Source organism: Ruditapes philippinarum, unplaced genomic scaffold (genome assembly GCF_026571515.1).
Source record: "Ruditapes philippinarum isolate M1 unplaced genomic scaffold, ASM2657151v2 ctg2406_1_1_1_1, whole genome shotgun sequence".
NCBI classification, from domain to species: Eukaryota; Metazoa; Mollusca; class Bivalvia; order Venerida; family Veneridae; genus Ruditapes; species Ruditapes philippinarum.
In genome coordinates this window covers 61,834-206,012 of record NW_026855274.1, presented here as the reverse complement: position 1 = coordinate 206,012, position 144,179 = coordinate 61,834, and the positions used below count along the sequence as shown (strand labels likewise).

The 144,179-nt window shown below is 32.5% G+C and overlaps 3 protein-coding genes and 1 long non-coding RNA gene across 5 annotated transcripts; 3 read left to right on the top strand and 1 right to left on the bottom strand.

The window, feature by feature from the left end:
* The first annotated feature begins 35,828 nt into the window (after positions 1–35,828).
* On the top strand, positions 35,829–41,186 carry LOC132742726 (microfibril-associated glycoprotein 4-like). 2 transcript variants are annotated; one of them, XM_060731192.1, is made up of 8 exons: positions 35,829–35,925; positions 37,868–37,933; positions 38,293–38,356; positions 38,778–38,888; positions 39,387–39,529; positions 39,758–39,854; positions 40,198–40,362; positions 40,776–41,186. In XM_060731192.1, the coding sequence occupies exons 3-8, from the start codon at positions 38,314–38,316 to the stop codon at positions 41,033–41,035; spliced, it is 819 nt and encodes a 272-aa protein (XP_060587175.1). In that variant the 5' UTR covers positions 35,829–35,925; positions 37,868–37,933; positions 38,293–38,313; the 3' UTR covers positions 41,036–41,186. The 2 variants fall into 2 exon arrangements, with proteins under 2 accessions (XP_060587175.1, XP_060587174.1); XM_060731191.1 differs by lacking the exon at positions 35,829–35,925 and adding an exon at positions 35,976–36,488.
* A 12,807-nt stretch (positions 41,187–53,993) lies between these two features.
* Positions 53,994–58,514, top strand: LOC132742725 (ficolin-1-like). The gene is made up of 6 exons (XM_060731189.1): positions 53,994–54,109; positions 54,643–54,813; positions 55,206–55,339; positions 55,923–56,019; positions 57,525–57,680; positions 58,263–58,514. Exons 1-6 carry the CDS (start codon positions 54,019–54,021, stop codon positions 58,511–58,513), a joined length of 900 nt encoding a protein of 299 aa, XP_060587172.1. The 5' UTR covers positions 53,994–54,018; the 3' UTR covers position 58,514.
* A 4,940-nt stretch (positions 58,515–63,454) lies between these two features.
* LOC132742724 (uncharacterized) lies at positions 63,455–69,366 on the bottom strand. Its single transcript, XR_009627461.1, has 3 exons — positions 68,984–69,366; positions 67,055–67,151; positions 63,455–64,973 (listed from the first exon to the last, which is right to left on the bottom strand). It is a non-coding gene; the product is annotated as an uncharacterized LOC132742724 (long non-coding RNA).
* Positions 69,367–74,975: 5,609 nt separating this feature from the next.
* LOC132742727 (serine/threonine-protein kinase Nek9-like) lies at positions 74,976–126,562 on the top strand. The gene is made up of 33 exons (XM_060731193.1): positions 74,976–75,261; positions 76,540–76,860; positions 78,719–78,899; positions 79,609–79,743; positions 81,840–81,940; positions 83,506–83,688; positions 86,020–86,093; positions 88,047–88,150; positions 89,267–89,382; positions 90,220–90,323; positions 91,389–91,508; positions 92,060–92,201; positions 93,273–93,401; positions 94,302–94,427; positions 99,453–99,550; positions 99,989–100,067; positions 100,501–100,655; positions 101,356–101,496; positions 102,726–102,848; positions 103,225–103,414; positions 107,271–107,483; positions 108,470–108,722; positions 110,240–110,371; positions 111,126–111,249; positions 113,972–114,097; positions 115,283–115,403; positions 115,910–116,188; positions 116,950–117,053; positions 117,869–118,006; positions 121,073–121,157; positions 121,779–121,898; positions 122,491–122,595; positions 126,416–126,562. Exons 2-33 carry the CDS (start codon positions 76,630–76,632, stop codon positions 126,506–126,508), a joined length of 4,425 nt encoding a protein of 1,474 aa, XP_060587176.1. The 5' UTR covers positions 74,976–75,261; positions 76,540–76,629; the 3' UTR covers positions 126,509–126,562.
* Positions 126,563–144,179: the final 17,617 nt, after the last annotated feature.

Sequence of the window (144,179 nt, the reverse complement as noted above, 5' to 3'; positions counted from 1 at the left end):
TCAAAACTTTCAGTCTACACTTAAGCCTTACTTTGGGTTTGTTCACGGTTAACCTGTTGTTTAACACTGATGTATATAATCTAGCAAAAATCTTCTCGCCCAAACAGTCCGATATGTATGTATAATATTGCACTGCTTTTTGTGTTATATGCGCTGAAGTGTGGTTAAAATTAGCGCTTTGCTTACGTGGATTATAATACCGTTACTTATGGTAGAAATTGATTATCTTCCTGTTTGTCCCTGTCCTAGAGTCAACATCCTTACTTTATTTTACTGAACGTCTGAATAACAAATGTCCATTTAGGCGATCAACAATAATTCGAAGCTTTACGGAAAAAGCCGAAAAATTTTAATTGATTAAAATGATTTTCTTTCCCGCAAAAAATTTGTGGGGGGTTATTTTTTAAAAATTCTATAAGTCCGCTTTTTAAAAACCTTTGGGGAATGGGTTAAATTCCTGGATACATTAAAAATTTGAAATTTTTCTTTTTTTCCATCGTTAGTTTAAGCTTTTTTAAGAACACTTTTTTTTTAGGATTTTTTGGGAACGCTTTTCATGAATTGAATGCAGCTTTTTTTTTCCGTTAAAAAATTTGCTCCGCATGATTTGAAAATTTTGAAAAAATTTTATTATGTAACTTAAATATCCCAAACGAAGGGGAAAATAGTGAAAGGTTTAAAATTCAAAACATTAAATTTTTTGTCCATTTTCCAAAAAAAAGTTAAAAAAAAAAAAACCATTTTCTTTCCCAAAGGGGGGCTTTTAGTTTACATTTTTTATAAGGGCAGTTTAAATTCCCCACCCCGTTTTAAATAGCCAAACCCAAAATTTACATTATAGTAATAGCGACAACAGTTTTTGATTCCAATCCCTGATTTAATAGCCGAACCAATATGCAGTCTGGAATGAAAATTTAATACAACTGCGTCGTATAATATTTATTTTCAAAGTTCTACGTCGTATCTGTTTGTACAAAATATCATTTTCTTGAAAAACAAACATTTTTTTTAATGAAATTTTAGTAAATGATTCAAAAATATATTTTGAATTATATGTTGAATCCTGAAACGAGTATATTATTAATAAAGGGAAAAAAGATAGATAAAGCAATATGAACTGCGTCGTATCCACACAACTCTTCAAAAATTCTGCTCCGCTTCGAGTTGCAAGTGTTGCTATATCTCCTGTTATACAACATAGTTGTGCAAACAACATATACCGAACGAAGCGTGTTTATGAACACATTTGCAACAGAAAGAGTTTTAAACAAAAACATACTCTTTTCGTTCCAAGATGGCGACGTTTGTTTACATTTTTTAGGATACGACGCAGATTCCCAGCTCTGAGTAAGGTAGGGAAAAAATTACCATTCGCAAATACATGTATTTTCTACTTATAAAAGTATTTTGACCACATATTTTATCAAAATGAATTCGAATTAGATTCGTTAATCAAAAGGCAATATTATTATTATAAACACTTGAATGTTGACCATTCAAATTGCCGATAAAATTTGTGTATACGATCTACGATCAGAGATACTATATCTTATAATAATAACGCCTCTGGAAGAAATCAGTAAATCTTTTATTTGTTTTATTTTTAGCTCGACCATTTTCTTTAAAATAACAATGATAATAATGATAGACGTACTGTGAAGTCATATCGGCGTTCCCATTGCTGTTGCCGTCTGCAAACTTGTACCTTGATCATCACTTTTCTTTGAACTGACACACTATCTTGTCCTTTCATGTAAAGCTATGAAATTTAGACCATATGCGTGTACACTTTTGAACTTGATATCAGCTGACCTAGATCTTGATGAAGTTACCTTCTTTTTTGTACTATGATAAACAGGTATGAAATTTGGACCATGTGCATAGTTTTAGAATTAAAATTGAACTTTGATATCAGCTGACCAAGATGATCGCTGAAGTGACCTACTTTCTTGTCTTTTGATGTACGGCTATGGCATTTGGACCATATGCACAGTTCCAAATGTAAAATTGATCATTGAACATTATGGTTATGATTAATACTTGGACAAAACAACATGTGTGACTAGACCTACCTATTGAAAATTTGACAAAAAGGAAAACATATTTTTTCTTTAATTTTCTTCTTAAAGTTTTTTATTTGTTTACTTTAAAAAGATAAAAAATGCCGAGGGTTAGGTACATCAGTAAAAGGATATTGCACCGGGCCTGGCTGTGCAAGGAAACTTTACACTCCTTGCTCAGTACTGTTGGTTCCAGGAACGGATTCGAAAGTGTTTGAAGCTCATAGCTACCGATACACAATCGAACTAAAAATAAATCTGTATAAACCCAATAACCAGTTTGTTTGCTTATAAGGGTGTGTATTAGATTTTCCACAGACTCGGCTTTCAAATCAAACAAAATGCAATAGCTTTATCCATTATGTAATTGTTAAAAATATATGAAACGTTACTGTTTGCATGGAACGTGTCAAAAAGAGATCTTAGGGCGCGCTACAGCAACTTGCGCATGGGCGTTGTGGTTTTGAAAACGGAAGGCTTGCCATTTACTCGATTAATCCTATCAATTTGAAGCAACTTTCCCGCGTCTCAAGATACGATCGACCAATACTGAAATTCATTTTTGATATTGGGTTGGCTAATAAAACAAAGTTCATAGTTTTAAAAGTAAGGAAATTTGAACTGCTGGATTTGAATTTCATTGCTGTTTTAAATTCGGATACAAGTTTAAATTCAAGCCTTTGTAAAACGTTTCAAATTAAACAAAAACAATCTTAATAAAGCATTGATCGGTCAATCCGTGGCTTGAATCAATGAATAAAATATCAAGACTGTGCCGCGGACCTTATGTCAATGTCTGTATTAAAATCTTAACTGACTTTGAATAGAAGGAAAACAAGTGGGCAAGTTGAACTATGTGATCGATCGCTGTTTCATTCCACGGAGTTTGAGAACCAAAGAGGCTTTTTTTCTGACATCACGAATTGCCTAGGTAAGTACTCAATTTCTTCTTGTTTATGAACATTGCAACTGAACTTGGCTGAAGGATAAAAACAGTGTAAAATTTCTTAAAAACACTTTAAAATCTGGAATTGCAATTATTTAGGGTGAAGGCTTTTTTACAACCATTTTTGTCAACATTTAAACCTTTAATTTTAACCTACAAAGACATTGTGTACGTTTTTATTCCCATAATTTAAGTCTCCTCAAATTGTTTCCTATATACAACCATTTTTACAGAGATCCTTACAGGAAAATAAAGTTTGAGAAAAATAAATGAAAAGGGTTTACAATTTTAAAAGCAATTTTTCTTTTTAAACAGAAAATTTTTAAAAGTTGGTAGCCTCAAGGGGCCCACAAAGTGAACCAAAGATGTTATCAGAAAGGTGTTCACACGTGTGCAAAGATATAAGTAAGTTTAACCTCTAATTTATGTACTAGTCTGTCCCCCTTAGCTTGAATACGAAAAACATTGGTTTAGTAATTTAGAAGGCGTTGATTTGATTTTTCTGACGAGGCCATTTTTCCCGTCTGTGACAAATGAGTTGCGTCACGAGAAAACCAAAATAGTGGTCGCAATCCGCGCAGTCCTGGATCAGAATCTAATGCTGTTCGCTATCAATTTTTACTTTAATAGGTTTGGTTTTTTTTCGTCTTTGGGTGGTTTTAATGGTCATTTGTTGTTGGATAAGTACCCGACACTTGCAGAGCCCGACACTTGCAGAGAAAGTGTTCAATACTGGCCCAGTTGCCGAAAATGGTCCAACAGATTGTGTTTACAATGTCGGCGTTGACAAAATTAACTAAAATAACAATCGATTCTTATAAATTAATTTTACTTAGGGGGATAAATAATGTGAAACCTTGCGATATAAAAGTGTAAATATTTTTTTGACAATAATCCTTTATATTGTTTATATTTGAAAAACCCTTCGGTTGGGCAGTCCAACATACTTTCCCAGAAATACTATTATGTATCGTTATAATTAATATAATTTACTACGTTTTTTTGAAGTAGGCTATGGCCCATTACAGCTATGTAACATTGCGAACAAGATTTTCAAACGTCAATTTGTAAAACACTTATTCAAAGTATTTGGCAGTTGTTTAGGTTGACATTTTTTCTTTTATTTCCAGCTTGTGCATTAACGCTGAACAAGACAATGGTAAAAATAGGTTTAATTAACCGGGCGAAAAAACAAATTTCCTTGACATTGCTTGCAGGAAATTGGACACTGATATTTTCCAATCAGCAAGAAGTGAAAATTTGAGGCATGGGGAAATGGGAATTGAACAGTGAAACGTATTCGTAAACCTTTATTATATTAATAGCAACATTTAAGGTTATAAAGTTTATAGATACCCCATTTATTAAAGCCATTCTAGAAGCTGGTCTTTCAAAGTAGATTATTCTTAACTGTAATTGCTTGAAAATAAAATGCAATGATAATTGAAACTTGATTTTGTTTTGGAATTAAACCTGTTTGAGGGTACAGCGCGGAATGTTTGCGCTCGATTATTACATAATGGCTATAAATAACTTTTTAAACATATGTATATCAAATGATAAAACAAACAAATCGTTTTTTTCCTCCTGAATTTTAAAGAAACTTATCCAAGGCCCAAAAGCCCTTCAACAAAAAAATGGAATTTCTTTCAAAAAATAAGATTGTTGAGGTTGCAACGCTTTTGAATTTTGGGTCATTTTTTCGAAATTGGAAAATTATCATTCTGGCTAAAAAGGCGTGTGTGAATGATCTGAAATTTTGTACACAAAGTTTTGATAAAGACCTTCATTAAATGCAATAGTGTTTTCTAGCCCAGTCATGGTAGAAAAAACTTTCAGCGGAGTCCGTAATAAAGCTAGTTTAACATTAGTTTAGAGCTTAGTTTGACTGGGTATTGACGGGTGCATGCTGGTGAGGCCTCTTCTACTGGTGGCTTAGGGTAACTGTTATTTCTTGTTGCATTTTTTTTCTACTCATAGTACCACGTGATTGCCAGGATGTCCTCGATAAAAATCCCTAAGCAAAAAAAGTGGACAATATCAGATAGAACTTTGGAAGTCAGGGAAGATCCTGACTGTTCATTGTGACATGGAAACAGACGGTGGTAGGCTGGACGGTATAATTTGACTCTTGTATTTACGGAAAAGTCTTTTTTCAACGGTTGTCTTCTCATGAAATAAAGTTTTATATTTACTTTTCAATGTGTTTTCTTTTCTCGCAAAGTAAATGAGTTTTAAAACTCTCCTTTTGTGTATACAGAGTTATCTTGTGGCAAAATGGAACATCAATATAATCATATGTTCTTCCAAATTCCTAATTTTTCTCAGGGACGTCCTCTGCCGAGTGGTTAAGGTCAATGGACTTTAAAATCAATTGCCCTCAACCGATGTAGGTTTTAATTCCGTCGGGGAAATTTGGATTTTATCATTGTAGAAAGCTATCTAGCTAGCTTATAAATCGGTGGTTCTGCCAGGTGACTGAAATAGTGCGCGGAACGGATACCCGAGGTCTTCCTCTACCAGTAAATCTGAACACGCAAAATGACCTCTACTGTGATGGTGCGACATAAAACCGACCGAAAACAAATCGATGGGCAAAGGTTTTTGGAATGTTAACCAACAGTTTCTCACTTCTGTTTATCGAAATTATAAGCATAGAAGGTCAATGGTTCTGCTAAAGACACTTTCCAAAGCAAAAATTATGTTGTACTCTTTAACTCAATTTCCAGTATGAAGTCACCCTGGTACTGCAATAGATATGTAAAATCTAATAGATGCAGTGAAGAAAGCAGCGTAAAATAATTGTCACATACACATTTTTGTCTTCATCTTATTTTATTATTTTTTCAGATAATACATAGGCGAATGGACGGTTCAGTTGACTTTTATCGTAACTTCTCAGAATATGAAAATGGATTTGGCAACATTGATGGAGAGTTCTGGCTAGGTATGAAATAATAACATTAAATTTTAAACGTAAATGAAGTGCACTTGATTTTAAATACTTTTTTCTTTCATAATAATTTATTGAATGCATTTCAATCCTACATTTGCTTGAAAGCAGCACGTTTATACCTAAATCTTTTTGCCAAATAATACATAGTGCTTCATGAAAACTTCCCTATGTCGGGGGACGGTTGGTCCCTCTAATTCAAATAGCAATGCTTGTTGTATAAGACAATGTTACATGTTATTTTTTAAACGTTTAATTAGAAGTTAGTTTAAAATAAATGTCTGTATGATAACATGTAGTTGGTCAAATTGTCTTTAAAATATTTTTCAAGATGCCCTGAAAATAGTTGTTCAAAATGCCTAAAATAGTGTTCAAAAAGTCTCTACATAGTTGTTTAAAAAGTTAGCTTATATAAAAAAATATTTTAAACTGATGGACGACTACGCTAAAACACCCCGATTGATTTTAGTTTTTAAGTATCTATAATTTCATTTAATATATTTTAGTTTTAAAGTATCTATAATTTCATTGGATATTTTTAGCCTTAAAGAATCGTAATTTATTTCATAGTATTTTTAGTTGTAAAGTATAAATAACTTCAATGGATATATCTTATTTTAAAGTATCTGTAATTTCATTTCTATACTGAGTTTTTAAAGTACCCTATAATTTCATTGAAAATGTTTAGTTTGAAAGTATCTATAATTTTATTGGAACATTTTTTGTCATTTTGAAAGTATCTATAATTTTCATTGATATTTTTTTTAAAGTATCTATAATTTCATTTCATTTCTATTTTTAGTTTTAAAAAGTCATATATTTAGTTTTAAAGTACCTATAAATTTCATTTTGAACATTTTCTATAATTTTCATTGGATAAATTTTAGTTTTAAAAAGTATCTATAATTTCATTGGATATATTTTAGTTTTTAAGTATCAATTATTTCATTGGATATATTTTAGTTTTAAACGTATCAATTATTCATTGGATATATTTTAGTTTTGATGTATCAATTATTTCATTCGATATGTTTTAGTTTTAAAGTATCTATAAGTTCATGTGATATATTTCTTGTAGGCCTAAAGTATATACAAGAACTTGCTGAACATGGTATTACGGAGCTTCGTCTTGACAGATGAGTAGGGAAATAAATCAGAATCAATGAAACCTAATCAAATTTAAGTTAACAGAAGGGGAACAAATTATTACCCCAAACCGGATTGGATCACCAACATCGGGAATTTATTATTTTGAGCTATAAATTTAATTTTGTCCGTTGAAACTTTTTGTCCCAACCATCCGATTTTTATTTTTTTTTCCACTAAAAAAAATATAGCTCTCCCCCTATAATATTTTTAAGCATTTAAAACATCGAGGAAAAGAAAACCCAAATATTTAGGAAAATTTTATAGAAACGGAATGTAAAATTTTTATTTTTTTGGAATTTTTTTTTGTCTGTTATTCAATTTTTACCTTTTGCATTTTTTAAATTTAAATAAAAAAAAATTTATGGAAAGTTTTTTTTATAAAAAAAACTGAAAAAAATTGGGGCCAGTTTTTTGGTCAATTTTTTGAATCTCTGATAAAGTTAAAATTTTTAAAGGAGTAAATTTTCAGCCGGGGAATGAATTTATCTATATTTTTTGCCCCCTGCCCTTTTCCAAATACTTTTTTAACGATTTTCAAAAAAGTTTTTATTCTTTGTTTAAATTTTCCTTTGGGCTTTTGTTTTTCTTTTTTCATTTTATGAAACCTTTCCCGTTTTTGCCGCCGTTTTTTTTGGGGCCCCGGGCCCCCTTCCCAAACTGGTTTTTTTTGCTGACGTGGGGGGGTTTACTTTAATTTGAACCCCCCTTTTTCCTCGTTAATCTAAAAAACAATAAAATTTTGTTTTACCGATACCCTTTTATTAGTTTTTTGGCCAAAATGGGGAAGAAAGGATTTTAAAAATTAAAAGGGGAAATTAATTTTTAAAATTTGGGAAACTGCCCAAAATCAAAGGGACTTGACCAATTTCAATAAGCGTTAATTACCGGGAACAAAAACCCCGTATCACCCATTGCGGGCCATTGTTTAAACTGAGGTCTTAAGAAATCACAATAAAACAGAAAGGGGGATATGTTTGTCTTTTTTTTTCGTTTTTTTTAAATTTTACGGGAAAGGGGTTAGCGGGTGGTGACAAATCCCTTTTAAACCCTTTGACCGGGGGACCTCGAAAAAGGATTAAAAATTGCTATACTAAGCATGGAGCCTGGGGGTTTTTGGTAAAAAAATGCGAAAAATCGAAGGGATTTAGTGACCCCGGTACGGTTTGGTCGATACCCGGTTTAATTTCTTTACTGTGGGGGATTGGAAAACTCCAGGTTAGGGCTGGCGTTTTTAAGGGGCGTTTTCCCATGCCAAAAGAAGGATTTAAATAAGTGAAAACTAAAGGGGATACAAAAACAAAACTTTAAAAAATCAAACGGGCGAGAAGTGTGAAAAATTTTTCAAAAAAATTTTAATTTTTATTTTTGGGCATCAACAGGGTTTATTTCAGACTCTTTTTAAATAAATTTTAAATTTTGATACTTGTAAACTATAAAATTGGCCCTGCGACCCAAAAGGAATATAAAAAGGGGAAAGAAAACAAGTGGGGGCCTGGGGGACTTTGCATCTGGGGGCAATCCCCCTAGAATATAACATCTATGTCAGGGGAAAATTTTACAAAATTTGAGTCAAAGGGTTAAAGGTTAAATGAAATAAAATGAACTCAACCCCATTCAAATGCGTTTTGTTGAAAAGCGTTAAATATTTTGGGACCGGGAAAAAGGGAAACACATGTAAGGGCGTGCCGCTTAAAAACGGGTTAAAAATTAAAAAATCTACACACAAAAAACAAAAAAACTTTTTAAATTTAAAATTACGGGTTGCCTTTTTTTTCCCTAGGGGGGCCAAAAACCCGGGGGGAAATTTTAATTTTCCCTCCGTCCTCTTCGCCCGTGGGCCCGGGGTCTTCAGTCTGCCCACAAAATATCCCATATAAAAAGAAGTAAAAATACGTATGATACTTGGATATAGGATAGGATGGCAGTCTTGAAATTATCACGTCTTTTTCGTTTCTTCATATGTTAAAAACTATGCCATGACAAAAAATATACTGAAAATTATGGGCAAATTTAACACAAAAACTTGATCTTATGATAACAAAAAAAATGAAAATATTTAATGGCAGTCTGGAGATTATACGCGGACGCGATTTTTTTCTCCCTATGTTGGAAAACTTTCGTTGCTATGGCAAACAGATAGACTGAAAATATGACAATTTAACACAAAACCTGTATCCCCGCAATAACGCAAAGGTACTGAAAATATTTTATATGAAACAAGATGGCAGTCTGGAGATAATGCACGTCTTATTGGTTTCTCCTTGTCTATGTTGAACAATTTGGTTTCTATGGTAAATGGGGTTAAGATATGGCAAATATAATATTGAGATTGTAGACATAATTTAATTTACTTATAGGGGGTATATGATGAAAAGTGTCGGCGACCTCGTCAAAGTATTTTATACAAGTTTTATACAAGTTTATACGCCTTTCTTTATTTCTTAAGATATTTACTTCATACAACAAATATATGTTTCTGATCATCAACCACATCATAGTGACAAGGTTTTCAATTATAGTACAATAGTTATATTATCAAAATTACCCACCTGAAAACTAAGAATGTTCAAGAAAAGAATGTCTTCTGTCTGCCCGTTCCTGATAACACTTTCCGGATATCTTTTTTTTTAAAAACTTAGAACGTTTCCAACAAAATTTACTTGAAATAGAGAAAAGCTAAAACGTTAATTGTACATATTCATGCTAAGAAAATTTGATCTTTTCATAATCTGTTGTATTAACATAATTTCTTTACTTGACAGGGAAACTTAACACATTACTATGATACATACAAATTAATAACTCAAAAGAGTTAAGTTCATTCATGTCATTTATTCCTTTAATGGCATTATTGAATGGCCAGTGGCCCTTCAGAATGTTGGTAGGTTCTCGCCGGTATATATTTCTGGCAATACAATAATAATTGCTTGTTAACTTTTGACTTTACTTTAAAACCTATATCTTTTTTATTTCTTTTCATTTCTTTTTTGACATTCTGTTGTGCTATAAGAAACTTTGTCTTTATTCAAGAGGACAATAAGCTCTTGAATGGATAAATGATAATTGTCAAGACTCTCTTTGTCCTTTTGGGAGATAAAACACTTTATAACAAATAATTATCAAAATTATGTAGAGCACCGTACATTCGTCAATGTACTGAATGAAAATTATAAATTAGATATATAATCTAAGGTAAAAAATATGAATTGTTTAAAATTAGTTATCTAGTTTCCAGCAAATAAAATGTTTAATGTTTGCAGCTAGAAAAGGGGGTAGATTTTGGGATCTAGAGGGTCGTACATATTTGCCAGCATTACAAAATATGACAGCATTTGTATTTGCACAAGTCTGTTATAATCTTTCCCCTTTAAATGACATGAGTAACCAAGTGAATGTTAAAATATTTTGCCGTAATTCCTTTTAATATAAAAACTTATTTCACATTAACAATAAATAACACATGGATTCAAACGAAATTTTCCTAAAAATCCATTATAATTTACTTGTTATGTTCATTTCATAAAAAAGTGGGGCAGTCTTTTTATATTTTAGGCAGATTTAAATTTTATCCTAAACATTTTTCAATATGAACAGTATGTCAATCATTATTTTAACAGTCAGTCTTTTGAAATTGATAGTCAGTTCAGCACAACTTTACTATGAAAATATGAGCATATTGAAACTTTAATAATTTCACATGTGTCAATTGTATTCTGCGAAGTCAGTTGTATTCTACAATATTGAACGTTAATCAATTAAACAAATACTTTTATAGTGCTTAAAACTGAAGATTTGTCTCCATGACATTTGGAAATAAACTGCTAAACATATTGGTGTTTTTCTGTCATATTGCAAATACTTAAAGGCTTACAGATAATGTCCAGAGCAGTTAACATTTTAGTCAGTTTCAAAAAAGAGAAAAAAAGAATCCCTAAAAAAAAAAAAAAACCACGGCAAAATTGCAGAAAGAATGCAACTTATGTACATGTGTAATAGTATATTCAAAAATTAAATTACCTCACTTTGCTAAATGTAAGCGTGGCAGTCACCTGAACGCGTAACTCTTTAAACTCTAATAACCTATCAAAGCAATGTATAATTTCAATGTATTCATATCAAAATTTAATTCAAGGCACTGTACAGGCTTGCTAACACTTTACAGACAGATTTCTAATCAATACGATGTAATTTATATGATACATAATTATTCAAATATGTTAAAAAATTCCATACTTATAGCCCGATAACGATGTTGCAGTATTCCTGAACACACAACGGAAGACTGTCTAATAATGCTTTTGACCTACATATAAATCCCGCCCACCAAACAAAAGGCAAGCTATTTCAAGTGTCTTATGAGCTTATAATTGAGACAACCAATTTTTGCATGAAATACATGGATTAAAGCGACATTCAGCTTTTTTTGTTGAAAAAAAACAACAATTCTGTTTTGTTTCCAACCAAAATTTCAGAAATGTTATCTATTAAGTTAGAAAATTGTATCATATCTATGTTTGGCCTTATAATGCATACGAGGAATGTTCCAAAAATAATGTCATTTGTGCATTTATCTCGTAAATATCGGGTGCTTTGTACTGTAAACCACTACGGACCGATAGAATAATCACTGAAGCATAACACAGGTGAAAATCTTGATCACAATTTCACTTACCTTCATACAATGTACATTGCTGTATAGCGTATTCATTACATTTGTACATGCAATGATTAGTAGAAGAGCTAAAGATGTGCACGAAATAAGAGCTTAAATAAAAGGACGGACATAACTCAGCATAAGGCCTGTAAGTGTGTGCGCCATTTTAGGGGAGGGTACAATGACTCACAGATCTATTCGTATGTGGGTTGATCAATTAAACAACCGGTCTGCAACAAGTCAAAGATCCTTCTCGCACAAGTCGTCCTTCAACAACAACTAAGAAAAGCAGGAATATATACTGAACAAAGATGCCCGATACACTGTTAGGGATTAAGCACGGTTGACGAACTGGTTTTTAGCACGAATACATGGTATTTGAAAGAAACATCATAAACTTCGGAAAACAAAATGCAAGATGTCTACCCCTTTGCAAACAGACGAATAAAAGAGAACCCTTGTTGCAAATGCAAAAACGCTTCTAAAAGGTATCAAAATATAACAGAAAGGCTATTCACAACTTCGTTACTGGTGATGAGACATGGGTTTACTATTTTGAGCCAAGGTGGAAATGTTCAAATAGAATTTGGGCCACTAAATTGCAAAACGTCCAAGTATTGCCACGCGCCAACGCACTGTTAAGAACGATTTGTATGTGATTTTCTTTGATAACAAGAGCCATGTCAAAATGGCCATCCCCGCCGAATGAGTATGCTCATTGGAAGAATGTATATGTAGTAGAGCAGAATAATTCAATTTTAAGAGGTATCTTGGTAATGAAAACTAATGACTGAAGTGATTACAGATTTGAAACCTATCTGAGTACTGATGGCTGAAAATAACAAAGGGCAATAACTGAAAAATAATGCAGGGTAGGTTATCATTCTTGTGTGCTGCACCCCTCCTCAGTAAAATCTATCCACCTATGAAGTTTCAAGTTGAGACCTCAAATATTTTTTGAAATAATCACCGGACAAAATAGTATGAAAAATAACAAAGGGCAAAAACTCAAAAATTATGAAAGGTAGAGTTATCATTCTTGTGCACTGCACACCTCCTGAGTGAGATCTATGCACCTATGAAGATTAATGTTGATATCTTAAAGGCCTTTTGAGTTATGCTCTGGACAAAAATTAATTTTGAAAAGTAACAAAGGGCAATAGCTCAAAAATTATGCAGTAAAGAGTTATCATTCTTGTGCACTGCACTCCCCCTTAATGAGATCCATCCACCTGAAGTTTCAAGTTGATACCTCAAATGTTTTTTGAGATCAGCTCCGGACAAAATAGTATGAAAAAAACAACTCAAAAATTGTATAGGAAAGAGTTTTTATTCTTGTGCACAGCGTTCCTCCGCAATAAAATCTATCCGTCTATGACATTTCATGTTGACATCTCAAACACTTTCGAGTTATGCTCAACTCAGGTGAAAAATTAAGTATGAAAAGTAACAAAGGGCAATTACTCAAAAATTATGAAAGGAAGAGTTATCATTCTTATGCACTGCACACCTCCTGAGTGCAATCTATGCACCTATGAAGTTTCATTAATTTTGAAAAATAACAAAGGGCAATAACTCAAAAATTATGCAGAGTTATCATTCTTGTGCACTGCACTCCTCCTCAATGAGATCCATCCACCTATGAAGTTTCAAGTTGATACCTCAAATACATTTTGAGATAAGCTCAGGACAAAATAGTATGAAAAAGAACAAAGCGCAATAACTCAAAAATTATATAGCGAAGAGATATCATTCTTGCGCACAGCATTCCTCCTCAATAAGATCTATCTACCTATGACATTTCATGTTGATATCTCAAACACTTTTTGACTTATGCTCAATTCAGGTGAAAAATTAAGTATGAATACTAAACAAAGGGCAATTACACAAAAATATAAAAGGTAGAGCAATCATTCATGTGCAATGCACACCTCCTGAGTGAGATTTATGCACCTATGAAGTTTCATGTTGATATCTCAGAGGCTTTTTGAGTTATGCTCTGGATAAAATTAATTTGGAAAATAACAAAGAGAATTAACTCAAAAAGTATGCAGGGCAGAGTTATTATTCTTGTGCACTGCACCTCTGTTCAGTGAGGGCTATCCACTTATGAAGTTTCAAGTTGATATCTCAAATACTTTTTGAGATATGCTCTGGACAAAATGTCGGACGGAAGGACGAACGGACGGACGGAAGGACGGGCGGACGGATACTATTTCTGTATAGTCTTTGCCATCAGAAAAAAAAATAATGTCCTTCCCATCCTCCATATTCACCAGACGTGCCCACTTTTGACTTTTTCTTGTTTCTAAAACTCAAATTCCTACTGTCTGGTCGAAAATTGTCTATTCAACAGTGACTATTTAGTATACATGTCACATATGGAGTGTATTTCAGCTTATATTAATGATTATGAAAACATTGATTGTTGAAGTGATTTTTTTACGTGTGAAAATTGAAAATAAAAATATGTGATACGGGCATACTCTTAAGAATATATATGGTTGGCATGTCTGATGTAAAGCAGCAGGAAACATCTTGAATTATTTATTATTCATCACATATTACTATATAGCCGAATGTGACGTCACATTGTATTATTTCAATTTATCATATCATCAGGTCAGTATCTTTTGCAATATTCCCCAAGGGCGATTAATCTATTTAGACTTCAGACAACGTAATGTTCAAGTTATCTCCCCTGATAAAGATTAATACTGAATGGATTAATACTGAGTTATAATGCATGGCAAAAAATTACATTACAATGTTGGTTTGGTATAATAAAAGTAAAAAAAAAAACTGTAAAAACACCATTTTCCATTGTAGAAGAAATTTTAAATGGATCAGAGGAAAATGGGATTATACTTTAAAGCTACTTATATTTTGGAGTATTTTTGTACCTAACAGGAAGTAGATTTATTATTATCGCTTAAGCTTTTCACAAAAACAAAATTATTAGCTAAGTACAACATGACGCATGCAATATTCTTCCTGCTGAAATGGTATCTGTAAGCCAATCGTAATTCAAACGTCAAGTTGACCCGGCCATGTACTGAATTTGTATATACATGTTGTATTTTAAAATTGCATCCTACCGGGAATCAGCTTTCCGTTATTTTGTTTTTAGATAGTAATTTTTTTAAATAGATTTTTATAATTCTTATATTTTCAGTATATTTGCAAATTCTAAAATTATAGCCATATTTTTCTTTCTTTTTATACGCCCGAACAAATTGGCGAGTTTTGTTTGGCAGCTGGTCGTCCGTCCGTCTGTTTGCAGTTTCGTTTCTGGTCTGTATCTTTTAAACGTATGGAAGGAAATTGAATCTTCCTGGCAGAAATGTTAACCATAATGATAGGTGGTGCAGAACACATGTTTAGCCTTCTTCAGGTAAATGTCATGGTCACTCTCAGTCATAACGTATTTATTCCCGCTCTTGATCTTTTACACTGATATGAGGAAATTAAAATCATTTGACAGAAATATTCAAATTACTGAGATGATGCGCAGTGTGCAGATTTTGGCTTCCACGCGTCAGGTCAGGGTCACACCTAGTCATTATGTTGATAACATATGATTACAAAAAGAATAGGAAGTTGGTTTACTCACTTTAGTAACACGTGTTTATCGTTTTACCTTTTTCCTGCTTATCTTTACAAGGAAATAATTGGCAAAAACCTTTCAGATATTTTACTTCCTAGTTAACGTACAAAATGCGGTCAATATGCCTTTAAATAAAAACTCATTATGGAAAAATTTTACAGTCTTTATTTTGTTATTTTATTTTAGTTTGGTTTCACGGCGAACAAACGCAGTGTTAGAAACGTGATTTTGTTATTCTCGGGTTTTTCCAAACATCAAGCAACAAGGGGCTCAAAAACCACCTCACCTGTTGGAGCTAAAAGATGTATGCTCAAAACCCAGTGGCTGATTCTTTTGTCGCAACCAATAAAGGCAATCCTAAGCAGTTCAGAAATAAATAAGTTTTGTAATAAAATAATAGTATTCACACTGTTTGATTTAAAAAAAAGGTAGATTATAAAATTGGTTGTGATAATTTTTTTCCAACAAATCACCTATGTGCGTACAAAAGTTTTTTTTTCTTCGGACAATAAGTTGCTAAACTGAACAAATGTTCCTACTTTAATTAAAATTCTTTTATTATATATCTGGTGATGCGTTCAGATATTCATTAATCTTAAGATTATTTTTGTTGTCTAATTTTGAGGCAGATTTAAAATACATATCTCGGTCGCCGATCGATCTAAACGGCTTTCCTGGAAAACTAACCAGAAATTACTAGTTTAATGACCCACATTTATTTCCAAATAAGCGATAAGCGATAAGTGACCAAAAAGACGACTCTATTTTTCACAAGAAACCCTTCGATTATTAAGCCGATGTTTTCCTTATTGACCTTTGCGAGCGGACATTTTATTCCCATTTGAAAATTTTATAGATACACTCATTGAATATTCACTTTAACTATGTAGCTTTATGAATTAAGCATTTAAAAAAGTATAATTACTTATTTACTTTAACTTAAAATATTGCTATTTTCATGATTATAATACGCTGGAAACTAAAAAGAATTATCGCATAAGGTTAAAGCTACGCGTTTACTGAACAGGGTTTGTAAAATTAAACTGGTTATAGCGGATGAACATTGAATAACATTTGTAACTTAAACCATACTTACTTTGTAGTACTTAATTTAAAAAGAATGTTTTTATTTTAAAAGTTAGAAAACGAAAGGTAATATATAACGCCCGTAGCCGATACTAATACAAAAATGGTTTATCCGAAACTCGTAAATTGTGGGTTTTTCCCCCCAAAGCTGATCGGGGGGTACAAACAAACTTTACTGTTATAGTTCACGGTGCACTATTTCGGTTGTTTTTTTTCTGGTCACAATGATGAGTCAATATGTTTCTTACTTTCGAAGGTATAAACTGTAAAAGATTGTTTGTACCCCGGATTAACCCGGGAAACCCAAAAAATTTTCTTTCTAGACTTACTTCGGGATCCGAAAAAATAGTTTGAGATTTTTAAGGCTAATCTGTGTTTTTGGTTGTTTGTTTGATTTTATTTGACTTCACACTGACACAGTATAGGTCAATTGGGACGTTCCATCTTTTACTGGTTGAGGAAGACCCCAGGTACCCTTCCGTGCATTATTTCAGGCACGAAACGGGCACCCTGAGTAGAAACCACCGACGTTCGTAAGCTAGCTGGATAGCTTCCTCACATGAAAAGAATCCAAAGTCCCTGTTCGGAATTCGACCCACAGCGGTGAGGGAAGTGGTTTAAAGTCAACGACCCAAAACACTAGGCCCACGGACGCCCCACTAATCTATAGGTAATATAACCTGTTACATGCTACAGCTTCGAAAAATAAGAGCAACAGATTGTCTATTGTCGACCGATAGTGCACCGTGAAGCGTAATGGTAATGTGTGTTTGTACCTACGGATTAGCTTGGAAAAACCCACATTTTCCGAGTTACAAACAATATTTATCCGGAGTATTTAACTTAGTCACTTGTCACGTCAGTGGTTAAATTCCGAAATGTATATCAGCATACTTATGGGTGCATGTAATGTTTCATTGCTATATGTCGACGTAAACTGTCTTCCTTTGTATTGACTGTATGAAACAATATAATATAAGCCTTATATATTCTAAATCAAACCAAAATGCTGTAAATCTGGGCGATGAATTGCTTTGTTGTTTTTTTTTTTATTTATTTGTTTTAAGGCGGATCAACATAGTACTGGTCTCATTGCGCCGAAACAGGAACGATGATTTTGACTCTCCTCGGGTGTTATAAGCTTCAAAGCAACACCAGGGATCAAAACAAATCACCTCACCTGCTGGACCAGAGAGATGTATAGACTCCTATTATTTGAACCCATTCAGTCGCCTGTTACCAACACGCAGGGATGTACAGTGGCTGCAATTATCATACCCTTACCATTACAGGCAACCACTTAGCCACAATGAGTCAATAAATTGCTAGCTCTATTTACAGTTTTTTGCCATTATCTGTTGTATTGATATGTCAGGAGAAGTAACTATTGCAAAGTATATAGGGGTGAGAAAAGAGATGATTTTGGAAATTGCGTTGCATTTTAACTCTTATTTACATTCTCCTCATATTGCAACACACAAAAAAACTTTAACTTGGTCGAGAGGTAAATACAAAGTGCTAACGAAAAATAAATTTTCAAAGAAACTGTACCGCTAAGCTCAATCGAAAAAGCATCAGCTTTTGAATTCAGGAGCCGCTTCTGCTATCTAAGGACAAGTCGACATTTCGCATAGAAAATTGATCTTAGTCATTGAGCCCTGTGCTTTTTTTTCGCATTTCTGTTTTAAAAAACTTTTTTTGTTTTAATTGATCTTTTGGTTGTTATCCAGATATGAAAAACACTGTTAAAATGGGTAAAAATCCGTCAAAAATACAAAATTAAAAAAACTTGTTCCCCGTCAAATTTTTTGTAAAAAGGTAACGTTAGAGTTTATCCTTTTTCTAAAAAAGGGTTTTGGAAAAGATAAAAGAGTTAAAGGACCACATGTTTTCCAGAAGCAGTAAACATCACCACAAACACACAACAAGAGCGTGTTCTTAATTCCATTACTCTCACCTAAAAGTCATGAATATCGTTACCTTATGCGACCTTCGTATTTTTATCGTGAGGTCGGTAGACAGTTGGCGAAAAAGAATGGGAAAAATATTTTTAAATTAGTAGCACATTTGAAGTTTTCTAAAAATTTAAAAAGCTTAAAACATTTTTTTATTGTTTTTGTTTTGATTACCAGAATGTTGCTACCAAAAATGCCAAATTTCCCAAAACACATAATCATTTAAAAAGGGGCAGGGTTTTAAAAAAAATTCATCCCCCAAAATTTCACAAACTTTGTGAACGGAACTAGTCTTTTTTATCCAAAAAATTAAAGTGTATTTTCGTTTATATTTTATGATTTAACTTTGGAACAAACACACAATTAAACGAAATGGAACTCGAATCCCATTTTGGGAAGGCCCGAACCTGATTACTTGATATATAATCATCTGAAATTTTTTTTTATAAATATATTAAACATACTTTCGTTATGTTCAAACATAAACTAAAAATTTCGCTGGAAACAATTGATTTTCTTCAACTACGTATCAAAATAAAGTAAGCACGTGTAAAAGGTATTGAGAGTTCATAGATAAATTTTAATTGAAAATTGGGAATGATTCTTGCTAGATACCAAATCTTATCGATATACTACATGTATTATTGTGAATTGCACACAGCAAAGTCTTTCAATGTATGCATTCGTTATGAAACCTTAAAAGTTTTGTAACAAATAAAAATGGCAAATCAAGGACACTGAATGGCATGGATCTGCAATTATGTGTAAGAAGAAAACAAATCACCAATATGCACAAATTCTTTTGGATGTGAAGTTATACTGACTTTTCGCTCTATTAATTCCGGTGAATTCTTTAAAAAATGCAGGCGAAAAATACAGATAAAGCTTTGTTGAGGGTATAACTTATTTAAAACATAAAAGCATACACAAACTTAAGTGAACTTTCATTGAAGTTTAAAATATTCAAGTTTTTTTCAGACTTTTTAGTGAGGACAAGATTTTAGAGTCCAGGATCACAAAAGATACTCAACTTATAAATGTTCCATTAAATCTGATGCAAGCACTATTTAAGTGTTGAGAGAAGTTGAGTACCGCTCAAGCCGGTTGCTTTAGGGGCGATGAGGGATGTTGCACTTATTTCATTATCCCTCAGATACAGACTCAATCAAACCGGTAGTCTGCAAATTCTTACGTAATTTTTGTTGTGATAAATGCTTTTCCGAGGGATTCACTTTGTTTCCAATTTTTATGTTCTCTGGACATCTCGTACTGTTGGTAGCTTGGTTTGTAAGATAATACATGTTTGAAGTTTTCGAAAAATGGGATTCGTTAATGATAATATCAGCAAATAATGTCTGTTTTTACAAATCTGGTCAAAACAGAAGCACCCTTTCTATAAAACTTATAACATTTCTAAACCCTATATCAACGAATACGAATCTTGAAACACAAAAAAATCATACACACTAAACAAAAAGAATATCATAAACCCCTAACAAACTTAATTAACAGTTGCCAAAAGATATAAGGTATCGAAATATAGCTTTGAAGTAATGATGAAGGAACCAAAAAATAAAAAGGGGAGTAAAATTGGGCGGAGGTGGGTAGAAAAATGTTTCTATGTAAATTATCTTAGAAAGTTTTTATTTTTAGTGGAAAGTTTGGCTTGCTGCTTATCAAACGTAGCACCGACAATTCTGTAAAATTAATACTTAAATAATGTCGTAAAGAATGCCTTAAATACCTCACTTAGAAACTCAAAAAGGGACCCTGTTATCCTTTGGACAAATACAGATATTTATTAAAGTAAAAACTGGACAAAATGTTCGAGACTCTAAAGGGAAGATGATTTCCCTGCAGAGTGTTTGCACCGATCAATAGTGAGTGTCACACTACAGAATTTCCCACGTTTTACTTTGAAAGCAATTTGCTTCTTTGAAACATGTTATAAAGAATAAGAAAGAATAAGAAGTGTAATATAAAACATGAAAATGGCAATTATCTGTAAGCAAGCAGAAAAAAAGATTCAACTTATAATTTACAAAAAAGCTCCATGACGAAATTTTAACAAATCAACCGGATATTGGAAAGTCAAAAATCACTGTTATCAACCTGAACGTCTTAACAAATAAACAGAAGGATTGGCCAGGAATATGCGTCGCCTTTGCGGGTGCATACAAAAGCAACTGAATGATTTTGGTTTCTGGCGAAACCTCAAACCGACTTCTTAGATAAAAATTATTGAAACATTATCCCCCATAAAAATTTTGTTTTGTACAATAGGGTTTAAAAAAAAAAATTTTTAAAACATTTTAAAACACACTAGAATTCAGTTTGGGGAAAATGTACCCAAACCCTCTGAAAGAATCCATTCCGGAAAAAAGCAAAATTTTTCCCGGAAAATTTTTTTAAACCCTCCGAAAGTGAAATGACCCGTTTTTTTTCTATAGATTTATAAAAAAAAGATAAAAAAACCCCAATTTTATTTGGACAAAAAAATTTATTTCATAAGGCTTTTTAAAATTTTGGGAAATTTAAAATTTTTTTGTTTACCTTGGATATTTTGGGAAATCTTTTTCCCGGTATATGATTTTGAATCCCCAAAAAATTGTCTTTTCGAGAAACTTCATACAAAAAAGACCCCCTGTTTGAAAAACAAAAAAAACCCACCCCCCAAACTCAAAGTCCCTTTCAAAAAATGTTTGAGTTTGGCCTTTCGTTTTCCGGGTTACTTGCTGCACATTTCCTTTTTGTCTTTTCTTAACCCTTTTTAAGGTTGTGCAATCCCTGTTCAGATTCAACAATGTTACCAATAACTGGTCAAACCTTTGAATGAATATTGACAATAAACGATTATGGATAAGTAAAGGAAAAAAACCAGAAAAACAATGGTTCCTTTGTTAAAAGACACGAGGAAAATGCGAACGTCATTATTAGTCCCATGGCACAAATAATTTTGGGGTGAATATTTTCGACTCTTGATAAGTTAAATTAAGTACAGTGATAATATTACGACCAGCTTCCTATGCCTTTTTTGTCCCATCCGTTTCTTATTAAAAAGTTCAAGATTTGCGTACACAGTTGGTCATTTAATCTACACTTTGAAGAAGGGAAATTGGGGATATTTTTTTTGTAGGTACTGGGACAATCCGGGTTTAGACTGGGATTTCTTTGGTGATTTCCACGTTTCTTACGTTTTTTTCAGGGTTTCTTTGTTTAAAAAATTTTTTAAAAAATTTCAAACCGCTCAAACAAACTTAATATTTTTAAAATTGTTAAGTTGAAGTTTAGCAAAAAATTTTTTAAAAGAATAAAAAATATAAATAGATAAAAAAAAATTCGCTTTGAAAACAAAAAAGTTTCTTTCCCCTCTGGGAAAACCCAATCAAATAATCATTTTGGAAATAACTTAATTATATATTTTAAAACCTTTACATTTTTAAACATATAAACGTTTCCTCACCGAGGTCATTTCAAAATTTAAACATATTGCTAAAAATTTTAAAAAAAATTTGGTGAAATTAAAAGCTATTTTTTTCCAAAGTAGAAAAAACTCCTATTTTTAAACTCTGGGGATTTTTTTAAATTTTTTATTTTCAGGACTTCAAATTTTTCCTGCTTGCTTTGTTCTTCTCAACGAAGGTATGGTTGGAAATTCTTGCAAGAAAATCGCGCCGTGACAGGCCCCATTGTCCACTTAGAAAGCAAAGATCTACAGATTCGAAAGAACATGATCAAAACGGGGCATTCTTAGAAAGGTTCATCATTTTAATTCAATTTGTTTCCTATACATTATCATACCTTAATGTTTTTCATACAGATATCGAAAAAAAACGAAAGAGTCTTTTAATCAAACTTAAGAAAAATACATGGGGGTGATTCCCGGGAAATGGAGATGGTTATCCCATGAGCGAGAAAGTGTATTTTGGTCGAGCTTTGAAGGAATGGAAAAACCCTTCTTCCATCCCGACATCAACAATTTTACTTTATTTCCTTTCATTGGAAAAATATCGAAAACAAAAAAAAAAGTAACATGGCTTTTTTCAGCTCTTGAAGATTAAAAAGAAATCGAATTTGAAAATATTTAGTTAGAACGACAGCTTTTAAGCAAAAATTATTTTAGGTACATTAAGCCTCAAAAATCCAATACAAAACTTCAGAAAATGTCAATTATTTTTTTAAATGATTTTTTTTTTTGAAAAAGGTTCAGAGTATTTTCGATCTCTAAAAAAGATTAAAAATTTAAAAAAAGCACTAAATGTTCGTAAAGGAAGAAAAATGTAAAACAGTAGTGTCTTAAACCCCAAACGAAAAATTTAATAAACTTGATTTTAAAACCCAAATTTCCAAAAAAAAGCGATAGAAAAAAGATTTTTTCATCTAAAAATGGAAAAAGTAATATTTTTTTGAAAATTTGCCCCAAATATTCTTTAAAAAAATAAATAAAAAAATAAAAAAATTTAAAAAAATAAATTTTAAATTAAGTATTTCAAATGAAAATTGGCCCTTTAAAAATATTGCGATGATAAAATACTAGACGAAACTGTTTGGAATTAATTTTTAAAACAACTTTCTGAAATGTTAAGGCTTTTGTATAAACATAAAATGATGCATTTAGGACTGTCATCTTTAATTACATACATATTGAAACAATTTGAATGTATAATTTCTGATTTTTAAAGCTTCAATCCCACATATTGTTGTTTGGACGTTATTGAAATAAAATGTCATCAAAATATAAAATTTAACCACAGACTCGTGCTTTGATATGGAACTAGGTATTTCTTCTTTTTTTTTTGTCTTTAGTAAAAAATATAAAAAAATGAAAGTTTTTGTTGCTGGAATTTTAAACCGTTGCAACTTTTTATTTGGTAAATATTGACATAAATTATTATACACACCCGTTAACTGGCTGCAAGTAGACCTGTTGGTTGTGTGAGCTTTGGTATTTCTTTATCTTGAAATCGAGTGCTGCACAGTACATGTATATAATAGAAAAAAAGAGACAAAACAGAAGAACATATCGGTTATCCGGTTAAAAACTGACAATTATATAGTAAGTTGTGATAAAAGGATTGTTCATATCTGTGTCAAGTGGTTTATAACAACTGATAGATTATCTCGTGGAAAATTCAAGATTCACTTTTATCATGTTTATACATATTTTATAACTGTAAACAAATGTGTTAATGTTTTTAGACCCGTTTTGTTTTAGTAGCTTTAATAACTAAACGTTCAAAAGTCTATTTTCAAGTAAACTTGATTTTAAATATATGTCGTAAATATTTTCAGATTGGAACACAATTGGAACTTAATTTAACAGAGAATCCTTGCGTATTTCAAAGCTATGACTTTGATGGAGACGGGCTTATTAGTAAAGATGAACTAGAGTCTAAAATTGGTGTTAAAAAGGGAGCGAAAGAAATTTTCGCACTCGTATTTTCAAAGGATGGTGAGTTAAAATTATCAAACATTATTGTTTTTATTTAGAATATATTCCACGAGTTTCAGAATTGAGGTTTATCTTGAAAGTCATTTCGTATTGTAAAATGTCCTTTCGACTTTCAGCCACTCTGTTGGGGTAGTATAAAACCTTTCGGGTGACTTTTTACCATCACATTATTTATTGTCAATTCTATTATTATTTGCAGATGATGGCCCAATAACCCTCACTGAATTCTGTATGGCTATACCTCATCTAGTGAGTGAGTGTACCAACTGTCACTACGACACAAATTAACACTTAAAAAAAGATAGTTGTTAAAATCGATTACAGATAATAATGTTTAAAAGTGAATTGGTCTGTAAAGGGAGGTCTGTTATAGCAGAATTATGTTGATAGAATTAAATATCATATGTGAGAACAAGCCGTGAAATAATAATATATGAAGAACAATTTTCTGAAACTCTACTTGTTGACCTTTTCACAGAGGGTTGTTTTTTAAAAGCTATTATAATGCTTAAGATAATGAATTATCAAAAGCCTTCCTATTTATTGAATAATTCCATTTTATCGTCAGATGTTCATACTCGCAATTTGCGTTCATCATCTGATGTTCAACTTTACACCCCTAGACCAAATACTGAACAAGTTCTTTGTTTATTCTAGATTTTGTTTTTGGAACAGCCTTCCTGATTATATCAAGTCTGCTACATCTGTCAACCAATTTAAAACCTTAAACCTTAAACAAATTGATAATATCATGTATGTATTAGCATTTATGTATTTTGATAGTTTGGATATGTTAATTTTATATTGTTCATTGTTGAGGGTCTCATTGAAGATTGTTTTGTTGTTGAAATAAGTTATCTCGTTAAATAAAGTATTTTTATCATTATTATTATTATTATTATCAAATGATGTTGCTAAGTGTGAGAATAATGTTCCGATATGACATATCTATTTTCAGCAGATAATAAACTGATATAGAACAACATATTATTCGTCATATAAATATTCATATTAGATCATTTAAACCTGTTACAACATCTTCCTTTAACAAAATATTTTATAGGAAGTCCCAAATGACACATTTCGATTGTTTGTTTTACATCAATATTTGAAACATTTGTCAATAATAGACCGAAACATTATATATCCAGTAAAATTTCATGGTCTTTTTAATTAAGTACAATGGATAAAGATGGTTTTTCTTCTCTCAGAGAAAGCGAAAAACCCTTGACATTACAAGAGTAAAAAATACAAGTTATCTTATTTAAAACACAAATTCGAATTCTAAAAGTATTTCACAAATACACAACCTAATTTACTTATACATTTGATTGAATTTAGAACCAGAAACCAATTGCCAGTAGAAACTGGATCTTTGCATAAAATAGACAGTTATGAGAAAATGTACATTATGTGAGTTCATAGTTGGGGAAGGATTTTACTACCTTTTAGAATGTAAACATTTTGTTTATCAAAGAAAAATACCTAAAATCCAATTATTTCATCAGATATTTTTAAAATTATTAATAGAAAAAAACATAGCTGGGTGTTCTTTCCCCTGGAATTAGACAATCGTGATATATGTACTCCCCGAAGAATGAGCATATAATCGCCGCTTTGTCCGTCGGTCCGCTATTCTTGTCCGGAACATAACTTTGAAAGCACAAGAGGTATCAACATGAACATTTTTAGGTATATAGCTTTTATTGGGTAAATGTGCAATAACTCTGTCTTGCCTAATTTTGGAGTTATTGTCCTTTGTTCATTTTTACACTTTGGACATTGTCCGGGACATAACTCTAAAACTATAAAAGATATCAATATGCAACTTTATAGGTAGATGGATTTTATTGGGTAAAATCGCAGTTTTAAAGAACCGTTACTCTGTCTTGCTTAGTTTTGGAGTGATTGCCTTTTGTTTATTTTTACACTTTGGACTTTCTCAGGGTCATAACTCTAAAATCATAAGAGATATCAAAATGAAACTTTATAGGTAGAAAGATCTCATTGACTAGAAGTACAGAGCAAAAGAGCCATACCTCTGCCTTGCGTAATTTTTGAGAAATTGTCCTTTGTTATTGTTTTCAAATAGAACTTTGATTAATATATAACTCTGAAACCGTAAGAGTTTTGTAGGTAGATTGATCTCATTTAATAGAAGTACAATGCAAAAGAACCTTAACTCTCCCTTGCGTAATTTTGGAGTTATTGCCTTTTGTTCATTTTTACACTTTGAACGTTATCAGGGACATAATACTTACAGTTCAAGAGGTATATTTTTCTGTGTCCAAAACCTACTCGGGGAGCATCACCCGGTTCAATCGGCTCTTGTTTATTTTGTCTTTAACCGCGATGTACGATGGTACGATGGCGAAAATGCGATGATACGATGACACAGTGATGAAAACAAGACGGTACAATGGTAAAAGCACGATGGTACGATGTTGGTTTCGCAATGACTCGATGGCGAAAACCATCGCGCCTTCGTGTTTTCACCATCGTACCATCGCGTCATTACAGCATCACTGGAAAAATACCCCATTACAGCGTAATGGGGGGATAACATAATGAGAGAATTATTCCATTATATCTTTATTGTTTAACAAATTTGACATTCAAAAAAATCTATAATTTGATATTCCTTTTCGGACTTTTTTTTAAATGAAAGAAAAATAAAGATTATTTTTTTATTTCTTTATTTATTTATTATGTTACTATGATACGTTCTTGTTTAATTTAACTGCACACACAAGATAACATTCACTGAGAAAATCACGCCAGCACCACCGTTGTTGGATATTTTAATACTTATGACTGAGGAAACTATGTAAATTTACTGTTTTAATATATAATTGCTGAACCGAACAAAAAAATATATAATCAAATACTGTATAAGAAATACTGTATGATACGTTTTGTTCGATCAATCGAACAAACTTCTATTCAAAAGCATATTTCATATGACATATAAAGATCGTGTTACATCCAATCTATGACAAAAATATTTTTGGTCCCTGATCTAATAAAAAAATCAAAATTTTGTATATTTTGTTTGGTCAACCGAACAGAAAAAATGTTAAAAATCCTGTCTAAGAATTCCTGTACAGGACATTTTGGAAAAATATAAAAAATACATTTTAATTCTTTGAGCAAACACAAAATTTATCATAGAAATCCTGTTCATGAATTCATGTGTAAGATATTTGTTTAGTCAACCAAACAAAGATTACAATAAAAAATACTGTTCAAGAATTCCACTATAAGATATTTGTTCGGTTGCAAACAAAGAAAATACGATAGAAAGTCTGTATAAAATATGATAAACAAGATCAACAAGGAAAGGCGGCGTTCAATGAACGCAACCCCCATATGACCAAGCAACAAGAACCCAATGGCAAGGAGCCCAGGTGGACCCCAAACATAAAAAGGACAGGGCAAAGACACGTTAATCATTAAATGATAAATAATTTGTAACTGATTAGGAATTCAAAGAAAATAATAATAGGCCCACAAAGGGGACAGGAGACCGGGGGAAGGGGGGGGGGGCTAATCAAAGAAATAAAAACTAGAGGCAATGGGGAAGATACTTACCATAGACGAGAAAACAACAAGGGACACAAGCAAAAGTGTCACCAACACAGTATGAAACAACATAGACATACATCTGAGGAACACAGTGGGGCGCCGCCTTGGAACGGTAAGACATTTTTGTCAGTCAATTGAAACAAAATTGCTTTACAATTACAAATTTTATTAGATCAAAAAGACATGTTACATTCAATGAAAATTTAAAAATTCATATTGTATTCTTTTGACCAAACGAAAATTAAATCATAAAAATTCTATTCAAGAATGCCTATGTAATATATTTGTTGGTCGACTAAACATAAAAATTTCTATAAAACTTCTGTTCAAGAGTAACTGTGAAAGATATTTGTTCAGTCGACGGAACAAAAAATTTATGATAACTATCCTTCCGTACAAAACTTCCAGCGGTAAAGTACATGTAGTCGGAAAAGACACGGAAATTAGACGTAAAATCACCTTTTCAGGCGTAAAATACAATTATTTTTAAGAGCAGAAAAGTCAGGAAATGTTGGGCATAACTTTTTTATTTTCTACCACCGTAATTTCTGTAGACTTAGAATTTTGAAGTGTTGAAAATGCCAAAGTGAAAAACAGAATACCTAAAGAAAGCCAAACACGGCAAAATTGTAAAATGTTGCAGACTCGGTTTGATTAAGCCTGTTCATGGAAAAAGTTCTACCTAGTCCAGATAAGATTTTTCTACAGCTGATCTTTGACCGCAAAATGTGAAGTTTACCTTGGAAATACATGGCTTAGTTCTGTGCATATTTCACCATCTTATCATGCTTCACATTTGTGCGAAGTTATTTCAAAAACCCTTAATGCATGTTGGCTATGTTATTGGCCTCACATGATTTTCTAACACTTTGACCTTTTAGTGTGACCTTGACTTTTGATCTAGGGTCTTGTTCAAGGGCATGACTTATAATCTCATCATGCTTCAAATTTGTGCCAAGTCAATTCGACGCTCTAGTATTAAAAGGTTGTAAGTGCTTTTTCATGATTTTCGGGATAATGAAAATAGCTGTCCCAATTCATTCGTTTTTCGTGTAGTGGTGTAGTGTAATGAAGTGTTTTTGTATGCTTAAACATTTCTTTGTGGTATGTTTTCTAGTGAAAGGTGCAGCTTATCTGTTGTTTTTTTTCTCTAATATTAATTGTTGTTTGAAGTAACGACCGTTTATTATTTTCGAAGCATGGGATAACAAAAGGACGTAAGTACTATATACAACCTTTTGAATTTGCCATTTAAGTAACACAAGGTCAAACCAAAGTTAAGATAATGTTTTCAAATAATGTGCTTCAAAATTAATATAATTAGGAAATAGATATCAATTCTGAGTGCATTGTTGTAGAATAATGCACGGTTTTAGTTCAAATGCGTAGTAATATAATCACGAAGGCCGATAGGCCTGAGTGATTATTACAAAACATTTGAACGAAAAATGTGCATTATTATACAACAATGCATGAAGAATAGATATCTATTTCCATTCTAACACGTCAAGAAAAATATAATTATTATAATAAAGTTGGACTTTATGTTTGGTGGTTAAATTTGTTTTCGCCTCAGAGTTTCCAATAGAAACGTTCTTTAAAGGCTGTTCCAGTGGGTTGAAAATAACTGTCGTTAAATCTACCGTGTGTAGAAACATTTTGAGAATAACGAATTTTGAAAACGTTGATGAATCTTTGTTTGTTTATTTTATTTTACTCTATAATTTTCAAGCGAAATACAAATTATTAAAAGTGAAATAAGTGTAAAACTTAACTCGTTTGCGACATTAAAATAGCGTACTTGATTTGATTGTTGTGCACGGGCTGTTTTGTGCTACATTGTGACGTCACGTAAACAACATTTTAAACGTCTGTACAGCGTTAACGACTTAATTAAAGATATTGGTGTTCGGATTAATTTTCTTAGTTAGACCATTTTCTTTCATTCTAGATAGTTTTCAAAGCAAAAAAATGTTTTTATTTATGATTATGATTAAAAACATGAGGTTACTGATAACAGGAATTCTGGAATTTCATTCATTACATATATTATCAGTTGAAAATTCGAAAATCGTTCACCTGTCACCATGGGAGGTTTGGGCAATAAGGATTACAAAATAGAACATGTTTTATCCTGTAAATCTAGAATTCAAGAAATAGTAGCATTCTTACACCTAAGTTTAAATTGGTTTTGTACTTCTAAATAGGCTTTAAGCATTTATCAACAACGTCCTTCAAAACAACTGCATATCATAAACGGTTGACAAACAACAAAACAAAAACAAAACAAAAGAATTAATTTATCACTTCTCACGTAATACTAGTCCAAGGTTGTTTTTTTTATTCTCGAGTTTTCGGGACTTATCCAGCATTAATAATATTCAGAAAGAAAATTATTGATGGTGATTTTATCGATTGAATGACAATGAATATTTTAATTTAATAAATAAGCATTATACCATTTACATAATATAAACGTTCACGTAGGCATTATAAACTGTTGACAAAAAGCCTGGACCTAGAAAACTTCGGTTTGATTTGAATTTACGGAGCATGAATTTCAAACATAAAAGTTGTAGACCTATTAAATGGATATCAAACATACATATTGCAGGAATATAAGCTACAAATCAAACAAGTTAATGCAATACACTAGTCTTATTTTCTGTGAAAGTGACATATGAACGGGATCAGTTTTGTTTGTTAACTAAAAACGCTAAATTTATTTTAACAGTGGCACTAATTTACACAATGGCATTCGTGACCGCCTCATTAAAGTCGTTGACTTGGAGCATCATATGATATATTCACAATGCGTCTTTGCTTTCAGGGGCTGGAACTTGATGTATTACTAACATGGAGGCGAATAACATTCTTGTGGCCGAGTCTTAACTATTGTTGATAAGGATCTTGACTAGGAATGTTTCTTGATTATTTCTGAATGAAATGTTATCACGCAGAACGGCGTTGGTTCTACTTAGGTACCCGCTCCTGCCTAAAATATCGAAGGAGGGGGTTAGAGATACTTTACAATCAAGATGAACAGTAGCCAAGGGAATTGCACAATGTCAATATTGCATATAATGTTATATTTACATGAACAGTTTCTATTTAAGCTTTTATCTTTCGAATGTCTTTTGGCGGGGGTTGGGGGTTATAGGCTCTCATTCATGTACAGTGGGTTCGGTACTTCCATTTTAATATTTTCGCAAGACAGTTTTGCATTGTTTGAGACTCTAGCAAATAAGTTTTATATTTCAGTATTTATATGTTGACACTTTACAAAAAAAGGTCCATTGTTTTGCAATTTTACAAGCAAGTACCATATTGTATAGGCTACAAAAAAGAGTGACCCCTCGGTATTAATCACAACAAAATTACTTGAAAATTGCAGACTCGTTCTTATCAAGTCTGTACATGAGGGATAATGAAATGGTGGAACGTCCCTTCCACCCCTTTGCATATGCTTTGATGGTTTTTAATTTTCAACACTTACAAGACTTAGTGTTTGAATCATGATCCCGAAGGACCTGAGAAATATAACAACACTGAAGTGAAGTACGAGATAACTTTTATAGTTGCCAAACGGCACTTGATATCTGCTGTTGCGATGTGTAAAAATCTGGAGAAAGAGTGATACGTCGGAAGCATTAATCAAAACAAAATAACATGAAAAATGAAGACTCGTTTAGTCTGTACATGAGGGATTATGAAAAAGTGCAACATCCCTTGTGTTCCCTAGCAATGGGTTAAGCGGTACTCAATTATTGACACTGTTGTGATGTATAGCAATCTGGAGAAAAAGTGATCCATCGGCAGCACTAATCACGACAAAATTGCACAAATATTGCAGACACGGTCGGTTTTATTGGTACGTACATGAGGGATAATGAAAAAGGTGCAACATTCCTCACGCCCCCTAGCATAAACCTTTAACCATTTCAAATGATAAACGTAAAATTAACTTTTACAGAGAATCAAAAGGTATGATTAAATACAGGTTACTTGTGCATGAAATGAAATAAAATTCTTATTCCTTTTATCACATCACAGCTTGGTGAAATAAGCAAGTTGATTGACACTTGGATTTGTGATAATTGCACATAGTTAGTAACGTTTTACAAAGCTACATGATAAACAAGTGAAACAAATAAGACATATGCCCATGAAATTCATATATATCTTCAGTAGTTTAAGAGTTATTGCCCTTGTAAAGTTGGTATATTCTCAATGTAAGTGCTTTCTCTGCATAGGTTCTTAAACTTTCGTTAATAATGGCTTGTTGCAAATTGTTTTCTGAGACCGTGGTAAAAGCACGTTCTAAAACAAAATGATATTCATCTTCTAATTCATCGCAAAAGTGCATCTTCCGTTTAGTTACTGGTGTGCTTACAGGTCTAGTCAGTCTACCACTTTCAATAAAAAGTCTATTTGTTGATCAGCGTAAATCAGTCTGATTAAAATCAGCTTCTATTTAACTCATTAGGATCTGATCGGCACCAATAAGATTTCACCTTCTCGTTACCTTTCAAACAGCCAATTATCATTGACTTTTATCATACCAAAATGTACTTCCTGCAGGGGAGAGTACTACAACATTACGTTTTCGTAAGTCTATAAAGATTACTCTCCCCTGGTAAATATTGCCAACAATTGTTCACCGGATAGTATTCATTTCCAGAATGACAGATCCAAATATCACCATGTGACGTCACATTTGGTTATATAGTAAAATATTTACATGATGGAAAAATAAATACTATTATAAAATCAAACTCGTCATAATGATTACCTCCCTTGGTCGTTACTTACGGTTAATTTATATTAGACCAGGCTTTCAGGAATATGAGCGGCCGCCATTTTTTAAAGTTTTGAATTTCACGGGAGGAATATAATCGTGCTTGGGTCAGAGAGATATCATTTGACATGCTTGTGTCTGATATTACAAAATTTATCGGGCAATATAAAGGAAAAAAGCAGAAGGGCGAGACTCTGCCAAGCCCTCCTTTTTTTCGTGCCGAGCATGATAAATTTTATAATATCAGAAACTAGCATGGTATACTATTTACCATGTTTGCAATTTTGCTAAGCGTTTCTTTTATTTCTAATGTCAAGGACCTCTCGAGTTCATGCCTCACGTAGTAATATGCTGAGGGTCATATATATATATATAAGAAATACTGGTCTATGAAAAAACTCCGACACATAGATAACCCAAACACTTGACGAATATAATTGTTATAACTTTGTTTTTAAACAAACAAGCACAGAGTCGCCTAGTAGTATAGGAGCAGGACGGAATGTGATGAGTGTTTGTAAGTCGGTAAACTTTAATGCTAAACTTTTTAAAGGTAAAAACTGCTAAAAAGGTTATTTTCTTTTAATTACAATAAGGTCGTTAGAATTGTTTTGACAACATGACACTGACTTGGGAAAGATTTTTCAAAAAAAACTGTTAATAAGTAAAACAAATTAGATAAAACGTGTTAGATATAAAAATGAATTATTGATACTGATTTTTACATAAAAATATGTGTCGTCTTAATCTACTATTGTGGGGTAAAAAGTACATGTTTTGTATTCGTAATTCAGGACCTAAAAGAATACTAGCTTCCATTTTCATATGAAATGTTTTGTAGTATAATGTAAAGTTTTTGAACTGAACGTTTAGATGGTTCAATATTTAAAATATACAGGAAGATAATTAAGATATTGCAAAAAATATGTGATTTAAAGTCGGAGTTATCTCTTCACCCAGTAGCCCTAAATGATTTAAGTCGAATGTAAGAGAGACTTTAATATTAAAAAGACAAACTATTCGATACAAGGTTTATTATTTCAATATTTTCAAAATAGTGAGAGGTAAAAACAATCAATTCTATTAATTTCATTTCAATATGTATCGATGAGGTTTCTGATAAAGCTGAGAGTGACTGATAAAGCTTAATTTATCAATGTAATGACATGATAAAAGATAATATGATTATACAGCTTGCAATTGGTTAGTAATATCAGCATTTGGTGACTGTATTATAAGAATAGACTCCCTTGCATCATTACTGATACATTTATGGTAGAGCTAATGAAATAAAAGATTATCTTTCGTTGATTTAGTTTCATACCGGTCATTATTGTAAATGTGTTATAAATGTGTTACTGACCGATAGACAGAAATGTAAATAAGATAATTATCTTCATTCAAATTTCTATGCGGGAAATTACAAGGAAAACAAAAATGAGGCGAGCATGGGACTTCACTGACTGGGTGTGTGGTTGACTGTTTAATTTCAAAACATAGATGATAATGACAATAACGAATATGAAGTGTATTTTGCATAATTTCATTAAATTCATACTCCAATAAACATGTTTTATTAAAAATAAAATGTTGCTTTCAATATATTTTACTTATACATTTGTAGATTCCAGAAATCTTTCAAAATAAACTGATTTGAACATTAAATTTTTTTCTATGATATTTCTTTATTTTCTCTTTTTCAACACAGTTAACTTAAAAATGGCAAAAAAGATATATATTTCCACTGCAAAGAGAAGGTGTGTGTGTTCTTTATCATAAATATAAATAATATTGGTGATCATTATACCTATGCACTTAATGTTCAATATTTGTCTTTCAAGTGGGACGGTATGGCAACATAAGGCGTTGTTTACTCGATATGATTTTAACCTTCAATAAATCTTTCACAAATTGCCATATGGTGTATTTAAATATAAGGTCTATAAAAAGACAAAATGGCTTTTTGGATGATTTACTAATTTAACTATAGCGGGCAGACCGGTAGGTAAGAGGTATCGAGGGGATTCTTTATTGTTTATGTATTGTATCTAATTGTATTTCTCATTGTATAAAGTTTATAATTATAAACTGTAAACTGCTTTAAAATTATAAACAGATACTGTTGGCCTAGTGGTTAAAGGGTCCGCCTTTGGGTCGGAAGGTAGAGGGTTCGAGCCCCACGGGGAGCGTTAATTGATAGGTGTATGTTTTTCGTGGGACTCGTTCCGAAATGGCCGCACCGTGAGCCGCGAGGTAGTTAAAATGAATGGTTACCGATTTCTATCCGTCTGCCGCCTGGCATAGTGGTAGGAGTTCGGAGGTACATGGTATGCAAGCAAAAAGTCTATCATAAGTCAGAAATGGCTGGCCGTTTCAGTAGGGGTGATACTATTATAAACAAGACCTTTACCTTTTATAAATGATATGAATTTGCAAGGTGCTGATTGTGATGCCCTCGACCCTTTAGAACAAGTGACGAGAACACTTACACAAAGCAAAGCAATGAAAACAACTACACTTGAATTCTGAATGATCATTAATATTAGAATAGCAAAAATTTGTGAGCTTTAGCAAGTAAACAACACCATATGCTTCCTGTATCTCATATAGAAACAAGCCGACAGATGACTGACTTTAAAGTGTTTATAATTTATTGTAATCAAGGACATCTTATTTATTGATGCATAGTTTTGTACATCTGGCGAATTTCGTTTGTTTTTCTTTTTTTCAAATCAAATTGTATTGGATACAGAATATGAGAAAAAAAATATATCATAAAGTGGATATGTTTAAACGGTATGTTTTGACAATACAAATGTGAACTATGCTATTTTGTTTACTTTTGTTGTGATGTTTGTCAAGTTTATGATGTGGTGCAATTCCCAATTCCCCATTTCGTCTCCAGTGTAGACTAATAAGTTTAGTTTGAATCTACAAATGAACATGCAATTATTTACTTAAAAAGTATTATTATTTTGTAAAAATACCCTACAAGATCTGACTTTATTCCAATAAACACAAGTGGAATAAATAAACATGGTGACCTATTCTCGTATTTAACAAGTGTCCTATTTAGCACTGAGGACAAACCGATAGACGGAAAATGCAAATTAGATATCATCCTTCAAGTTTTTTTGCGGGAAATTACAAGCCATTTTTTAAAGATCCTGTAATACAAATTTTGTATGGTTTTATATCATAAATATGATGCTCAAATTAAGATTTATCAATTTGGAAATTCCAAAAAGCATCATTTATAAAGATATTACCGAACTTAACATTTCATGTAAATAAAGGGAGGTTATAAAATTTTTTTATTTTAAATAAAGTTTCAGTAAAAGTTTTTAATAGAAAGGAATGCATATATTTTAATGATTACATAAAATATGTACAAATATTTGCAGTACATATTTTACATATTCGTCGATGTTTGAAAATTGTTTTATAAACATAATTATACTTGTCCTTAAAGTGGGACGGTATGGCAACATAAGGCGTTGTTTACTTGATATGATTTTAACCTTCAATAAATCATCCACTAATTGCCATGCTTTACCATGGCAAAAAAGTTGCAAACTATGGAGTATTGAAACATAAGGTCGAAAAGCTTGACAAAAACTTTTTGGATGATTTACTAAATCCACTATAGAGAGCAGGCCGGTTGGTTAGAGGTACATGAGGTAATTCTTTATTGTTAATGTATTGTATCGCTGGCAAAGTTCACTTTCCAACAAAATTCCTTTGATTTGACATTTATATAAAACAATCTTTCTAAAAGTAACATATATTGCCTTTAAAATGCTGAAGGCTGCTTTAATTTAAAAACAAATATGTTGGATAAAAATAAGTTGTTTATCTACCATACCAAAACAGACAAAGGCTTAGTGATAAATGTCATCCCAATATAGCTGAATCAGTCTCAGTATCTTATTGTATATTTTTGCTTGTTAAAGTGATGCGCTTTATAAGGACTAGGGTCAACCTGACTTAACTGGATATTTTGAACAAATAAAATTTCGCAATATTCTAAAATATGACAATTTATCATCAATTTATTCAAATTAGCTATTTAATGAAATAATTAAACTCTTGAAACAGATGTTGTTGTTTATCAAACTCGAGCGCATCTCTATATTATGTGTGAAAGATTAGTTAATATCTATATCTTTAACCGAGACGCAGTTATTGTCTTAACTTCTATATTTGGATTTTGACAATGTTTTCGTCAGCAGTGTTTGTCGCAGTAAGTTATAATATTTTATTTGCTTTCTAGAGTAATCGTGGTAAATCTTTATTTTTGAAATAAATAATATCTAATACAAAATAATTTTAATACATGTAATACAGGAGAAAGTAAGTTTAGAGAAACCAGAAAGTTTTAAACAGATACATTTATTTTGGGAATCACTGAACAATAATAGTGCATTTGGTGTCTCTGTTAATTTATAAATTCTATATCAGATAATCTCCATTTAAATAATGTTCGATATTTCATATAAATAATATTTTAATCATTTGTAATACATAAAAAAAAGAACTTCAAATAATGATCTGCATTTAGGGTAAAGGATAGTTCAATTGTAAAGTATTCTTAACATTCATTTATATTAAGCCCTTCTTGTGGACTCGATTTATTTAAATTGGATTGGTCTATAAGAGGCACAATTTTCATAAACATCTCAAATATTAACCAATAAAGCTAAGGAACAATCTGTTAAAGTGAGCCTGCAATTTCGTGAAATAATATCAAAATGCACGTGCTTTCTACATAGTAATTAAATACAAATATAGCAACATATTTGTTTACCTGATTTTTACGAATCAAAATAAAACTAATTAACACAACATGACATTAACTGCTAATAATAACAGCTCCTTCCATAGGCCAAAATAAAAAACATTCCATAAGAGACGACGCCGCTCTCCGGCGTCGCCAATAAAAACAATAAAACTGTATCATTTGGATATTTGTATGAAATAGTTCTAAAAAACAAAATTTTAATAGTTTTCTTAACTTACTTTTTTATGATGATTTATAATATTTTGTTCTAAAACACTTTATATCCTGCTACGAGATATATATTTGTATGTACTTTTGGATCATGTATCAAAACACTTACCAACATTATCCATATATATATAATTCTTTCAAGGTTTTATCCTGTATGATTCTATGATTCTAGCAAAATAATTATGACAATTCTTATGTTATAGAACAATTCATTTTAAATTATACTTAGCAGTACGCTTCATATTTTCCCTACTTTACTTAGGAGATATATACTTCAACAAACATATAAAATAAACTTACCGTCATAAATGACATTTACTTAACAAATTTTGTTTTTATTTGGTTTGAAGGTGCAATAACACAATTTAGGTCACATGGCGCCGAAACAGGAGAAGTGATTTTGGCTTATTTCGGGTGTTACAAAGTTAAGCAACACCAGGGGCCAAAACAACATCACCTGCCGGAGCTCAGAGATGCATAGACAATATAAAAGATTTTACTTTGCTGAAATGAGTGATTTTTGATAAAGTTTACCAAATAAACATTTCGTTTTTATAGCACAAGGAATTTCGAATGGACAATGTTTGATAAAAATATTTAATTACTTTCAGCTCTTCACTGTTATAATCAGTGTTGAAACATCTTACGCGATTCTATGCTCATCCGAGCGGCCACCAGTAAGTTTATTTCACCATATAAGTAACAATGAAAGCACATTATTACATGAATGACATTTCCTTTATCTTTGATTATTTGTTATTAGGTATCTACTTTTAAGTATAAAATAAATGTTTGATTTAAATATAAAATAAATTCTTTTTTTTTAGATAAAATAGATTATGATTTAATTATAAAATGAACACTTGATTTGAATATAATACAAAAATACGTTATTTTACTATAGCATATATACTTTAATTAAATCTAAAATATTTACTTTATCTAAATATAAAGTAAATACTTGATTTTAGTATAAATTACCACAATATTAATGTTTCGCGTAAAAAATCAATATATCATTGTGGAATTTATTCAGTGTCCGGATGGATTTTTCTGCATGAATATATCGTGCGAAAATGTTGACATAGGGAGATGCACAGGTGAGACATTCTGAAATTTGTTTCTTTGATTACTACTTTTTTTTCTAAAACGTCTGATGCAATATCATAGAAAATCGTTAATAGAAATGATTGAAATATCTCATTCCGATATATAAGTTAAATGGGCTTTTTTTTAAACATAATGACAGTAAGGAACTATATTAGTTTAATAGTATTTCACTTATTTTATGCATGTTAAATATGAATAATTCAAAACAAATGTGCATAATTATAACTAACGTAACGAAGTGTTGGGATAGAAGTAATTACAACATTACATATAATTTCATTTCATAACATATATTTTCTGGAAAAGAAGAACCAGTAGAAAAGCATGATGTTACATGATTAAATTAATTATAACACATATTAAGGTGACTTCATTATTCCTTAATGCTAATGACTTAAATTTTAAATGAAGACATTGACGAGTGTGAAAGCAATCCATGCCAAAATGGTGGCACGTGTAATAACTTGGTGGCAAATTACACGTGCACATGTCCTGATCTGTGGGAGGGATATAACTGCGAGGGTAAGTGTAATATATCATTTCACACTCATCATATTTAAAATGGATTAGTCTACAGTTGGCTAATTCTACATAGGTATTTCAAACATTAATAAAACAATAGCAATATTTCATTTGAATATTCTTATAAAATATTTCTTTTCTTTTTGTTTAAATAGTGTTTTAGGGTTTTTAGTATGAACATTAATATGCTGAGTATAATATTTTGTCCTGGAACAAATTGATCTGATATGTATATATATGTTTTATCCATATATTATTTGTTCGTGATTAACTGTCACATATGGTCACCAATATTATCAACAAAATTATTTATGGTATTACAAAAATACATTATAAACCAATTCGCTTTGACAGAAAAAAAAATATGTACATTATTTGCTAACTTGTTTAATTTTGATTATATTAAATTCCAAATGCAATACTTTAGCAGATATTTTGAGCTTATTCCAGTAACTACTTAATGTACAATTCTGATAATTTCATTTTTTTATTTAATAGTTTTTGCAGTAAACCCGACTGATTGCTTTGACCTGCTCAATGCAGGAGTAAATACGAGCGGGATTTACCCAATATATCTCTGGTCAACTAATACAATGTTAGAAGTGTACTGTGACATGGAGACCGATGGTGGGGGATGGACAGTGAGTGTTGTTTGTTTTTTGTTGATTTTTTTCGTAAAACACGTTTTGATGATTAATAAAAAATACATGAGTGAAATTGTGCTTAGATTGTGATGGATTAATGACATTTATCGCTATCATCGCAAAACTGTTAAACTAATATGATTTATTGTGAGTAAATTTCATGCTATTACTTTTTTAAAATCATTCTTTATACAATTCAGCACTTCCTTTCACAACTTTGTTTAGGTTTTCCAAAACCGTTTTGATGGCAGTCTTGATTTCAATAGATCTTTCGCTGACTACGAAAATGGTTTTGGAGTCATTGGTAATGAGTTTTGGCTCGGTAAGTCATTGTGCAAAACAGTATGTTAAAGAACTACATTAAATGTAACATACATGTATGGTGTACGTGCATATTTAATCATTTCTGTACTTTTGGTATCGTTAAGATGTGTCTCTTTCACGTTATCATCTCTTATTCAATTAAGACTGAAATTATTATTATACAGTCAAATCATTCTGAGTTTATAAGACGCAAGCATTTTACAGGAAATAAGTCAGTGTTGCTACTAAATGAATAATTTGGGAATCAGTTTCTTCTAATTACTAAAACTCCAAATATTTCACAATGTATGACAAGTGGAATGCGCACAATTAACATCATATCCTATTGAATTGCATTTCAGGTTTAAAGTTTGTACAAGAGATAGCGGCTCAAAGTCAGACAAAATTAAGCATTCATCTGACTGACGTAAACGATGTTCTCTACTATAGGGAGTATATGGATTTCTCCTTGACAACATCGCTGTATGTCCTAAACATCGGAACAGCAAGCGGAACTCCTCTTATTAGTATGACTATTTTGTGCTTTGAAAACTTATGCCAAAGCTGTCTTGACACAATGTTATGTTATTGTTATATAAAAAACTAATTTTAAATTACAGCGTTATTTGAAATCATCAGTTTAACATTTACACACAATCACACAAATCAATAAATTGTAATTGTTAATATCATTGGGTATAATCATTCCTGTACATAACAGCCGTTGTAAAGCGAACATGAGGGATGTTGCGTTTCGCTTTTCTGGTATTCCTTATAATAAGACCCTTTTAACCGAGTCTGCAAATAAGTCATGTCATGTTATTGTTGTTGTATTTTTATTGTTTCCGAGGGATCAGCAATTTTCCAGAATTTAACAACAACTTGTTTTGACCGATGATAAACTTATTGTTTGATTCAAATAATGAATTGTTTATTGCAGATACTTTTCAAACATTAGGTTACAGCAATGGTATGGCATTTACTACCTATGACTCCGACAATGACCTACACCTCTCAAATTGTGCTAATTCTGGATCAGGGTGGTGGCATAGATCTTGCTTCAGGGTTAATCTCAATGGAATATATGGAACTCCAGGACAGTTCAATTCTGGCTATGGATTTGTACTTGGGATTGTACATTCAGGCTTTAATTGGTGGCTCGGGTTTGAAACATCAGTGATGATGATTCGACGAGTTTAATTGCACTGAAAAAGAGCAAATTTACGAAATGTATGCGAATGACCATGCAGTGATATGCTATGACGTCATTGTTAATTCTTTTAAACAATAAAATATATAGAATGTGCGCTTGCAGTGCTGAGTAAATTGAATAAAGTTATTAAATAAAACATTTTGCTTGCTTACTACTTCTACAATAAACACACAATTTGTTTAATATTATCTGTTAATATCATTTGTTATACTCTAGGTCGAACTATAATTATGAATGAAGTACAGTTTCATATATTTAAAACATCTTGATATTTTTAACATCAGTAGAATGATTGCAAAATTAATGTCAAAGAGTGGCGTCCGTGGCCAAGTGGTTAAGTTCATTGACTTAAAACCACTTTTCCTAACCGCTGTAGAACGGTGTCTCGTAGGTGACTTTGGTTTCTTTCATATAACGAAACTCTTTAGCTAGCTAACGGAATGTCATATGCTTTTTACTCAGGATACCTTCCTTGCATTAAATAAAGCAGGGTCACCATATGTGTTTCTGAAAAATTTAAACCTGAAAGTCACCATTTGATAATTACAGAGTTAGTGTCACCCCCGGCTACCCCCCCCCCAAAAAAAAAGAGAGAAAAGAGAATAAGCTGTTGATATACAAAATCAGTAATGATACATTAAGATGATTTAGATTAGATGTATTCAGTCACTCGTTATTTACACACTTCAGGAAAAACTCAAACAGATAGTGTAATTCATGTAGACGTATATTCTTAAGCATCTCAGGTGAATTATGTCTTTGTTTACGTACACCTTCTTATGTTCTTATTGGTCTCTGGCTACATCAATAAGAAATAAAGTCAATGACTTCACATTTAAAGGTGTTTTAGAGGAAATAAAGAATCCTGAGCTAGGTTTGAATAATTGGATATTTTTAAATAACACCATATATAGAGAATAATAGGTTGTTGTCGTGGATGAAGAAAGTTTATCGGGCGAAGCGGATAAATTTATTTGGTGGACAAAGGCGAAGCGGACCCGGGCTTTGGCTTGCCCGGCTAGCGAGTTTGCCCAATTTAATTAAAAAAATGTTTGTTTTATGAAATATTATTTTTACGGAAAAGATAGGCAGCTGCTTAAGCATGAAGTCTGTAAAAAATGTAAATCAATTTCATGAATTATAGACAACATACTTATACTATATTCAGTGTAACTTTGTTTTCGATTTCCAATTTGCAAACAATGAAAGTCGTGTAATAAAAACATACTAATCATGTAGAAGGCAGAATGCAACTTTAAACATATTAACATGTTATTTGTCAAGTGTGCAAAATCAGAATGCAAAACATGCATTGTTTTACTTGTAGGAACATTCAGATAATGGCAGTCATATTATTTTCTAAAACGTAGCTAACAATGATATCAGTATCAATTAAATATTGCCAATGATATCGTAATAAAAAACACAACCCAACGCCAAATCGAATCATAATCCTAAAAAGCAATGGCCACAACCGAAAAACTTGCCAAGTATGTCATAATTAGAAAATACAACTGCAAACAATAACTTTCATGTAATAATAAACTGTTAATGATATCAAAATTTTAAAACTGAAACAACTGTGACAGTCAATAATATCATAATTAAAAAATACAACTGCGTACGATACCATTCATGTATAAAAATCTGCCTTTAAAACAGAAACAACTGCAAATGATATCATAATTATAAAACAGAAACAACAGTCAATTAAAAAACAGATACAATTTCCAATGATAACATGATAAAAATCATCTGCAAACGATATCATACATGTATTAAAAAACTGCAAATGATATCATAATGCAACAATAGAAAACACAGCCATTTATATGATAATAAAAACTGTCAATATCATTATATTCATTCCAAAAAAGTGACCACTGCAAATGATTTCATAGTTAATAAACTGCTAATACTATTATGATAAAAACAACTACCAAAAATATCATAATCCAAATAATATCAACTGCTAATGACTTAAATACCCATCAAAATACAAAAACAAAACAACAAAAAGAAATGCAAACGATATTATTATAAAAAAAACAACACTGAATGATATCAGAATGAAAAACTACTGCCAATAATATCAGAATAAAACCTAATGTTAATGACATCATAATTAAAAGGAAATACCAATGATATCATTATAAAAATAGTATCATAATAATGACACAGGTGTAGCTAATATAATTTTGCAATCTTGAAATAGATTCACAATTTTCCATAACACTCAACAGAAACAAAAAGCCCCGACTGCTATTAGATATAAACACATTTTGAATTTTATTCTGAATATATATTTATTATGATACTAACATAAAATTACATTGTACAAGAATATTGTATCATAGTGTCTTTACCTTTTAAATCTTATTGTTCATATAGCAAGTAGCACTATGGAGTGTATATAGTGTGTATAGTTTCTTTATTCCTGCCTGCGTGATCGTAAGAGGCAACTAAATGGGTTCGAACAACTTAAAATTGTGGAACTCTTATCTGCAACAGGTGAGGAGGTGTTGACTCCTGGTGTAACATTATGTTTGTAGCACTCGAGGATAGTCAACAATCATGAGAAAGATTATTTAGGTGTACCAATAAGTATCAAATGACACTTGATCTAAGTAAGCATTTTATTCTGAAAAAATATAAATGACAAAATCCAGCTAGATTACAGGACTTCAAAGGTTCTACTCAGGTGCCAATATGTGTCTGAAATAATGCACAGAGGGGCATTTGAGATATTCCTGTACCAGTAAAGCTGAACGAAAAGTCAAACAAAATTATTAAAAAAATACAACTTTTTAAACTATATGATCACCAAATATATCTTTGTATAGCACTTGGGAGGGTAAAAAAAACTGTAAAATAAATAATCGACCTTTTTCATTGGGTCCACGTAGAAAGGGACTTTGTTCATGGATGGTCATGTTGGCGTTATTACTTTCTTTTTGATGTTATACACAACACGCGGTAGATTCGACAAGACAAGAGAAGTAATCTCCCTTGAATGTTTGGACTGAAACTAAAAAAAAAAGCTGTAAAAGAATGGGTATTTTCCTATAAAAAAGCAATTTCCCGGAAAAAAAGTAGTGTTTTTCTACATTTTGTCTGTAAATGACTGGACTTTACAACGTTACATTCACTAATATACTCATTTAACTGCGTTGCAACGTTTGTGCATCTTATTTCGTGTAATTCCTCCATTTAATAAATGAACACAAAATGGATAAGCTTTTGTTTTGAACTATGTAAATGATAAAATAAAAATCAAACCCAAAAGCATGTTAAGAAAAATTGGACAAAATTGTAGTAAATAAACTTAAGAATATCAGCAAAGCCAATAAATTAAAGACTGTCTACTTTTGTTTTGAATTGAAAAACAGCTCCCCATAATATGTTAAGAAAAATGAATATTGACCACATAATTAAAAAAATTTCCGTAATATCATAATAAAAAAATCCCCCTCCCCACATAATACAATTTGAAAAAAAGGTGAAGAAAAATATACAAAGATATGGTATCTACCGGCAACGAAAGTCAATAAGTTAAAGACTGCTTGTTTTTGAGTCTAAAAACATCTGCTTATAACATGTTAATGAAAATAGCATTTATTAAATGATAATAATAAATGAATAATAAAAATAAAATAATAATATCACCCCTAAACTCAATTTAGAAAGTGAAAACTAGTAGTGAAAAATTGACAGAACTATGGTATCTGCCCTTAGAAAAGCAGCAAAAGCCAATAAGTTAAAGAATAAGGTTTTTTGGGTGCTCATGACACCTTTATAAAAAACCCAATGATATCATTTTAAAACAACACCAACAAATGCCAATGATATCATTGAATTCAAACAACAATGATCCAGCTAAAAAAGTGATGACATAAAACAAAATTTCACATTGTCCACAACACTTAGCAAAAACATTAAACAACAGAATACTGTAGCCATATAATGCCGTACAATAAACTGTTGTTGTTTTTTGTTTTTGTTGTTGTTTTGTGTGTGTGTGTGTTTTTAGGTTTTTTAAACATATTGTCCATATGATGTGTATCATCTCATAGTCGGATTCGTGAAGTGTTAGATAAACAAAATTCATTTACAAACATTGTAACGAATCATATTAATAAAAATATTAATTATAATCTTCATTAAAGTCTCATTCATACATAACAAAATATAGTAAACATAATTTTACAAGATATATGTTGTTTGTGTACAGCAATTCTATTCTGAATTACAAGAGACATTGAAGTGGAAGGGAGACAATACTGCAAGGATTCTCAATATACCTTGCAAAGTTACCGCTCATCCCATTCCATATTTATAATACATATTACAGCTGAAACAGGAAACCATTTATAATCTTTTTCTGAGAGATTTCCCTGCAATATTGCTTTATAATTAACACCATAGCAATCTTTTTCTACATTACGTTGTTATTATAAAAATGTTGGGCTTTTTAGCAACAGATTCCCATCCTATAAAATCATTTACTTCATAAAAGTATTTCACATCATTTCATAAAAAAGAGAAAAAAGCTTGTATATTCTGTGTACTACACGAGAGTGTGATACCTATTGGGCTTAATATCAAAACATAAGAAGACTCATTTAACATGACAAAACTTCAAGTCTTTAAATACTACAGCAGTACAAAGTATTTACAGTGTTTACCTGCGCACCATTGAAAGAAGATAAAATAATTTTTGTAAGGTAATAATTATTATGATTAAAGAAATGAGGTTACTGATAACAGGAATTCTGGAATTTCATTCATTACATATATTATCAGTTGAAAATTCGAAAATCGTTCACCTGTCACCATGGGAGGTTTGGGCAATAAAAATTACAAAATAGAACATGTTTTATCCTGTAAATCTAGAATTCAAGAAATAGTAGCATTCTCAAACCTAAGTTTACATTGGTTTTGTACTTCTAAATAGACTTTAAACATTTATCAACAACGTCTTTCAAAACAACTGCATATCATAAACGGTTGACAAACAACAAAAGAAAAAGAATTAATTTATTATCACTTCTCACGTAATACTAGTCCAAGGTTGTTTTTTTTTTTTTTTTTTTTTTTTTTTTTTTTCATTCTCGAGTGTTCGGGACTTATCCAGCATTAATAATATTTAGAAAGAAAATTATTGATAGTGATTTTATCGATTGAATGACAATGAATATTTTAATTTAATAAATAAGCTTTATACCATTTACATAATATTTATAAACCTTCACGTAGGCATTAAAAACTGTTAACAAAAAGCCTGGACCTAGAAAACTTCAGTTTGATTTGAATTTACGGAGCATGAATTTTAAACATAAAGGTTGTAAGCCTATTAAATGTATATCAAACATATATACTGCAGGAATTCAAGCTACAAATCAAACAAGTTAATGCAATACACTAGTCGTATCTTCTGTGAAAGTGACATATGAATGGAATCAGTTTTGTTTTAAAACCGCTAAATTTATGTTATGAGTTGCACTAATTTACACATAATAATTGTCTGATTTATTATTTGCTTGGTACTAATGGGCGAAAAAATCATAATTTATGTTTCTATTTTGTGATCATGATTTCTGCAAGCGTCTAGAGGTACTGCTCCAATCCTGTACTGAGTTAAATCCATGATGAAAGCACCTATAAATGCTGTGATTATGCCGACTGATTAAACTCGTGACTTCGAGCATCATATGATATACATGTATTCACAATGCGTCTTTGCACCTTGATCTATTACTAAAATGGAGGCGAATAACATTCTTGTGGCAAAGTCTTAACTGTTGACTAGAATTTTTTCTTGATGATTTCTGAATGAACGGTTATAACACAGAACGGCGATGGATCTATTTAGGTGCCAGCTTCTGCCTAAAATATGCAAGAAGGGGGTAAGAGATTATTAACAATCAAGATGAACAGTAGTCAAGGGAATTGCACCACGTCACTATTGCACATAATGTTACATTTACATGAACAGTTTATATTTAAGCTTTTTTCTTACGAATGTCTGTTTTGGGTTTTTTTAGGCTATCTCTCATTTATGTACAGTGGCTTCGATACTTTTAATTAGATATTCTTTATTTTCGCAAGATAGTTTTGCATAGTTTGATACTCTAGCAAACTAGTTTTAACGATTTTTGAACAGCTGCCAAACGGCACTTGAGACCTGCTGTTGCTATGTGTAAAAATCTTTAGAAAGAGTGATACCTCGGAAGCATTAATCACAACAAAATAACATGAAAATTGTAGACTCGTTTTTATTGACTCTGTACATGAGTAATTATGCAAACGTGCAATATCCCTTGTGTCCCCTAGCAATTGGCTAAGCGGTACTCAATTATTGACACTGTTGTGATGTAAAGTAATCTGGAAAAAAGGGATCCATAGGAAGCAATTGTCACAACAAAATTGCACGAATATTGCAGACACGCTTTTATTGGTCTGTACATGAGGGATAATGAAAAAGTGTAACATTCCGCACGCCCCCTAGCATAAACTTTTAACTATTTCAAATGATGAACGTAAAATTAACTTTTACAGGTAATCATAGGGTATGTTTGAAAACGGGTTAATTGTGCATAAAATGAAATAAAATTCTTATTCCTTTTTCACATCACAGCTTCATGAAATAAGCAAGTTGACTGACATATGGATTTACTATAATTGCACATAATTAGTAACACTTTACAGAGCTACATGATAAACGGATGACACATTTAAGAGACATGCGCAGGAAATTCCTATACATCTTCAGTCCATACATGTATATATAGTTTAAGAATTTTGTCCTGTTCTTAATGTAATATAAGTGCTTTCTCTGCATAGGTTCTTAAATTTTCGTTAGTAATAGCTTGGTACAAATTGTTATATAAAACACATTCAAAAACAAAATGATATTCATTTTCTAACTAATCGCAAAAAGTACATTTTCCGTTTAGTTACTGGTGTGCTTACAGGTCTAGTCAATCGGCCACTTTCAATAAAAAAATCTATTTGATGATAAGCGTAAATGAGTCTGATTAAAATCAGCTCCTAATTAACGCATTAAGGATCCGATAGGCACCAATAAGAGGTAACCTTCTCGTAACCATTCAAGCAGCCAATTATCGGCGAGCTTTTAACAATAATGAAAGCTACACGGCTTCTGGAAAACCAATATTTAGTAGGTTATTTCACGAGTTCGAGATCAAGCATGGCACTGTCCATATAGCCGGCAGGTAAATTGGGAAACAATCTTGCGTATTAAAATCTTAATATATTAATTCAACTTTTTTTGTTTCAAGTTGCTTCAAACCATCCGCTTACGAACAAAAATAAAAAAATGTTTTACTTCAGATTTGTTGATACATCGTCCAATGCCTATCTGCAAAAGACCAGACCAGTTTTGTAAAAAAGAAAGAAAAACCAACAACAACAACAACAAATATCCTTTAATCTTTGTTTTACATTATGCAAAATGGCCGTTTGAAATAATCACACTTTATAATTACACCTAGAATACTTAGTAAATCTTTCAATAATGAACACAATTTTTTTCTGTTTGTATTTTCAATTATATATTGATTCAACATTTTATAACCTCCTATAAAACATCAAAAATATGATGTATTGTGAACATGTATACAGTTCTTTAACTATATTGCCATGGGTTTGACCTTCTAGAGATTCTTTTTTTTTTCCATCTCTGTCTTTATTTTGTTTTTAGTAGCAATATATCGTTTACCAATGGCTTTCAATCACAAAGATATAATTTTAATCAATAAAACACGCGATTCCTCTTTGTTTTCAACAAAGCGTTAAAATCGTTGCTGTAATGAACAATTCATAAGTCAAACATTTAATTCTGTAACCTGTTTCGTTCAGATATAAGCAGAATGATTGTCTGTGTAATAGTCCTACTAATTACCAACCTTATAAAAATGTGTTATTAAGAAAGAGAAAAACTACGTTGGGGAATGATATGTCATTTGGTTTTGGCGTCAAACTCACTAAGAAACTATTGTGTGTCAATAAATGTCGCACGGTCTGGACCATTCCTCGTGATATGAAAAATATAAGTATATGAGGAAAGACTACTTGTTGCGAAATTATTTTCAAAACAGGTTTTTAGACGCTGTCCTAAGTGTAAACTCCTTATTGAAGACATAATAAAATACACAGAACCAGCTTCTGTCAAATGTTACATAAACAACGTATAGGAACTTAGTATACACTTATTAAAACATTCGGCTTACAAAATTCAGCCGGTGCTAGGGGGCGTGAGGGATGTTGCACTTATTCATTATCCCTTATGTACAGATTCAATCAATTCAAGTTTACAATTTTCATGTAAGTTTGTTGTGATAAATGCTTCCGAGGGATCACTTTGTTTCTAGATTTTTTACAAGGCTATAAACTAGTACATTTTATTCAATTAGATGCCCGTCGCCAATGTAATAAGCGACACTCAATGATGAAAGAGTGAGGGAGCACCACACTAAATACCGTATTCCGGTACATACCGGACAAGACGCTTGAATAATTAAATGCTAAAATACTTGTATGTATGTTTCTTTTTAAAGGAAGATAATAAAAGGTTTATTATATTCTGTTCTTTTCTAGTTAATACTTTTAAACAGATCATTAGTAAAGGGATACTTAAATACTTAAAAATCTAAAATACACAGTAACAGGATTTGTTTTATCTTGTAATATGGAAATTATATTATATTTCATAGCGCTCGATGAAAACAAATTCTGTATTTAAAGAACTTGAATATTCTCTTTGTACTACTATCTCGAATTTATGAATAAATTATTTCATGTCAATTGACAAAAGTACGAATGAACAAAAAGTTACACCAATCTTTTTTCTATAATGACATGCACAACCTGAAACAGTTATAAATCTGAACAAAACATCTGAAATAGACAATATTGACAGTGAAAAAGTACCTGATACTCTATTATTAATAATTAACGCTAGAACTTAAAACAGTATGGGATTAAAAGCTGAAATAATCATCTAAAATAGACTACCAATATTGAAAGTGGAATAGTACTAGTACCTGATATTCTATTATAAATAATTAGCATTGGAACTCTAAACAGTATAGGGTTGAAAGAGTTAATAATCATCTAAAATAGACTACCATTATTGACAGCGGAAAAGTACTAGACACTCTATTATCAATAATTAACATTGGAACGTTAAAAAAGAGATTTAACAAACATCTATAATAGACTTCTAATATTGACATCAGAAAGGTACCAGATACTGTATTATCAATAATTAACATTGGAACATTAAAAAGTATGGTAAAAATGGATCATAATAAAATGAGAGCTGGCACCTATTAAAATGAAAATTACAATATTTCAAAGGCTTGTGTTAGTGGTACACATGCTTTCATTCTCAATTTATGGAAATGTTAAACTTTAAAGGACCTCCACTCATGTCTAGAACATAGAATTAGAATTTCTTACACAGATCAGTAAAATATCCAAAAGATAATAATTATTATAAATTAGAAATATACTCGGAAATAAATTGAAATTGATGATCTATACATAGCCCGATCTGACTTGAGAATCGTTGAAATGCTTTTCAATTTTGGAACAATTTTAGTGAATAATTTGCATACAAAGTGATTGGCCTAGAGTCTAGACCTACATCAAGGAGAACATTAATCTCCAAAATATTTAATTACAATCTCGTCATGTTAAAAAAACAAAATAAAATAAAAAAGAAAAATCACCGGAATCCCGTTTCTGCAAACATAAGTTAATCTGCCAGAAGTTTTCTATCCCTCACTTTCAAACAAATACTTGATTACATCAGTTTTTTATTGTTTATATTTCCTTATTTTCACAATACACCCTATTGTATTATAGGTACATGCATGTTTGAAGTTCTTTCAATTAAGAAAGGAGTTCCTTTTTAGGTCCAAAAGCTTAAGAAAATAAACGATCAACTTGGACACTTAAAACCGTATCGATGTGAAAAAAGTAATAAAGAAAGCTACTCAATCAGATAAAGAATCAATTTTTACTGGCATTCTTAGTTTACGTGAATTTTTTCATTTTTAGGTGTTTTTTTTCAATAGGAGTGAATGATCTGTAATTTTAAACATACGCTATTGGTCATTTAGTGCTAAAACATCTCGAAACCTCCCAGTCCCGTTTTGTCACTCTCATCATCGGAATATTAAAGATCGTGTAACACATTTTTTATGGTTTTATATCATAAATATAATGATCAAATGAATGAAGATGTATCAATATTGTAACTTCCAAAAGCATTATTTGTAAAGATATCATCAAATTTACATTTCACGTTAATAAAGGAGGTAATTGGAAATTTATTTTCTATAAAGTCTAAGTCAATTTTTTCAATAAGAAATTAATGCATGATTTTTAATGACTACATATAATGTGGACAAATATTTGTAGTACACATTTTAAACATTTTTCGATGTTTGAAAATTGTGTTCTAGAAGCATAATGATATACATATATAAAATTTCACTTACAGGATCTTTAAATTACTAGAGGTAATTAAAAGTAAAATGTACTTGAGAATCTATTTTTATTCTTTCCGCAAATGATAATATCTATAGTCAAGATCATACAATAAGCTGTTTTACATTAAGAAATCAAAACACAAACACAGTTATACGGTTATGATCTGTGAAATCTGATCCTGTACCGAATATTCTTTACAAAGTTTTTGACAATGTGCGTTTACGATGATATACTACATTCTGTTGACCACATCTTTCATGTTTTACTGATTAAATTCGTTAAATAATAATGTTTTGCATGCTTTAATCGTCTTGACACATTTCTATTTCCACGCAATTACTTCCGATAAAAACGAAAGTTTACTTTTCAGCCAAACGATATTTAAGACGCAAAAGCACTCAAGGATACAAACAGCTAAACAATGAGGTAAGTCAGAACATTTAAGATGGCAATAACGATATTTTTTTTTTTAATTTTTACATAAAATTATTAAGTTTATTTTTAAATGACTTCATGGGATAAGAGTTTTCAATAATGTCACATCACCAATCCTTCTGTATGTACATGTATACTTCACGACTATGTCAGTAAGTGAAATTGTATATAGTGAGTATATGTATATCATAAAATATTATTAAACTGAACTAAACGAACATTCTTTTGTTTTTGTTTTGATAGGTTACGGTGATAGAAGCGATCTGGATCCTGACAACGATCCCGGATACATTATTTTTTCTTTAGTTGTTCTGATAATACTTCTGTCGTGTATGTTTCTTTTTCTTTTTTCTTTTTTTTCTTTTTGTTTTGAACCACGTTTAAGGCCTGTTTATTTACATTTTCCTTTTTACATAATACATTCATTTTACATTTAATAAAATAATAACAATAAGATAATAAAATGAACAAAACAGTTTTTATCATGATACAAATGTCCATTCTAAATCACTATGAACTCTTTCTTTTAAGCAACTTTATACGCGTATCCAAATGATACATTTATATTATATTTTATCAATATTTGAAACAAAATATGGAAAATTTTCCCGTTGCAGACCTATTACATTTATCTAAGCAGGATATATATTTACTCAAATGAATCAATTTCAGGGAAATATTACTTACAGCGAGGGGATTCCCTTTGATTTTCTTTCAAGAAATCAAAATATTGGATGTATGTATGTATAATGTTTTGCTCTAAGATCTAATTTGCTAATAAAACAAGCATCCTATTGCACAATTTAAAGATATTTCGCCCGAATCATTTCTTTAATAAATCTTAATTGACATCCCTTTATGTACCAAATAGCTACCAGGGTCTTTATTAAATGACGGTCAGTCTTCGTGTGTGGAGGTCATAAAATTTTAAAATGGGAGTCAAATATTATCACCGGGGATCCAATATTGTTTTCATATAATTAGCGGTCGTCATATTGATATGGGTGTCACTCTACTTCATTACAACGGTTTTTAGTTTTGATTCACAACCATTATTATATCAACGCTTCACGATAGATTAGATTGCGAACGTTCTGGATATACAAACCAAACCAAATACTTGGTTGTTATGCATTGATTAAAATTTAATTACAAACAGATGAAACACGTGACAAGATCAATAACAAGGGCATGTTTTATGCAATTGATGTTAAGAAGCCTTACTCGTTTATATAACACACATTTAATATACTATAGAGACGGGACTTTTCTGTGATTTTGATACGGTCGTTGTTTGATTAAATTTATATACCTGTTGCTAATGACAAAAATATTTCAGTTTTAATATCATGGCTTTAACTGCTAAAATTGTAATAATTAACGCTGTTTTATTCGGAATAGTTTACTCAAACAAATGTGATCCTTTTAAAATAAGCAAGGAAAATCTTAACAAAGCCTTGATTGGTCATTCTGTTCTCGAAGTTAATGATAAAAACCATCACGATTGTGCGCGAACCTGTATGTCTATGTCCGTCTGTAAATCTATCGACTTTGACAGAAACGAGCACGTGTGTAAATTAAACGATGTTGACCAGTCGTCCGTTGATCCATCGGAGTTTGAAACAAAAACTGGCTCTATTTTCTCTGATATCAGCGAATGGCCTAGCGTAAGTTATTGTTTTTATACCTACAATGTTTGGAATGGGAACGGAAATGATAAAAACATTATACCTAGGGGCTTGGGTGTAAAGGATAATGCTCAACATCTGAAATTTATTTATGAAGAACATCCTAACACATGTTTCCTATCTCCATGTCTGTAGAGTGTAAACTATTTTTTGTGTGAAAATATTATTGACACCAAGGATCATTTTTAAAATTTCCGAAAAACTATATAATATTTGATCTTACAGAAGTATGTCTGTTTCAGTATAAAAGCTGTTTAAAATTAAGTTATTAAATTAAGCCATAAATAAGGTTGAAAATAAGTACATTTTCTTTCTATTTACAGGCAATGGTTGGGAGTTGTAGCTCAAGGCCGTGTAAAGCAAACCAAAGGTGTTTTAAAAAAGGTGCTTCACATGTGTGTCAAGATATAAGTACAAGTACGTGAATATTTATATTGCGCATGTTCAGTTTCTCAGAAAAATTAAAAGTTATAAAATGTTCAAGAAATATTTACACAATATTATTATTATTGATTGATAGATGCATTGTCCTGAATACTATTGTTTTTAATGACATGTACAAAGGTATACTGTATACTAGATAGAAGATAACTGTTAAATCCGACCTACTGAAAGGTAAACTGTTAAATCCGACCTACTGAAAGATAACTGTTAAATCCGACCTACTGATAGGTTTGTGTGCTATTACCATTAAGATAAAAAAGAAAAGCAAACAAAAAAGAAAGCAAGAAAGAAAGAAAGGAAAAAGAGAGGAATAAACTTCAGTATGCACATGCCACTTTTGTCAGCAAGAAACTATTGTTTCACAAAGATAAACCTTAGGATATTTGATCAGACTTTTAATGCATATCGTTATTATATTTGTAAAAATGATCGTTCAGAAATGGGCCTTTGTAATGCTATCATGATAGTTTAGATAATACGTTTTTTTTTCTTATTATCATTTCCAGCTTGTGATTTTGATCAGAAAATTGAAAACGGCGAAGTGCAAATTAGTGCACCTGGCAAAAACAAGTTCCTCGACGTAGCTTTAGTAAAATGTGACAAAGGATATGGTCCCAGTCAACAAAACGTGAAATGTGAGGCTTCGGGAAAATGGCAGCATGCAACGTGTACAAAATGTAATGTATTTAAATATCATTGTTCTTTTCTTATCTTAGTTTTTTTTTCAAAATTAGCCATGACAGTGGAGTAAGAGTTGCTTGGCGACTTTTTATTAAAGTTCTTTTTATTAAAGTCGGTGTTAAAAGAACTGCGTTGAATGATTGCGCACAATAATCTCAAACCAGACATTTGATACATATCTTATCATGTCAAACATATCTTAGATTTGGCAAGATTTATCAAACATGTATAAATTTACATCATGTCAAATATGTATAAATTTAAATCAATTATATATACGTCACACTTTTAATAACTCTTTTTTTACACTACTTATGGAATTATTGGTGACCAGACTTGTGTGAATCATTCTTACTTGTTAAAAATAAGTAGTTTGTTCTTTGCCTAGTACCAAGTGATTGTAAAGAAGCCCTTGATGTACTCCCTGTGGCAAAAAGTGGACAATATGAGATAGAACTTTGGAAATCTGGGAAGATTCTGACTGTGAATTGTGACATGGAAACCGAAGGCGGAGGTTGGACGGTATGTAAATTCTTTTATTTAAATGTTTGATAAGCAAATTGTTCTTTCCTGGTTTACATACTTACGTTATAAATTGTGAAATATATTTACTTTAAAAAACATTTCAATCTTAACAATTGACTCATGATTCGCTTTTCTTTCTATCATTACGAACAATTTGTCAGTTGTTGCCAAATTGACATCAATATCACTTTTTATTCCGATTCTCAACCGCACTATGGGCCAATTAATAACAAAGAAGATATATGTTGTTTTTTTTTCGATATTACCACTTACTGATGATACATTCTTTTCATCACCATTCAAATATAGTCTTGCTGCTGAGAAAATTGTATCATTACACTGTGAAATTATAAAATATGATTTCACTGTCTACTGAAAGGCGTGTAATGTGTATAACCATATATTTAACTACAAAAGTTTAAGATTAAGGACTTTAGTCCATCTTTCACTTTGAAGTGACCTTTAACCCTACCCTTAGCTATGTAAAACTGACGTTAAACAGAAACACACTTAGTTTAGTTTTTAAGTAATAATTATATACATAGTTTGTAAGCGCTCAACTTGTTTGGATTTCTTCTAGATATTTCAAAGGCGAATGGACGGGTCAGTGGACTTTTATCGCAATTTTACAGAATATGAGAATGGCTTTGGGAACATTGGTGGTGAGTTGTGGCTAGGTATGTAAGAAAAGCTTTGATTCCTTGTAGCATTGGCATTTTAAAACAAACGAAGTACATTAGTTTTCTTTTAAAGTATTACATGTACTATATCGTATTGCGTAACATCTTACAGTACACAGGTAAAGCATTATTTTCAGTCATGTTTTTAATCATTCACCAAGGGTACTACAAAATAAAATGGGCGCAATATTATGAAACACCTGATATTTGTTACAAGCATAATATGGAGATTATCCCTCATGTACAGACTCAATCAAATCGAGTCAACAAAGCTCATGTTTGTTTGGATTACTGCTTCCGAGGGATCACGCTTTACATCACAACAGCTGGTGTCAAGGTCAGTGCGGCAGCTGTAAAAATCCCCCTTTCTTCACTTCAGTGTTGTTATATTTTTCTGGTCCTTCGGGAGCAAAGATTCCAGCACTAACAAGAATTGCAAATTTAGCATCCCTCAATCCGGTGCTAGAAGACCCGAGGGATATTCCACTTTTTTCATTATCCATAATCAACAGTCTCAGTCAAACCGAATTTGCAATTTTCATGTAATTTGGTTTTGTTATGCTTCCGATGGATCACCCTTTGTCAAGAGTTTTATAAACATAAGTTGCTGAAGTGTGTTGTTGAACTATATTGATAAACATAAGTTGTTGAAGTGTTATGCATAAGACAACCGAGTGAGATAAATAAAACTTCATGATTCTATGATTTTAAAGATCCTGTAACTCAAATTTCTTTATGGTTTTATATTATAATTGTATAATAGTTGGGGGACCTTTCTGTTGTAAAAGTGTCAGAGTTAAATCGTATACATATACATGCACAGTGCGTTAACTGGAGTGAATGTATCAGATACCCGCATTCCAGAGAATGCCAGTTGATTGGCTCATTTTTGCTGGGGTTTACTTATTATGACGGCAGAGAAAGAAAAGGCGATAGAAATATCATACACTTTTTTCTGGGATTTTATATTGTGAAAACAGGAAACGCTTTGTTATGTTTGACTATGATACAAAAGAGAAAGAACACCAAAACACTCGGCAATCTAATTTATACTTGGGGGCTACGCCCCCTCGTACAAATCCGATAGCCTCGTGTTTCGGTGCTCTTGCTATTACAGATTATGCTCAAATGAAGATTTATTAATCTTTTGAGTTCAAAAAAGCATTATTTGTAAAGAAATTACGAATTTACATTTCAAGTTAATAAAGCGATGTAATTTGAAATATATTTTCGATAAAGTCTAAGTCAATTTTTTCAATGAGAAATGAATGCATATATTTTAATGATTACATATAATGTGGACAAATATTTGCAGTACATATTTAACATATTCTTAGATGTTCGAAAATTGTTTTAGAAGCATAATTATATATATATAACATTTCACGTAAGTGTCGTAACAACCTTAATTTAAACATACAAGATCTTTAACAGATGGTAATTTTGTTGTATGAAGTGTTGTTGAAGACTGATTTGTACTTTCATTTGATGTATTTTGACAGGTTTAAAGTATATACAAGAACTAGCGGAACAAGGTTCTACGGAGGTTCGTCTTGACATGACGTCAGGTCGTGATAATACAATAGGACATGAAACTTGTCAAGACTTTAAGTTAACGGAAGGAACACAATATAAACTAAACATTGGGTCATGCACATGTATGTGAGACTTTTATGCTGATTACAACTTTCTTCAAATCTTATACTTGTTTTGTACTTTCACTTGTTTTGTTGTATCTTAATTAAATCACAAAAGCTCTAATACAATACAATCGGTTGACAGCAGTTACAGTATAAGGAAAAACCAATTAATTTGTTCAAACTTAGAATAAGACTTAACATAATCTATAACAAATATTTGATTCGCATTTAAACAGATAGATTATACAGTTTAAAATTTTACATATTCCGAGCAAACACATGAGAGCAAATTTGTGTGACATATATCACAATAAAATAGAATAATATTACAAACGTATTGCCAATTTTATTATATTTACAACAGAATCTATTCTTGACTGAAATTTCAATGTTGCTGTATTTTGCCTGATATAATATACTAGTACGTGTTTCTATAATTGTATAATCTCTGTGATGAACCGAATGTGTGAGGTGTTTTGTATGACTGTGGGGATAGTAACTCATTGTTTTTTTTAAATTTAGGCTTGTCAACATGCAAACTGCCTTGACACTTGCCAATGACATTGCCAGAACTAATTAATATTGTCTTTTTACTCCTAGATCAAAATTCTGGATTTGCTTATAGTAATCAAATGCCATTTTCAACTTACGACCGTGATCTCGACAGAAGCGAATCTTATAACTGTGCCGTGATAAGACATGGAGCCTGGTGGCATCACGCTTGTAATAAAGTCAACCTAAATGGAAAATATGTGACGCCTGGTAGTTATTCAGATGAAGGACACTGGCATTCTGAGTTTGATAACTTGTATACATTAAGAAGGTCATCAATGATAATAAGAAGAAAATAAGAAAAGTAATTAGATGCAGAGCTCATAAATTGAAGAATTTAATGATCGTACTCAAAAAGAACATTAATGTAATTATTGGGGTTTGTTTTTGCATCAGAAATGGTGTGACTTTACGAAGTCTTATCTATGACTGAAAACTGCTGTAAGACATTGGCATTGTTAGTTATCGGATTGATGACTTAGAATCACTGACAGCATATTATCACGTGACAGCATTAAGTCACGTCACCGAATATAACTATGTTACCCATGGAATTGGGAACTTCGGCGATGTTTTGTTAAGTGCATGACTTCTGGAGTTATTAAATAAATGCAAACAATTACTGTCTAGGATGATATATTTAAACATTTAATCGCCGTAATTACGTTAGACATTTGACATATAGGTGTCCAATCACTCATATAAGCAGTTTTGTTATTATGCATTATTATTCATCAGTCCATTACACGTATCTTGTTGCATGTTTTCACAAATTAATATTGAAGTGTGTATGGTTATATCCTTTACATTTTATATATATTTTCATCGTTTATGATTGGTATTTGAAAATTGTAAAAACAATTGTATATTGTATGGTTCTACGTTAATCGCCTAGACCAATATACAATTGTATTGTATATAGTTCTATACCAAATGTGCTCACAGCTATATATTTTCATTGTTCATCATGTACAGGTATTGTGTGAAAAACTGTAAAACAATTGTCACTATATTTTATGCTTCTATGTTAAATGCCTAGACGAATACATACTTTCATGTTGAATAATTGTTGTGTAAAAGCTTTAGAACAATTGTATATTATATGCTACTACATGATGTGCATAGAAAATATATACTTTCATCGTGAATAATTGTTGTGTGTAAAACAATTGCATATCAATATATGCCTCTGTATTATATACATTTTTATGGTATATGGTGAAGCTTGTAAAGCAATTGTATTTTGTATGGTTCTATATCAAATGTGTTGACAAATATATTTTTTCGTCGTTCATATGGTTTATTTCATCGTAAATAATTGTTGTATGTAAAACAATTGCATATCAATATATGCCTCTGTATTATATACATTTTATGGTATATGGTGAAGCTTGTAAAGCAATTGTATTTTGTATGGTTCTATATCAAATGTGTTGACAAATATATTCTTTCGTCGTTCATATGGTGTACAAGTATTGTGTGAAAACTGTCAATCAATTGTATATTGTATGCTTCTTCATTAAACATCTTGAAAAAATATACTGTTGGTGTCTGTATATGATTACTGTGTGTGAACTACTATCGATTATCTATTACTTCTAGATATAAAAATGTTTAAAACGTATTGTCTGTGTAAACGTTTTGATTTGTCGAACTTGGGATTGCAATTTCCCGTTAATTTAGATGTGGTAAATAATAACTTATTTAGACTGTAACACCCTTTCGTCTGCAAAAGTCAACGGATATTTGTATACTAGTATATTAACATGAGATAACAAGATTTAAGAACTAGAAATTCTAAATTTGTTCAGTTCTTCCCAAAATATCAAGCTTCAACTGGACAGATAACAGACGAAGAAATGCATTGTGTGTGCGCGCGCGTGTGCGCGTGTGCGTGCGTGTGTGTGTGTGTGATTTTACATGTTATATACTCATGTATCAATCGATGTTATTAAGACAGTCATATTGTATCTAAATTTAAACAGATCTAATAAAGACTGTGATATCAATTTGAAATATCAACCGACTTGATAAAAACTGTGATGCCCTCAGCATCATACACGTTTTCACAACTTTTCAAAGTATTCCCCATAATATTTGATGCATCGCCAGTGGCGTTAACCCACTTCCTAAATGTGGCCCTGTAAAAGTTACTTGGAATTGTACGAATGATTCCGAACACTGCATTCTGAGGATCATGATGTGTTTCGAACTTCCGTCCCTTCAACCATGTTATTTATACTGTAATATTGTATTGTGATAGTAATCGACCCAATTAATTAGACTCTAATATTATATTTTAAAATTCAAACAATCTTATTAAAACTGCGATGTTATCTTTATGTATCAGACCACCTTATAAATAATTCGTACTTTCTTTAAATATAAACTGATTCAGATATTCAGACTGTTATCTCTCCCTGCTTAAATTGTATGTCTGCTTTTCTATACATAAGATGTCTTGATTTCGAGTTATTAATAAGAGCAATATATAATATAGGTCAAATGTCTTGATTCCGAGTTATTAATAAGAGAATGATGTATTATAGGGCATATGTCTTGATTCCGAGTTATTTATAAGAAAATGATGTAATAAAGGACAGATGTCTTGATTCCGAATTATTTATAAGAGCACGATGTAATATAAATCAGATGTCTTGATTCCGAGTAATTAATAAGAGCATGATGTAATATATGTCAAATGTCTTTAAAGGCTTTTCACTCAAATCGGGCTAGGAAAAGCATAACAAGAGCGATCAGTGATCACACGTGTCGCCTCATGATGACCAATTTCATATGTTGGGACAAGTTTTGTGACAGACGGACGGACAGACAGACAGACAGACGACGGAGAAGTGATCCCTATATGTCGCCACTACTCCGTAGAGGCGACACAAAAATACGATTTTCAATTTATTTCAAAGTATATTTCTAAACTATCTTTTCATATATTTTTGTTTAAAGTGCCCCAGCTCATTCATGTAAGAAATTCCAATGTTATGATTTTAGGCTTTTAAACCTCAGTGGAGTCCCTTTAAGCCATCGGGCTGCTCTTCTTTGCACATTTTCGATTTGACCTATTTGAGTTTTGGTGTGGGAAGACCATACTTCGGTAACGTATTCAAGCTGGGATCTGACTAACGTCTGGTAAGCGATGGACTTAATGAATTGGGATTTAACCTTTATGTTTCTGCGAAGGAATCATAGGGTTTGGTTTGCTTCCTTGGATATCCTGTCTATATGGGCATCCCACGTAACGTTTTCTCATATATCCACGCCTGGGTATTTAGCTGAGTTAACCGATTTTAATTGGACTCCGTGAAGGTAGTATTGTGTTGGAATAGGATGTTACCTTTTTTGCGACGTGGATAAATTGACACTTGGAGGGGTTAAATTCCATATCCCACTACAACTCCCACTTTTCTAACCGATTTAGGTCATTTTGAAGGGTGATAGAATTGGTTTGCAGACGTCAGAGCAATGTATGTTGCAACATCGTTTGCAAACAAGCGGACCTGGGAATTTATGTTATGTAGTAGGTCATTTATACAGGTGAGAAATAGGAGGGGTCCTAGAACATAGCCTTTTGGGACACCTGAGGATACTGGGATGGGGTTTGAGCAACTGCTATTCTGTCAAACAGGAAACAGCAAATAAAAATAGGCAATATTGTAAGTTCATGGGCTAATATATCCAAAGGTGTCCCTCAAGGATCAATCCTGGGCCCTCTACTGTTCAACATTTTCATAAATGACATATTTTTCTTTATAAAAAAATGTACTTTATATAACTATGCAGATGACAATACCCTTTCTTTTCGGACTAAACATTTTGGTGAACTAATATGTACCTTAGAACAAGAAAGTAACTATCTTATAAATTGGTTTCATTTTAATAAAATGCAAGCTAACCCCGATACATTTCAAGCTATTGCTGTAGGGAAGAAAACTTTCACTAAATCCCCAGCTTTCAAAGTTAATACTAGTGAAATAACATGTGACGAAATTGTTAAACTCCTTGGCATCGACATTGATCAACAATTAAATTTTAATTTTCACATAAGCAATATATGTAAAAAAGCTGCTTATCAGTTAAACATCCTCAAAAGAATAGGTCACAATTTAAATCAAACAAATAGGCTAACAATCTTTCATACTTTTATTTTGTCCAATTTTAATTTTTGTCCTATGGCATGGCATTTCTGTTCAGAAAATAATACAAACAAGATGGAAAAACTACAGGAAAGAGCACTCAGATTTGTCTATAATGATTTTAATTCAAGTTATGAAGATATGCTGATAAAAAGTTTATATACCAACTCTAAAAATAAGAAGAATGAGGGCTATGGCCATTGAAACTTTTAAAATTTTTCATGATATGTCTCCTGCTGTTCTGTCTGACCTTATTGTCAAGAAAACTACTGGTATTAATTTTAAATATTCAAATATTTTGCAGATCCCGCAAGTCAGAACTACAACTACTGGTAAAAAATCTTTCAGGTATGCTGCACCTGCTTTATGGAATACTCTACCCGAAAATTTTAGAAAATGTTCAAATTTTGCTCAGTTTAAAAAGTTAATTTCATCCTGGAATGGTAAACAGTGTAAATGTATTGCTTGCAGCTAACTTCTATATCTTGATTTACTCCACTTTTTATTTATTTTTCTGGGTATGAACATTTTCTTTTGGGTCACATTTATCATTTAGCTTCTTCAGTTGTTTTTTTTTCTTGCTTGCTTTAAATGTGTTTTTGCTATTCTTCCCTGCTTATGTTAATATTATCACTTAGTTTCTAATCATTTTTTATTGTAGCTGTTTTATCTTTGTTGATCTTATACTTTATGTTATTTACAGTCGGTTATAAAAGCTCCTAGAGCTTATGTTGTTATGTTGAAAACTTGCCGACTTGAAATAAAACTTATCTTATCTATCTTATCTTATCTTATCTTAGCACAACAGACTGCTGCCTACTATCAAGAAAACTTCTTGCCCATTTTAAAGTTTGACCTCTGATTCATGTATTTTCAGCAGTACTTTAAATTCTCATGGCTGACCTTGACGAAAGCCTTACTGAAATCTTAAAGAAACAGATACACTTGTTTTTTTCTCATATACTGAGGTGACTAGGTCATTAACCAACGTTGCAAGTTGCGTAACACATGACCCTTTCCCCCTGAAACCATGTGAGAGGAAGTCATGGGTGGTGAAGAGTTTAACAATAGAGGAGAAAACTATTTGGTACCACTGCGAAAAATATACTGATATACGGGAATATACGGTCCCGTATTTTTGACATATACGGGCGTGTACGGGATGTATTTGTCGAATATACGGACCAAGTATACGAGTCCGTATAGGGAACACCGGGTATACGGGAAGTCCGTATATGCATCAGGCATATACGGAATTCCGTATTTGCACCATATACATGTACGTATATTTGTTCGTATGTTTGAAGTATACGGAGAATAAAATCCCGTATACGGACTTTATCAAGGTTGTTATCCCTAGTATACTATAAATATACCAAGGATATACGGGACCGTACATTCTACATATACCGAGGATATACGGACTCGTATTTTCTACGTATACAGAGGATATACGGAACCGTATATTCTACATATACAGATGATATACGGACTCGTATTTTCCACATATACAGATGATATACGGAATCGTATTTTCCACATATACAGATGATATACGGAATCGTATTTTCCACATATACAGATAATATACGGAATCGTATTTTCTACATATACAGAAGATATACGGAATCGTATTTTCTACATATACAGGGGATATACGGAATCGTATTTTCAATATATACAGGGGATATACGGAATTGCATTGTTCAGTTGTACACAGGGTATACAGAACTGTATTTTCGAGATGAAAGAAGGTACAGATACTATCAAAAGCATGCATTTACATATAAGTGACACGTATACATGACCGAAATGCAGGCTTGTACAATAGAACATGTTTGATTAAACATTGCGAATGAGAACTGTAAAGTCATATGCTTAAGAACTTTATCTTTACAATTGGAGTATTTCAAATAATAAAGTAAAAACCAAATCGAGTCACTCTTAAATATTTATTATTTCATAAACATATATTCAATATGTATACATATATTAAACAAAATAAACATGTCTTCGCTACAATAGTCATATATTGCTGTAAGCCTTATTCTAGCGGGACACATTATTGTATCGTTGCAAAGGAACGGCAATATATCGGTATGTTGCGATACAGAGTCATGAAATACGTATCACAGTGTAGAACATCTGCACCGCGATATTTTCTTCAGAGATCGAATTATACATGTACATTTTTCGATATTTTCATGCCGTAACCTTTAAAAATTGCATGTTGTTTAAATCTAGAACAAACTATGCTAACTTGAAGTTCTTTTCGATTGATCTTAACAATTATTCATATGAGCCACTTATATTACACCTATAAAACATTTTAAAGATATTCATATCATTTGTTCGTGTTAACATTTACATATTATTTTAGGAAAATGAGTCCATAGCACAAATTGATAATTACAGAAAGTTTTAATAATAATCATTAAAATTAACAATCCGTATTCACAGAAATTCGTCATTCAAACAGTGTTCTTAAAAGCACTTAAATAAATCAGTCATCTATAGGAATGTTACGTAGACCAGAGTGACGGTGTCTATTTCGTGACGTAGGAAATGTTTTCTCCAGATATTACAATCTTCTTCGGCATGTGTGTATCTGAAAAAAGAGAGTTTAAAATCCTGTTTAAATAGTGTCATGAAATAGTAATCACAACTTTCAAAAAGACTATACACAAGCATTTATTAAAAGTATATACATATACAATTTTTCTTTCATATGCAAATTTCAAAATTATTTTATATTATTAGGATAAAGATGTCATTTATAAGCAACCATTTACACAGGATTTAAATGAAATGATTAATATATGACAGATGATATGTTGTTAAATAACAATGATAAGTTAAATATGTTTTTGTTATGAAACTTTTACGAATATTTATATTTCACACTTGTAATATAAATTATTATGGTATCTTTGTTCTATGTAAAGACTATTTTATTGATTGAAAATATATTTAAACAAAATAACATTGCAATGGGAAAAAGTGCTGACATAATCTTTTTGATCGTTTTACGATGTATATAAGCATCGTTAGCAGGAGTCAATTCGTTTGAAAAAAAAAGGTTTAAAATGTACAGATATTTGCTTAGTAAGATGTAGATCCGTGTTTGCACAATGATATCCAATTAAGTAAAAGGTGGAATACCCAGCTATACTTCTCATTTATATAAAAACGTAAATTTTAACAAATTTGGATTATTGTTTGTTTCAGTTTCAATTGTTTCAAAAACTGTCTCATCACAACTTCACAGCAACGAATGAATACCTTCAATTTACAATAGTGTAGATTAATATTTTTTATTGTTAAGACTGTTTAACTAGGTAAGTTGACAATAGAATCTCTTACAGTGTGCAATCACTAAAAAAAAGTGATAATTCTCACATAAATTATAAATTAAAATATCCTCCCTTGCCTGTAGCATTAATCTGATAGTATGAAATCATATTCAGATAATAAAATATACGTATCATATGTGACAATTGCATAAAATAACATAGGAAATATTTTAGTTAATACATGCGAATGCGACAGTATTACGTGCGCACCTGAAACATTTACGTATCAACGCCATATGTTTCACGTGCGCACAAGTACTGTGCGTTTTGTATAATAATTAAGTGACGAGGTGGTCAAGTCCACTATCCAGATGTAAAACAGCTATCATATTGTGTTTATTATCTTCAATTCAAACAGGCTAGCTATATAAATTAAATTATCAACAAATTTACCAACTCTCAGCGTAATGCAGTAGATAAGGTTGTGGTAAATATCAATGCAAGAAAGCTAGGCTCGGATTGCGCCTTTTTCCCAAAAATATTGCTTTATAATTATCAATAAAGTAAGAAAGTTCTGTATCATTTATTGTAAAGATTATAAATGCTGTGCTATTTTCTATTAACTTCTCATTTTGTTTTAAATGTAGCTATATTTAGCCCTATTTAGCAAGTTAGTTCAAACTTATACGTAATGCATGATACTGTACACAGACTCTTTCAACTATAGTAAAGTTTGCACGAAATACTCTTGCACTGCAAAAGTACTATGACTACTACATACTACACACTGTACAGGATACAAATCACTATCATCCGTGCATGTATATCTAAATTATTAAATATCATAACAAAACTACCTTACTATCCCAATTCATTTTTCTAATGTAAAATTAAAAAAAAAATATATGGAAAGAAAAACGCAAAAAATGAGACAACTTGTGAGGCTCGAACTCGTGATAAAATTTAATGTGTTTGACATTCGAATGACTTTACTAACTTTGCCATCAAGACATTTCAAATTCTGTTTCTTATCTTACATTATATTCGCTTCTGAAAACCCTGTTTTACCTATTCAGACAAAGGTTGTTAACTTTAGTGTGCATGCACAAAAGCATTTTCAAATGCGCTGCAAAATGCTTATATGTCTTAATTGACATCATTTTATGAAGTGTGACATCATCCCGCCAACAAGATATAAAAGAGGACCATTGTATTTATAACTAACCACATTTATTCATGTCAAAATAAATGCGTGTAATTAAGGAAATTTGACTTTGCCTTGAGAAAGAATAAAACACATGATGTCAGCACGGATGGAAATATATGAGTCTTGGTACGTCCGTGTAATTGTCTTATTTTATTCACAAAATACAACAATGTATATACGTGAACTTACATCTTTATTACTTGCTACCATACTTTGCTTCATCTATAATTGCTGTAAAGAGGGCACAGCTGCATTTCTGGAAGATTTAAACACGCTGTACACTGTCCTGAAAAATCACAATATAACTTCAGCATAAACTGATAAAGAGCACATTGAAAATATTTCATAAGTGATCACATGTGCGAAAGTGTTAATACTGTAGGAACGTGTTCACTTTTATGTGTATGTGTAGTTATGTATGTTTGTGTGTTCGTGCGTGTGTTACCATATCGCTTTATGTGAAATATAAGTCAAAATATGGAATGTCGAAAAATTTGTGATGTGCAAAGGCTCTATACAGTTGTTCAAGCGTTTAAATTTATGTGTAACGAAATATTGAATAACTGTTTCCTCAAACAGGCGCGTGTTTGTGACTGACCCATACGATATCACCTTATGCGTAATGTTTATCTTAAAAACTAAACAAAGTGTTTAATTAAAATAAGAAAAAAAATATTTAAATTTTAATTTGTCCAATAAAAAATCCAATGTAAATGTTGAAAACTCAGTTCATGTATATACAATTTAAAATCTGGGTTATCCTGAAAATCGTAGATAAATAACCAAGAATATCGAATGAAAAAAAAAAGAGTTGTCTGTCCTGAATTGCAAGTAAACTCGGTCTAGCTAATTACTGTTTATGCTAAAACAATACAAACAAAACCGTTTTAAAACTTCTGGTTCGTTGCTATATTTTATATTCACGAGTTTTAAAATTCTTACACCGACACTAAGCTTCGTATCAATGTAAAAAAAAAGCATATCTTTTGACACCAAGGGTAAGTAAGTTACACCTGTCGACCATATAACATGCAAGCATACAGATATTTATCTGTCATTCTATGTATTAATGTAAATAAAAAATTCTGAAAAATATATTCATTTTATTTTATTCATCTAAGTGTATAATGATTTAAATGATAAAGACATATTTGTTTGCTATTTTTGTTTCAGATTTGTATTCATTTATATATAGTTAATATAAATAAGAAATATATAGAAACATGTGTACAGAAACTTAAAAAAAGTGAATAAAAATGAAAAGAACGGAGTCTTTAAATTGACTTATGTTTGCATCAAATAATGGGGATTTGTATAAAAATAAAAACTACATATATAAAACAAGTATTCTGCTTGTTGAATTATCAAGACTGAGAAAGACGATTTTATCTAAAAAATTATAAAAATATTTTTAGAAGTACTAAGCAATTTTCTTTTAAAATATGTTAAACGATTAAATCTCATAATTTTTTGTTATTATATTGAATAGATAAAAAATAACCTATGTTTCGGCTATTAATTTCATAAAGTACTATTAAAACAAATAGAATTTGAGTGTGTCTTTTCGATATGATCTTTTAGCTTGCTTGATTGCACATTGACTCGAACCCCTGATTTTAAGTGATAATTGAGATCGCTCAAGATTATAAAGTCCAATCAGTTGACCAATCAAGCATACATAGGTCGTGTCACACACACTGATTAATCCTTTTGTACTACCATGTTCAGGGGTTGTAATACCTTGACATCTTCGATGTTTAAATGTCGTAATTTTTAACGTGGTGTCTTTTTTACCCTAAAGGGAAGTTATGATAAACGTATTTAAAAAATGCCCTTTTCATTTTTTTGTTTTGCATTTTTCAAACAAATTATTTATTAAACAAGATACAGTTTAGAAATCAAAATCAAACTCGTAACCTCCCAGTCTAAATTTAGGGATATATCCCTGCTTTAATTATCTAATCCGGCGGCCATATTGGATAGCGAAACAGATTAAAAAGTGTTAAAGTTTTCTAAAAGCAAATCAGTTTAAACCTGAAATAAGCTGTTGTTCACAAAATGCAACTATTCTATTGATCGCATATTGATCTAACAACGGTAAAAAATAACTTAACGTACCTTGTTTTGCAATATTCTTAATTTTATTAACCATCCATTTCCAATCGCGTTGTTTCTTTTTTCATTTCGCCCGCGCTATTTCTGATTGGTTGATAGGATTCACGTGATACAAAACCAACGCTTTAAACTCATTGGCTGTTTTGAAAACGCGTGATATGCCTAGATACCGTTTGTGAAATAAAGCATTTAGCATTAATAATGCCACGGATTTATATGATGGTCCGTGATAATGCGGTAGAAACCAGAAAACTAAGTCAAAATAATGCAATATTAAATAGGAAATATCAAATAACTTTGCATACATGTATAACATAACCATTGATACTTTTTCATAGGCAAAACTTTGATTCTAATGCTTAATCGGTTATTTATTTTTTAATAATAATAATAATAATAATAATAATAATAATAATAATAATAATAATAATAATAATAATAATAATAATAATAATAATAATAATAATAATAATAATAATAATAATAGTAAAATTTATCATAATTTTAATAGTAAAATTTATCATATATTTTAGTTAGACAACTATAATTAAATAAATGTATGTGTGTTTTAATAATAATACTTATGATGATGATGATGATGATGATGTTGATAATGATAATAATAATAATAATAATAATAATAATAATAATAATAATAATAATAATAATAATATTTATGATGATAATAAAAGACGTTTTAGAAGCGCTAAGAAATATTCATAAATTACACAAATTTTTGTTACAACAACAATAAGCGGGTAAAGCATGAAAATAAAAATAAAAAAATAACTTATCAAGAGAATGTATTTTTTATATTTCTTTTCTTTTTTAGTCGAATTGTCAAAATTCTAAACTATTAAATTGCTGTAATAAAGGATTGATAATTAATAGTAAAATTTATCATATATTTTAGTTTGACAACTGTAATTAAATAAATGTATGACTATGTGTGTTGAAAGCTCAGTACTTATATTAAAAAAATAACTTTTTATTCATTATCTGCTCTAATGAAATAATTGTTCTGTTCGGGACTTTATTCATAGTATGTCCCAGTTTCTATTATGCAGTAGACACGTTATTTCATTCAAATAGTTTTTAAAGCCAATAAGGACACAAAACATACAAAATAACCAACAGTGTATGACATCAACATATATACATTATATCAATAATCATCAAATGTTTGGAGATGATCGATTTGATTGATAAAGAAACTACCTGCCAAATTTTTCATGTAGGTACACATATAATATCAAAATTAATATATAACTTATAAGTCTCTTACCAGGTACATTACACTCAACGTTATTTCTCTTAAGAACAAAAAACTCTTCAGTATCACAATTTTGACTGATATGATTTACACTCTGCCCAAGAATGTTGACGTATAGTAATAACAATCTTAACACTTACAAAATAACATTCACATATTCACATGTATTCTGTATCGATTATCTTAAAACTTACAAAATAATATATACATATTCACATGTAATTCTGCATCTGTTATTATAATAGATATATACATATAAACATTACATGTAATACTCATTGAAAATTGTAATTATTATTGACTTTAGTACATAAACAATATTGACATATGTGTCACGGTTCAGAACTGTTCACTATTTAGAGCAGAAATGGTCGGATAGCTCAGACGTTAGTGTCCTAAACGGTACTTGAGAGTCTAGGTTCGAGTACCAGTCAGGCTCCACATTTTTCTTACCCTGTGATACTTTGCGCCCAACGGGGCACCATGGCTGCATATAGCTCAGAGTTTAAGTTCGCATATTGCTTGTAAATCTGTGAATCTTAATAAAGCAGAGGAGTATGCCACTGTTCAGGAAAAGATTTGTAAGCGGCCGAATAGCTCAATCGGAGTCCCCGGTTCGAATTTCGGTCAGACTGCACATTTCTCTCACCCTATGAAATACGACAAAGCATTTATAGATACAGTTATAGAATAAATCACAAATCTTATGAACTATTTATTACACAATGATTATATACAATACTTCTATTACGTTATATCTACGATTTTTACAAATGAGTTTGTATATATAATCACTTATGACTTTATAATAATATTTTATGTTTATTGGAGGTGATTTATAGGCCCACTGGGCCGTGTATATTTGATATGTTGTAAAATTAGATTTGTAAAATAAGTTTACACATGTCATTAAAATAAATAAATTACTTACTTCCTTACTTATACACATAAATGAAATATAAAGGTCCCTTCACATTATCTGCGGATTTCATAATTGAAATTAAACTTTATCAGTATAAGAATATTTGGAGTATCGGTGAAAATTCGAAAGTCCAATTTAAAAATTGATTTTACTATCAATATATGAGCCGTGTCACGACAAAACCAACATAGTGCGGTTGCTACCAGCATGGATCCAGTCCAGCCTGCGCATCCGCGCTGTCTGATCAGGATCCATGCTGTTCGCTGTCAGTTTCTCTACTTGTAATAAATTTGGTAAGCGAATAGCATGGATCCCGATCAGACTGCGCGGATGCGCAAGCTGGTCTGGATCCATGCTGGTCGCAAACCCACTATGTTGGTTTTGTCGTGACGCGGCTCATATAATTTAGTATGTTCTTTATGATTTTTTAAAACAAAGTACGATAATTTTTATTTTTTAAACAGATTTTTACTCATACAAAAACTGTTTCCAAGATACATAATTTTATTTAAACCAGGGTACAAATGTTAATTTACATAGCACGGCCATGTTCCCCTGTCCTGAACAATGTTCAAGTCACCGTTTATGTAGAAACACGGCTGATGGGAGACGAGGAAACTCGGGAGATGATGATGATATTTTTCAAGAAATGCTATTTCGAATAATTTGACATCATCTATCAACAATACATGTACATACACCCCAGTGACATCCATCTGATTTTAGCTTGTTAACTTAGATATAATTGGACCTGGTGGCAGGGTACTTCAAAATATACTTTAAGATTAATCTTGTTTGTGTCTTGTTTAAATGACGAATTCCGCCAGATAAAAGGATAACAACAACGCGACGCTGCAAAAACATTTGAAAGAATGCAGCAGTTATGTCTGTTTCATTTTAATATGTCGGGTTAGAGTCTTTATAATATCTAGAACAAAATCACATAGGATTACAATTTTATTCCCTTATTTCGTACATGAATTATATTAGAAATTAACAGTAAAAATTACCGTTAAGACATTCAACACCAATTGCGCTAACTTACGTAATCGGAGAAAACCGACACTCGTTATACCCTGCTGCGTTTATGATCAATATCCGGATCAATATCCGGCTTAATCAGTATTGGCTTCGATTATCGCAATACAGCACGTGGCTATTACACAATATTATGTCATAAATGAGACCGCGCTAAAGAATCAAAATTGGGGAATTCGGAACTTCATAAGATTTCTATTCAAAACATGTGTACAAAAACGCAAATTTTTATGTTTCCTGAAATAAAAGATTAAATAAATAAATAAATGAATGAATGAATGAATGAATGAATGGATGAATGAATGAATGAATAAATGAATGAATGAATGAATGAATGAATGAATGAATAAATAATAAATAAATATATAAATATAAGAATAAATGAGTGATGAATGTATGAATAAATGAATGAATGAATAAATGAATGAATGATTGGTTGATTGATTCAATGAATGAATGAATGAATGAATGAATGAATGAATGAATGAATGAATGAATGAATGAATGAATGAATGAATGAATGAATGAATGAATGAATGAATGAATGAATGAATGAATGAATGAATGAATGATGAATGAATGAATGAATGAATGAAGTTAATGAATGTTAATGAATGAATGAATGAATGAATGATTGAGATATATTTGTTGATTTTTTCTTACATATGCAAGTACATGTATTATATTATGTATAGCCTATTTTTTGTAGGACATATTGTTTGGTTTTATTAACCTGTCAATTACATACTGATTACACGGTCGATGCACACAGTATATTAATCTTCGATAGATGTTCGGTAAGTTCCGTGAGATGTACGCTGTACGATGGAATTTAATTTAATTTGTATCTCTAAACTAAGTGTACTCAGCGTTATAGCGCAACAGGGTAAATCACGAGTTTATAATATAAGTGCCGCACGTGTTTTAAGTTCGAGGCCGCGTTGGTCCGTGTTTTTTTTCTTATTAATATTTTCAACATTATTGAATCTATATTTGATTATTTTATGTTGTTCGTTTTTTTTATTATGTTTTACTTTATTTTGTTATGTATATACTCTTTTTAAATAACATGTTTTTTAAGAATTCATGTTTGAAATTAAAACGGATTAAAATCAATAAATGTCTTTTCAATTCCTTTAAAACACACTACAAATCTGTTCCATTAAATATACTGCAAAAATAAAGAAAGGGTACTAAAACAATGGAAACAGTAAGGATCGAACCAAAGACCTCTCAATTATCATGCATTCTCTTTACCGACTGTCCTATTGTGAATCAACGAAAACCTTCACATTCAGCTAGGCTAAGCGTGACTTTCAATCCATGACTAATATACTCCACATTAATTCTCGTAAACTACACGGACCAAACCGAAGTGGAATCGAATATTTAAATGAACCCTATAATGTATTCATAATTGACAGGTCAATAAAATCAGACTATATATAAACGTAAAATTTAAATGCTGTGTGGACAATCCCGATTTCATCTTCGTGATTTCACAATTATTTTAACTTTCACGATTTCAACTTCACAGATTCACGATTTTAATATAATTAATTCATGTTTTGAACATCACAATTTCAACTTTATCATTTTCTCATCTTTGGCTCATCATTATAAAATATTATAATGTTAATGAAAAAGAAATTACAAAATAACATGATTCACCATAGATGCAAAATACAAAAAAGTACTATCTAATCGTCAATCGCAATTGTAAAGTATTCGCTATTTATCTGCGGGTGTATGCTAAAAAGCAAACACAGCGGTATTGAGCTAGAATACCGCGTCTGCATGCTACAGGTGGATGTCTTACACTTTCTGTGCACTGACGGTATCATTCGCTATTTCTATATACAGAATCCGTATTTGCACGAATACGGAATTTCGTATTTTAGTAATATACGGACTTGTCATAAAAATTCCGTATATTAGTAAAATACGGACTTCGTACATCAAATTTCCAGTATATTACGAGTGTACGGAGTTCGTATACTAGTCATATACGGACTGATATAATATACGGTCCCGTACATCTCCGTATTTCAAGTTTCCCGTATTCTTACACGTATATTAATGATATACGGAATTCCGTACACTTCCGTATATCCATGTCTTTTTCGCAGTGTACATAATCTTACACACAACACATGTTAAGGAAATTGGCATATAATTGGCAGGGACTGACCTGTCGCCTTGATCTTGAAGATTTAGCTAGGCTACATGGGTAGATTTCCATTGGGATGGCAATGATCGAGCCTTCATCAATGGACTTTTGGAAGTTAACTTCTAGGATTCCCTGCTCTATATATAGGAAGATTAGTTTGAAATCATATGATTTCCAACCTCCTTAAAAAATCACAATTGGAGTGAATAGTCAATTTCAACGTATATTTGGGGACATTTGTCATATTGTAAATATGTGTAATAATGAGAAGAACAATGAGAGCGTGGTCAATTTATTTTAGATAACCCATTAACAAAGCCTCGTGAGCATATCACCTGTGATTGGTCATTATTATAAAATTCTGATGTGATGGGGTTAGTCAATCATGTGATATAAGATAGGCGACAATCTGTAAAGGTCTAACACAACTAAATTAAAGCTTATACGAACGGTAGGTACAATTTAGCATAGCCTAACCTTAGAATGACTATGACGATAAATTCATGGGGTAATGTTTTAGCCAATGTTTACAGTGGATATAAGCTTTTATTATTGCGCGTGAAGATTAAGTCTTATTTGACGTTGTTTTATACATCATTCTTATAAAAGAAAGTAAATTTTAGTCTTTTTTAAAAGGATTAGTTCATCTTTTACTGATTTTCTTTTATTTCTTTTCTTTCATTTTCGGAAAACTCAATGCACTACTTTATAGAATCGCAAGAAGCAAAGCTGTACGTCCTAAGCCAAATATTTCAAGTCAAGTCAAGAGTGTTCCGCTGTTTTTAGTTCCATTTAATCTTAAATTATACAGCTACATAACTAGTTTTAATTAGATGAATGGAATGTCAATAACCCTGCGGATGTTTTAACTTTCAAAGGTATTGTTTCAATATTAAACACGGTTTCACGTGCTATCCGAAACATGGTTGTCCGGAACAGAGCAACTTTTCTAAAATAAACCAGTGACGCTGTCTATAAAGAGTATATACTTTAACTTGAAAATGTGTTATCTGTACGTCAGGGTTAATTATTTGATCCTTTATATACTTTGTGTCTCTTGTCATCTCAAACATGCAAAAAGGGCTTAGCCCTTCAATCAGAGCCAAGTCATCCTACAGCCTACAGGTATTTGGCTTGTAGGTCTTATCTATCTATATTGTGGTTTAGGTCTTATCTATCTATATTGACAGATTTTGATTTTTATAATATCGGCTATATGCAAGTTTAGTTAGACAGTGACATGGAGCTAAATTTAAGATGGAGAAGAGACTGTGACGTCACACAGTTAAAATCGATTAGTATTGGCGGAATTATGTTCCCGCAAGTTATCATAAGTCGCGAGATTTGATGCATCCTGGGTAAAAATAGCAAAAATACCGCTATATTGAATTCCCGGATATACATCAACAGAAAAGACTAAACATTTTTTACTTATATAAGAAGCAATAGTTATTTATTCTAAAATGTACAAAACACACTTTTCCCCAATTTCTCCGATGAAAATTCATCATGCATGTAGGCAATGTAACCAATAATTAAGGGATATCGCTGAAGTTTAACGATAGTTTGTCATACTGTGATACATTACAAGTATTTTTATCAAGGCATTGAATTAAGCAAATTATTAGGTTTTCAGTAATATCCAATTCAGCTTACTTTTGTTGTTTAAACAGACATAACTAATTTGATAAAGGAGATGCAACAAAAGATTCCAAAATTTCATGGTTAGGATATATACATGTAAAAGAGAAGAAGAAGCTTGGGACCCAGTATTTTTGTTATATTTCAATTAAAAGTTTACTGAGACTTTGTTAAGCTCACTTTTGGCGCAAAATTAAGTCCTACATTTTATACCCATTCAAAACATTGGAAACTAGCAATCCAAGTAGGAAATTCAGACCGATCTTGATCATGCTGAATTATGGATTTATTTTATAATATACAATTGATAGGTTTGTTTTACTTAGACCAATCAAGTATATGTATCTTAAATAAGTATAAGCAATATTCCTGACACTTTTATTTAGACAAACAGCTTAATTAAGTGTGTTAAAAAATCAGAATTCAGCAATAATATATTTGGTTATTCCTGAAAACATTTAATTGTTTAGTCATGTGATTTTACGTTTCTCACAATATTAATATTACTATTGCAGATTTACAACATCAAGTTTGAAACAGCAAGTATGAATAAACTGCAAGTATGATAAACTACAAGTCAGAAACATGATAACTGTGAGCTAAACATGAGTGAGAGAGCTACAGATAGCCAATTGTTGTCATGTGACACAAACGAGTTAAAACCAGATGTCCATGGAAAACAGGACGGCAAGCCAAGCCCTATTAATCATCCGAATTTCATTCCTGACGCTAGTACGAAATTTTCCGATCCAAGATCAAAACCGAAAGCTTTCCTGATGGAGAGTAAGCCACCCGTTGGACCTGTAGATAGCAATGGTAACAAGACAAAGGTGCAGGTTAGTGAAAATTAAATAAGAACATCTCCATGGATATGAAAAAAATCTTAAGTAAAAAAAATGTAGTAGTCTTACTGTAATGCTGTCCCGCCAAAAAAATTCTAACATCAGCCAATAATGTAGCAAATCGGTTAATCCGGAATGTTATTTTTATGCTACCGCCATTAATGGCGGGGGGGGGGGCATATAGTCAGTTACCCTGTCCCGTCATTCCATCATCATTAGTTTCCCTTCATTATCTTAGTAACGGTTGCACACATTGAACTTAAATTTGACATATGGATATATCATGAGAAAATACAGGTCAAGTTCGAATTTGGTCATGGTCCGATGATTTTTGACAGAGTTATGCGCCTTGATGAATTTTTCAGTTTCTGTTCATTATATCCCCAACAGTTGTACACATTTATTCAAATTTGACATATAGATAATCATACGTCAAAGGTCCTGGGCAGGTCAAGTTCGAATTTGGTCATGGTTTGATGATTTTTGGCAAGGTAATGCCCCTTTCACTTTGAAAATGATATGAAATTTTCAGTTTCCGTTCATTATCTCCCCAACAGTTGTACATATTCAACTCAAATTTGACATATAGATACATCTTAGGAATATGCAGTTCAAGTTTGCATTTGGTCAGTGTTCAATAATTTTGGACAAATTTATCTCTCTTGAATGTTGGAAAAAATTTGAATTTTCAATTTTAGCACTCATACTTTTGTGGAAGTAAGTGTATGTAATCATTATTTTGGCTTCAAATATGCAATATGCAATTTACAAAAGGTTAACACTGAATATTTTCAGTGCCTTGAACTTTGTATAAAATGGTTTGTGTTAACATTGAATAGTTTTAAGGGCCGCTTTCAGAACTTAAAATTAATTGTGCAGTAAAGGTAGCAAAATGTAAGGAAAGTGGTATGTTTACTTCCATATAACATACTAATTCATTATGTATAATTATATGCATCGCCAACAGAGCTAAATGAGCTAAAGACAGTTTTCATGTACATTGTTTTTGGCAAATACAATGTAAGTATTATTTTGGAACTGTAGCAAGATACCAAAAATATTACAAAGATTTTAAGAAATAAAAATGATAGAATTTCTGAGTCATAACTGTCCTGTAAGATATTAATAGCATTTCTGTGCTGTTTTTGGGACTGCTGCTTAGCTGTGCATTAGTTATCCTAAAAAATTTTATAAGATAATTTTATGTACTTGTCTTTATGTTAGAATTTCATTATAAACATGTCAATGAAAATGTGATTCTGTTTTGTTGATATGTGACAGAATATTATATGAGCCACGTCACAACAAAACCAACATAGTGCTCGGATGCGCAGGCTGGTCTGGATCCATGCTGGGCGCAAACGCACTATGTTGGTTTTGTCGTGACGCGGCTCATATTTATTTTCAGGCAGTTTTATTGTGTTATGGAGAAGGTTAAAGACATTAAATTATTTCATCATAATTAAAATTTGATATTTGTATAATTATCATGTCTTTTTGTTTGAAATACAGCTTTCTTAAAAAATTATATACTTAAAGTTTGTTTGTTTGTTTGATTGGGAATTAAGCCACACCAAGTCAGTATAGGTCATACGGCAACGTTCCAGTGGAGGAAGACTTCAGGTGTCTCTCCAGGCATTATTTCAGGCACAAACGGTCACCTTAGTAGAACTATTGACATTCGGTTAGCTAGCTTGATGGTTTCCTCTCATAAAAGAGTCCAAAGACCATGTTGGGATTCGAACCCATAGCGGTGAGGGGCTAGTGGTTTGAAGTCAACTACCTTAACCACTCAGCCACGATCGCCTTTTATAAACTTACAGCCGGGTTGATTATTTTGTTTGATCTTCAGACTCACCGGAGCGTGTCACATGACCATGGCCATCATCGCAGCGAGTCACATGACTACAACAAGAACCGTGGGTCGGTTGCATCATTTGGATCATGTGACAGTAAAACTTATGAGGAACAGGAAGTGGTCATATCATACCAAGATGAAGCTGTTGATATAGAAGAAACAGGGGCCGGCTCAGGTAACTGTTTTATATACTGTGAATTCACATAATTGCTAGGGCATAAAAGTTCGTGGCTTTAACAGAAAGAACATTTTCGTCACAGGCATCAGATTATCGGATCAGGAGGAAAAATATACTTTAAATGATAGTATATTTTTAAGAATTTTTTTTTTGGGTTTTGATATTTAACATGAAAAACTTGGCTTTTTATTAATCTGGTCTTAGTTTTTTCGTCCCTGGCTCGATAGTCTTGTGTCTGTGATTTTCATGTGTTCTTGAATTCATGGATTGTCTATTTCTGCAACAATAAAGATTTATGTTTGTTTATTATGTCCCTGTCTTAAGTTATTTGTGAATAAAAATATAGTATTGTTTGGTTGAAGAAAGTACATTTAAGGGGCATTTGATTGAGAGATAGCTAATCCTAAAATAGATCACATGGTTAAGGGAATATGGTTTCAATAGTATATCTGATTTGTTGATTTTTATTTCCCCCTCCCCCTATATATGTATTCAAACTCTTTTCTGGTTGAGATGTTGATAGAAAATCAAATTATATGACAGTTGTAAATTACAGACACAATAATAGAATCTGACTTGAGAATTTAATACATTTTAACAAGGCGATAAGTATAAATATAATTAAGTAATCTCCACATGTGGCTATAACTATCTGCAACCGAAGATTTTTAGGAAGATTGAAAAGTGTTCAAATGAATTTTTTCAGGTAAAGAAGTTCCGTGCAGACTTGTGATAATCTCCAGTAAGATGCGGAACACTGCTGCCATTTTACGTGCCTTACAGCCTAACGTAGTCCTTGTTCAGTATAAATATTATAATTCAACCCTGGATAGCATATTAGGTATGTCAAGTCTTTTTTTTTCATGTGAGATACATGTTTTTAAGTTTTTCTACACTAAATATCTTCTCTTCACCCCCCCCATTATTATGTCTCCCCCACCTCGGGGGGAGACATATTGTTTTTGCCCTGTCCGTCAGTCCGTCCGTCCGTCCGTCCGTCCGTCCGTCAGTCCGTCCGTCCATTCTTCGTTTCCGGACGATAACTAGAGTTCCTTTTGACCTACAGCCCTCAAACTTCATAGGATGATTGGTCTTATAGAGCTGATGATCCCTATTGTTTTTGGGGTCAGTAGGTCAAAGGTCAAGGTCACACTGACCGTTGGTCAATTTCTCGTTTCCGGATGATAACTAGAGTTCCTTTAGACCTACAGACCTCAAACTTCATAGGATGATTGGTCTTATTGAGCAGATGATCCCTATTGTTTTTGGGGTCAGTAGTTCAAAGGTCAAGGTCACAGTGACCGTTGGTCAATTTCTCGTTTCCGGATGATAACTAGAGTTCCTTTAGACCTACAGACCTCAAACTTCATAGGATGATTGGTCTTATAGAGCAGATGATCCCTATTGTTTTTGGGGTCAGTAGGTCAAAGGTCAAGGTCACACTGACCGTTGGTCAATTTCTCGTTTCCGGATGATAACTAGAGTTCCTTTTGACCTACAGCCCTCAAACTTCATAGGATGATTGGTCTTATAGAGCTGATGATCCCTATTGTTTTTGGGGTCAGTAGGTCAAAGGTCAAGGTCACACTGACCGTTGGTCAATTTCTCGTTTCCGGATGATAACTAGAGTTCCTCTAGACCTACAGCCCTCAAACTTCATAGGATGATTGGTCTTATTGAGCAGATGATCCCTATAGTTTTTGGGGTCAGTAGTTCAAAGGTCAAGGTCACAGTGACCGTTGGTCAATTTCTCGTTTCCGGATGATAACTAGAGTTCCTTTTGACCTACAGCCCTCAAACTTCATAGGATGATTGGTCTTATAGAGCAGATGATCCCTATTGTTTTTGGGGTCAGTAGGTCAAAGGTCAAGGTCACAGTGACCGTTGGTCAATTTCTCGTTTCCGGATGATAACTAGAGTTCCTTTTGACCTACAGCCCTCAAACTTCATAGGATGATTGGTCTTATAGAGCAGATGATCCCTATTGTTTTTGGGGTCAGTAGGTCAAAGGTCAAGGTCACAGTGCAGTGGGGGAGACATGCGCTTTTTTACAAAAGCATCCTCTAGTTTTTATTTGGTTATGTCGCACTAACATTCTATAGATCAATTGACAACTTCCCAGCTTTACTGGTGGAGGAAGACCTCCGATGCCTCCTGTACATTATTACAGGCACAAACAGGTACCTGAGTAGAACCAACAATGTCCCATAAGCTAACTGGATTCTAAGCTGTCTCCACATGTAGAATCTAATAATGCTTGCCCACGACCTAACAGCAGTGAGAGGCAAGTGGTTTGAAGTGAATGGCCTTTAACCACTCAGCCACAGATGAAGGACTTATTTGTTATTCAATCTGGTCAAAACCATCCATTTTTTTTATGGAAAATTTTCACAATATGAAATGACTGGATAGCCAATAGAAGAGACTTTGATTGTCAGACTGCAAAGATAATTTTCATTATCATTTTTATCCTTTTTTTTTTTTTTTAAAGAAATCAGAATCAAATTTTGAGTGCTTTGTTTTTAGACCATGCATTATTCTATGACAACATAGAAAAACTGATATCCATTTTCATTCTCAGATGCTCATATAAATAGAGTTGATACAAAATAAGTTGAACTGGGTAAAAAAATGTTAGAAAAAAAAAACAATCTTGACATTATTTAGTTTATTACCATCACAAAAACAATGTTAAACAGTGGCAAATATTAGTTTTTGATGTAACACAGTCATCAGTTAATAAGATACACAACAAAATGATGTCACGACAAAACCAACATAGTGCGTTTGCGACCATTTGTAATAGAGTTTGTAAGCGAACAGCATGGATCCTGATCAGACTGCGTGGATGCGCAGGCTGGTCTGGATCCATGCTGGTTGCAAACGTACTATGTTGGTTTTGTCATGAAGCGGCTCATTTTTCAATTTTCATTTCAGAACTTGTGTCTAGAAGTCTTGGAGGCAGAAAATGTTCCAGCATTTCCCTGATATTAAGTTGTTCTGGTTTATCTATACAGCTGAGTGGGAAAGAAGACAAGGTAGGTTTTATTTTTTCATTTAATAATGCTTCATGTTCTTTAGCTTAGTCAATTACTTATGATCAAGTTAATAATGAATGGTTTAGTAAAAAAGGCTTTTCTTTGAAAAATAAAACAACCCATGACTAAACCAATAACTGTTGGCTGAGCCAATAACCAATGACTGAGGCATTAACCCGTGGCTGAGACAGAGTCATTAACCCGTGGCTGAGCCAATAACCAACAGCTGAGCCATTAACATGTGGCTGAGCCAATAACCAAAGGCTGTGCCATTAATCCGTGGCTGAGCCAATAACCAATGGCTGAGCCAATAACCAATGACTGAGCCATTAATCCATGGCTGAGTCATTAATCCATGGCTGAGCCAATAACCAATGGTTGAGCCATTAACATGTGACTGAGCCAATAACCAATGGCTGAGCCATCAACCCCTGGCCGAGCCAATAACCAATGGCTGAACCAATAACATGTGGCTGAGCCATTAACCAATGGCTGAGCTATTAAGCCATGGCCTAGCCACTAACCAATGATTGAGTCATTAACCCATGGCTAAGCCAATAACCAATGGCTTATTCTAAAACCCATGACTGCATCAATAACCATTTGCTGAGTGAAAAAGAACCATGGCTGAGAGAAAAACTCATGGTTGAGTCAATAACCATTTGTTGAGTAAACACCCATAGCTGAGTGAAAAACTCATAATTGAGCAAATAGCCAATGGCTAAGTCAAATTTAATGGCTGATTTACTTACTAATGGCTGAATCAATTGTCTATATCAAATTCAAAACCAATGGCTGATTTAATAATTAAATGCTGTGTCAATAGTGAGTAACTCTATACCTTCTGAATTTTCATAACTTACATCATATACTTGTCCAGCTTGTGTAGGAAATGTACATTAAATAGATATCAAGTTTGTCAGCCTGACTGTGACAACAATATAGAGCCTGGTCACACTGCAAGGATGTTCAGATTGGTCGTGCTCTACTGGTGACAAAGGCTAATCATTATCATTTTAAGCAAGGGAAGGGTTCATTCTAATTTGGTGAACATTTAAACATAATTAACAAAGATAATTGAATGCATAGAATATATATTTTACTGTAGCCATGGAAACAGGTATGAAAGTGAAATATAGATAGACAATACATGATATATACCGATGAAGCGTCAATATTGGTAACCTATGACTCGTTAAAGGAACTCCACTGAGGGCAAAAAGCCTAAAAAATAAAATTTGAATGTTTTACATAGATCAGCTGGGTTTCTTTAAAACAGAAAGATAATGCAAAAGTTGATAAAAAATATATTGAAAATCTTATTTTTATAGTATTTTAACCCAATTTTAGTGGGAAAGATAATATATTTTATCCCAATTTTGAGTTATTTTTCAAAATTGATCTGGAATTATGCATACAAGCTATTGATCAAATACATCAAATGAAATATTAATGTCAAAAAATATTTTCAGTCCAGTCATCTCAATAAAACCTCAGTGGAGTCCCTTTAATATGATTTGAACGGAAACACTAAACACTAACAGCTGTTAACTTTTTTATTTCAGACACAGTTTATTACCAGACAGACACTGACGGATAATGAGGCAGTGAAGGAATTTTTTATGACACTAGTCAATAAGCATGTGGATAAGTCAGATTCTAGTGCAAGACTGGACTTCATGTCGTGTAACCTTCTTCTCCACACTGACGGAATGTCCATTGATAAAGAGATTGAGAATTGTGTTGGGGTAAGGGACTTAGATTTCACTTTCACAAACATTATTTTGATATTCTTGTGGGGAGGGGGGGAGCAAGTGAGAGTAGGGGGGGGGGGTCATAAAATTGGGGGAGAATGTGGGCTTTATGTATTGATGTGACGTCATTTGCGCTGCATATAAATATAGCGTTAAAGCGCACTAATGTTTGTGTTACACTATAGGCGCGTTAATGAAAAATGACTCTTTTTTACAGTTTACTGTTCTTATATATGTTATAAATAGAACATTATACTGTGTTGATTCAATACTAAATTTATTGAACTCATTCAATAAAACAATATCATGTTTTCGCCGGAGGCTCGCGGAGGCTCGCATAATATGATTTTATTCAACTCGTTCAATAAATTATCAAACCTACACACAAAAAATCCTCTATATATTAAAACTTGGCTTTTTATTGTGGCAAAGACATAATCACATTAAGTGAAAAACCATCAGAACTGAACTGGAAAAAGCATAGATCTAGACTACAGAATGTTTTTATTAAAAAAATATTGACCCTCTTGCCTGAATTATTATTACATTTTTGGAGAATAGATACAGGGTAATCTTATTGTAAACTGAATAAAGTTCATTCTGTAATGGCCCTCTGTTAAAAAAAAGAATTTTTAAAAAAAAGGCTCGTTATCCTGTTTTGGTGGCATGTCCGTCCGTCTGTGACACAATTTGTGTGGACAACTCGTCAAAGAACTAGGAGTGCAATTTCATACTAATATTACAGGAATGATCAAGTCAAGTCTGCATTTCATGGGGATTTACCAGTTCAATGATTTTTGTCAGAGTTATGGCCCAGCAATGATATTTTTTTTTAAAGTATGTCTGGTATACATGAACTTATGCAATTTGAATGGATTGTAAGCATCTCAATTTTTGCATTTAGATGTTGAAAATTCAGAACTCCAATGATCTGAAAATGAAGTTCTGAACTCAAAGCACGGCAAATCAATTTTTAGCTCGACTATTCGAAGAATATGAGAGCTATTGTAGTCGCGTCGGCGTCAGCGTCCGCGTCGGCGTCTGCGTTGGTTAAAGTTTTTTGTAAAGTCAAATATCTCAATTATTACTTGAGATATTCAATTGAAACTTACAATACTTATTTATAGTAACAAGGTTCATCAGATTGACAAGTTGGATAACTCTGTCTACAATATTGACAGAATTATGCCCCTTTTTAACTTAGAAATTTTGGTTAAAGTTTTATGTAAAGTCAAATATCTCAATTATTGCTTGAGATATTCAATTGAAACTTACAATACTTATTTATAGTAACAAGGTACATCAGATTGACAAGTTGGATAACTGTGCCTACAATATTGACAGAATTATTTGCCCCTTTGGAACTTAGAAATTTTGGTTAAAGTTTTTTTGTAAAGTCCAATATCTAAATTATTGCTTGAGATATTCAATTGAAATTTAAAATACTTTTTTTATAGTAACAATGTACATCAGTTTGCAAAATTTGCTTAACTCTGCCTGCAATATTTGCAGAATTATTTACCCCTTTGAAACTTAGAAATTTTGGTTAAAGGTCTTCAAAGATATTTACTTGAAACTTTACACATGCACTTAGGGTCATAATAGGAGGGTCATAATTGTATGTCACTGACCAAGTTCCATAACTCTATCTTGCATTAAGCCTGATTCATATCCCCTTTTCTACTTAGTCTCTTAGTTAATGTTTACATGCAAGTTTTACATATCTCAATAACTATTTAAGATATTTATTTAAAACTTCACAGATGCATTTAGGGTCATAATTGTAGGTCACTGACAAAGATCCATAATTCTATCTTGCATTTAGGCTGATATTTCTCCCCTTTTTCAACTTCCATGAAATTCATGGTAAAGTTTTGCTTGTAAGCTGTTATCTCAATAACTACTGAAGGGTTTGTGCCTTTTTTGGGACATTTTATGCATTGATAATAATAAAGCAGTGATTTACTTGATAAAACATCTTAATAACAAGCCTTTGTACCTTTTCTGTCAAATTTATGTATTCATAGGTAATTAGTATTATTATACTCAATAAAACACCCTTGTGACATTACCTTCCGAATAGTCAAGTCAATACTGTATAATTAGACTCTCTCTAAGGCCTATAACATGAATTTATAAAAAAAAATTAGCCCTTTTGTGAACTTAAAAAATTTAACATTATCAAGGCTCTTTTACTATCAAGCACTTAGAATAGTCGAGCGTGCTGTCCTACCGACAGCTCTTGTTTGTTTTACAAACTCAAAGCAAGTTAAGGGGTTAAATGCTTCAAAATTGTGATTTTAAGCTATTTCATTTTCTTTCCAGATTCCTGTAAGATTTTATAAAGATCTAGGAGGGGCAGAAGTTATTGCAACAAATGGAGAGGAACAATCAAAAACGTAAATATTACCATTTTTTCTACAGAAAATACAATAAAAATAAGAATTTGTTTTTTGTTATTTTATAAAGCAGCAAGCATACAGATTAATATAAAATTTGAGAGATATCTTTATAATTATTATATTTTATAATTATATTTTCATAATGTAAACTTTTCAAAAATAAAATATTGTCAAGTGAATAAAGAAAGTAATTTACACATTGCAAGTGTACTTAAAATCTACAAAAAGTACCAAATATATTACCATCTTACTGTAGTAATGCTTTAAAGGGACTCCACTGAGGTTTAAAAGCCTAAAAACATAACATTTAAATTTCTTACATAAATGAGCTGAGACACTTTAAACAGAAATATATGCAACGATAGTTAAGAAATATACTTTGAAATACAGTCGAGACTGTCATATGCGACTTTCCAAGGGATCTTCAGAAAAAGGTCACATATGACAGGGAGTCTCTAAATACAGTCTCAAAGAAAATTAAATTTAAATACCATCTATCTGTCTATATACCATTGTGACTTAACATACATAACTGTGTGAGGGAATAATATCTAACCAATTGCAAATAAACATAGGTAATTGTAAATTTTTTATGTAAATAAAATAAGAATCCATGTAAAACAACTATATATTAGCATGAATATCACATAAATTTTTAATATTTAATTTAATTTTATTTTTTGTATTAAGATTTAAATTGAATCTTTTTTGTATAAATTAACTGGAATTTGATGCATCCATGTACTTGTAAAAGTTAAACATATCCATATCCAAATTTTCTGGTTTGGTATCCATATTTTTTCAGTATTAATTATGCAGCCATAGAAAGGTAAATTAAAAAAATGCTGCCTAAAATATCTTCCGTTGGCACTCTATAATTAAAAAAAAAATCTGACACAAGCTTAATCCAGTTTACTCAGGTCATTATACATGTATGTACATTACACACCATGCTTCCCATTTACAGACGCTTAGTGACGTCACTCGATACCTGTATACATGTTAACTGTGTAATTGAGACAGAGGTGTGTAGACTTTGTTTGCTACTGGATTATAATTGGACTTAATTATTTTGGCCCTCTGGGTGTTAAAATAGGTATTATTTATCTGATTAACAGACAATTAAAGGGTGTGAAAGTCGTTTAAATCAGACAAAACATTGCATTGGGACCAGACAATTAGGGTCGCTTGTCACATATGACAGGGAGTCGTTTAATTCAGACCATTTTTATAGGAAAATACGTTGGGAGTACTGAAACAAGGTCAGATAAGACAGGGAGTCGTTTAAATCAGGGGGTCGCTAAGGCAGTCTCGACTGTAAATTGAAAATCATATTTTTATGCTTATCTTAGTTCGATTTGAGTTAAAAGTGTTTAAACACTTTTCATTTTGGGGCATTTTTAGCTCGACTGTTCGATAAGAATAAGTAGAGCTATTGTAGTCACCCGAGCGTCGGCGTCCGCGTCGGCGTAACCACTTATGATAAAGTTTTTGTAATACCTCAAATATTTTCAAAGTCAATTGACATATGGCTTTGAAACTTTGCACACTTGTTCACCATCATGACCCCAACCTGTAGACAAGAGGAGGTAACTGTATCAAGTATTTTTTTTTACTATCAAGCTCTAAGAATAGTCGAGCGTTGCTGTCCTACCGACAGCTCTTGTTAAATTAGCAGCACTTACTTGTTGATGTCTTGTGAAGATAAGTATCATATCATACAACATGGGGTTTTTACACAACAAGTTACAATGCAACAAAAAGATAATGTGTCCGGTCGATTATTATTACAAAAAAAAAAAAAATACAACCTGAAACCAATTGCATATCAATGACACGTAAGATAAGAAATTGAAAACAATATTAAAGTAAATTAAATATTTTTCTGTTATTTTAGTTATATTCTGATGGATATGTTAGTAATGTTTTACTTTTTACTTTATTTGTCAGGACTGTAGGTGAGCAGTATTTTAAGCTAGAGAAATTACGAGGCTGGAGCGGTCAGCAACAACAAACTCTGGCTGGCTTCGAGAAAATACAAACTGTTGGCAAAGGTAAACATTACACTTGAAATTAACGTATTAAATCTATATTGTACTAACCCTTACACAAAATATGAGCCACGTCATGACAAAACCAACGTAATGCGTTTGCGACCAGCATGGATCCAGACCAGCCTGCGCATCTACGCAGTCTGATCAGGATCCATGCTGTTCGCTTACAAACCCTATTACAAGTAGAGAAACTGATAGGGAACTGCATGAATCCTGATCAGACTGCGCGGTTGCGCAGGCTGGTCTGGATCCATGCTGGTCGCAAACGCATAACGTTGGTTTTGTCGTGAAGCGGCTCATATATTGTTGCAGTTGCACATGTATAAAATTAAACTGGGAGCACAGGACATAACCGAATATCACTGTACCCTGTCTAGTGGGCCTATATGATTCAATGTGTACCCTGTCTTGCAAATAAGAGCATAGGTTACTTCTGATCAGTGTACCTTACTTGGGAGCCTATATATTTTAACCAGTGCCAGATTCTAACGTCCAAAAAATATATTATATGGACTTATTCATTTTTTTCAGTTTATTATTTCTTGGAAAAATTTCAAAATATGTACTGACTGAATAGCGAACAATGCACCAAGGTCGCATGAGTTGATTCACTTGGCTAATTAAGAGGAAATAAGGTTGTAGCAAGATACATGCTCAATAATAACAATAAGAAGAAATTTAAACCATTTATATTATTTTACCCTTTTGTGACATTTAAAAAAGGAAAAGAAAAAAGAATAATGTGGTCACTGTTTGTGGGATAGTAGCTTTCAATTTATTATCTTCTGAATGAATATGTCAGGCAGCTAAATGATGTCTTCTATATAGAAAATACAATAGCGTACTTTAAATTCTTTAATTGTTTTATTGATTTTTTTTTATTATGGGTGACTAGAATTATAAATTAAAGGGAGAATACTTTTATTTATTAACATTTAAGGTACTTGACTTCAGAATTATAAATCAAAGGGAGTCAACTTTTATTGATTATCATAATTATGCAGTATTTTACTTAAGAATTATAAATTAAAGGGAGACAACTTTTATTGATTTACATATGTGGTAGTTTTCTTAAGAATTATAAATCAAAGGGAGACAACTTTTATTTTTCTAAAGGTGCCTATGGAGCTGCAGTTCTATACAAGAAGAAGGATGATGACTCCCTTGTAATTCTAAAAGAAATCAACATGCATGATCTGAAAGCTACAGAGAGGCAAATGGCTCTAAATGAGGTAATACACTTTATAATGCTCTTCTTGTTTTTATTCTCCCTAAAATGTATTCCATTATTGGCTTTGAGGAAAATGGTTATATAAGAATCCAACAACGGCTGCTGGCTCAGACCGTATTATCAAGCCCGAGGGTAGAGGGCAGAGCCTCGTTACAGCTAAGCAGTATATACCCGAGAGCTAGATATTCCTGTCTGTGACGACAGCTGGTGTTTGATTCTTTTTCTTGCATATTACACATTTATTGATATTACGAGAAGAAATTACGAAACTAATATTTTCATTTAGCACTTTTTTCTTATGCTTATAGTAGAGTATGACTTAACAGCTTCATTCTTAATGGCACAATGACGTCATCTTAAGAACGCAAATTAAAAAAATTCCCTGTATTATAGATAGTATGAATGATAAATGGTACCCTGTGGGTTCCAATCCTGACAGGGGCTTTGGATTCTTTCATTCGAGGAAGCTATCCAGCTAGCTTACAAAACATGGGTTCTACTCAGGTGCCCGTTCGTGCCTGAAATAATGCATGGAAGGGCACCTAAGGTCTTCTCCCACCAGTAAAGGTGGAACGTCGCCATATGACCTATACTGTGTCGGTGTGACATTAAACCCAATCAAACAAACAAATGATACTTCAGCACTGAATGATGATGCATAATATATTACTATTTAGTGATAATGCATGATACTTTATCATATAGTTGTAGCATTATTGCATAAATATTCACATGATGATGATATATATTGTTTTACAATTTTAATTTACATTATATTAAACCAGGAGGCACTTCGCTTAAAGTTATAAAATGTTAACAAATTAAACAAATTTTTCAGGTGAATATTTTGGCTATGTTAGAACATCCAAACATCATCAGTTATTTTGACTCGTTTGAGGAGGATGGCGTGATAATGATAGAAATGGAATATGCAGACGGAGGGTAAGAACTTTACTATCTCACTAACTGGATAGAAAAATCTGTAAATGTTACAAGAAATAGCGATGCTTGAAAAATCGGCAAGGCTCGTTCCCAATGGAACTCATCAACCTTGGGTTATGATAACCCTATCCTCTATTTAACCCAATGATACTTTTACGACAATTTGTTTCATGGTAGATTTGATAACCTGTCATAACGTTGACTAACCAATCAAAATTGACAAATAAAGTAAGAAATTTATGCAGAGCAAACTTTATGTAAAATCAACATTATTGACTTAATTGGTAAGGTTAAATATTAACAAATTTCTACTTTCATTTCTGTTAAATTTACATGGTTGATTTACTTTTAAAATTTGCAAAATTTAATCCCTAGTGAACATTTCTGATTTTACAGTAGTAAGAAATTTCAATACATGTACATTATATCATATTTGAGCCGTGTCACGACAAAACCAACATAATGGGTTTGCGACCAGCATAGATCCAGATCAGCCTGTGCATCCACGCAGTCTTATCAGGATCCATGCTGTTCGCTTACAAACCCTATAACAAGTAGAGAAACTGATAGCGAGCAGCATGGATCCTGATCAGACTGCACGGATGCGCAGGCTGGTCTGGATCCATGCTAGTCGCAAACCCATTATGTTGGTTTTGTCAGGACGTGGCTCAAATATCTCCACATCTCAAAATTAACCACCTTTACAGTATTAACATAATTCTACTTTCATTCCTGTTAAATTTACATGGTTAATAAACTTTTATGATTTGTGGAATTAAATCCCTGGCTAATTTTTCTGATTTTACAGTAGTAAGAAATATAAATACATTTAGCCTGGAACCCCGTTGTATCGATCTATTTACCCATAAATCACAACTGCATTTAAAAAGATTCAAATCTCCCTGAATATTGATTTTGTATCATTTATTTTGATCCTTTTGCTATAATATTTACATTGCAAATATCACTGATATATACTTTTTAAAGATTTGTAAATAGATCGATACAATGAATAGCACGATACAATGGGGTTCCACTATACATTATATCATATTTATATTATAGAACATTAGCCAAGTACCTGTCCAATCTACAGAGCCCGCTGGAGGAGAGAGATCTTATTTTAATGTTTCAGCAAATGGTGGCTGCTATCAGACATATACATGAACATAAGATACTTCATAGGTAGGTTATTATATCACATAACCCGTGGCGAAGGAGTGTAATAAAGCCATTTAATAAAAACGATATTACACTAGACGATATTACGCTAGTGTAATAATATGTCACTTGCGCTATAGATATAGCGTTAAAGCGCGCTAATGTTTGTGTTACACTATAGGCGCGTCAAATAAAAATGACTCTTGTTAACAGTTTACCGTTCTTATTTTGTATATTTGATAAATAGAATATTATATTCGTGTAGTTTCAATACTGTATTTATTGTACTTGTTGAATAAAACAATATTTTGCTCGCCAGAAGCTCACAAAATATGATTTTATTCAATTTATTCAATAAATTTAGTATTTTACCTACACTCATTCAATATCCTCTATATCAACATAACAATCTTCACATGTAGGTTATTATTACAATAAGATATTTTTCACAGGTTATTATCAGACTATTATTAGACTAAAGATGTCTTGACAAAAAATGACAAAATGGGCTAAATCTATTCTATATTTGCTGAGATTTAATCAGGCCAATTGAAAAGTATCTCATTATTTTGCAGAGATTTGAAGACAGCCAATATATTTCTTACAAAAGAAGGAGTGGTTAAAGTTGGAGATTTTGGGATATCTAAAATGATGTCGACAGCTAATAAAGGTGCAAACACAGTTCTAGGTACTCCTTACTACATCAGCCCAGAAATGGTATGTTTTGACTAACTTTTCTATTTTGGGGAGTTGGGAGGTTTGGGGAGGCTTCAATTATATTGTAACTATATTATATTGCAATTTGTCCTAAAAAATCAGCACTGATTCATTCACTTCAAAAATAACATGTGGTTTTGTTTTTGAAAACTTAAAATCTACATATCAGTCAATTTTGTGAACTTATTTGCTATAAGTTTGCATACTTGTTATCTAATGAAGTTTAAAAAATAAAATTTATGTATCTTCACTTCATTTTGAAGGTAAACCATTTAGGTTATAGTTTTATACAATGTATGCATCCTAATTTAAGTGCGAATGAAAACCATTTGGGTAACGGTTTTATTTGATGCATGTATACAGTAATCTTCAGAGTAAGGAAAACCATTTGGGTTATGGTTTTATTTGATGCATGTATACAGTATATTAACTTCAGAGTAAGGAAAACCATTTGGGTTATGGTTTTATATGATGCATGTATACAGTAAACTATTTTCAGAGTAAGGAAAACCATTTGGGTTATGGATTTAAACAATGTATGCATCGTAATTTCAGTGTAAACAAAAACCATTTAGGTTATGGTTTTATACAATGTATGCATTCAAATTTCAGTGTAAACAAAAACCATTTAGGTTATGGTTTTATACAATGTATGCATTCAAATTTCAGTGTGAACAAAAACCATTTAGGTTATGGTTTTATACAATGTATGCATCTAAATTTCATTGTGAACGAAAACCATTTAGGTTATGGTTTTATACAATGCTATGCATTCAAATTTCATTGTGAACGAAAACCATTTAGGTTATGGTTTTATACAATGCTATGCATTCAAATTTCATTGTGAACGAAAACCATTTAGGTTATGGTTTTATACAATGCTATGCATTCAAATTTCATTGTGAACAAAAACCATTTAGGTTATGGTTTTATACAATGTATGCATCTAAATTTCATTGTGAACGAAAACCATTTAGATTATGGTTTCATACAATGTATGCATCTAAATTTCATTGTGAACGAAAACCATTCAGGTTATGGTTTTATACAATGCTTGCATCGTAATTTCAGTGCGAGGGTAAACCTTACAATGACAAGTCAGATATCTGGGCTCTTGGCTGTATACTTTACGAGATGGCTTGTCTACAGAAGACATTTGAAGGAACAAATTTACCAGCCCTCGTCAACAAAATTATGAAGGTATATATATGATTAAGATCACAAATTTTTCTCACCAGGTGATGTTTCTTTATGGGGTACTTGCCTACACCTCCCAAAAAGATTATGGGTTATGAGTCCTATTTGAGTTGATACCATTAATTTCATCATTTTCTCGCCTTAGTGCTGTAACAGTTTAAGTCCTACTAAATAAAATAGGAGTTAATGGGCTACTGCACTAAAGTGATGATATTATTATACTATATTGATTAATATAAGTTGCAAGAACTTGTTTCGGAATCGAGCTTGAATAAATATGTTGAAACCAAACTAAGGTGACGATTTGACACAACAATTGTTCAGTCAAAGAGGCAGACATAGAGTTGTAAATGATCATATTGTAATCAATCAATCATTCAATCAATCAATCAGGTAGTCAGTCAGTCAATCAGTCAGTCAGTCTATAAATTACATGTTTTTATTATTATCAAGCTGATATAATCTAGTTTATGCTTAGAAAATTTACATGCCTATAACAATTTATTAGAGAACAAGAATGTTTTAGGTCATTATTCATTGTGTGAGTTACAGGAGTTGAAATTAACTACAAATAAAAAAAAAAATTGCTGTGATAGATTACTTGAAGAAAGTCAGCAGTCATGTAATTTAGCACTGGCCTGTTGGCCCATGGCCAGTGAAAATTAGTTCAGGCCAGTGAAAATTTTAAGAAAATTTAGTTAAATATAATATTATAATTTCAAAACTGGAATTTTGGCCAGTAAATTCAAAATCTTAAATTCTGTGTCCTGACTCGTATTGTAGATATTATTGTATAATATTATAAAGATCAGCTGTTCATGCTTTAAATTCAAAATGAAACATATATTCTGTTCTGTTCTGTTCATAGTATATTTTAATCAGGGTCTATTAATATTTTTACAGGGTCAGTTTGCTCCAGTCAAGGGAAACTACTCCCAGGACTTTAAAGATTTAATCATGTTGATGTTGTCACAAGATCCTGAAAACAGGCCATCAGCCCATGACTTGTTATATACACATATACCTAAGGTAAGTTGTTAGACAAAAGCCATACCTTCTCTGTGAATATAAAGAATAACAATAAAGGTGCCACTGCATGGATTATATTTGGTTTGTTTTATAGCCATATTTCCAATAGAAAATAGTATATTATTTTCCCGATCCACAGGAAAAAATACCCAATGGAAAGTCACAAAATACAAATATTTAAAAAAAAAAAAACAGTCTAAAATCTTTGAAAATAAAGGCTTCTTCACTGTTATAGTGCTTAAATGTTTTAGGATGCCATCATACATAGATTGTTTGCATTTATTTAATCACTGCACATTTTCAGTCTTGCTTTTTTTCCCCAATTTTTAACAAAGATTGCCAAAATTTCCAATTCCATTGGTATTGGTCATGTTCCGAAAAGGCCATCCTTAAAAAAATGTTTGTTTGCAGTAACCCGACCCAGAATTTTCAAGGTGGGTAGGTAGGTCGATTTTTTTTTTTTTTCACTGAACTGTACTCCCAAATAAACATGGAATTTCAAAATGCTGGACAATATATGCTTTGATAATCTGGTAACAATTAATAAATTGATAACTGAATTCTAATTTGATAAGACCTACATTTTATTTCTTCTATTAACCTTTAAAAGAACGAAAACAAAGCACAAGGCATTATTTTCTTGATTCAAAAAAAAAAATTTTTTATCCAGACCATGAAAAAAAATTTTGAGTAGGGGCAAATTTTGTGAGTCGGTCGCGTTACTGCAAACAAACATTTTTTTAAGGATGGCCAAATCCTTGGAAAATCCCTGCACTGCTAAGCTCCAAGGGAGAGCATTGGATTTGTGATTCAGAAGTTGCTGGATTGATCCTAGGATTAAGCAGAAATCCCTCTGTGACGATCTCAGACATTGATTATAATGGTCATTTGTCTCTCTTGGCTCATTCATAAAATCATGTGGGATAAGTTGTCAGTTACTTGTGGAGAAATTGGTCATAATTGGTTTTGTTAGTTATCCAGGAGAGTCTGTTAGGCTTGCTTATTTCCAATTTATGACTAAAAAGAGTGTTAAAATTAGCATCAGGACCTAACAAACCAAGCAAACAAACCTCCACTATAGAGACAGGTTAGGCTGTTTGACTGTACACACTATTGCCTTACTGTTAGCAGCACAAGTTCAAAAATTTTGATGTTAAGTTATTTATCATACAGGCTGTTTGTTCATGATTCTAAGTTGAAGACATACTTTGTGGACGATAAGCCATGTTATTTGTATAGATATGTGAAACTTTTAGCCGCCTCAGTGGTCGAGGGGTTAAGAGTCGATGACTTCTAATCCAGTTACCTCTCTGGCGTGGGTTCGATCCCCGGGAGATGCTTTGGTAGTTTAGCGCGGAGGAAGGTAGTCTAGTACTGGTGTAACTCTCCAGGAACGATGGTTAGGAAACTACCCGCCTATATGACTGAAATACTGTTGGAAAAAGGCGTAAAATGAAACAAACAAACAAACAAACAAATGTGAAACTTTTACCAATTTTGAGGATATTGATAAATAAAGAAATAAAATGCTTTTTTTTTTTAAAGAATTTTTAGATTTTTTTTATATTTTTTAGCTCATCTGTCACAAAGTGACAGGGTGAGCTTTTGTGATCGCTTTTCGTCCGGCGTCCGTCCGGCGTCCGTCCGTCCGTAAACTTTTGCTTTAAATGACATCTCCTCATAAACCACTGAGCCAATTTCATCCAAACTTCACAGGAATGTTCCTTTGGTGGTCACCTTTAAAAATTGTTCAAAGAATTTAATTCCATGCAGAACTCTGGTTGCCATGGCAACCAAAAGAAATTTTTTTAAATATCTTCTTTTAAAAAACCATAAGAGCTAGAGCTTCGATATTTGGCATGAAACATCTTCTAGTGAGTGTCTACCAAGTTTGTTCAAATAAAAGCCCTGGGGTCAAAATTGGCCCCGCCCCTGGGGGTCATTGATTTTCCCTATATGCATATAGTAAAAACTTAAAAAATCTTCTTTTAAAGAACCGTAAGAGCTAGAGCTTAGATATTTGGCATGAAACATCTTCTAGTGAATGTCTACCAAGTTTGTTCAAATAAAAGCCCTGGGGTCAAAATTGGCCCCGACCCAGGGGGTCATTGATTTTCCCTATATGCATATAGTAAAAACTTAAAAAATCTTCTTTTAAAGAACCCAAACAGCTAGAGCTAAGATATTAAGCATGAAACATCTTTTAGTGAGTGTCTACCAAGTTTGTTCAAATTAAAGCCCTGGGGTCAAAATTGGCCCCGCCCGGGGGGTCATTGATTTTCCCTATATGCATATAGTAAAAACTTAAAAAATTTTCTTTTAAAGAACCATAAGAGCTAGAGCTCAGATATTTGGCATGAAACATCTTCTAGTGAATGTCTACCAAGTTTGTTCAAATAAAAGCCCTGGGGTCAAAATTGACCCCGCCCCAGGGGGTCATAGATTTTCCCTATATGCATATAGTAAAAACTTAAAAAAATTTCTTTTAAAGAACCCATAGAGCTAGAGCTAAGATATTAAGCATGAAACATCTTCTAGTGAGTGTCTACCAAGTTTGTTCAAATTAAAGCTCTGGGGTCAAAATTGGCCCCGCCCCAGGGGGTCATTGATTTTCCCTATATGCATATGGTAAAAACTTAAAAAATCTTCTTTTAAAGAACCATAAGAGCTAGAGCTTAGATATTTGGCATGAAACATCTTCTAGTGAATTTCTACCAAGTTTGTTCAAATAAAAGCCCTGGGGTCAAAATTGACCCTGCCCCAGGGGGTCATAGATTTTCCCTATATGCATATAGTAAAAACTTAAAAAATCTTCTTTTAAAGAACACAAAGAGCTAGAGCTAAGATATTTAGCATGAAACATCTTCTAATGAGTGTCTACCAAGTTTGTTCAAATAAAAGCTCTGGGGTCAAAATTGGCCCCGCCCCAGGGGGTCATTGATTTTCCCTATATGCATATAGTAAAAACTTAAAAAATCTTCTTTGAAAGAACTCAAACAGCTAGAGCTAAGATATTTAGCATGTAACATGTTCTAATGGGTGTCTACCAAGTATGTTTAAATAAAAGCCCTGGGGTCAAAACTGGCCCCGCCCGGGGGGGGGGGGTCATTGATTTTCCTTATATGTGTATAGCAAAAACTTAAAAATCTTCTTTGGAAAAACCCAAATAGCTAGAGTTTAGATATTAACCCTTTCCCCCATGAGCATTTTGTGGAAAATGGCCGTTTTCACTGAAAAGCCTCCTGTTACAAGTTCAAACTGCTATGAAACTATGAAAAATGCTTCAATACTAATCAAACTTGGCACAAATGTTGACTGGACCATTGCCTTTGTAACGACATGCTCAGTCTTAAATTTCCTGTTACCATGGCAACGAGGGGGCATCTCAAAATTGCCCAAAATCACTATTTTGCCTCGATTTTTTCCATCAAAATTTATTTCAAAGTGCTGCAACTTCTCATGGGATTGAGATAGAGTCAAAGGCTTTTCAGCGTTGGTTACACGTTACATTATGATCGACCTGGGGTCATTTTTAGCCTCTCACAAGTCCAAAATTTTCTTGGCGATGAGGGGGACTCCGCCCCCCTTCAAACACCCCTAACAGAAGGGGGCACATCCCCCTTCTGGCAACCCCCTAATGTATCTTTTGGATGGGGGGCCGCGCCGAAAAAGTGCTCAATTTTTTCAGCAACATTTCTCAAACGAAAACATGTGTTTGGGGCCCAAATAGGACATTTTTTCACTCTTTGAGGCCTAAAAAAGGGGGGGGGGGTGTCGAAAGTGCGTTGTTTCGCGTATATATGGGGTAAAGGGTTAACAAAAAATAATGAAAAACTTTGAAATCACCTAAAAACTAGTTTTTCCATGTTAACATGTGGTCTTTCACCTAATTTTGGTGAAAAATTGTTGTTTTGTAACATTTATAATTTTTTTTGGTTAACCCTTTCCCCCATGAGCATATTGTGGAAAATGGCCGTTTTCACTGAAAAGCCTCCTGTTACAAGTTCAAAATGCTATGAAACTATGAAAAATGCTTCAATACTAATCAAACTTGGCACAAATGTTGACTGGACCATTGCCTTTGTAACGACATGCTCAGTCTTAAATTTCCTGTTACCATGGCAACGAGGGGGCATCTCAAAATTGCCCAAAATCACTATTTTGCCTCGATTTTTTCCATCAAATTTATTTCAAAGTGCTGCAACTTCTCAAGGGATTGAGATAGAGTCAAAGGCTTTTCAGCGTTGGTTACACGTTACATTATGATCGACCTGGGGTCATTTTTAGCCTCTCACAAGTCCAAAATTTTCTTGGCGATGAGGGGGACTCCGCCCCCCTTCAAACACCCCTAACAGAAGGGGGCACATCCCCCTTCTGGCAACCCCCTGATGTATCTTTTGGATGGGGGGCCGCGCCGAAAAAGTGCTCAATTTTTTCAGCAACATTTCTCAAACGAAAACGTGTTTGGGGCCCAAATAGGACATTTTTTCACTCTTTGAGGCCTAAAAAAGGGGGGGGTGTCGAAAGTGCGTTGTTTCGCATATATATGGGGTAAAGGGTTAAGCATGAAACATCTTTAAGTAAATATCTACAAAGTTTGTTAAAATAAACGCCCGAGGGTCAAAACTGGCCCTGCCCCAGGGGTGACATTGTTTTTAACTATATTGTGTATAGTAAAAACTTTAAAAATCTTCTTTTAAAAATGCCAATGAGCTAGAACTTAGATGTTTAGCATGAAACATCTTCTTATGGGTGTCTACCAAGTCTGTTCAAATAAACAAATAAAATCCCTTGGGTAAAAATTGGCCCGGGGGTGGGGGCCTATATACAGGTGAGCGACCTCAGGGCCATCATGGCCCTCTTGTTACAGGTTTTATGATATTTTTTTCAAATTTTGTGATAGTAATTTGCAGATACTGTGACAGTTATTTGGCAGTATTTGGCAGATACTTTGATTGTAATATGGCAATATTTAGCAGATACTTATAGATGATAAAGTATGATATTTTTATATTTATAATTCAGTTACTAGCCAATTATGATGATGATAACTCAACAGATAATGATGATGACAATGGTACAAATACTCAAGATAAAAAGGAAAGCTCGAAGAAAAAAACAAGGTGATATACAATTTATAACATATCAATTTGTGCAATAACATTATTCAAAGTGGCTGTATATAAGTTTTTATGTGTAATAATACAAGCTTTTTAGCTACTATCCACCACATTGTAGTTTGTTTAATCGATTGCTGCACAATTTATCGTAGGAAAAAATTATGTCTCACTGTCTGTAAAAAGAGACACAAAAGAACATATCACAGTGATCGGGTTTAAAACTGTCATTTATATAGTAAGTTCTTGTTTTTAAGTGAAGCATTTTTTAACTTGCCCATATGATATTTACATAGTTAATTCTTGAAAATCTATACTTGTCTGTACAGGCTGTGGGACAACCTGGGCAATACGGACAATTGATTTTGCAGGCCCTGTAGTAAGTACTACCTGCATCAAGCTGTCCTACACTCTACATGTGTTATAATACAAACTTTATTTCAGGGCAATATTGTATTACTTTGACAGTGCTACAGCTGGGATAACTCCTGTAGAACTTAATCCTAAAGTTAAAATCAGAGCAGTAAGTGTTACCTCCCTTTGTTTATATTGAACTAAACTGAATATTTGTTAATGACAGGAACCATTGAGAAGACTCATTTGGATTAAACATGAAACCTATCGCTTTATGGGATTTAGAGTCTTAAAAGTTTTTTAATGAGGAAAAAAAACAAAAAAACACAACTTTTTGTATCATAAGACTCTTTCCGTTTAATTGTTGATCAAGATAGAAAATTAGAAAATTTATAATTCATCTAAAGCCAACCCCTTGTTTATAATTTTTGTTTAGTTTCAAGGTCTGTTTTTTTTAAGGTGAAAACATCCGCAGAAGTTTGAGGACAGTTTGACGTATTTTACTGATTTATGCATTTCTGAATATTGAGATAATCTTTACGTAAGTACATAATACATCTTTCAAACACTGTACTATACTGTTATTGAACTAATATTTTCAGACTGCTGTAGGGGCCGACCATGTGATCGTCGTGACAACCGAAAGTCAAGTGTTCTCATGGGGTGAAGGGTCAAAAGGTCAACTAGGTCATGGTGACACTGTATCACTAACTAAACCAAAGGCAGTTGAGGCACTGACAGGGAAATTAATTACAAGGTAGGGATGTAGATATATATTTTTTAACTATCACATTTTGGCTCAATGCTCAGGGCCTGGATCCTGTCAAGGACATTGGATTGTTTCAGTAGAGGAAACTATTCACCTAGATTAGGGAAGCTTGGTGGTTCTTCTCAGGTGCATGCTTGAGTTTGAAATAATGCATAATTCGACACATGAGGTCTTCCTCAAACAGTAAAGCTTTGAAAAAACACTATGTTATGTTGATGTGATTTACCGTAAAACCAAACTCAACAAACATGTCCAAGTTGTTAAGGTTGTTGACTTCAAAGCACAAGCTCCTCATTGCTTGTGGTTTGAATGACGGTTAGGACTTTGGATTTTTTTCATGTGAAGAAGTTATTCAGCTAGCTTATAGAATCTTGGTAGTTCTACAATTCTACACAAGTGCATGCTTGTGTCTGAAATAATGTTGGAGTGGGCACCTGAGGTCTTTTTCAGAAGAAGTTAAGCTTGAAAAAACACTGTACAAGCCTAACAGTTGGTGTAACTTACTTAAAACCCAATTAACAAACAATTGTTTGGTACTATCCTGATGATGGTCATTATATGACCAAAACCGGTAGATAAATATAATAACGTAAACCCACTCTGGTGTTCCTGACGTGTTGTTCTTCATTCCTTCCTTGATTACTTAATTTTTTGGAATGTTGAAAATAAAATATTATAAATATTTCAGAGCATGCTGTGGAGATGGGTTCAGTATATTTTCTAGTGACCGAGGGATTGTATTAACATGCGGTGATGGCAGTAAAGGTTGTCTCGGTCATTCAGATTGGAGCGATGTTTATAGACCAAGACTTATTGAAACACTCTTAAGGTAAACAACTCTTTTCATGTACAGACTTCATCAAACTAAGTCTGCAATTTTCATGTAGTTTTGCTGTTTTTAATGCTTCCCAGGGATCACTTTTTTTCCAGATTTTTTGTAGTTGAATTGCTGAATTTCTTATGTAGAGGATATTAAAATGAGTGTAGATATAATACTGAATTTATTGAACAAGTTGTATAAAATAATATTATGTGAGGCTCTGTCAAGCATAATATTATTTGATTCAAAGGTCTTAAAAATTTAAGTATTGAATCTACACAAATAAAAATATTATTTTCACTGTTAACAGTTCTTATGTTGGTTAATATGTGATAAATAAGAACTGTTATCAGTGAAAATAATCTGTTCATTGACTTGCCTATAGTTTAATGGTTACATTTAGCACGTCCTTTTGCTATGTTCGTCTGACACAAATGATGTCACATTAAAATATATGCACAGTTGTGCAATACCATCTTTATGGAATGGCAAAATTTGCACGGTTATTTGATAAATAAACTTGTTTTAAGAACTGCTCAATATCAATATCAATTCTGGGGACATGAATATCTTCCTACCCCAGTAATGATTGAAAGTCATCATGTATACTTGACATTGTAAGTGCAATTTAAAACCCAGTAAAGGGCATCTGTGGCAGAGTGAATAAGGTCGTTGACTTCAAAACACTTGCCCTTCACCACAGTGGGTTCAAATTCTTACAGAGATTTTGGATTCTTTCACATGAAAAAAACTATCCAGCTAGCTAGTAGAATGTCAGTGGTTTTACTCAGGTGCCTGTTTGTGTCTGAAATAATGCAGGAAGGTGCAATCGAGGTCTTGGTAAAGATGATAAGTCGCCATATGACCTCAACTTTGTCGGTGCTACGTAAAACCCAACAACAACAAAAAAAAACCCGTAAAATAAGAGACAACCCAGCAAAAAAATGAATCAAAGATTTGATTAATATGTTAATCCTTTTATTGTATTTGAGCTGGCCATGACTAAACCAACATAATGGGTTTGCGACCAGCATGGATCCAGACCAGCCTGTGCATCCACGCAGTCTGATCAGGATCCATGCTGTTTGCTATCAGTTTCTCTATTTGTTATAGGGTTTGTAAGCGAAAAGCATGAATCCTGACCAGACTGCGCGGATGCGCAGACTGGTCTGGATCCATGCTGCTCGCCAACCCATTTTGTTGGTTTTGTCATGGTGCGGCTCATTTATATTTCACAGTGTGGATGTGATATCAGTGGCCTGCGGCCCAGCTCATGTTGTAGTAGTGGGCAGTGAAGGCGAGATATTTGCCTGGGGACAAGGTGCTGGAGGAAGACTTGGTCTGGGAAATGAAGAAAACCAGTAAAATCTTTATTTATTTTCTTAATGTGTTATTCTTCACTGAACTTAATTAATGAGACTAAGTATAAAGATCTCTTCAATTTAATGTATCTATTAAGAATAAGAATGTTTTCACACTTCAGCTATGTACATGATACATGTAGTCTAACAGCATTTCCTGATATCATTGTGGCATTAAAGTGTTCTTTTCATTATTAAAGATATACTGTGCTATGTTCATCTTTAGGTAAAATACTTTTATTGGAGAAACTAATAATTGAAATCTAGTTAATTCTAACTTAACTGAATATGTCTTATTTGAATAAGTGAAAATATCTCAACCAACCAGTACATTTTTATAAAGAAACAGTATGAGAATCTTGTGTTTTTGTTTTAGATGTCATCCCATGAAGGTGACGATATCGGATCAGGAGTTGATACGTGAGGTATTTTGTGGGTACGATGGTACAATGTTCCTCACAGATGAGAGGATGCGAGTGTTTGCCTGCGGCTGTAACACGGAGAATAAGTTAGGCTTAAATCAGAGGCAGGGAATCCTCGGAGCTATGAAAAATATCTTTATTAGGGTAGGTTTCAATAATGATGTAACACGAAGAATAAGCTAGGCTTAAATCAGAGGCAGGGAATCCTTGGAGCTATGAAAAATATCTTTATTAGGGTTGGTTTCAATAATGATGTAACACGAAGAATAAGCTAGGCTTAAATCACAGGCAGGGAATCCTCGGAGCTATGAAAAATATCTTTATTAGGGTAGGTTTCAATGATGTAACACCGAGAATAAGCTAGGCTTAAATCAGAGGCAGGGAATCCTCGGAGCTATGAAAAATATCTTTATTAGGGTAGGTTTCAATAATGATGTAGCACGGAGAATAAGCTAGGTTTAAATTAGAGGCAGGGTATCTTGGGAGCCATGAAAAATATCTTTATTAGGGTAGGTTTCAATGATGTAACACGGAGAATAAGCTAGGCTTAAATCAGAGGCAGGGAATTCTCGGAGCTATGAAAAATATCTTTATTAGGGTAGGTTTCAATAATGATGTAGCACGGAGAATAAGCTAGGTTTAAATTAGAAGCAGGGTATCTTGGGAGCCATGAAAAATATCTTTATTAGGGTAGGTTTCAATGATGTAAGATGGAGAATAAGCTAGGCCTAAATCAGAGGCAGGGAATCCTCGGAGCTATGAAAAATATCTTTATTAGGGTAGGTTTCAATGATGTAAGATGGAGAATAAGCTAGGCTTAAATCAGAGGCAGGGAATCCTCAGAGCTATGAAAAATATCTTTATTAGGGTAGGTTTCAATGATGTAAGATGGAGAATAAGCTAGGCTTAAATCAGAGGCAGGGAATCCTAGGAGCTATGAAAAATATCTTTATTAGGGTAGGTTTCAATGATGTAAGATGGAGAATAAGCTAGGCTTAAATCAGAGGCAGGGAATCCTCGGAGCTATGAAAAATATCTTTATTAGGGAAGGTTTCAATGATGTAACACAGAGAATAAGGTAGGCTTAAATCAGAGGCAGGGAATCTTGGGAGCTATGAAAGATATCTTTATTAGGGTAGGTTTCAATGATGTTACATGTAGAATAAGCTAGGCTTAAATCAGAGGCAGGGAATCTTGGGAGCTATGAAAAATATCTTTATTAGGGTAGGTTTCAATGATGTAACACGAAGAATAAGCTAGGCTTAAATCAGAGGCAGGGAATCTCGGAGCTATGAAAAATATCTTTATTAGGGTAGGTTTCAATGATGTAACACAGAGAATAAGGTAGGCTTAAATCAGAGGCAGGGAATCTTGGGAGCTATGAAAAATATCTTTATTAGGGTAGGTTTCAATGATGTTACATGTAGAATAAGCTAGGCTTAAATCAGAGGCAGGGAATCTTGGGAGCTATGAAAAATATCTTTATTAGGGTAGGTTTCAATGATGTAACACGGAGAATAAGCTAGGCTTAAATCAGAGGCAGGGAATCTTGGGAGCCATGAAAAATATCTTTATTAGGGTAGGTTTCAATGATGTAAGATGGAGAATAAGCTAGGCTTAAATCAGAGGCAGGGAATCTTGGGAGCTATGAAAAATATCTTTATTAGGGTAGGTTTCAATGATGTAAGATGGAGAATAAGCTAGGCTTAAATCAGAGGCAGGGAATCTTGGGAGCTATGAAAAATATCTTTATTACGGTAGGTTTCAATGATGTAACACGGAGAATAAGCTAGGCTTAAATCAGAGGAAAGGAATCCTCGGAGCTATGAAAAATATCTTTATTATCCCCCGCCGAAAAATTTCGGCAAAGGATATAGAAATAGTCTCCGTCCGTCCGACCTTCCGTCCGTACGTCCTTCCGTCCGACATTTTTGTCCGGAGCATATCTCTAAAAGTATTTGAGTTATCAACTTGAAACTTCATAGGTGGATAGACCTCATTGAGGAGGAGTGCAGTGCACAAGAATGATAACTCTACCTTGCATGATTTTTGAGTTATTGCCCTTTGTTATTTTTCAAAATGGATTTTTGTCCAGAGCATAACTCCAAAAGCCTATGAGATATTAACATGAAACTTCATAGGTGCATAGATCTCACTCAGGAGGTGTGCAGTGCACAAGAATGATAACTCTACCTTTCATAATTTTTGAGTTATCGCCCTTTGTTATTTTTCATACCTAATTTTTCACCTGAGTGGAGCATAACTCAAAAAGTGTTTGAGATATCAACATGAAATGTTATAGGTGGATATATCTTATTGAGGAGGAATGTTGTGTGCAAGAATGATAACTCTTCCCTATACAATTTTTGAGTTATTGCCCTTTGTTTTTTTTCATGCTATTTTGTCCAGAGCTTATCTGAAAAAGTATTTGAGGTATCAACTTGAAACTTCATAGGTGGATGGATCTCATTGAGGAGGAGTGCAGTGCACAAGAATGATAACTCTACCCTGCATAATTTTTGAGTTACTGCCCTTTGTTATTTTTCATTCTATTTTGTTCAGACTTTATCTCAAAAAGTATTTGAGGTATCAACTTGAAACTTCATAGGTGGATGGATCTCATTGAGGAGGAGTGCAGTGCACAAGAATGATAACTATACCTTTCATAATTTTTGAGTTATTGCCCTTTGTTATTTTTCATACCTAATTTTTCACCTGAGTTGAGCATAACTCAAAAAGTGTTTGAGATATCAACATGAAATGTCATAGGTGGATAGATCTTATTGAGGAGGAATGTTGTGCGCAAGAATGATAACTCTTCCCTATACAATTTTTGAGTTATTGCCCTTTGTTCTTTTTCATGCTATTTTGTCCAGAGCTTATCTGAAAAAGTATTTGAGGTATCAACTTGAAACTTCAAAGATGGATGGATCTCATTGAGGAGGAGTGCAGTGCTTAAGAATGATAATTCTACCCTGCATTATTTTTGAGTTATTGCCCTTTGTCATTTTTCAAAATTAATTTTTGTCCAGAGCATAACTCAAAAAGCCTTTGAGATATCAAAATGAAACTTCATAGGTGCATAGATCTCACTCAGGAGGTGTGCACTGCACAAGAATGATAACTCTACCTTTTATAATTGTTGTGTTATTGCCCTTTGTTCTTTTTCATACTTAATTTTTCAATTCAATTTTTTTTTTCTCAAAAAGTATTTGAGGTATCAACTTGAAACTTCATAGGTTGATAGATTTTACTGAGGAGGGATGCAGCACACAAGAATGATAACCTACCCTGCATTATTTTTCAGTAATTGTCCTTTGTTATTTTCAGCCATCAGTATTCACATAGGTTTCAAATCTGTAATCACTATAGCCATCAGTTTTCATTACCAAAAGACCTCTTAAAATGGAATTATTCCGCTCTACTACATATACATTCTTCCAATGAGCAAACACATTCGGCGGGGGATGGCCATGTTGACATGGCTCTTGTTAGGGTAGGTTTCAATGATGTAACACGGAGAATAAGCTAGGCTTAAATCAGAGACAGAGAATCCTCTGAGCTATGAAAAATATCTTTATTAGGGTAGGTTTCAATGATGTAACACGAAGAATAAGCTAGGCTTAAATCAGAGACAGGGAATCCTGTGAGCTATGAAAAATATCTTTATTAGGGTAGGTTTTAAGGTTATAAACCTTTGCCTGCTGGGAACAAAAAAATGATTTGTCTGCAATATAACCCTGAATCTTTATTTCAAAACAACTATTTATATAGGGCCATATAACCTGTCAAAATTTTAATTACTTATCCTATATTTCATTCATAGTTTATAACGGAATGTTGGAATAATATTATTCTTAGCTAGTACTTAATAAAGGACCTGAAATGATGTCATATAATGCTCACCACTTATCTAACATGTGTAATTAAATTTTGATATTTTTTTTCTTTATTAAAAACTTAGCATAATTGTAATATATATGAATCAATCTATTTTTAGACTGAAGTTGAAGGACAAAAGGTTCCGACCTCAGTTAGATTGAGACAGCGTGTTATAGACATATCAATGGGGCGACACCACACGGCTGTTATTGTGGAGCCTGGCCATGTATATACTTTTGGCCGGAATACGGAGGGGCAGCTTGGGATAGAGGGAACAAAACCAAACAATGCCCCTGTATTGGTGAAATCCATGGAGGATAAATGCATAGTAGTATGTTAAGTATTTATAACAAGCCTTCAATTTAATAATATGGAGTTTATATAATGCAAATCTTTTAATTAAAGGAACTCCACTGAGGTCCAATAGCCTTATATTATGAATTTTCAAATTATTTCTTAAATCAACTGGTACACTTGAATTTGAAACCAAGCAATAGATGACATATCGATTTACACTGTCTTAAATTTATAATCAATATTTATGTCATTTTTTGCACAATAAAATTGATTATTTCTGGTAAACGAAATGAGAAAATGATTTGAAAATTTGTACATGAGTTATTGGTCCAGACATACATCTAGTTATACAAAAATCTTGAAAAAATATTTTCAATCCCTTCATGTCAAAAAACCTCAGTGGAGTCCCTTTAAACTATTCATACTTAGTTTAGGTGTTAGGTCTGGTATTTTGAATAGTTTGCATGTACTGGATCCATTACACTGATACAAGTGCACCATATGTATTACATATGGTTAGAAATATATGGTGTCTCCAAGAAAAGCACACAGTAATGTTTTACATATGTTCTTCATATGTTTTACGTATGAATACACATAAATTAGGTATATTTTTCATATGGTCCTCGTTTAACATAATTATGTCATTTTACATATGAAAAACGTACTATGTTCTTAAATACATATTTTCAAAACATATGAAACACGTGCTTGACATATGGAAAACATATGGTGTGCCAAACATGTTAAACTTTACATTTAATATATGGGATAGTTGATTTGATTTCGTCATTTGAAGCTGACTTATGATATATGTAACGGAACCATCAGGTACAATACAAAGCAGATTTTGATAAATAGACAACAGTTCATGCATGCACAACAGTTAACATCTTGTACATAGACTGCAATCGGCAAAATGAATATTAAAAGTAATAAGTAAACGAGCTGTGGAAGCAATTTGTTATGTTATGAAGTATTATGTAAGTATAATAAAGCTTTAAATTTGTTGTATTATAGAGAGTGCAGTGTGGCGAGCACTATACCGTGGCCAGCACTGACCAGAATGAGATTTATTACTGGGGTTTACGCTTCAAGGACCCAACCAGTCTGTCAACGACAGATGAACATGATAGCCGGACCAGTCTCACCGGAAGTCATAAAGATGACATGCGCGTGGAATCGGTGACGCCGAGAAATGCCACTCATTCCCGTCAGGCCAGTAACACAAGTGGAATAAGTTTATCAAGTTTGAAGGATGCTAATCTTTATGGTATGATATTTATCTACGATATTGTAAAATTCAAAATGGAAAACCTTAAAAACAGTGGCCACTGTATATTTCCAGAAATATTTCCAGTCCCATCATGTCAAAAAACCTCAGTGGAGTCCCTCTGAGAAACACCTGTAGATGTGTTTATACAGTGTTGGTCATGGAACCTTAAATATTTCTCTTTCATGACATTCATTATAAAGAAGGGACCTGGCCACAAGTAATATATATATATATATATATTTTTTTTTTTTTGATGAACAATTTTGGTTACATGGTAAATTACAACTAAACAATAATTACTTAAAAGTACAAGTTAATCACATTACATTGCTTGCTTTTCTTTAACGTAAAATTACATATACCATTTTTCTATACAATACCCCAATTTTTTTAAATATAAATTTCAATTGGACAATTGAGGCGTTAATGTTAATTTGTTTGTTTGATTGGGTTTTACGTCACATAGACACAGTATAGGTCATATGGCGATGTTCCAGCTTTACGTGTGGAGGAATACCTCAGGTGCGCTTCCTTGCATTATTTCAGACACCGGACTCTGGCTGAATAGAACCAGCAATGTTCCGTAAGCTAGCGTTGTTTATGTTATAAATATACATGGATGATGTAAATGTATAAATTTAACTGTTTTCTATCATTATATAAAACAACATCCATGTTGCGACATACAGTCTAACTTGCCCATGCGACCATGTGTATTAAGCGACTTTTGTCTTAAACGACCACTTTAAATTCCCCCCGATCATTTTCTCTCTATACCTTTAATGTATTAAGCGACTTTTGCTCAACGCGACCAGCGACCGCTAATTAGTAACCTGATTGAGGTCAATCTTTTCATTAAACGACCACTTTTACCTGTCAAGTAATTGTGTTTTTAGAGAACGCCACCTCGTAATGTCACAAGTGTCAACAAATAAACGTGTGAAAAACTCTATTTCCCAAACCGTTTTAGCGTATGCAAATGAAGTTAAGTATACGCATGACGTGTATTATCCAATAATATCAGATAAACAATGCAACGCTCCGCCCCTACTGAGATGGTGTATACGCTTCGCTTGTTGACATTTAGACTGCATTGAATTGAACTTGAACTTGATCAGCAATTAAATTAATCGTAACAATTAGATGTAGTTTGTTTATTTCAAATTCTTCACTATATAGGGTTTTCGTGTTGGAGACAAGGAAAAACAACGGAGAAGTTATAAAATTCTGGAAAAAATGACAAACATGTACGTAATGGATCAAAACTGTTTTGTCAATAAATATCAGAAAGTTATTTTTTACATTTGCATCCAATTAGATTATCGGAGTGTACTAATTATTCAACATTTATATAAAAATAAGTTGAAAAACATTCCCACCGCATAAGAAAGATGTCATTAATAAATTTTGACTTTTATATCATGCTGACTGTCTTAAGAGACTGTTTCATTAAGCGACCGTTTTGGGTGTTTCCCTTGCGCGGTCGCTTAATACACGTTTGACTGTAATTACAGATGTGACAAACACAGATAAAGAATCGGAGGGTAAGAAAAGCCCTCAAAGACAGGCGAGTCTCGACAGTGGGTACACTGGTGACCTTAGTGGAGGCTCGGAAATGGCCATGAGGACAGGATTTCGTCCATTGAGTATGTATCATAAATTTTTTACTGTGAAACCTGTACAAGGAAGACCCTTTTAGAGAAAAGTAATTTCATTATTGCTGAAATTTGCTGTTTTAGAGAGGTTTAACTTATTTTTAAGTCAGTGTTCCCATGTATAGTTTTCATTGGGCTGTTTTTACATATGTTCTTAAACAAATGTACATAAATTTGGGAAAGAATCAAGAAATAATAAATCCCAAACTGTGATTTTATTGCTCAATTAAATCACTGTTTTGAGTTTTGATGGAAGGAATGATATCACAGGGGCGTAGCCTCAGTCATATGACTCATATGACACCAGTACTGATGAGTTACAGTTGACTGGTGTAAGGTGGTGGGCAATGGGGCGGTGGCCTAGTTGTTAAGTTGTGTGCCTTTCAAGCCATGGATCATGGGACCTAGGCCTACTCGGGTCACGACCATGTTTCTTCATATGACATCAGTACTAGTTGGTTCCAGGAAGCAGACTCAAAAGTGATTAATATAAATTAGAAAACTTATTTCACAATCATGCTTAAATAAATATGTTTTAACAGGTGTATAACTTTATGTAAGAACTTCTAAAGGTACATTTATTGAAAGATCAGCTGAAGTGTTATCAAACCTTTCTGTTATAACCGGTGGTGTACCGCAAAAGGCTTAAATAAATATGTTAAAATTGATAACCTTTTGTAAGAATTTTCCAAAGGTACACAGAAAAGAGAAGCTTAGGTGTTATCAAATCTTTCTGTTATAACAGGTAGTGTACCCAGAAGGTCAACAAGTGCTAGCAGTCGGGAGAATGCGAAAGAGAAAGAAAAAGAGATAGACAGTGTACCACGAGATGACTCAGAAATTATATACCCGCCAGACCATCTGATGAGGTAAAAATAAAATGTTTACACTTTCAGGGCTATTTAGTGGTAGTTAAAATAAAAAACAATGTTATTGGTGTAGAGCCAAGCCAGTTAGGGCTAGTTTCGCTTTCTAATAGTATTTTCATCAATGTATCTCCAATACGACGAAGAAATCTTATTTATTGTCTTGTTCAGATGAAGAGTTAAATAAATTATTTCACCATTTTACTTTTACTTTTCATACCTTTAAAGACAATTGTCTTTGTTAAACTTTGTTAAACAACTGTTAAAATATTTCATACATGTCATTATAGAGTAAATCCCTGCCTGTAGATTAGGCTTAATACTAGAAGATAAGCGTAACCATTGTTTTTGTTTTCGAAACTGTTCAAAGGCAATTGTCCTTTGAATAATATGGGTAAACAACTTAAACTCACTGAACAGTAGATAGGCTTTTCCCTCCATGTTGTGTACTTGATTGACCAATGAAAGCATGTAATATAAACTATGATCGAAGTAATTGACATGTTTTCCCTACAATGTTCATGGTATATTCCCTGAACATTATTCTTCTAAATTTTGTTGTGCTTGTTAAACATATAAAGCAGCATGCCTCCAGATTCATGCTAATTTTCAGATATTTTTAGCTCACCTGTCACAAAGTGACAGGGTGAGCTTTTGTGATCGCTTTTCGTCCGGCGTCCGTCCGGCGTCCGTCCGTCGTCCGTCCGTAAACTTTTACTTTAAATGACATCTCATAAACCACTAAGCCAATTTCATCCAAACTTCACAGGAATGTTCCTTTGGTGGTCACCTTTAAAAATTGTTCAAAGAATTTAATTCCATGCAAAACTCTGGTTGCCATGGCAACCGAAAGAAAAAACTTTAAATATCTTCTTTTAAAAAACCATAAGAGCTAGAGCTTAGATATTTGGCATGAAACATCTTCTAGTGAGTGTCTACCAAATTTGTTCAAATAAAAGCCCTGGGGTCAAAATTGGCCCCGCCCCGGGGGTCATTGATTTTCCCTATATGCATATAGTAAAAACTTAAAAAATCTTCTTTTAAAGAACTCAAAGAGCTAGAGCTTAGATATTTTGGCATGAAACATCTTCTAATGAGTGTCTACCAAGTTTGTTCAAATAAAAAGCCCTGGGTCAAAATTGCCCGGCCCGGGGGGTCATTGATTTTCCCTATATGCATATAGTAAAAAACTTAAAAAATCTTCTTTTAAAGAACCCAAAGAGCTAGAGCTAAGATATTTAGCATGAAAACATGTTCTAATGGGTGTCTACCAAGTTTGTTCAAATAAAAGCCCTGGGGTGAAAATTGGCCCCGCCCCGGGGGTCATTGATTTTCCCTATATGCATATAGTAAAAACTTAAAAAATCTTCTTTTAAAGAACTCAAAGAGCTAGAGCTTAGATATTTGGCATGAAACATCTTCTAGTGTGTGTCTACCAAGTTTGTTCAAATAAAAGCCCTGGGGTCAAAATTGGCCCGGCCCCGGGGGGTCATTGATTTTTCCTATATGCATATAGTAAAAACTTAAAAAATCTTCTTTTAAAGAACCCAAAGAGCTAGAGCTAAGATATTTAGCATTAAACATGTTCTAATGGGTGTCTACCAAGTTTGTTCAAATAAAAGCCGTGGGGTGAAAATTGGCCCCGCCCCGGGGGGTCATTGATTTTCCCTATATGCATATAGTAAAAACTTAAAAAATCTTCTTTTAAAGAACTCAAAGAGCTATGGCTAAGATATTGAGCATCAAACATGTTCTAATAGGTGTCTACCAAGTTTGTTCAGATACAAGCCCAGGGGTCAAAATTGGCCCCGCCCCGGGGGTCATTGATTTTCTTTATATGTGTTTAGCAAAAACTTTAAATCTTCTTTGAAAAAACCCAAATAGCTAGAGTTTAGATATTAAGCATGAAACATCTTCTAGTAAGTGTCTACAAAGTTTGTTCAAATAAAAGCCCTGGCGTCAAAACTGGCCCGGCCCCAGGGGTGTCATTGTTTTTAACTATATGTGTATAGTAAAAACTTAAAAAAAATCTTTTAAAAAGCCCAATGAACTAGAGCTTAAATGTTTAGCATGAAACATCTTCTTATGGGTGTCTACCAAGTTTGTGCAAATAAAAGCCCTTACGTTAAATTGGCTCTGCAACGTTGGGGGGGGGGGGGGGGGTTTGGGGGGACCGATATACAGGTGAGCGACCTCAGGGCCATCATGGCCCTCTTGTTTTAAATGTATTTAAAAGTAAAATATTGTGCAGTAAAGTTAACAAAGAAAATAATTTACAGTAACACATTGCAAACAGCTCATTCAATCCACATAAATTACCAAAAAGAGGTCAAAATAAGCAAAATTAGCCCTTACAGTGTTAGTAACGCAGAAGAAATGTAGTGATAAATTCTGCAAAAACAACTTTTAATCACATATAACATTTAAATCATCACTTGTATCTTGTAACATTTTACTTTTTCTTAAATGTAATTTTCTTGAAATATTTCGGAACATCTGGAGGCATGCAGCTTTAAATACCATGGAAATATGAGGCATCAGTATACATCATGCATTGTAATAAGGCTCTCCACTGTTGTTAACTTAGTCATTGTAATTTTGATACTGACTACCCTGGAATTTGAAATCGACTGTTCCAGTATTCAAATCTGAGCAAATCCATTACAAAAAAAAAATCTGCAGGGTCAGGGATAATACTTTGTTGTTTTTATTTTTCTCCCTGTAGGATTATGCCAGGAGAGGAAATGTTGACCTTGAACTCATTTTTCTGTCATGGGGAGAATATATTTATACAGCTGGAAACTACCGCCCCACCCCCAAGGAGAAAATCCAGAAAAAAGCGTGGAATCAGGTCAGTTTTCTCAAATTAAAAAAAAATAAAATAAACAACTTTTATACATTGTGTGTAGATAAGAAAACGTCTTCCTTTTTCTGTTACACTCTTTCATAAAAGCAAAAAATTTATAGAATTCATTTCATTTCTTATAACAAACAATACAATTTTGGTACTATTATAATTTATACGAGGGATGATAAAAAAATTAACTGGACTTTGTAGATGATTCTTTACCTGTGAATGAATTTACATAAAAATACACTGGATATAAATTGGAATCAATCCCCCAAATGATACAAAAAATACCAACAAGAAATATTAACAAATAAAAAAATTATGCTGTTATTGGCATGTACATGTAAAGCAATGTGGCGCACGGTAAAACTTAAATTGACGTTAACGATGTCAGAAGCGTATTGTCTTTAACGGAGCAGCTTTCTATTATTAAAACATTTGAACTGAGATAATGTTTGCTTTCGTACCAACAAACAAAACAAAACAAAAAAATGATTAGAATAAACATAAGATTGTGACTGTCACTAAACGTACATTACTAATTAACTAAATGTTTTGGTCAAGTGATTTTAACATACAATATTTTGTTAAGATCAATGATAAACCTACTTAGTTAACTGTTCCCAATTGTAAACCTTTTGACACAAAATGATTGATATTGTATAAATCTATTTAAGTTTAATTTATGATGTAAAAAAAACATGTTTTGAGCAGTCTTAACTAAAGTTTTTTTGGGGGGGGAGGGGTCCGTGTCCAAGGGGTTAAGGTCATTGACTTCAAACCACATGTTGCTCTTTGTTGTGGGGTCCGAATCCCGCAAAGAACTTTGGATTCTTTCATATGAGAAAGTTATCCGGCTAGCTTACAGAACGTCATTGATGGTTCTATTCAGTTGCCCGTTAAATGTGCCTGAAAAAATGCACAGAAGAGCGCCTGACATCTTCCTCTACCAGTAAAGCTGGAACATCGCCATATGACCTATACTGGTTCGGTGTGACGTAAAACCCAATCAAACAAACTCAAGTTTATGTGTATGGTACCATTAAAGTGTCTCAAATATTCATGTTATTTAAATGTCACCAGATGACCTATACTGGTTGGGTGTGACGTACAACCCAATCGAACTAACAAACTAAAGTTTATATGTAAAGTATCATTGACGTGTATTGGTTCTATTATTTACAGGAAAAGATATAGTGGATCTACGCTGCCTGTACCGAACACAAACACAGGGATGTCTGTGTCCAGTAGAGAAGGTGGTGATGAATATTCATCAGAAACTTCCGAGATGGACACCCAGGGAACTGTATGTATTATACACACTGTCCCAAATTGCAAATAATATTTTTGATGTAAAAATAATACATGTATTATATTAGTTATTATAAATTTTCCATCAGTATGCATTTAATATAATAATAATACCCTGTTTAAATACTTTATGTAAATCATTACTGAAAGTGCCATATGATCTCAACTATGTTGGATGCGATTTAAAACCTAGCAAAACAAAAAAGAAATTGGTTTGTTTGATTTTTTTTTCAACTGGCAGGCAGGTTAAACAAACATTTGTCAAGTACAAATTTAATGTACAAATCTGTATTGATATTATGTTTCTTTTGTTTGAGAAATCATGCTTACCCCCATGAACAAGCTACATGCAGGACTGGCATGAAATTTGTTTTAAAGGTAAGGTAGATGAGCAAAGTTCGACAACTTTTTGGAAGCCTATGTTTGTGATAAACATGTAGTTATTATAAATAAGTTTGTAATTGGTAATAGTGATATATATTAGGTTAATTTCTATTACAGGTCCCAACCTGGATTAAAGAAGAGCTTGCCAATTCCCAGCCAGAGGATACTCCAGGCTTGAACCCAGGACTTGGACTAAACCCGCCCACCATTGGTGATGATACGGATGGTAACCTTGCCGACGACACGAGTGAACAATCGGACGAGGACAGGAACCGAGGGGTGAAAGATACATCAATGTCGAGTATACAAATTAACAGAGACCTCACTCCGTGTAAATTGCCTCCAGACAAAAATCTGACGCCAAGAAATAGCGATCTTGCCCCTCCAGTTAGCAAGGTCAGTTTTGATTATTAACTCCTAACCTTCTGAATTTTCATAATGGATTTGCCTTTCTTGAAAAAAAAAATGGAACAGTTTTTGTTTAAAAGTTTAAATATTTTAAAATCAAAACACAAAATTTTAATATAAAATAGAAACACTGCATGAATATGAAGGCTTGTGGTTATGATAAACTGGTGGCAATGGCCTTTAACTTTCAGTTCCAGCGGGTTAAGGGTTAACTTAGTAACGAAACTTATTTATCTTCTTCTTTGCAATGAGGTTCTGAAATGTATTAGTGAGATATAACCAGAAAAACCAGATCAATGATGAAGGGCTGTCAATGAACGTATCCCCCCAATGCAACCCAGAGTCATAAGTAGCATACATTGTTTGAAACTGAGTGAAATAATATTAAAAGTGTTGGTTCATCTATAAGAATGCATAACAGAAAAAAATAAAATATGATATCTTAGTTACATCATTTTGTTGATTTTGTATTTTACTTTTTCTTGCAGAATTCTTTAAATAAAGTAAATTGGTAGCAGAATTACTTCAGATTTGTGATATGATTATTTATTTGTGCACATTAAAAGTATAATTTTCTTAACATTCTTCTGCAGGGAGAAATAACTGAAGTATGGTCGAAAATTGTACTTATCCAAAAAAAAAATGATTTGCCAAAATGTACAGCATTGCAATTGTAAAAGATTTGTACATGGTATATTTTGTATATATTTTTTTTCACATACACATATATTTATATATTTTTCTTACAGAATTCTCCTAGAGAAGTAAGGATAAGGTCATTTTCTAACAACAGCACTGAGAGCGAGGTGTCTAACCAATCGGATGGTAGTACCAAAGATCTAACTATAGCAAGGTATTACATGTAATTAAGTTTTAAAGCTGCATTAAATAAGTTTTAAAGCTGCATTTAATAAGTTTTAAAGCTGCATTAGATAAGTTTTAAAGTTGCATGAAATATGGTTTAAAGCTGCATTAAATAAGTTTTAAAGCTGCATTAAATAAGTTTTATAGCTGCATTAAATAAGTTTTAAAACTGCATTAGATAAGTTTTAAAGTTGCATGAAATATGGTTTAAAGCTGCATTAAATAAGTATAAAAGCTGCATTAGATAAGTTTTAAAGTTGCATGAAATATGGTTTAAAGCTGCATTAAAATAAGTTTTAAAGCTGCATGCAGGCATCAAAAATAACTTCAAGGAGGAGGAGTAGCTTCTAAATCCAGTATGTGGGGAACTTTTTTCAACTCGTCCTGCATGGAGTTCTCTTAAATTTTACTTGTAATTATGAGCAGACATGAGGAATTTTTCAATCTCTGACATGCATCCAGATTCATGAAAATTAAAAAAATGTATTTTAAATAATATATTGTGAAGCTAACAAAAAGAGTAATTTACATGTACGTAATATACACAGAAGGCAATTTCAGTCCACATTAATAACTGAAAAGAGGTCAAAATATACTGTATAAGTAACACAGTAGTAACATGGTGAGAAATTCTGCTTAATTAGTCATTGATAGCAAATAACATGTTAATCATTACTTGAACCTTGAATCTTATTACTTTTCCTTCCTAGTACCTTTTGCTCAGATTCGATTTTCTTGAAATTTTATCACTCATCTGGAGGCGTGCAGCTTTAAACCGTGATTGTTCTTTTATTTATATTACAGTCGTTCAAAGACAGTGATGTCTATCAGTACTAAACAGAACAAACGTCACATCTCTAGTCAAATGTCACGCGCCAAAAGTGCTTCAACAAGCTCCCAATGGGCACATAACAGGTTCCGGCAAAACAGAAGTTATACTGGGTAAGTAAGATAATTGCAGTCAAATACCTCTTTGTTATGTGGAATAAATAATTGTACCAGGGTAAGTTCTGTTTTGAAGAGTTACTTCTGTTGGGTCACACAGTAGATTCCACTTAAAACTAGTTTTGAAATAATTATTATGCTACATTTGAAAATTTTTGAGTGCTGCTTTGAAATTTTGAACTTTCCGTCTCTTTATTTTATTAAGCAGTTTCAGGGTTTTTTGTTGTTTTTTGTTTTGTTTTTCATTTCATTTAATGAACTAAATCAAACAGATGCCAATGCTGGGTCCCTCTTTATCTACAGCATATACAAGTGTTTGTTTGCTTATTTTTTTTATTTTTTAAGGTCATTGATTTTAACAGTGTTTTTGATCGAGTACTTCTAACGCCAGTGCAAACAGATCCTATAAACAGATTAACTGAGACCCGAATCTTCAATTTTTAGCTTGACTATACAAAGTATATGGAGAGCTGTCCGACTCGCCCCGGCGTCGGCGTCAGCGTCCAGATTTCAGATTAAAGTTTTGGTGCAGTTAAATATTTTTCACTATAACTTTGTCATTTCTTAAGGTATCAACTTCAAACTTCAAATATATTTTTTACTGTTACTTCTTTATTTGTTAAGGGATCAACCTCATACTTCAAATATATGTACCTTATCATCATCCCCATCTTATGTGACAAGGTTCATAACTCTAGCACCAATATTTTCAGATTTATCTCCCCTTGAACTTAGAAATTTCCTCAAACAATACTATTTTTTACTGTTACTTCTTTATATGTTAAGGGATCAACCTCATACTTCAAATATATGTACCTTATCATCATCCCCAACTTATGTGACAAGGTTCATAACTCTAGCACCAATATTTTCAGATTTATCTCCCCTTGAACTTAGAATTTTCCTCAAAAAATACTATTTTTTACTATAACTTTTTTAGATTTAAAGGTATCTACCTCAAACTTCAAATACTTATTCCTTATCATCAATTACATTTTATGTGACAATGTGCATAACTCTTAAAGCAATATTTACAGATTTATCTCTCTTTGAACTTAGAATTTTCTTTAAGAAATATTATAACTTCTTTACTTTTTATGGTATCTACTTTAAACTTCAAATATATATTTCTTATCATTACACACATGTTGTGTGACAAGGTTCATAACTCTAGTGTGACTATTTCTAGAATTATTCCCCTTGATCTTGGAATTTATGTTAACAAAAGGTTTTTTTACTATAACTTAATACATAATTATACATAATTGAATTTTCTTTCATAGTTTTGTCCTCCTTACTGCTTCCAGTATTTTAATAGTCGAGCTTCGCTGTCTCCTGTGACAGCTCTTGTTATCCTTTTAATTGCTATAGTTTGGCATAAATTTTACCAGATTTTCTTACCAGAATTTCATACAAAAAGTTATCATCACTATTACAGCCAACAAAAGGTGAAGGGTGTGAGGTAATAAAGATGTATAGTTAATTATTTTTTGTCACATTATCATGTTTCTTAGTTTTGCTTTATTTGTTGTCTGTAAATAATGTAACTTATCCACTAGCTTTTTTTTTGGGGAGGGGGGGGGTTGTTGTTTTTTTAGGGGGGGGGGGGGGGGATATGTCTTTGTTTGTGAGTATGGAAGGTGGGGCATATTCTTTATTAGTTAATGTTGTTGTCTTCAAACCACTTGTCCCTCTTAGCAGTGTGTTTGAATCTCGCTTGGGACTTTCGGTTTTTTATGAAACGAAGCCATACAACTAGCTTATGGAAGTCGGTAGAAAGAAAAACCAACCATTTGTTTGCCGATAGCATGTTACTTTGGTTAAGCTGTTTAATTTCTAACGTGACTTGTTCTTTGCCCAGGTGTTTTACATGTAAAACTGTCAGTTACTAGTATACAAAAGTAGCTCATTGTCTATAAGACACTGAAATTGCACTGTTGTATATAATTTTGTATTTTTGTTACACTGTATATCATCTGCGTATCACATTGTTTTATAATTGTATAATTATAAAAACAATGATAAATTGAAATTATGTTTTAGATACGTAATTACAGTATTTGTTATTTATTATTACTTAAAATGTAACCTAATGTAAGTGTCATTTAATGAATTGAATGTAATTATAGCATTTATTATTGTTCATTAAAATCTAATGAATATGCATCAATTAATGTAATGTTAATTTACATTTCATTTGATATTGATTTAATATAAATGAGTAAAGCATCATTCCTGTGTCACTTATGTATTTACTGATTCATTTTTGTGTCACCATAGTATTTCTTTTAAATTTTGTATATTTAGACTTTTGTATTATATCTTTTCTAATATATTAAACATTATGTATTAACTTATATTCGCACAACAAAATTTGTTGCAGTATTCATTCAAATTAGAAATAAGGTCTTAGACAAGAGAATGAACATTTTAGACAATCGATACTTAGCCATATTTCTGTAATTTTTAAATGATGTAAAAAGAATGGATGATAGATAGAACTCTTAATCTAAGATAATTCAGTGATTATGCCCTTTAATTGTACTTTATATAACACCAGGTCTCCAAAAACATATATTTAAGGGACGTTGATTTTAAATGGTGGCCTGAAAATTTACTTTTCTTTATAATATGCTAACAAATCCATGGTCAATATTAAACCTAGCCACTTTAGAGCTACCAGGAATTAGATGTTGATTTTGTTTAATGAGGAAATGAAATGGATGTGTTGTACTTAGCTGGACTGTTCGAAGGAAAGGGATAACCAGGGATACTCACCCAGCCGTCTTGCCACTCATTGGTTGCAAGTACTATTTTCAAAACAACTAAAGGGAATATGTTGAAACTTCACAATCTTATTTGAAACATAGTAGGTCACTGTTCAGTGGCAATAACTCTATGACTTTAACAGAATTACGGCTCTTTTATCCATGTTGATATTGTACTATCAAACGCTGAGATTATTATAGTTGAGCATGCTGTCCTACCAACAGCTTTTGTTGGCATGGTAAAATTGTATTATGTTTTTCATATTAATTAAAGAATGCTAACAATATGTTGTAGGCAAGATATGGGTTTAAAGGAACAGTTGAGTGCCCGGGGATTTGTGTCTGACGTGACAGTGAAAAGACGAGAAGAGGCATTATTGGTAAGGACTTAATATTATACTTAAACTAAATTTGTTTTAATTGTAAATGAAATCCAAACAGTATACCCTAAAGCAATTGAAGATATTTCTGTGAAAGTTTGTTAGAAATTCCAATAGAAAATGTCAGGAAAGAATTTATTCACATCTACAAATCTGGAAGAAAAATGATCCATCGGAAGCATTAACCACAACTGGGTTTGATCATGTCTGTCCATAAGGGATAATAACAAAATACAAACCCTGTATGAGAACCCCCAGTTGAAGTTTTTTTTTCCTGATGTTCAAATTTATTTAATACGGTTAATGTCTTGGGCATTGAAGCTTTTCTTTCCATCATGGCATCATATTCAAAATTTTTTAGTGCTGAGGAGTAGAAATCGCTAAGATTTGTAATAAATCATTTAGTGGTGTTGCAGTAAATGTTCAAGCTCGTAACCTCTAAGCAATAGACACAATAAAATCGAATCTGCAACTGTTTATTTTATTTACTTTGCTTTTGAGGATTTCTCCTTTCAAACATTTTAGCTGGGAAGTCAAATTTTTTCTATAAAATTATTTTTACAAGTTATTTGTATTTCTTAACAAAATCTACTAAACCTAGCTGTTATGTAATTTTTACAGGGTGAACTTCACATGACCAGGGAGGAGAAGAAAATGGCAGAGAAACGTATAATGGAGTTAGAAAATGAGCATTTACGACGGCAAGAACAATTTAGAAACGAGGCGGAACAAAGGGCATTGGTAAATTATAATTTTATATGTATTTGTGACCATTATTAGTAATTTAGTATTCTTGAAAATAATTCATCGATTGCACCTTCAGAAAGGGACTAGATTAAAGCGTGAGTTCTTGTTTAGTGCTTTATTTTTCTAACTGGTTACCATTACAACTTATATTGTGTAATCATATACATGTGCTATTAAGTCTGAAGTCAAAAATGACATCTACCATGGGTCATGCCATGTTGGAATAGTATTTGCACAGGTATCTGGGGTCTTATACACTAACAGCTGAAAGTTACTACATATCATGACATTGACTGTGCTTTTTTTTGACTGAAAACACATGAACTGTGTCTTTCTTTTAATCAGACTAATGTATTCTAAACCAATTCCAGGGGAAAAAAAATATAAAAGCCTCCACATCTTATCTATTATGATTCGTCTCCTGGTCTATGTTTGTTTGAAATCTAAAACGGTTGATTTAGCTTACGGACTAATGTTCCTCCATCAGTACAGCTGGAAAATTACTATGTGACCTTTAAGATGAATTTTAGAAAGTGTGACATAAAACCCAGCTGAAATGCTAGCATGGTTTTTTATACAATTTTAGGAGAGGGAGAAAGCTCTACAGAGCCAGATAGAGGCATTGAGGCAACAAGTTCAGAATCAAACTTCACAGTTACAGGATAATAACAAAGTCGTCATGTCATTAAAGGTATTGAGAAATTCATTATGTTTAAAAAATAGAGAAAATAAGAATCCCTAAACAAAGTCCATAATGGCAAAATTAAAAATGTTGCAGGCTCGGTTTGATTGAGCCTGTTCATGGAGGGTACTGCAAAGTGCATACTACCACCCATGCCCCCTAGCACCAGCTTAAGCAGAATCAACATTTAAACATGAAAGTGGCAAACATTTATTTAAATCTGTGAGAAATGCTTACTAAATATGACTAATTTGAATAAAAGAATGAATAAACCATGAATGGGAAGCTGCGTTCCCAATTATGGGACAAGTAAAATTAGTCCTTTCTTAGAAAAACTGTCAGTTTTTTAGCTCACCTGAGCTTGCTCAGGGTGAGCTTTTAGGATCGGTGAATGTCAGTCGTCCCTCGTCCGTCCACAATTGCTTGTGAACACTCTAGAGGTCTAATTTTTGACCCAATCATCATCAAACTTGGTCAGGATGTTTGTCTAGGTGATAGCTCGGATGAGTTTGGACATGGGTCATCTCGGATGAAAAAGTAGGTCACAGGAGCTATGAATAGAAAAACCTTGTGAACACTCTAGTGGTCACATTTTTGAACCAATCATCATCAAACTTGGTCAGAATGCTTGTCTAGTCAATTGCTTGGATGAGTTCGAACATGGGTCATCTCTGATAAAAAACTAGGTCACAGGAGCTAAAAATAGAAAAACCTTGTGAACACTCTAGTGGTCACATTTTTGACCCAATCATCATCAAACTTTGTCAGGATGCTTGTTTAGATAATAGCTCAGATGAGTTTAAATATGGGTCATCTCGGATGAAAAACTAGGTCACCGGAGCTATAAATAGAAAAACCTTGTTAACACTCTAGTGGTCACAATTTTGACTCAATTGTCATCAAACTTGGTCAGGAAACTTGTCTAGGTCATTGCTGGGAATAAATCGAACATGAAACAACATCTCGGATGAAAAACTAGGTCACAGGAGCTAAAAATAGAAAAATCTTGTTAACACTCTAGTGGCTACTGCTGTTATCCAAATATTGTGTTAATTGGTCTGAAAGTTTGTTTTGATGATTTTGTAAGTCAAGATCAAACATGGGTCATCTTGGATGAAAAACTATGTCACACCCCCCAAATATGGAAAAACCTTGTTAACATTCTAGTGGTCACATTTTCGACTCAATTATCATCAAACTTGGTCAGGATGCTTGTCTAGGTAATTGCTTGGATGAGTTCGAAATCGCATGTGAAACTAGGTCACCGGAGCTAAAAATAGAAAAATCTTGTTAACACTCTATTTATACCCCCACCACAAAATGGGGGGGGGGTGCTATAATGGATTCGCTTTGTCGCGTCGGTCGGTCGGTCGGTCCGTCTCCATTTTCGTGTCCGCTCTGTAACTCCTACACTAATTGAGAGATTTTCTTCAAACTTGGCTCAAATGTTCACTTCAACAAGGGGATGTGCAGAACCCATGTTGCCCATGTGTCAGCTCAAGGTCAAGGTCACAATTGAAGGTCAAATATCAAACAATGAAATATTAGACAGTATGTCATGTCCGCTCTGTAACTCCTCCACTAATTGAAAGATTTACTTCAAACTTGGCTCAAATGTTCACCTCAACAAGGGGATGTGCAGAACCCATGTTGCCCATGTGTCAGCTCAAGTACCAGGTCACAATTGAAGGTCAAATATCAAACAATGAAATATATGACAGTATGTCGTGTCCGCTCTGTAACTCCTACACTAATTGAAAGATATTTTTCAAACTTGGCTCAAATGTTCACCTCAACAAGGGGATGTGCAGAACCCATGTTGCCCATGTGTCAGCTCAAGGTCAAGGTCACAATTGAAGGTCAAATATCAAACAATGAAATATTAGACAGTATGTTATGTCCGCTCTGTAACTCCTACACTAATTGAAAGATTTTCTTCAAACTTGGCTCAAATGTTTCTCCTCACAAGGGGATGTGCAGAACCCATGTTGCCCATGTGTCTGCTCAAAAGGGCAAGGTCAAAAATTGAAAAATTTAAATACAAACAATGGGAAAAAATTTAAAACATATGTTTAATTTTCCGCTCTGTAAGGGCCAACATTTTTTATTTGAAAAGGGTTTTCCCCTTTTTAAATTTTTTGGCCCCCAAAAAGTTGAACCTAAACAAAGGTTTTAAAGGTTTGGGGAAACCCCCTGTTCCCTTTTTCGGGGGGTTAAAAGGTTTTAAAGGGGGCACTTTTTAAGGGCAAAAATTTACTTAAAAAAATGTTCTTAAATTTTTTAAAAATTTTATTTTAAAAATTTCTGAAAACTAGAAAAAAAGGGGATTTGCCCCCAAACTTAAAATATTATTTAAATTCGCCAATTTTAAAAACCCGGTTTAAATTTCCATTTCCCTTTTTTTGCAATTTTTGACAAAGTTAAAATGCCCCTTTTAAGTCATTAGATTTACATACAATCAATACTAGACAATACGTTATGTCCGCTCTATAAATTCTATACTAATGGAAGGATTTTCTTCAAACTTTACTCAAATGTTCACCCCAATTTGGCAATGTGCAGAACCCATCTTAACCCTTGTGCCAGCTTAAGGTCGAGGCCACTCTTCAAGGTCAAAAATTGACTTAGAAAATGTCTAGTACATTGGGAAAATGAAAGGTTATTTGTAACTGTTCGAACATGATTTGACAATATATATTTATACTAATACCTGTACAATTAGTCTTTTTTTCACCAGAGATAATTTCCTTTTATGTATATGTATTTGTGCCACTAAAGTTATTCTCTAAACCACCTTACCAAGTCGTCTTTCTGTCAAGGACATTGGTGGGGGTATGAATCGCATTCAGGGGGGAAAGTTCTAAATTCTAAAAGGGGGTTTTTTTCCAAAATATCCTGGGAAAAATTTGGGCTGAAAATTTTTTTGAAAGTTTCTGTGGTTTTTAATATGTGCACCTGGGTAAAAAACTAAGTCGACGCTCAAAAGGATAATCCTTGTTAAACCCCTTGTAGTGGTCAAAAATTTTTTTGACTCCAATTCTGAGATTGGAGAATCCCTTTGTCCGGGTAATTTGGGGTTTTGGTAAATTTGATAAGGGCGGTGAGGGGGATCTAGGGCCATCATGGGGCCCTTTGTTTTAAAGGAAAAAAAAAACAAAATTTTGGGGGCCACCAAAAAATTGTGTAAAAAAAATTTAAACAACAAAATAAAAATATCCCAGCTTTTGTTTGGGGAAGTCAAAAATATTTTATTTATATTCAAAGATAACTGTGTAGCAATTATGAATATTTTCTAATATCAAATTTGAGCATATTTTTTTCCAGAATATGATGGAACAATGATAAGAAAAATAATTGTTACAAATAATAACATATAAAATTAAATGGCAAAATCCTTATTTGTCAGATACTAGGCTTTTGTTTTAAAGAAAACTGTTTTTATCACGGTAAGAGGGACTAAATAAGAACGGAAGTAATTGGTCCGACTGAATACATGTATTTGGTAAACATTCGTATTTTGGGGTGCTTCCTAAAATGGAAGTTACTTGAATAACAAGAAATAATTGATGCTTAAAAGGTGCGTTTGAAGCAATTTAATTAGTGACAGTTGAAGTGGTACTCTATGTAAACAGATTCACTTATGTTTTTTAGGATATATTATTCAATATGACTTAGAAACAATGTTTTTTTGGGGTGGGTTGTGCATTAATTGTTCTGCAATTTAGTACAAGAGTGCAGTTCATCATACATGTAAATTACAGTTTCAGTTAAAATCTTTTATCAAATTAGACCGGTCACACATATTTATTGTTATGTTTTTATATTTTAGGATGAATTATCAAAAGTTCAAAAGAAGAAAAGCAGGTTAGGGTCACGGAGTTTCGGAGGGACGTCAGATAGTAAAGTCTGTTCTTTACAATGATTATAGCAGAAAGACATGTAGCTCGTCTGCAAAAACTCTCAAAATTCTGGAAACTAAGTGATCCCACGGAAGCATTAATCACAACAAAATTACATAAGAATTGCAGGCTTGGTTTGATTGAGTCTGTACATGAGAGATAATGAATAAGTGCAACATCCCTCACGTCCCCTATCACCTGCTTGAAGCCTTGAGGAGTATTGAATCTCTTATATTTTACCTGTATTTGAGACTGTTTGTACCATACTGCAGAAAAATGGCAGGAGAGAGCTAGAATCGTAGCTTTTTGCTACCTTCTGCTCAACTTTTATTATCTTCATTTCATTACGGAATAGAGGATAGAAGAACAGTTTAACAATATAAGAAGAAAAATGTTTGAATAAGTGAGGATAACTAGACATGTAATAGTTGGTGCTTAAGAGATGGTGTGATGATGTCCTGTACACTAACGTTGTTCGCAACTCTTTGAAAGCAAGCTGTTGAAAGTTTCATGCCTGCATTGCTTCCATGCAGTCGTACATGACTGCTCCATTTATTGCTCAAGTTTGGCATTTTGATATTGAATTTCTTTGAGTGTATAACAACATGTTCTGAATTCTAAAAAGGGTATGTACATTAAGCAGAGTAAGTGTTTGAATAAAAGCAAAAAATGAGAGGATTTCTCAAGCAGAACATTCATTTAAGGAAAAGTCTTCTGTCCAGTGTACACGGAACACAATTTACGAGTGACTAAATCATCTGTAACTGGAGATCAGTCACTGATTGCTTGAAAAGAGTGTTGAAACAATGATAACCCATGTTTGAAACATGGGTTGTTGAAGTGTATCTGTTGAAGAAAAGTAAGAGTTAAAAAACCTGTTGAAAAATAGTTCAATTAAAATTTAGTTTAAGGGGTAAAATGATTTTTACCTTGCATAATTTATCTTGCATAATATGATATGTTTCTCTGTATACTTTATTTTTATATTTTGATTTATTCATATTATTGTCTTGATATATAAGTGCAATTTTTACTCACATTTTTACCTACCACCTGTTTCTGTGATAATATTTATATATATTGATTTTGATGCATTTACATGATATTTTTTTAACCCCGTTTTTAAATTTGTTTTTGTTAGAAATTCCGCCAGTAACTTTCAAAGAGCAAAAGTTATCATTGATAAATTGTCTTCTTCGCAACAGAAAAAGACTTATGCCAAGTTTTGAACCTACATTGCGTTAAATGCTCAAATTACCGATTTGTATTTCCAGGGCCCAAAGCAGGGGTCTCCGTCAGTCTCACTGCTTTTTCCCATCGAGCAAGAACCTTTGTAAATTTAAGAGTTCAAGAGATTGAACTTGATAGGGGGTTGAAATAGTTTTCAAATTTAGGGGAAATGCGATGCACGACCTTTTGTCATTCCGTGATACTGACTTACCGTTTTAGCTCACCTGAGCACAAAGTCGATATCATCAGTTTTCTTTCCTCCTAAACCACTCTATGGATTTTGACAAAACTTAAGAGGAATTATCCTATTAAAGTAAGGTGGTCCTCTACAAAAGCTTTATATTAAATTGTTCCAGTCTGATGTCTAAAAAGGTCTCATATGTTAAAAAGTGAAATCTTGAAAACATCTTCTCAGAAACAGCAGCAATAAGATTTTTTGCATACATCATGAACTTTTGGTCCTCTACAAAGTTAATTTTATCATGCCACTTGGGTCAAAATTGGCCGCACCTTGGGGTATATTTAGTTTTCATAGACGTTTGTAGAAAAATGTCTTGCAAATCTTCTATGAAAGTACAATGCCCAGAGGTTATATTTTTGGCAGTAGTATTGCCAAGTGGGCCTCTACGTAAGTTAAATAAGTCATTCCCCTTCAGTCAGTAATGTCCCCGCCCTTGGTGTAATTAAGTTTATATAAACTTATTGATAGTAAAAAATGACTTAGTAAATAAAATCTTCTCTGAAATTACAATCCCCAGAGCTTAGATATTTTGCATTTACAGTCACCTTGTTGTCCTCTACAAAAGTTATATCAATCATGTTGATCTCGCCTTGGTCAGTTTTAAGATTTTTATGAAAATACAAGAGCTTAAATATTTCCTCGTTTTTACTTTCATGGATCCATACTATTTGATTAAGTTGATTGGCTAAATTCCAATTCGGTTTATATGCATTCCCTTATCATTCTTTATAGAAATACCATGTATTTAGATGTGTAAAAAAGACATCGAGGAGCATACATTTGGGCTTCTTCCACTTAGCTCAATTATTGGGAGAACGTCTGATTTGTATTGAAAGGGTTGCTGGTTAGATCTTGGGCGAAGCACAGGTTCTCCATCACAATTCATCTCTGACTTTGTGTCTAATGATCATTTATCTGTAACTGTTGATTTAGAAATCTTGTGAAATTATAAGTTGGTCACTTACATGACTTACAAAATAATTGGTAACACTGGTTTGATATCCCAGGACGCCGGTCAATCGACGGCATCCTGAGATATGACCAAAATATGTGTTGACATCGGCGTTAAAACGGATTTACAGAGCATATATTTTTGTTATCATTACATATTGTTTCAAAGTTCTCATTGTGATAAATTTCCATTTTGATATGCACATTCCGTCCTATTATATTAAGATCTCTGTAATGTTTTTCATCACAACAAGTTAGCGGCTGAGACCAGTTTTGAAAGCATTAGGTCAACAATTAACAATATGTTGTTATTCATCCGTTTGATTGTTTTGTGCAAGCACATTTTTACAGCATGTTTACTTTGAATGGATCGTTGTGGTCACGTAAAGTCTTCATTCAGAAAGACTGTATTGTGATTACTGGACGTCATGATTTCTGTGGGTTGTCCAGATAAAATTTACATTTTGTTAGTTAAAACATTTCTTTAACTCAAATCCAGATAAAATTTACACTTTGTTAGTTAAAATATTTCTCTTACTTAAGTCCAGATAAAATTTACATTTTGTTAGTTAAAACATTTCTCTAACTTAAGTGCAGATAAAATTTACATTTTGTAAGTTAAAACTTTTACATAAATTGAAAAAAATGTTTCTGAATTGTTTTGCTAATTGCCAGTATGTTATATATTTTAATGTAAGAAGATAATAAAATGTTAAATGAGAGATGAGTCAAAATGTTCTATTTTTCATAGTTTTTGTTTGAAAGTTAATTACTTATACTGTATATATCAAATGAATTGGGTAAATGGAAGTAATGCTGAAGCTTTTAGTTTTGATAGAGTCGCATATTACAGATCATACTTGTTAATTAAAGTTTTATGGATCAGCAAAACGGTTGGACTAAACGTCTATCAAATGGAAATGGCAACAAATTGAAACGTTTAACTCGAATGATTGAAATCTGCCCTATCAAGCTAAATTATAAACCAATGGAAGGATCGTCTCCTTTGAGATGCTTCATTGCACTTCCATGCAAGCATCAGAAAGCACACAATACCAGTTCAGGTGCTTGAAGTTTATTGTAGTGTACTGGTTACAAATGCGACAAAAGTTCCGTTGACTTGGGGTCCAATGTCTATGTAAGTAAGGGACGAAATATGGTCTGACAATGTCCGTTCATTTGTCTCAGACAATTGGCTTCCCAAGCAGAACTTTTGATGTCGGTGTAATATATGAAGCATATAAGTATGTTTTTATAAAATGTTAGGTTTGACTTGACAGCAAGAAACTTCTTATTAATAATTTCGCAATTTTCTGAGTCATTGATTGTCTTCATGGTCTTGCTATATTTTTTGTGTCCTGTATGCCTCGCAAAATTGCCAACAGGCGTGAGTATCGCATCAGCGGAGCTCTTGTAAGTGGTTTTAATGTGAGCAAACAGTTTGCACCATATTTCGAGAATAAAAGCCCGATGACAAATATTAATTAACAGTATTTATCTTGAAAATTTCTCCCTTCAACCAGTAATCGTGCATCGTTCTCAAAGTGCTCTGGTCAAAAAGCGTAGGAGCTTCTTCGGCTGAAGATCTGTCTGTTTAAAATGTATTGCAGAATATATTAGCACTTGGTTTCGGTGGTAAATGTATTATTATTTATGTAGTCCGTCAATTGTTGAGCAAATGGTAATAATACTGGTTTGCCATACGAGAAAACCGGTAAGATGGAACAGAAGCCGGTGTGTAAATCGGCAAAAAATCAAAACAACAACACCCCAAAAAACATAATTGAAAAACGAACATATTCAATAGGGAGTACGATAACGTATTTTGCAATCATAAAATCAGGATGATACATCGTTAATATCTGTACTGCGTATTCATATATTGTTTCTAGGTATGAATATTGTATCAACATTTGATTTGGTCGTCAGGATTCAAAGTGCTTTTCCTTTGCTTCCAGATTCCATCGGGATTATATTTTATCCTCTTTACAATAGATGACAATGACATAATGACAATGACAGATGATATGGAATTGGTCAGCCAATGGTTAGTGGACAATAAGTTGTCATTGCATTTGGGTAAAACCGAGTCAATTTTATTTGGGTCCAGGCAAAAACTTAGGTCACAATCTAACCTGCATATAACCTGTTCTGGTACATCCATTGAATCAACTTCATCTATCAAGTATCTTGGGATTACTATAGACCAAAATCTGTCATTTTGCGCCATGGCCGAGTCTGTTCTTAAGAAGGCCAACTCTCGGTTAAAATTTCTTTACCGCAAGAAAGAGTTTCTTACTCAGCATACCAAGAAACTTCTGGTTATGTCTCTTATTCAGTGTCACTATGATTACGCATGCTCTGTTTGGTATAATAGCTTGACACAGTCTTTAAAAAAAATAAGTTACAAACTTGTCAAAATAAAATAATGAGATTTGTACTTGACTTGGACTCTAGAGCCCACATTGACCCATCCCACTTTTAAGTCCCTTTACTGGTTACCGGTCCACAAAAGAGTTGAACAGATAATGTTGTGTCATGTTTTTAAGATAAAAAATGGCCTATCTCCGGATTACATGTCTGAACACTTTATTTCACAAGATTCCATTCATAATTATAGTACAAGACTTAGTCAAAAGGGTGGATATTGTCTACCTAAGGTCAAAGGCCAGGGTTCTAAATTATTTGCTTTCTCTGGTATTAAATTATGGAATGATTTACCTGTAAAGTTAACGGAGATCAACAGGTTACAAAGTTTTAAGGTTGCCATCAAAAGTCATCTTATGAACAGTATTTAAAATTTTTTTTTTAAACATGTTTTTAAATATTTCGGCTCAGGATTTTAAATTGTCTGCCATTTATCTTATTACAATTTTAGTAATGTGTTTTAAATCCTAGCTGTAAACAGGAGTATCATTAACTCAAGATTTGACTGTGATATACATTTTTATGATTTATTAGTATTTTTAAACATGATTATATTAAGGTTTGCCTCTCTATGTCATGCCGCCAATACAAAGGACCACAATGGAAATAAGAGCTTTTTTGCCCTTTTTTGTGTTATCCTTGGTTTTGGTGAGCATGTCATAGTTTTACTCCTATGTGATATAGTATTTAATAATGCTAACATTATTTTATCCTATGTTATATTGTCAACTATGTATATGCTTCCTTTGCCGAAATAAATCTATCTATCTACAAGCAATTTCCATCAACAAGGGAGTTAGATCATTTTGTTTTTGCTCATTTTTTACACAATGTATACATTTGATATTAAATCCTGTTAACAATGAATGGCGATGACATAAGCAAATTTCTTTCGCAAAGGAGTAAAACCTTCTTTTGTCTCATTATATAGACAGCGTATACATTTGATATACATCAGATTAATATCTAAAATGTCTGCGTAATTATAGTATATTGAATCCTCAAGAGGAATATCTACTCAAGGGTTCCATAAACTGCTGTCATATTTATAAACTTACTGATTTAATTCGAACCTCAATACATGCAATAACACGTGATGGTCTTTTGATCAGGACTTACTTGCATCGAATTTGTAGCTCCATGAATTCGTGCCTCTGTTGACTTTTCAAATGCAGCAGCTACTAGTATATACTATCCTTAATGGTTACATTTTAAATCTCACAAACATTTTAAAGTTTTAATGTTGCGAGTTACGCATGGAGTAAATGAATTGCAAGCTGTAAATAGGGTGTTTAGAATGTCATTTGCAACTTCTTAGAATTGCAAACACTTTTTATAAAAGAAGAAGAAGAAAACAAAAAAAAACCCAGTACATATTTTACATATTCTCCGATGTTTGAAAATTGTTTTAGAAGCATAGTTATTTATTTCTAATCGCAGATTAAGATGTCATGTCTTGTTATCCGAGAAAGCAGGTTAGATTGATCGATCGATTAGATTGATCGATCGCTTAGATATGACAAAACAATGTGTTACAATCTGGAATATTAGTGAAGTTTAACTTAAATCATTTTCCTTACATTTTTACACTGCTGCAGTCTTAAAATGTTAAACAAGTACATAATATATATTTGATTTTCATTCTTGTTAGTTTTATCACGTTATTAATCGTGTGAATACTTTAAAACTTGCAAAAATGTGTTGTTGCAGCCAAATGTGAATAATTGTGAAAAGTACAATGTTCGTCTAATTGTATCATTTAATGCTTGCCTTCTCGATATTTTTTCTGACCAGTTTTAGATTAGAAACTTCTGGTTGTGAGTTTACTTAGCACAAATTTGGTAAAACGTCAGTAGGTCTCTTCAGGGTGCCCGCTCGTGCCAGACATAATGCACGAAACGACATCCGAGGTCTTCCTCCTCCAGTAAGGCTTAACAGACGAAAAAAGACATCTTCTGTGGCGTTTTGACGTTAAATCGAACCAAAAAACAAAAGCAAAAGTCGGGATTTTGTAATCAGGATTTTATTTTTTCCCCTGATTTTTGAAAATAAAACTCAGTCTGATCCTTTTGGACTTCAATTATCTGATACATAATAAGTTGTAAAAGTATGCGGATTTTCATAGAGGCAAACCCATTTTGGGAAAACATTGAGGAATAAGAAACCAAATACGCGAATAAACGGACTAAATCAGTATTAAGATCAGAACCAACTGTAAATGCGCATATCGTGTAAAGTAATAATGTAATTAATCTAAAATTCCATTAGCATGTTATTTCAATTTCCCTTTTATCAAGATAATATTGAGTGTAAACAGTAAAGACTTTTTTAAGTTTTTTTTGTTTTCGATGCTTGTTATGATCTTAGGGAGAAATGCATATTAACTACAAATGTTATTAATAATCAAACTTACACAAACAATGATGAAACAATTAACTATTTAACTATTATTTTCTCTTTTATTATAAAAGGTCGAATTAGTCAATACCAAATTGCTAAATATTTGCTAGCAGTAATTTGGTTCTTAAAATAGCGCGTCACAAAAATTGCTATCCAGCTAGCTTACGGAACGTCGGTGGTCCTACTCAGGTGCCCGTTCGTGCCTGAAATAATGCAAGAAAGGGCACCTGCGGCCTTCCTTCACCAGAAAAGCTGGAACGTCGCGATATGACTTATACTGTGTCGATGTAACGTAAAACCCAAAACAAACAAACAAAAAAGTCACAAGAATTTATGTTAAGAATAAGATGCTGTCAACAAAACAAATACAATTACAGTGGTCTTAAAATTTGTAAATGTACCTTTTGAAATGTTACAAATCTGATTTATATAGAGAAACATTTTCTGTTGCTTTTAAAGTGTCATTGTTCTTTTATTTCTCATAGTATTATAAAAGAGACTTTTCCCATGAGGTATTTGAAACGTTACAGAATATTTTGATCGTTTATAAAATATGTTTATAAAATTGTCAAAGGAAGCCAAATTTTAAAAAATTTTACAATCATTTGATCACTCAAGACTCATAATGAGTCATTTGTATGTGTAAGAAGAAATGTTACTTTATTGTTATTTTATTGACAATATATCAATGTGAATACAAGATAATCTTTAAGATATTTTCACTCTTCATTCTTAGTATTGTTTCCCAGTACCAGTTAACAAAAATAGTTATGAATTTTTATTTCTCTTTGAACTTTCAAGGTCGGCAGTCTATTGCCCGATCTGAATGACGCGAACTAGTAAAACAAATATAAAGATGATGCATAAAAAATAATTCATACATTTTAGCTCGACTGTTCCTAGAATAAGGAGAGCTATTCTACCCACCCAGATGTCAGTTTTGGTGACACTTTGGTTATTTTTGCGTGTAAGATGGTATTTCCACAACAACAGAATGGATTGGGCGGCACCTACACAATGATGTAAGAGCATAATTGGCGGTCACAGTCCACGGCCCATAACTCGAACATGTATTGCGACAGCACTATGGTACTTTTAGGATTCTAAATTATCCAGGTTATTGTTTTACTATCAAGCACTTAGAATAGCCTTTGAAGTTCCCTCTAAATTTTAATATGTTTAAAAATAGTTATAGAGCATCTTTAATGCTTATATACAGAGAAAAGTACACTTAATGTTAAAATTATTTGTCATAAAAGAAGCAAATGGTGAACAAATTTGTATTTTCCTTTCAATAGAAAGTATAAATTATTATGGTGATACTTAATGCCAGGACACAACAGAGACAAATATGATTCCAAAATTGGCCAACGTGTAATGTTTTGAAAACTATAGAAATACATCAAATATAGAAAACTTTTGGAAAATAAATATAAAAGTTTTCTCGTGCAAGATGGGCTTTTGATATTTTAATTTTGAGTGAACATAATGATTTTCTTTTTTTTGAAATACATTAATAGATCAAACAAATTTGAAATATAGCATTATTACATGTATTAATACATGTATAAAATATGTTTAGAATAACATGCTGTCAACAACAACATAAACAGTTCACATTTTTAGAATTTGTAAATTGGTCTGTTTTTCAAAATGTGAGAATATCTTTTTCAATGATATAGCTCTCGTTTTAAAACTCTTTCAAGAATGTCTCTCTGTTATATAAAGGAATAATTCCCGTAAGATAGATGAATATGTTAAAGAGGTTTTAGAATGTCTATCACAATTGTTTGTAATAGGTAGAACATTTAGTGAAGAGTTATTTCAAGGACCGTTTACAAGTATTCTATTACTGAAGTTTCCAAGAGAAAGGAATGATTTTGTATTTTTAAAGGTTACGTATTTGTCTAGATGCCTGGGGACTAATACAGCTTTATTGTGATTTTATTGCAAAGGAGTCCTTTGGAATACTTTAAGATTTTCTTTCTGATATTTTACTCTTCTAATTCTTTTTTATTTATTCTTCTTGTTGTTTCCGCTGGCACATTTACAAAATGGACTTTATATTTTTTATAATTAATTTAATCGTCCAGGGTTTATATGTAAATGCCTTTTGTTATGAGATGAAAATAAGATCGAAAATTGTTTTCAAGATAAATATGTATATAGTATATATTTGATTTGCACGACTCATTCATAAGTTATGTTGGAATGTTTTTCTCGCAAATAACATGAGTCTTAATTTTTTTCTCGCTAAATTAGAATGTTTGGATAACAGCCTTTTTCAGATTGGCCTTGCCATTAGTAACTTAAAGACGAATGCGACAAAGGACAATTTTTTATAAACATGGAAAGTATAGTTTTAATCCTTTCATTTATCCGTCCATTTAAAATTGTTTTGTTCTTTTGCCAATATTGCAATAATTTAGAAGCAAAATATTGCACTCTGAAAAAGAGAAATAAATTATCAGGATATATAAATTTTCATAAATATAAACCTTTGACACATTATTGGGTATTTATGATGTGTTATTTGATCTTCTTCTAAAATATAGTACTTCATTTTATATATTGATTTTCGAAGATAGAGCATTTGTAGCTAAAACCTCATCATCTTTATACAGTACCCAAATATCAAAACGATTGTACACATAGTTTCAATTTAGTAATTAATTTTGTTGCAATCTGAAGTATAAAAAAATGGTTTCTTTTTCGCTGACATTCTCTGACATTTACATAATGATATTGAGTTTCTGTAGAGTCAGGTGTATAAATCATCGTGTTTACAATGAGATAAGCACTTTTCATCAATTGAAGTGTGCAATTATTGTAACAATAAAAACAACAACAAACGAATTATTTTCAAAATGTATTTGTTTATAAAGAGCAAAATCCGGATTTATTATACTTTAAATTAAGTTCTGATTGTTAAAACTGTGATTGAAACATTATCTTGTGATAGTGCAGTAAACTTGCTATACAGTTTAATAGAAACCATCGTTGTTGTTATTATCCCATATTAAACCTTCTTCGCTTTTGGAATGCAGATATTTCTAAATGTCTCTTTGAAGAAAAACTAATTTTGGTCTCAATGAAGAAGAATAGAGATTTGTCTGATGTCATGGAGAGAAAATTAAAAACAATCAATGACTTTTTGTGATGATTAAAAAAAACTTAGCCCTTTGAATCAAGATCAAATGGCAAAAAGCTTCATGTATCAGGAAAACGTTTTTATTCAACTAATAAAAGCTACAAGCATTATGTTATTTTTGTTATATTATGATCAATACTAGAAATAGTTGTGACATAGAAAATCAGCTTTATCTATACATTGAAGTGATACTGGAAAAGTGTTTGTATGCACACATAATTTTTAATGGTTGGATTCTTTTTACATATTTTCAAATTATTTGTCCTACTGTTGGCATTTATATTTTTTCTACTGTAAATGCATATGATGAATGCAGAGATTATATTGCAAAATTGATTTGAGTAAATGTTATATTGAAACACTTGAAATGTTATTATTACAGTGATACAGCCCGATTAAAAAATCAATATTGCAACGGAATGTAAAACATGAAAATAATTATTCATATTAAACAGATAAATGAACGACTTGCACACTAAACCCATGTAATTTGTAACAAGTTTCCTCTCTAACAAAGAGTAAGGTATTGTTTACAGCGTATTATCTGTGTCTGAACGTTTGTTGAACTACATGTAGTTTCAAGAACAATTCAGCTTAATCTAACTGAGAGATTTTTTCTCAAAGTGTTTTATCTAGTGATATTTTTAGAATTTTTGGCAATATTGTTACGTTGTATATTTTATCCTGGTCCAAGACAATGGAGAAATAAAAATGATCAAATTGAATGTTTCCTTATGGACAACACGAAAAATTGCATATAACTGTGTCTTTCTGCCTGTTATATATAGAAACTTTATTTAATACTTAACAGAACAATGAAGGACTCTTAACGGAATCTTGCTGCCTAGTCTGAGGTCGACAAATGACAATAAACGTTCTATGGTAACTTTTAGAAATTAAAAAAAAATTAAATCAATGCATCAAAAGGATGACGCGTTTTATACAATGGAGAGAAGGCGGTTGACAAGAATTTATTGCACTTCCTGATAAGTGAACTTTTTTGATCTTTAGAAAACATGAACATTGATAGGAAATGCAATGCTTTCCGAGAATGTAATAAACAGGTTAATGCTAGTTTATTCGATCTTAAGACATTTTAATGTATTTTGTAGCAACAAAGGAAACAAAGGAGCTATGTAGCACGTGTTTATATCAATTAAGATGATTGAGTTACAGGCAAATACATGGGATACTGAAAATACATTGATTTGTGATAAGATTTTGTCGTTCATGGTTACCAAAATAGGTATCTTAATATTATATTTGGTCTACATCTGATTAATTTCAAATCATTCGCCTATTATAATTTGATGCAAACAAATAGGGACTAGATTTTTAAGCACATGATACTGTTATATGTATTAGACAGATCGTTAAATATGTAAAATATATTTGTTAAAAATGATTTTTAAAGGTTTCAACAGTTGTAATCTGGAATATATCAAAGAAAATTAGTGATTCATTAGTACGAGTATATTATAACACATAGACAATATACCCACATTGTATTGCTGGGTTAGTAAGATATGTCTACAATTCACTGTTGCACTTAATATACGGATTGATATATCAAAATGTCTTTAATTAACCAGTAAGTTACAAGCAGCCGAGTTGCTTACGTACCTATGAGAATAGTTCGTTCAAAGTGGACAATAATCTGCCTGAACCATAATCATAATGAATTTCAAAATTTGTAAATGCAGGAGCTGCAAATTAAGTGAACCAAAGGCCATTTCATATAACAAGATATGATAAACAAAACGATGAAGTTCACAAGGGTAAAACTGATGAAGTCCAAAAACAAAAGACAAATTTAATTAGATATGTTTCTGCCTCTGGTGCTCCTATAGGGATCTCGTATTTTTAACTAATTATTTTGTGTCTATTTCCATTTTTATCACAAATTGGTTTGTTATGGTGTTTTATGTTATATATCTTGCTTTTATTTCGATTACATTTGAAGCTATTCTGATGTGCCTGTTTCCTGAATGCACCAGCTTGATAGAACTATCGTTGTAAGGGTTAATCCAACCTGTTTTATCATGTAATATGAGTAGAAAGTTTCCGGGCATTGTATCAAAAACGGATATTAGCACATACAATATGTATTCAAAACAAAATAGGAAGTAATCAAATCTGTCTGATAGAAAAATACATTGTAAATTATAGTATATTTTAGTGCCTGAGATTTATTGTATCTTTTAATTTATGTGCACTTCAGTAATGCATTGTAATGTTTTTATCTGAAATGTATATCATTCTGAGACAAAGAAGCAACTATAAAAATAATAATTCACGAAGTAGATGTTTATATTCTCGGAGTAGATGTTTTTGTTAATGAATTTTTTTAATCGTATATAACCATTTAAAGTTCCACTTTATAGATAAACTATTGAATATCTAACTTGGCTATGTATTGACCAAAGGTAAAAGGAACGAGATCCCTATAAGATCACAATATTGGACTTTTTTATGTTATACATGTTATATTGGTTTCATTGAATTCAATGCATTAGAAATTTGTTGCACGCTAGACATTTATTTTGAAAACGGAGATCTAACAAAACATTTAATTACATCTTTATATATTGAACCTCTTAAAGAAATACATAGGAATATAGAAGTCAAGTAAGGAATAATTATTACCCCAACAATATAGTTATTAACCAGCTTCAATAACGGCAAAATGGATAGAATATCTGTCAACAGATTTTCATTTCGTAGAAAAGGAAGTCATAAAAAGGATAAACAGAAAGATGACGGCCGTGGGGATAAAATTGAAGAAGTTGAACAACACAAGATAAAATATATAAGGTATATTTTTGTATATTTGTGCGTCATAGAAAACATTGAATTTTGATATGAAATTATTGTTAACATCACGATATATTCTTTTTTAAGTGAACCATTTTTGTTTGTAAATTTGTTTTATAGGCTGTTATTTAGGTATTCGTAGATAATATCAGTCAACTCATATCTTTTTATTTTCCTATTGTATGATTTGTGATACAGGAAAAGCGGTTGACATGCAAGGGTTGTTTCAAGTTGTTAGAATTTTTGCCTCTTATTTTCATATCATTTTATGTTATTAATATTTAAAAGTCATTTTACTATCAATGCAATTGCTTAAATCGAAACTGTACCAATACAATCTTATGTTAGTGGTGTTTAGGCAATTATAAATAACTCCTTAGTATTTCACAGTAGATAAACATTGAAAAATAAAAAGGTACAAATACTGAATAGTGAAAATGACAGGACAAGGAACTTTAATAAAGAAACACAGTTTTCATGACTATATTAAGGATGACAGAATAGTGTGTTAATGAACATACCTTGTTTCCTTCCAATAATTCAAAACCTTGAATGAAATACTTTTTCCCTTATCTTGCATGGCTGAACCTTTTGCTGGAGCCTTTAAATAGTTAATTCGTAAAATGCCTTGTAAAGTCTTCAATCAGAGTTCATTTTTACATCAAATGGGTAGATAAGAAGCTTAGAAATAAAGTGCTACAAATAATGTGTCATTGTTTGCTTGGTAAGCTATTCAATAGGGTTTTGTGTAAGTCATATCATTTATCTTGACAAGTGATTGATGTGCTTATTTCTAGAACTCTTCAGCCAGATTAATCTGATCTGTTTTATCCTGTAATAATGTCTAGGCATTTTATCATACCCGGATATGAACAGACCTTAAACAAAATGATTTATTACATGAAAGGAAATTAACAAAACACTGGATAGAACAAAAACAATATGTCTGAGATGTAATATATAAGTTTATTGAACATGTTCTTTCTGTATGGTTTGCTTATTTTAGTGAGTGTTATTGCATTTATTGTATCGAAATTCACTTCGAAAGCTGACGATACAATTATTTGACTCTGGTTTTATCAAACAATTTTAAACTTCACAACGATAAGAAAATGAATAGGAAATAGTGTACAAATATGTTCATTTACACGTAGCAGGAAGGTAACATGATTGTTATTGTGTTCATTTATAAATGACTTGTCAACGAAACTATCCATGTCTTGGACCTATTTTTGTCAATTAGGAAGACTGTTACTAAGTTTGACACAAAATAAAGCTTTGAGGCTGTATTCAGTTCATTTTTAGGTCTTCAACACAATTCAAAGTCAAAAGAGAGTCTTCGGATTAGTAATCTATTTCTCTGTGAAAAGTGATCTCGGACTTTGAGTCAAATGGTCATTTGTCTCTCATCGCTGATTCAGATATCATATGAAATAAGCAGTCGGACTCATGTGAATACTTTAAATATTACTGGCTAGTTATCCATAGAAAGCCGGTTAAGTTGATTGATCGCTAAGGTATGACAAAATAACTGTTAAAATCTGGAATATCTTAGTGAAGTTTTAACTTAATTCATTTTCCGTACATTTTTACATTGCAGTTTTAACATGTAAGACAAATATATTTACTCTATATTTGACTTCCACTCATTAATTTTATAACATTAACAATTTATTCATCGCGTGAATCATTTCAAACTTGCTAGAAATGATTTGTTGCAGCCAAATGTGAATGATTGTGATAAGAACAATGTCCGTCTAATTGCATCATATAATGCTTGCCTTCTCGATATTTTTTCTGACCAGTTTAATATTTGTGAGGTAACTTAGCACAAGTATGGCAAAACGTCAGTAGGTCTATTCTGGGGCCCGCTCGTGCCAGACATAATGGACAAAGTGACATCTGATGTCTTCCGTCGCCAGTCAGGCTAGAATGACGCCAGAAAGACATCTACTGTGACGCATTGACGTCAAATCGAACCAAAAATAAAAGCATAAATCGGGATTTAGTGATCAGGATTTTAATGTTTTGTCCTTGATTTTTGAAAATTAAACTGATCTTTTTGGACTTAAATAAATTGATACATAAACAAGATGTTAAAAAGTATACGGATTTTCATAGAGGCAAACCCATTTTGAGATAACATTGAGAAATAAGAAGACAAATAGGAGAAGAACGGACTAAAATATGAATCAATTTTAAGATCAAGATCAATTTTCAAACCAACTGCGAAATGCGCATATCATGTAAAGTAATAATTTAATTAATTTAAAATTCCATTAGCATGTTTTTTTCAATCTCCCCTTTAACAAGATAATATTGCGTATAAACATTGAAGAATTTTTGAGTTTTTCGTTTTGATCTAAGGAAGAGATGCAAATTAACTACAAGTTTTCTTAATAAACAAGCTTACACATACAATGATGAAACAATTAACTATTAAACTATAATTTCCTTTTTTCATACAAGATCGAATAAGTCAATACCAAATTGCTAAATATTTGCTAACAGTCATTTGATATTTAAGAATATCACGTCACAAAATAAAGTATCATTGTTCTCCTCGTTAAATATTTTCGAGAAATATTTTCCAACTATATAGAGAGATTTTTCCCCAAGAGGTATATGAAATGTTATAAAAAGTTTTGATCGTCTATAAAATATGTTTATAAAATTGTTAAATGAGGCCAAAATTTTAAATCGTTTACAATCATTTGATAAGTCAAGTCACCGAAAGCACGGTACTTTATATTTATCAATAATGTGCCATTTGTATATCTTAAGAGAACTGATACTTTACTGTTTTTTTATTGCAAATATGTTAATGGGAATACTAGGTTATCTTTAGGATAGTTTCATAATTTTGATATATTTAAGAAAGTATTTCATTCTTAATGCTGTCTTCCATTACATATTTTTAAACTGAAATATCTATTTTTATATCCGTTTTGAACCTCCATTTTCAATGCAAAATATAAGCTATTATTTTGAAGATGTTTTTGTAGTCAGTTTTGTTAGTGACATATAATATAAATTTAAAAGGTTGGCAATCTATTAAGCGAGCTCAATGATACAAAAATTAACAAGTATGAAATGCCTATCATGCCTTAAATACATGCTTATCTCGACACTTCCTAGATATGGGAGAGCTATTGTACTCATCTAAGTGTCGGTATCGGCGACACTTAAGTTATTTTTGCGCCAAAACTACAGAAGGGAATGGGTGAAACCTGCAAATATCGAGCATCAAAAATAAATACATTTTAGCTCGACTATTCCTAGAATAGGAAAAGCTATTTGTCTCATCCAGCTGTCGGCGTCGGCGACACTTTTGTCACATATTGCATATAAGATTGTATCTCCAAAAATACAAACGCGAGTTGATGGAACCTTCATACACTAGTTTGAGAGCATAAATGGAGGTCACTGTCATATACCTATAACTCTACCGAGGATTTAGAAAGAAATATGACCTTGTAAGAATTCTGCATTATCAAGTCTGTTGGTTTACAATCAAGTCCTGAGACTTTATATCTTTTCTATTTTAATCATCTTCCAGGGTGCATGTAGTTGCATTTTGATATCAGACAAAATTAAGAACAGTCTTTGTTTTTAGCTCATCTTAGCTAACCAACGGTGAGCTTTTAAGATCGTTGAATGTCCGTCTTCCGTCTACATTTGTTCGTTTACACTCTAGCGGTCACGTTTTTGCCTCAATCATCATCAATAGAGAAAACAGAATCCCTAAAGAAAACCCAACACGGCAAAATTGTAAAATGTTGCAGGCTCGGTTTGATTGAGCCTGTTCATGGACGGTACTGGAAAGTGCAAGTTACCATCCACGCCCCCTAGCACCGGCTTAAGCAAAATTCAACATTTAAACACAAGAATGGTGAATTTTGAATTTAGAAACATCCGCAGATGTGTTCATACGGCGGTTATCATGGAACCTTCAATGTGACACTGTAGTGTCATTCCATGAAAAGCGGCGTATGGTCCCCAAGTAAATGAATACGTGTGCCCTAAACGAGAAAACAATGGGCGGAACTAAATAAAATGGAATTTTGAAAGGGGATCTGAGGTTATGAAGCCTGCATATCACAGACAAGACGTCAAAAGACAGATTTAAAAAGCAGGCAACATATCCTAAGGCTGATTATACAGTATTCAAGTAGGAATACTGGAACCACCCAAGTTGAAAAAGGCCATAAACAAGAAACTAAAAATACCATCTAAAATGTATACACAACAATATTGTCGTGCTGAACGATCTTCAAGGATCAAAAATATAACATCATTGATTAAATGTACGGGGAAACTTTTTACAAACCTTGTCAGGCTGCTTGTCTAGGTAATTGCTCGGGTAAGTTCGATGGGTCAGGTTAGTGATCTAGGGCCATCTTGGCCATTTTGTTTAAGATAATTATATACATAGTAAATATGCGTTGAATGTTTGCATGACTCATACTCAGTAGGGTGG

Excerpts from the sequence above, each read along its gene's own strand:
- LOC132742725 (XM_060731189.1), top strand. The coding sequence starts at position 54,019 with ATGGTTGGGAGTTGTAGCTCAAGGCCGTGTAAAGCAAACCAAAGGTGT. Across the intron at positions 54,110-54,642 it reads GTGTCAAGATATAAGTACAA|CTTGTGATTTTGATCAGAAA; the intron begins GTACGTGAATAT and ends TATCATTTCCAG. Across the intron at positions 54,814-55,205 it reads GCATGCAACGTGTACAAAAT|TACCAAGTGATTGTAAAGAA; the intron begins GTAATGTATTTA and ends TTCTTTGCCTAG.
- LOC132742727 (XM_060731193.1), top strand. The coding sequence starts at position 76,630 with ATGAGTGAGAGAGCTACAGATAGCCAATTGTTGTCATGTGACACAAAC. Across the intron at positions 94,428-99,452 it reads TATATACACATATACCTAAG|TTACTAGCCAATTATGATGA; the intron begins GTAAGTTGTTAG and ends TTTATAATTCAG. Across the intron at positions 114,098-115,282 it reads AGAAAAAAGCGTGGAATCAG|GAAAAGATATAGTGGATCTA; the intron begins GTCAGTTTTCTC and ends TATTATTTACAG.
- LOC132742726 (XM_060731191.1), top strand. The coding sequence starts at position 36,462 with ATGTTTTCGTCAGCAGTGTTTGTCGCA. Across the intron at positions 38,889-39,386 it reads GGAGGGATATAACTGCGAGG|TTTTTGCAGTAAACCCGACT; the intron begins GTAAGTGTAATA and ends TTTATTTAATAG. Across the intron at positions 39,855-40,197 it reads TGGTAATGAGTTTTGGCTCG|GTTTAAAGTTTGTACAAGAG; the intron begins GTAAGTCATTGT and ends ATTGCATTTCAG.